Source organism: Myotis daubentonii, chromosome 19 (assembly GCF_963259705.1).
Source record: "Myotis daubentonii chromosome 19, mMyoDau2.1, whole genome shotgun sequence".
NCBI lineage: Eukaryota > Metazoa > Chordata > Mammalia > Chiroptera > Vespertilionidae > Myotis > Myotis daubentonii.
In genome coordinates this window covers 3,837,634-3,979,427 of record NC_081858.1, presented here as the reverse complement: position 1 = coordinate 3,979,427, position 141,794 = coordinate 3,837,634, and the positions used below count along the sequence as shown (strand labels likewise).

General features: G+C 50.6%; 2 protein-coding genes, 1 non-coding gene and 1 pseudogene across 4 annotated transcripts; 3 read left to right on the top strand and 1 right to left on the bottom strand.

Annotated features, from left to right (window-relative positions):
• The first annotated feature begins 23,096 nt into the window (after positions 1-23,096).
• Positions 23,097-120,010, top strand: CLMP (CXADR like membrane protein). 2 transcript variants are annotated; one of them, XM_059676798.1, is made up of 8 exons: positions 23,097-23,241; positions 23,388-23,662; positions 92,541-92,698; positions 114,731-114,932; positions 115,718-115,885; positions 116,325-116,447; positions 116,982-117,123; positions 117,693-120,010. In XM_059676798.1, exons 2-8 carry the CDS (start codon positions 23,638-23,640, stop codon positions 117,997-117,999), a joined length of 1,125 nt encoding a protein of 374 aa, XP_059532781.1. In that variant the 5' UTR covers positions 23,097-23,241; positions 23,388-23,637; the 3' UTR covers positions 118,000-120,010. The 2 variants fall into 2 exon arrangements, with proteins under 2 accessions (XP_059532781.1, XP_059532780.1); XM_059676797.1 differs by lacking the exon at positions 23,097-23,241 and having other exon boundaries at positions 23,332-23,594; positions 23,625-23,662.
• Positions 94,785-97,399, bottom strand: LOC132222031 (small ribosomal subunit protein uS14-like; annotated as a pseudogene).
• A 3,478-nt stretch (positions 120,011-123,488) lies between the features above and the next one.
• On the top strand, positions 123,489-128,266 carry HSPA8 (heat shock protein family A (Hsp70) member 8). Its single transcript, XM_059676750.1, has 9 exons — positions 123,489-123,649; positions 124,456-124,665; positions 125,028-125,233; positions 125,470-125,622; positions 125,734-126,289; positions 126,507-126,709; positions 126,962-127,160; positions 127,344-127,576; positions 127,843-128,266. The coding sequence occupies exons 2-9, from the start codon at positions 124,461-124,463 to the stop codon at positions 128,026-128,028; spliced, it is 1,941 nt and encodes a 646-aa protein (XP_059532733.1). The 5' UTR covers positions 123,489-123,649; positions 124,456-124,460; the 3' UTR covers positions 128,029-128,266.
• On the top strand, positions 126,792-126,877 carry LOC132222314 (small nucleolar RNA SNORD14). Its single transcript, XR_009450183.1, has one exon. It is a non-coding gene; the product is annotated as a small nucleolar RNA SNORD14 (small nucleolar RNA).
• Positions 128,267-141,794: the final 13,528 nt, after the last annotated feature.

Here is a 141,794-nt window from a genome sequence, read left to right as displayed (position 1 = left end):
GTGGGTGCAGGATAGTTAACGGTCAACAATTAACAAGTCACAGTGAAGGAACTTAGGGTCCGCAGGTGCATTTGGCTGTGCCCTGAGGGGTCCAGAGAAAGGGAAGTTACAAGTTCCTCTGACATTTCACAGGGAGGTTATTTCAGATGCAAAAAGACAAGGGCTCAGTAAAGGTCGAAGTTGATCTTGGTCAGAGAAGATACTGGCCTAGGACATGACTACCCACCATCACTGCTTTTAGTTAAAGTTTAATTTCAGGTCATCCTTTGTCGTTAGTTTACAAAACCGCCAGGCAGGCCTCCCTGAGCTGTCAGCTTGGCACGTGGCCTTATTTTTTCATCCCAGTGACACTGAGGAACGACAGGATGTCAAATTGCTTCTTTGTTCTCTCATCTAAGGCAGTGGTTCTCCACCTTCCTAATGCCGCGACCCTTTAATACAGTTCCTCATGTTGTGGTGACCCCCAACCATAAAATTATTTTCGTTGCTACTTCATAACTGTAATTTTGCTACTGTTATGAATCATCATGTAAATATCTGATATGCAGGATGTATTTGAACATAATGAACGCATAGTGATGAATCACAAAAACAATATGTAATTATATATGTGTTTTCCGATGGTCTTAGGCGACCCCTGTGAAAGGGTCATTCGACCCCCAAAGGGGTCGCGACCCACAGGTTGAGAACCTCTGTTCTAATGCAAAAGAGGCTGGCAGAGTGGAGGTCCCAGGCCCCAACAATCACCCTCTCTCCCTCCATGGGAGAAGGTCAGAGGCTCACATTAAAGTGTGACGTTGCTGGGAAAGGTGTGAGCCTGCTGTGCCGGTTCCTAGCAATCCCAGAGCTCACACGGTCAGAGAGAGGGCCTTCTATGGGTATTTAGGTCAAATGCTAGGGTTTCCTTAACCCTTTAGCGTTCTAACCAAATTCCCAAAATGCTAACCTGGGACTCGGAACCTGGCCTAGCAGACATTGTTGGACATTAACGGAGGGGTCACTGATCCCGGTGTTGGAGAAGGCTGTCTGGCCCCCTAAAACGCCCCCTGTGTGACGCTCCCCGGAGCCTCAGCAACGTGTGCAGCGGCTGCTCCCCACCTTTCACCCCACTTGTGCTTAAGTTCAGGCTGGATGGCCCCCCACCCCCGCCCCGTCACTCCCCAGAGAAAGTTTCTGGTTTTAAGATGAAGAGAACGCCTCACTCAGGGCTTCCTCCTTCCTGGCAGGTCCCTGCAGGCCCCTGGGAAGCCCCAAAGCGGACACTGAAAGATGACCCCGAGAAGCTGAACCCAGAGCGTGGCAGGGCGGTTGCCAGGACTTGGGGGCAGGGGCGTGGGGAAGGGAACCAGGAGATTTTGGTCCAACAGGGCAACCTCCCAGCTACGAGAGAAATGCCATCTGGGGTCACATGCACAGCGGGGTGGTTGTAACTGACCACAGTGCATTACATACTGGAGTGTTCTCAGAGAGTAGATCTGACCGCCACATACACAAAAATTCCTAATTGTGTGCGGAGAGGCGGTGCTCACTAGCCTTACCTGGCTCAGCATTTTGCAATATATTCATGTACCTAACCACCACATTGCCCACCTTAAATGTACGTGTTGTATGACAATAATATCTCAAAAAAGCAGAAGGAAAATAAATGAAATGAAGACCAGCATTGAAACAAGCCAGAGTGGGTGACGATAATTCCTTCTGACGGCGCTCGGAGGAGAGCGATCACTTAAACTGTAATTAAAACTTACAGCGCAAAGCGGCTGCAGGGAGCTCGGTTTCCCGTTTCCAGGGACATGCAGGGACATGCAGGGCCAGCAGGGGCTTCGGGGAAGTGGCTGCGGCCTGGGGGGGAGGGCCGGGCGGGCAGCAGGCCAGGGCACTGGGCGGGCACTTGGCATCTCAGCAAACCCTTAGTTCCCGAGGGTCAGGCTGCAGGCGCAGGGTGCTGGGAGCGTGCACCAGGGCAAGGCTGGAGGCAGCGGGCTGTGCTTAGGGGACCCGCAGTGCCAAGGGGACCTTCGCCAGGCCAGACCCTTTGTGTAGCCTTTATCGCCAAGATGCCATCAGCAAGGTGCTGATATGATAGTGCTTTTCAGACTGGGATACTGGGGTTAAGAGAATAACAATAAACACGAAACATCCTGATGAAATTAAATTTTACCAAAGATTTATTTTTTTTTGGAAGCGAGAACAGTTATTTTTTAAAAATATATTTTTATTGATTTCAGAGAAGAAGGGAGAGGGAGAGAGAGAGAAACATCAATGGTGAGAGAGAATCATTGATGGACTGCCTCCTGCACGCCCCCCACTCAGGATTGAGCTGGCAACCCTGTCATGTGCCCTTGACCCGAATGGGACCTGAAGAGTCTGCAGGTTGACACTCTATCCACTGAGCCAAACCAGCCAGGGCGAAAACAGTTCTTTTTAACATTAAAATAATCTCGGGTATGTGATGGAATAGGACACAAAGTTCTCATGTGTTTATGATGATGAACAGAAATGTAAAGAGCGCTCCCGCTGTGGCGGCCTATGTGGAGAGCTGGTTTCCTCTCCTGCCTGTAGCTGTCTGTGGCGCGGGGTGCTCTGACAAGCCTGCCGGTGTGCCATGGGGTGGGCGGGTTATTATGACTTCGTCGTGTCTGCCCAGCTGACCTGTCGGTCCTCGTGCCCTGCCCGCCTCGGAGGCAGCCAGTTCCGTGGTCTCCTGAGACGGCGCGCCCTTTGCTTTCTGCAAGCCTTCGTCCAAACTGTCATCGATGTTTGGGACAACCTCCCACCTCCCGACAGCCATATCACAGCCCTTCCTCTCCTGGTCATGTGACGCAGGTCGCATCTTCCAGGAACCTTTCCCAGAGTTAAGAGAATTGACTCTCCAAAGAGGATCTGACAGCGCCAGGCTGGGATGCCCAAGCTCCACTCTGTCGCTAAGCGTTTGTGTAGCTGTCTGTAGGACTTAGCGTGTAAAGCTGTCAAACACAGGTCTTTTTCGGTAATCATTGCAGCCTATGAACTACAGAGAGCAAGGATTAGTATTTTTATTAATAATTTGAATATTTTTCACACAATGAAATAACAATATTTTAATATATTGGGTTAAATAAAATATAATATTAATTTCACCCGCTTTTATTTTACTTTGTTTAATGTGACTACTAGAAATTTTTACTGAGATATAATTGATATATTAGTTTCAGGTGTACAACATAATAATTCACACACACACACACACACTAGAGGCCCGGTGCACAAAATTTGTGCACTGGGGGAAGGGGGTCCCTCAGCCTGGCCTGCAACCTCTCCAATCTGGGACTCCTTGGGGGATGTCAGACTGCCAGTTTAGGCCTGATCCTGCACCAGCAGTCAGACATCCCTCTCACAATTCGGGACTGCTGGCTCCTAACCACTCACCTGCCTGCCTGCCTGATTGCCCCTAACCATTCTGTCTGCCGGCCTGATTGCCCCCAACTATCTCCTGCCACCGGCCTTATTGCTCCCAACTGCCCCCCCCCCGCCAGCCTGATTGGGGTTGGGGGTCCGATTGGGGGTGGGGCTGGCCATGGAGAGGGGCTGTGGCCCGTGGGCTGGGCGGCCACCCCCCCAAATGGGGTGGGGGGTGGCAATCGGGGCTAGTGGCCTGGGGGACGAGCCAAGGGTAGTTGGCCGGCCAGCCCTACCCCTGATTGGGGGGGGGGGGTGCAATCAGGGGCGGACAGCCACGGGGAGGGGCTGTGGGCCTATTGTGGTGGGGCAGGTTGATCAAGGGCGGGGCTTGCCAGGGGGCAGGGTGGTGGGAAGAGAGGGGGTGTTTGGCCGGCCAGCCTGCTCTTTTTTTTTTTGGCAACTTCACAACTTTTATTTGTGGTGCCTGTGCTATGTCTGAAAAATACCTTCTCCCCCTGCCCAGGACAGCGATGGGGAGGGGGCAGCAAAAAATAGAAGACGTCCCTCCCTATTGCACACGGACCCTATATACAGGCTCACCTGGCAAGGGCCAGCGGGATGCTTGGCACATTCTAGGATCCCTGCTCAGGGGCTGGAGGGGTGACTGGTGGCAGCACACGTGAGAGGGGACCTCTGGGTGACCACTCTGGTCCTGGCTACTGGTCCTGGCACTTCCTGGTCCTAAGTTCCTTGCTGGTCCTGCCTGCAGCCCTGGTCCCCCAACCTGGCTCTGCCTCCCATCTCCATCCTGGCCTCAGATGGCCCCCTTGGCTCCTGGGGGCTCTGTCCTCCCCTCCTAACCTGGAGATCTCAAGGGAGGTTATGGCTTCTCAGAGACTCCTCGACAGCCCTGTCACTTGTGTTCACACAGGGAAGGGGTGCATGTGGCAAAAGCAGCTGCATAAATGCGGGTGCAGGGGCAAGTCCTCCGGGGCCACTTGGACAGTTTGCTGATGATGCAGATCAGGGCCACATTCTCATCCTTGAGGCGCTGGTTGTCAGCTCGGAGGTTGGACAGGCCCTTCAGCTCCTCTTCCAGCTCAGCGGCCTTGCGCTCCAGGGCCTGCACTCAAATCTCGCCAGCTCCAGTAGGGCCGGCCTCTCTGCAAAGCGCTCCTGCCTCTGCATGGTGCGCTCCAGCTCCACCTTGAGCTGCTCCAGCCGCAGCGTGGTCTGGGTCAGGGCCTCACGAAGTCTCTCGTTCTCAATGTGCAGCTTTGCGTAGAGCTTCCTGAAGCTCCCTCAGGCTCTTCCGATTCGGGCTGGGGTTCTGGGTTTAGGTCCTGCTGCCTCTGGAGGGGAAGGGCTGGATTCTGGGCTGATGGCCACTGGCTTCACCTTCTCCCCCTTCACAGGCCCTCTCCTCTTATCGCCAACTCTGCAGAGCTCCCTGGGGGCCTGTGGTCCCTGCCCCTGCCCCTCAGGCACCTCTGCTCTCTGGGCAGGGCCATCAGAATTCTCAACCCCAGGGACACGGGGCTGCCAGGAAGGGTCCAGGCTCTAGAGCAGCCGTGGGCAAACTACAGCCTGAGGGCTGGATCCGGCCCATTTGAAATGAATAAAACTATTGAAAAAAAAGACCATACACTTTTATGTAATGATGTTTACTTTGAATTTATATTAGTTCACACAAACACTCCATCCATGCTTTTGTTCCGGCCCTCCGGTCCAGTTTAAGAACCCATTGTGGCCCTCGAGTCAAAAAGTTTGCCCACCCCTGCTCTAGAGTCTGATCAGGGGCAGGCTGGCACGGGGGAGGGGCTGCGAGGTTGGCTGCTGGCCCCACCCCGGTTCAGGCAGTTTGCTGGCTACAGTGGGCATCATAGCTGCTGGCCCCACCCCTGGTCAGGCAGTTTGCTGGCTACAGTGGGCATCATAGCGACTGGCCCAATCAGGGCCATCTTCTGCCTGCTCGCCAGTCCCCAGTCCCAACACTGCCTCCACTGCTGGGCTATCAGGCCATTGGGATCACCAGCTCATCCCCAGCTGCTTGGGGGCTCAGGGGACTTCACCTGCATGTGTGTGCGCCCGGCCGGCAGCTGATGGAACCTGCTGCCCACTTGGGGCCGCTCACACCTCGGTGGGTAGGTCATGGGCACTGCCGCCACCGCTACTGCCACTGCTGCTGCCGCTGCTGCTGCTGCTGGAGCTTGAGGCACTGACAGAGGCTGCGGAGCATGCCCGTGACCTACCCGCCCCGGGTCGGGTCGCACCCGGGACACCTGGACGGTGGCTAGGTGGGCTGGCGGATTGCTGCTGCCCCGCCCAGCCGCCCTGGGTTGGGTCACACACAGGATGCCTGGGCAGGCCAGCCGATCGCTGCTGCCCCATCCAGCCTCCCTGGGTCGGGTCACACATGGGATGCCCGCTGCCCCAGGTCGCAGATAGCAGGCCCGGATGGTGGCAGGGCAGGCGGGATGGCACTCTCCTGCCTCACTGCCCCAGGTTGAAAATAGCAGGCCCGGATGGCAGCGGGGCAGGCGGGATGGTGCTGTCCCGCTCTGCCTGCAGTATGCAAATTAGCCACCATCTTTGTTGGTGGTTAATTTGCATATTGTGCTGATTAGCCAATGGGAGGCGTAGCGAAGGTACAGTCAATTACCATGTTTGTCTATTATTAGATTAGATGTATTTTGTGAAATGATTACCACAATAAATTTAGTTAACCTTAATCACCACATATAATTACAGATTTGTGTGTGTGGTGTGTGTGTGTGAGTGTGTGTGTGTGTGTGTGTGTGTGTGTTAGGAACTTTTAAGATCTACTCTCTTAGTAATTTTCAAATGTATGGTTGACTTTTGAACAGCACGGGTTTGAATTGCCCGGGCCCACTTGTGTGCAGATTTTTTTCAATACATACACAGTCAGCCGCCATATCTCCAGGTTTCTCATCCATATCCAGCCCACCCAGATGTGAAGGGCCCCTGTATGCATTGATCTATGCCATTTTATAGAAGGAACTTGAGCATCTGAGGATTTTGGTATCTGCAGGAGGTGAGGGGATGAAGGGGAAGTGGGGGAGGGGTAAGGGCTGGTTCTGGATACTGAGGGGTGACTGAAGCTTTTAGGGAGTCAACGTTACAGCGGGACTTTCCAGTGCACCAGGGGTCAGCACTCCTAACCCCTGACTCTTTCTCTGAGTGCCCCTGAGCCCCCTGCGTGAGCCAACAACTGGACAGGTGAGAGTGGACGCAGCTGCAGGCCGCTGGGGTTAGGTGACGCCTCCACAGGAGCTCTGAGTATCACTCATGTGAAGAAGCAGCATCACAATGAAACATGTTTAATGAAATTGACTTTTAGACAGAACTCCATATTCACCTGGACACAGAAAGAACTAGAAACATAGGCTGGTTCCTGTGCACCTTATAATAGGAATAATCTAGTGGGTAGAGGGCAAATTAATGTTTCCGCAATGGCCAGTGATGTTTAGACAGGTGTTACTATTAATAGTAATAACAATTACCAACACTTGACAGACCACTTTTACTAATTTAATTTTCACAAGAACTCTTGGAAGCAACTGTTGTTATCTCACTTTGCAGTAGATAGAAAATGATGGGGACTAGCTGGACCAGAATGTGCCTGGGTCCCTAGAGGGATAGCACAAGCGGTCTCAGTCCGTAGTTTCCCACTATGTCATTGCTTCAATGCAGACAGCAATGGCCTGGGCCTATTGAAAGAAAGAAACAAAGGAAGAAAGAACTGGAGGCTCCGGGCAAGACGGTGGGCTAGGTGAGAGCTGGGCTCGCCTCCTCTCATGGCCACATGGGAGTCACAACTAAGACGCAGAGCAGCCGTACTGCAGAACACCTGGAGTCCAGCTGAACTGCGTTCCTATAACTGAGGGTTTGCAGAGGAGCCACGGGGAGACTGGTAGGCCCCAACCCACGTGTGGTGGTTACAAATTGAGAGCGAGATCTCAGTTACAGACACATCTCCTGAGGAATAAGGGGTCCCAGCCCAAACTAGGCTCCCCAGCCGGGAAGAGAAGACCCCAGCCTTCTGGCTGTGAAAACCAGCGAGACTGTGGCTCAGTGAGATGGAGGCTGCTGGATTCCCAGTGTTCCTATTAAAGGGCCCGCACGTGGACTTACCCACTCTGAGCCCCAGCGCTGGGGCAGCAGCTCCGCAGGGGCCAGCGACACACAGGAAGAACTGCACTGTCTGCTCAGAGAGCCGGGGGCAGCTTTGTCCCAGGCTGAAGTGCTGGCAGACGTCACTGTGCCTTTGTTGAGCCCCTGCCCCCCAGCCTGCACCACACAACACTGAACATAGTAAGATACATCCAATCTCGCCCGGATGTGGGGCTCATGATTGAGTGCTGACCTACGAACCAGGAGGTCAGGGTTCGATTCCTGGTCAGGACACATGTCTGAGTTTCAGGCTCTATCCCCAGTAGGGGGTGTGCAGGAGGCAGTCCATCAGTGATTCTCTCTCATCATTGATGTTTCCATCTCTCCCTTCCTCTCTGAAATCAATAAAAATATATTTAAAATAAAATATACCCAATCTCCAACTTTTTTCACTATAAAAATATTGCAATGACTTATATAATTTTACTTTTGAAATGTGGCCTAACCATGATTTCTTGGCTATCATTTCACATAATCAGGAATTCTGCCAATGATGAAAAATGAGTCTGTGAATTGTTTTCAAATAGGTTAAAGATCCTATGACAATAAATGTAACAGTTTAAAAAATGACATCATAACATCTTTGAAGATTTAGTGAGGTGCGTACTAATTTTATTTTCCTGCTGTTGTATATTGTAAAGCAGATTGCATTTTTTAGATCTCCATCATTAGATCTTCAACACTGCCCTGGTTGCAAATGTTTGAATCGCTCAGCAGAGCTGAACTGCAGACTTGACCGGGGGAAACTTGAAGCACCCTGGACGTGGCACCAGCCGCCCCTCCCCACGCCAGCTTCACACATCCACATGGGCTGCAGAAGGTTGCTCCCACTGCAGTTAATTCCAGGAGCTCCCTCCCCACCTTGGATCTGGTGGAGCCATAGGGTGAGGAGCAGCGTATGGTGAGCTGAGTGACACCGGGCAGGAAGCTCCGGGCCCAAAGGGAGGGGCACAGAGCGGTTCCCCGCGAACACTGTTTATTTAGGCCAACCTGAGCACATTCCCGGCCCAGGCTGCAGTCAAGAGGACACTAAACAGTCCTCCTTTGCTTTTGGGGTTGCTATGACAGCCCGGAATCTGCAAACCAAACCAGACCTGGAGATAAATTCTGTCCTTGGCCCCAAAAGTTAGTAGTTCCAAACGGCCCTGCTTATGGTTCTTGCTGTCCCCTTTGACACTTGCCAGATAGCAGTATCTCTAAACCCGGGCTGCGGAAATGTCCCGAGGGAAAGGCTGTTTCAGAGCTGGCTGCAGCTGCCTTCGAAGGAATGTAGGTGTGATGGAAGGAGCTTCTTGGCAAGAAAAGTTGGAAAATATTACAATAGATCCCGGAGAGAACTTCATCACTGTCTCAAAAATCTCTTATATTTGTTTAGTGTTCTGCGGTTTGCTGAGCATAGTCACGTTATTTATCTCATTGGATTTTCACATGTGCCCAGGGACGTAGTCAAAGTTGATATTATTACATCCAAACAAAGACAAGGAAAGTAAAACTTAATACTACTAAGAACAAGACCAAATAGCCAACCAGCAGCAGAACTGAGATTTGAAGCTGGGCTTTCTGATTCAAAGTTTGGCTTTTTGAATTCGACTATGATGATCCCCCAAAACAAACCAAGTCAGATCACCTGGACAGCTTAGGAGCAAAGGTTTTCAAAGGAAGCGATGCTGCAGATGAATGATGCTTTCTTGTGGGAAAACGCACATAACATGGAATTGATCAACGCGGCCATTTTTCAGCGTCCAGCTCGGTGGCAGTAAGTACATTCATATCGCTGTGCAGCCATCACCACCATCCGTCTTTAGACCCTTCATCTTGCACAACTGAAATTCTGTCTCCATGAAGCACCAACTCTCATTGCCTCCTGCCTCCAGCCCCCTGGGGATCACCATTCCATGAATTTGGCCACTCTACATACTTCATATAAGTGTAATCGATCAGACAATATTTGTCCCTTTGTGGTTGACATGTCAGTCAGCATGATGTCCTCAGGCTCACCACATTCTAGCATGTGTCAGAATTTCTGTCCTTTTCAAGGTCTGAATAGCCCACATTTTGCTTCTATCTTCATCTGTTGGTGGACATTTGGGTTGTTTTGATCTGTAAGTGATGCTACTAAGATCATGGGCATACAAATATTTCTTTGAGTCCTTGCCTTCAGTAGGCAGAACTGTGGGTCACACAATAATTGTTTCATTTTTTGAGGAGTTATTATACTGTTTTCCACAGCAGCTGCACCATCTGACATTCCCACCAACAGTGCAGAAAGGTCTTCAGCTGTCCACATGCTCACTGACACGTATTGTCTGCGTGTTTTTATGCTAGCCATCCCAATGAGTGTGGAAATGGGTAATTTTGCACTTGCGGTTGTCCATGCCATTTTTTCAGAAGGGTTGAAGACTGGTCCCAGTGAAACCAGGTTGGCTTCCACTCGACATGCCATCCCTGAGCCCAGCCATGAATCTCAAGGAAGCTCCCACCAGTCCCCAGGGAAAGCACGCGGGTAACATGAGCAAATCCACGACTTGCTCTTCGAGATCATGAACCCGAAGCACAGGTCCCCTCACAGGAATGTCATGCGCCTTTACTCTGGGGGAGGATTTATTATACGATGCGTGTTGGATAGAGGCACCTCCCTCACAGCTGGAGGGGGCTGGAGTCTACATGGGGGAGGATGAAGGTGGTGAGTTCCAGAAGGGTGACAGGGCTGGGGGGACTGGCAGACCCTCCCCTCAAACAGCTCTGGAATCTTGGGGCGCCACTTCCTGTCTGTGAGCTTCTTCCTTCGTTCTGCCTTCAGAGGGATGAGTTAGAGTGCATCTTTAAAGGATTTTGAAGAGCCGAAACCGGTTTGGCTCAGTGGATGGAGCGTCGGCCTGCGGACTGAAGGGTCCCAGGTTCGATTCCGGTCAAGGGCATGTACCTGGGTTGCGGGCATATCCCCAGTAGGAGATGTGCAGGAGGCAGCTGATCGATGTTTCTTGCTCATCGATGTTTCTAACTCTCTATCTCTCTCCCTTCCTCTCTGTAAAGGATCAATAAAATATGTTTAAAAAAAAAAAAAAGGATTTTGAAGAAAGTGCGTGTACACCAGATGCAATTACACCGGATTATGGCCAGGGTTACAGTGACATCACTTGGCAAGAATGGCTGGCGTCCCTCTAAGTGGCTCAGAACAGTGGGGAAGCTCAGGGCCGGTGAGATGGGGACTGGGAACCATCCTGAATCTTCCAACCTCGGGGTTTCAACTCTGTCCACCTCATATGCCGCCTCCTACGTGAAGCAGTCCCTGGTCACCGCTTAGGAAGAAATAGCTCCCTCCTTTCAAATTCAGCAGCACTTCACTATGCCTTTCTCAGGCCGCAGGCTGTGTCTCACTGTTGGTTCATGGTTATTTTTTTTTAAAATATATTTTATTGATTTTTTACAGAGAGGAAGGGAGAGGGATAGAGAGTTAGAAACATCGATGAGAGAGAAACATCAATCAGCTGCCTCCTGCACACTCCCTACTGGGGATGTGCCCACAACCAAGGTACACGCCCTTGACCAGAATCGAACCTGGGACCCTTTGTCCGCAGGCCGACGCTCTATCCACTGAGCCAAACCGGTTAGGGCTGGTTCATGGTTATTTAAGAGCGTTTCCTCCTTTAAACTGGATGCTCTTAGGAAAACCTAGCTCTGGCTTGCACAGAGTATGAAGTCAGGCTGACCGAAAGCTCCCTAGCAAACTTCTCTCGCTCTTGATTCATTGGCTCGAACGATGTCACATGGCCTTCCCTGTGGCGAGGGCGGCCGGGGCGTGTGCCACGCTTTCCTCTCGCTGGCGGAGGTGTGCTGGGAATGGGGCTGGGAGCCGTGAGCAGGGTCTTCTGACGGTCTTTCTGCTCGGCACGTCGGGCCAGCGGAGGGAAGGGACCCGCCTGAGCGGTGTCTGTGCCACAGTGAGCCCTCGGGGCTGTGGCCTCTCCTGCTCAGAAGCGGGGAGCAGAGGAAGGGCCACGGCAAGGCGCCCATGCCAGTCCCTGCCTCCTCCTTCCTCACACTCTCACCTCACAGCAGGGACTAGTTCACAGAGCAGTTTCCTCAGACAACCGAGGCTAAGGCCGAGAGAGGTTAAAGGCCTTGTTCACGACAAGGGAGTGAGTGACAGTGCCCGGAGGGTTCCATCGGCCGCCTGAGGCACCCCCGTGCTCTGTCCCCCCAGACAGCTGCTCCGGGCCCAGGGCCCACACTGCGCTGCCTTCCGGGAACAGCGCAGCCAGGAGAGGTTCCAGATGCTGCAAGACAGCAGCTCGAGTTGTGTCCTGTGTTTGTGAGTGTGGTGGGAAGGCCGCCGTGGGCAAACTACGGCCCGCAGGCCAGATCCGGCCCATTTGAAATGAATAAAACTAAAAAAAAAAAAAAAAAAAAGACCGTACCCTTTTATGTAATGATGTTTACTTTGAATTTATATTAGTTCACACAAACACTCCATCCATGCTTTTGTTCCGGCCCTCCGGTCCAGTTTAAGAACCCATTGTGGCCCTCGAGTCAGAACGTTTGCCCACCCCTGTGGGAAGGTGAAGGCGCTCTCCTCCCTCCTATCTTCTCAGACTCAATCTCCTCGCCAAGCAGCTGCAAGCATCTCGGCCCACAGAAGTGTGAGTTCCCCACAGGACACCGCGGTATATTCAGGTTTTGCACACACTGGCCCGCATTTTACTCCATGGCTTTGAGAGCCTCATCCATTTCTGGGCAAAAATTCCAGCTCTTCCCTGGGCCCGGCCACACCTATTTGCCAGCAGACGCCGTGGGCTTTTCTGTCCTCATTCCAGACCTTTTAGGAAGAGACAGGCCCCCTATATGGTAATTCCCACACTGTTGCTAGGCAATTGGTCTCAAGCTTGACCTTGTCTAACCTGATTGTGACCCTGACACAACACACCCCCTGGCGGGTCTTGGTCTACAGTGAGGACTTCGCCCCGAAAGGACTCTGAGGACCCACCCAGCTGGACAGAGGGGACAGCAGCTGCACAGGCGGGGCCAGGCCGGTGGCCAGGCGGGGCCAGGCCGGCGTCCAGGCGGGGCCTGGTCTTCTAGGGCTGATGCATGACCAGCACAGGAGCGCTCAGCCGGCTGGGGCGGCAAGGGGCCACCCCCGGCTGGGAAGATGTGAACTCTTCCTGTCTGCTGGTTTGGTGGTTCGTGTCACAGGGGGAAACAGGTGCCTGGATTCTCTGTGTGGCTGCAGAATGAAGTGAGGCCTGGGTTTGGTCCCCCAGGGGATCACAGCAGACACAGGAGACAGGGAGCACTGATCTAGGCATCAGAATAGGGTTTTTCTAACATTCATGCCCCCCGCCAGCCGTGTAGCCCTAACCATGTTGCTGCTCCTCTCTGAGCTTGAGTCTTTTTGGTAAAATATGGAAGTTAGATCAGCTGCCTCTGGTTCCGCTCTCAGTCTAATGACTCGAAATTTAGTGTTTCGCCTTATTCTTGTCTCAGGGCAGCCTGTGTTGTGGGCAGTTCTGAGTTTTTAACCAGAGAAACACTTTCTTCTGATTTTGATCTCACCTCAGCGATGAGGGGTGACGGGAGGAAGGGAGAAAACACAGGAATATGTTTTAGTATCCCTTTTGCTGTGCGCTTCGAAGGAAGGGACTGGACTTCCATTCACCCTGAAGGAAGGAGGTGCTGTCTGCCCCTGGAGGGGTGAGAGGAGCTTCCGTGGAGGGTCCCACGGTCCCAGGGTCCTGGGGTCGTGGCACTCACCGAGGGGGACCGAGAAGACACCTAACTGCTGCTGGGTGTCTCTTTCTTTGCACAGTCCCATCTGATGCAGCCTCACGTCATCTCCTTAACAACCATAAGAGAAATATTTCACTTAAAATATATTTCTATTGATTTCATAGAGGAAAGGAGAGGGAGAGAGAGATAGAAACATCAGTGATGAGAGAGAATCATTGGTCAGCTGCCTCCTGCACAACCCCCACTGGGGACTGAGCCCGCAACCCGGGCATGTGCCCTGACTGGGAATCGAACCGTGACCTCCTGGTTCATAGGTGGATGCTCAACCATTGAGCCACGCCAGCTGGACCATAAGAGATTCTTATTAAAGAAATGATGGAGGCTGGGAGCGGCTAAGAAACTTGCCCACATTGGGCGCAGTGAGGAGGGGTGTGCCGACTCCGAGGGGCCTGTCTGGCCATCCAGTGATATGAGGGCACAGCCAGGACTCAGCGGCCTGCGCTCAGAGGAGACTCTTTTCAAGAACCCACGACACTGGCACTGGGCCTTGGGCTTCCAGCCTCCCTCCAGACCCGGGAGAAATAAAATGGTTGTTTATTAAAAAACAAAAATTAGCCCTAGCTGGTTTGGCTCAGTGGATAGAGCGTCGGCCTGTGGACTAAAGGGTCCTGGGTTCAATTCTAGTCAAGGCCACATGCCTGGGTTGTGGTCTTGGCCCCCAGTAGAGGGCTTGCAGGAGGCAGCTGATCAATGATTCTCTCTCTCATCATTGATGTTTCTATCTCTCTCTTCCTCTCTGAAATAAATAAAAATATAATAAAAGCCTAATGTGCAAATTGTCCCCTCAGGCGGTCATTTGACCAGGAGTTCAACCGTTCGCTATGATGTGCGCTGACCACCAGGGAATGGCGTGGAACATGGCGGGTGTTGGTGATGTGCTGTGACCTCTAACCGGCTACCTGGGGGTGGGGATGATGGGGCCGGAGGTGCAGTGAGAATGTGGGGTGTTGGAGAAACCAAGATGGCGGCATAGGTTAACCCCGGAGATTGCTGCCTTGAACAACCACTTCAAAAAACAACTAAACGATGGAACGGACATCATCCAGAACCACAGGAAGGCTGGCTGAGTGGAAATTCTACAACTAGGAGGAAAGAGAATATCATACCCAGACTCAGAGGAGGCGCAGTGCTGAAGTGAAATACTCAGGTGCGGAGTGCACGTGCGGAGCAGGCTGGCGGCGGAGGGCGAGGTTGTTGTTTTCAATCGGGAGGGAGTTTCAGACCCTGAGCTCCAGATCCGGGCGAGTCTCTGGGGACCAAGACTCAAACGGGAGAAGCGGGACTGTCTGGCTTTGGTCGGAACTCGAAGGCAGCTTTCTCTCTGAGGTTTGCAGCCGTTGTTGGGACTCTGTGAGGCAGAGCCCCTAGGGACGGAACTGAGAGCAGCCATAACTGCTCGCTCTGGCCTGCCCTGTAGATCCCCGGGGACCCGCCCCGCCCAAGCCCTGCGCAGAGCCATTTGCTGGATAGCCTCAGGCAAATGCTAGATTAGCACCGCCCTAGAGATCCAGCACAGAAGCTCTCCCACTGCAGACACAGCGGACTCTCATAGCCAGTTAGCCTGGAGGTCAAATCACCCCCGGTATTGCCGACAACAATCAAAGCTTAACTCCAACAAGACTGTGCACAAAGATCACTAGGGGGTGCACCAAGAAAGCATAAAAAATGCAGAGACAAAGAAACAGGAAAAAACTGTCAATGGAGGATATTGAGTTCAGAACCACACTTTTAAGGTCTCTTAAGAACTGTCTAGAAGCCGCCGATAAATGTAGTGAGATCCTCAAGAAATCTAATGAGACCCTCGATGTTATGATAAAGAACCAACTAGAAATTAAGCATACACGGACTGAAATAACGAATACTATACAGACTCCCAACAGCAGACCAGAGGAGCGCAAGGATAAAGGCAAATATTTGAAATGCGAAGAAGCAAAAAACACCCAACCGGAAAAGCAAAATGAAAAAAGAATCCGAAAATACGAAGATAGTGTAAGGAGCCTCTGGGACAGCTTCAAGCGTACCAACATCCGAATTATAGGGGTGCCAGAAGATGAGAGAGAGCAAGATATTGAAAACCTATTTGAAGAAATAATGACAGAAAACTTCCCCTACCTGGTGAAGGAAATAGACTTACAGGTCCAGGAAGCACAGAGAACCCCAAACAAAAGGAATCCAAAGAGGACCACACCAAGACACATCATAATTAAAATGCCAAGTGCAAAAAACAAAGAGAGAATCTTAAAAGCAGCAAGAGAAAGAAACTCAGTTACCTACAAGGGAATACCCATACGACTGTCAGCTGATTTCTCAACAGAAACTTTGCAGGCCAGAAGGGAATGGCAAGAAATATTCAAAGTGATGAATACCAAGAACCTACAACCAAGATTACTTTATCCAGCAAAGCTATCATTCAGAACGGAAGGTCAGATAAAGAGCTTCACAGATAAGGAAAAGCTAAAGGAGTTCATCACCACCAAACCAGTATTATATGAAATGCTGAAAGGTATCCTTTAAGAAGAGGAGGAAGAAGAAGAAAAAGGTAAAGATACAAATTATGAACAACAAACATTCATCTATCAACAAGTGAATCTAAGAATCAAGTGAATAAATAATCTGGTGATCATAATAGAATCAGGGACATAGAAAGGGAATAGACTGACTATTCTTGGGGGGGAAAGGGGTGTGGGAGATTCGGGAAGAGACTGGACAAAAATCGTGCACCTATGGATGAGGACAGTGGGTGGGGAGTGAGGGCGGAGGGTGGGGCGGGAACTGGGAGGAGGGGAGTTATGGGGGGAAAAAAGAGGAACAAATGTAATAATCTGAACAATAAAGATTTAATTTAAAAAAAAAAAAAGAATGTGGGGTGTTGGCCGAGCTCGCTCTCACTCCCCCTGCTACCCTCCCCCGGGATGCCAGGGCTCGTGCACGGGGAAGACCCCACGCTCAGGTGCCAGGTGCCCATGAGGAGCCCGTCACGCACCTGTGCAGCCTCTTCCAGGGGAGCTGGGCTGCCGGACTGCAGGGGCTGGTCGGGCTCCCCACGGGTTCATGAAGGAGCTGGTCTGCGAGGCTGGCTAGGAGAGAGTGGGCTGCCCGCCTGGCTTTGGTGCAGCGCCACTGGGCGGCCCAGAGGCCCATGCTGTGCCCCGGCCTGCGGTGTCCAGCCACGCTCACCGCATCTCCACGTGGGGGCTCGGGCACCATAACTCAGGCGGAGGGGGTTACACGGGGGCCCGGGAGCCCAGGTGCTGCCCAGGGCCCAGAGGTCGGCTGGGACCTGCCCTTCCATGCTTGGATCTGAGGCTCGCGTCCACTTGGGGCCCACATCCACCTGAGGCTCGCGTCCACCTGGCGCTCACGTCCACCTGGGCTCACGTCCACCTGGGGCCCACGTCCACCTGGGGCCCGCGTCCACCTGGGGCCCACGTCCACCTGGGGCCTGCGTCCACCTGGGGCCCACGTCCACCTGGGGCCCACGTCCATCTGGCGCTCACGTCCACCTGGGGCTCACGTCCACCTGGGGCCCACGTCCACCTGGCACTCACGTCCACCTGGCGCTCACGTCCACCTGGGGCCCACGTCCACCTGGGGCCCACGTCCACCTGGGGCCCGCGTCCACCTGGGGCCCACGTCCACCTGGGGCCCATGTCCACCTGGCGCTCACGCCCACCTGGGGCTCACGTCCACCTGGGGCCCACGTCCACCTGGGGCCCGCGTCCACCTGGGGCCCTCGTCCACCTGGGGCCCGCGTCCACCTGGGGCCCGCGTCCACCTGGGGCCCTCGTCCACCTCGGGCCCACGTCCACCTGGGGCTCGGCAGCATCGGAACCTTCTGCTTTTCATCTTGGCTCTGGGCTCTCCCACTGCCCCCTCCCACCCACTGGCGTTGAAGAGCAGGCCTGTGCACCAGGGTCCTGGCAGGTAAGTGAAGGTGGAGACCTTTCCTCTCTCACAAATGCCCCCATGAAACACGAGCCCCACACCACCCCTGCTCGTCGGCTGGCCACGCAGATTCAAGCCGGGACTGTCCTTCACGGTGTGGGACAGAGCAGGGAGCCGCTCTCGCCTCTCCCCACTCCTGGGCCTTCTGAGGAGAGAGCAGCTGCGTTCTCTGCCTCGGTGGTAACTCCCTGCTCCCCAGCCTCCGTTAGCAAGCAGGGCTCCTCAGGCCCAGCCTCAAGCAAAGTGTCCAGTCAAGACCCCGCAAGCCAGGGGGCCTTTTACTGTCCAGCCATGAAAAGAGCCAGCATACCCAACAGCCAAGTCAGTCAGTACCCTCGTGGGGCAGGAAGGAGTACATGGAGATGGTCTTGTTTTAATAGGAAAAGGAAATGAGACAGAAGTTGGCTGCTTCAACTGCAGGGAATGGAATCCTATGAACTCAAGGATTTTCGTTGGAACAAATATTTATTGAGTCTCCTATGTGTTAAACACTGTGGGAGGCGCGCTCATTACAGTCTCATTTCTTCTCCATAACAAGTTAGGAAAGAGGAAGGCAGGCTCACTGAAGTGACCTATTCAAAGCCACCAAGAGCCCCACTGCCTGCCTCGGAGCCCAGAGCCCTCCTCCTGAATGCCCTCACGGCACGAGTCTCCGTCCGAGACAGCTGGGCAGAGCTGGAAACGAGCTCAAAGGGCTTGAAAGCCTGGCCATGGCTCTCCGGTGCCCTCTGAGATGAGACAAAGCACAGCTCTCCCTCCTCCCCCTTCCTCGCCCCGCTCCCCTCCCACTCGCTCACAGGACCTCCCCACCCAGGCCTGCTGGAGGTCCCTTACCCCAGGTGCAGGGCCTGCCTTCACAGCCTCTGCATTTTCCCTTTTGGAGCATTTCTTTCTCACTCCACATTGCGACCGCTTGTTGCCCGTCTTCCTTAGCTCACCGCGAGCTCCTGGAGGGCAAGGACCACTTGGTTATGCTCACTACTGAGTTCCCAGGGCTCGGCGCGTACCAGGTGCTTCACAAAGACTCACCATAGGTTGGAAAGAAAGTCAAAGGTGGATGGACGGATGGATGGATGGATGGATGAATTGACAGATGAACAATGGCTTATCCTCCCCTCCAAGTCACCATGTCTCAGATTAAATTTCTCTTTCCTTCTTAACTTACTTGGCTCCCCGGTTTGTTAGTAGTACCATCATTGGAAGAGAGTGAGGCCCCAGCCGATTTGGCTCACTGGATAGAGCGTCCACCTGCAGACTGAGGGTTTCGGGTTCGATTTCAGTCAAGGGCATGTACCTTGGTTGCAGGCTTGATCCCTGGCTTGAGTCAGGGCACATGAGGAAGACAACCAATTGATGTGTCTCTCTCATATCAATGTTTCTCTGTGTGTGTGTCTCCCCCTCCCTTCCACTCTCTCTAAAAATCAATGGAAAAATGTCCTCGGGTGAGAATTAACAACAACAATAAAAAGAGAGTGAGGTATAAGGGCTTTCCATCTTCTGGCTTTAAATCCTGCCTCGATCATTTACTAACCCCGGGATGACAGCAGTTGCTTCATCTCTCCACACCTCACTCTCCTCGCTGTGATGTGGGATTGGAGGCTTGTGGACAGTCTGGTAACCCCAGGACTGTCTGGGAGGCCGGTAAACAGCTGCTGCTCATCTTAGCTTATGTAAGAACATGTTAGGTGGCTTATAGTTGTCTGTGGTGCCTCTTTTGTCACCTACTTCCTCTCCCACAATGACCATCGGATATTTGACCTGTCCAAGCTTTCTCCCAAGTACCACCTGTACTTGCTTCACCAGCCTCATCTCATCTCCCCACTTAATGAAACAGATTCTAACCGGTTTCTCTGCTTCAGGTTTTTCTTCCAATCTTCTATGCACGACACGCTCTGAGGAGGCTCTAGAATTCCTCCAGCGAAGAGGCTCAGGGTGGCATCTTGGGCTCCCCATGGAGTGGGGAGGAGGGGGACTAGTCTTGAAGCTGCGTATGCATGTCACTGAATGTCAGCTGTCCACGTGAAAGCCGGGGGAAGGGAACTTGGCGGATATAAAGAATATGAAGTTCTCCATCCTTGGCTAACCCCTGGGGTCACCGCTGGGCAAAAGCTGCCAATTTCTTAAAATATGGTTCCCATCAAAGTTCAATGTTGCTAATTTTTTTTTCAATGAGTTTGGGAAAGCTCCAGGAGCCTTTGCCTGGCATGCAGGGTTCTTCACAATTTCGCTTCAGGCTAGCTGTTCCAGGCCATTTTGCTCCAAGCCCAGCTTTTCATTTCATGTACTTCACGCCCTCTGGGTACACCAGCTCCACATCTTGGTCCAGGAGCGGCTCCTCAGGTTCTTTTATCTGATGAAAGTCCTCCCTGAAGGCCCGGCTCAAAAGTTCTTCTCCCCGGCGATCCTCACCCACCAGCCTGTGGGGCGCCATCCCTTCCTGTGCTGCTTCTTGTCAGGATCGTTTATCCTGTAATTACATAACTTTCGAGTATTGTTGTTGAAAGCTTTCACGTGTTGATGTTGTCTCTCCCACTGGCCCGAGATGTCCATTTACGGTAAGGACAGCCACATCCCCTTTGAGTCCCCTGGCACGCAGCCCGAGCCTGTGGGACACAGGGGAGGTAGGCAATGGGTTTGCTGAGTTACAGAGCCACCCCAGAGGCACTCTGCTGTTCTGACCCACAGACAACAGGCTTCGGAAGTAGGGAGTTATCTAGCTCTAGGGGCCAAGGATTCTCCCCAGGGAATAGGTGTCATTTATCTACTGGCTGTAGGCTTTGGACCCGGGAACCCAAGTGTCTGTGACCCAGTCTCAGCCTGCGCACACCATCCCCTGTGCTGCTAAGAACTTGGAGCTGACCACATGGTGACAGACCCTCTGTCTTCCAGTGCACACTGCCCCGAGGCAATCACGGTGTTACCAGGTTCATGAGGAGGCCACCAGCAGTGGGGGATTAGAAGTATGGTTTTAAAACTTTTGCAAAAATATATCTTTTAGAGATAAAGAAAATAAAGAATCTGGTAAAGAATTGTACCAGAGGGGAGGCGAGGAGGATCTGGTAAAGAATCCAATAATTCTTTTTTTTAAAGAAAGATATTTTAAAATTGATTTTTAGAGAGAGAAAGGGAGAGGGGGAGAGAGAGAAACACTGATGTGAGATAGTAACATCGATTGGCTGTCTCCTGCACAAACCCAACCGGGAATGAAGCCCACAACTCGGGCATGTGCCCTGACCAGGAATCACACCCCCAGGCACATGGGATGACACCCAACCAACTGAGCCACACAAGGGCTCCAAGAATTCTTTGTACTATTTTTATAACTTTTCTGTAAATCTGAAAGTATCTCAGAATCCTATCTAATAAAAGAGAAACATGGTAATTAGCGTATGACCGCTACCCTTCCCATTGGCTAATCAGGGAGATATGCAAATTAACTGCCAGCCAAGATGGCGGCCGGGAGGCTTGCTTGCTTCAGTGATGGAGGGAGCCAAGCTTCCCCTCCTGCCTTGCCTGCCTCTCAGCTGCATTCTAAGCAACATTGTAAGAAATATAGAAGCTAAACAAAACCCAGGGCTTCAGCCAGCAGGACCACAACATTGTTTCAAATACAGAAGGGTAAACAAAGGCCAGAAACCTGCTTTCAGCAGCAGAAGTCTCATAGCTGGAGCCGAGCCTCAGAGCTAAATTTAAAGCTGGCCCAGAATTTAAAAAAAAGGAAAAAAGGACAGGTTGGGAGCTTCAGTCACCCGCCAGCCTGAAAATGGCCCTCAGCCCCTCACCCAGGCTGGCCAGGCACCCAAGCGGGACCCCCACCCAGATCCAGGACACCCTTCAGGGCAAACCAGCCGGCCCCCACCCGTGCACCAGGCTTTTATCCTATATAGTAAAAGGGTAATATGCCTCCCAGCACCGGGATCAGCATGACAGGGGACAGTGACCAAACCCCCTGATCGCCCTGCGGCTCTGTGTGTGACAGGGGATGTGGCCACAACCTCCCTATCCGCCCTGCTCTGTGCGTGACGGGGGGAGCTCCCCAACCCCCTGATCGCCCTGCGGCCCTGCTCTGAGCCCGACCAGGGGCTGTACCTAGGGACTGGGCCTGCCCTCTGCCACCCGGGAGCAGGCCTAAGCCAGCAGGTCGTTATCTCCCGAGGGGTCCCTGACTGCAAGAGGGCACAGGCCAGGCTGAGGGACCTCCTCTCCCCCCTGAGTGCACAAATTTTTGTGCACCGGGCCTCTAGTATTAAATAAAAATTTAAAGCAGAAATAACAAAAGCCACCTTCTCTATATAGTGTCCCTCCCACCTTCCTCAGCCTTTAAGAAGAATTAACATTTTAACACATTCCTATACAAATTATATGTGTGAATATTTCTCCTATTAAACAGGAAGTGTAACTTGGAAAATGGAAGTACTCAAAGAGCACTTTGAAATATTTTATAAGATAAAATAATATTTTAGGGTGCTAATATTGTAATGGGGATTTAATACTGTATGATCTGGGCAAGATATTTAACCTCTCTAGGTTACAGTTTCCTCATCTTTAAAAATTGAATACAAATGCCCATCCCTTAGCATTGTCATAGGCATTAAATAAAAAGTTAAATATTAAGCAATTAATCTAATTCCCGCTTCACAGTCGGTGCCATGACATGCTAGTGCCAATGTTTAAGAAATGGTGAAATCAAGTGCTCCGCACTCTGTGTCCCAGACACCTGAAGGCCGCCTGGAGCAGGGTAGCTGCATAAGGAATAGTTATTGAGGACGCCGGCAGGGAGGCCTGAATCAGTGCTGCAAACAGCCTTCTCGGTTTCTTTGTGACTTCGCAAGAGCCCCTTGCTGTCTCCAGGCCTCTGCTTTCCTCCTCTGTGAAATGGGTTGGTTTACATGACAACCAGAGGACTGATTAGAGAGGACGATACAGATGCTGGGGTCTAAGACCCTTGGAGAAAGGACTGAGCCAAGGGCAGGTGTGAGACCCAGCAGCCTGCTGGGCCGGGAGTTCATCTCTCACAGCCGCAGCTTCCCAGAGCCCGGGCGCTGGTGCGGTGGAGGGCGAGCGGTCTCTCAGGCCTCTGTGTGGGCGAAGGAGAAGCCGCTGCTCAGAGACATCTGGAGGCTGGGGTCAGAGAGCCCGACAGTGTGCATGGCTCGAGGGGGAGCTGGGGGCAGCAGAGACCTGAGCGAGGCCACTGCCCCATGCCCTCCCGCTGGTGCTCAAGGATGGACCCAGGACCTCCCACCCCCGCCCCTTCCTGGGCGACCCCTGGAGCCCCAGCACGCCCTGGCGCGGCGCAGGCATGCCCTCTGCCTCCTGCTGTCTCCGGAGGTGGCGGTCGTGCTGGCCAGGCTCTGGCATGAGGTTTGCTCCAGGGCATCCGAGAACAGAGCCGGGACCGGTGGGCCAGCTCAGCGCCACGCGGATCTGCGTAGATCCTGCCCGCAGACCCCGGAGCCCACGCGAAGGGCAAGGCCTTCGGCGAAGGTGGCCGTGGGGACAGAGTGAGGAGGGGACAGCCGCGCTGCTGGCCGCCCGCTGCCCCCGGGCTCAGGTCTGCGTGGTCGGTCTGTGGGTCTGCAGCTTCCTGCTGACCAAGCCAGGTGGGGCCCGGAGAGGGGAGAGAAGAGGGGGCGAGGGGGCGAGGGAGCAAGGGGGGAGGCCAGGAGGATTTTAGTAATAGAGAGGGGAGGGGAGGGGAGGGGAGGGGAGGGGAGGGGAGGGAGGGGGCGGGGAGAGAAGCGGTTTGGGAGAGAAGTGGAAGCGGAGGGAGAGTCTGTGAGCGAGAAAGAGATGCCAGACGGACGCGGGGCGGCCGCAGTGAGAACACAGAGCCGCCTGCAGGGCCTCGGCCCGGGCTCTTAGCCGAGGGTCCCCGACTTTTCCACCGGAGGCAGCCCTACCGCGCCCCGCAGCCCAGCGCCTGCGGCCGAGGTGGGGCCCGGCGGCCCGCTCCCCGCCGCGCACCCCGAGGCGGGAGGCGGGGGCGGGGGAGGGAGGGGCTGCCGGGAGGAGGCGGCCATGTGGTTGCAGCTCGCTCTATTTTTTTCCCTCTTTCTTCACTCCTTCTTTACAAACAGGGAGAAGTGTTCCAGGAGCGGCAGCGCCTTTCCGCCTCGCTCCCCCCGCCCTGGTCCCCGCTCCCGTCTGGGCGCCGGCCGGTGGGGCGCGCGCAGCCCCCCTGCGAGCGGGCGCGGGGCGCGGGCCTCCCGCGGCGGCACATGCCGCAGGCGCCCCGCCAGCCCCCCAGGCGCCCCGCCAGCTCGCCCACCGCCCCGGAGCCGCGCCGCGGCTGAGCGGGAGGACCCGCGCGCTCCGCTCCGCACCGGGATGGCCCCGCTCCTGCTCTGGCTGGGTGAGTGCCCGGGGCCCGGGGCCCGGGGCGCGGGGCGGGGGCCGGGCGGGAGACCGAGGACCCGCGAACCTCCGCGTCCGGGGCACGCAGGCGCTGGACGGCTGCCCCGGAGGCAGCCCGGCTCCTCTCCCGGCCTCCGGCTGCGGGAGCACATCTGGCCGGGGGCGGACTCGGGCCGGAGGGTCCTGGTCCAGCCCGGCGCGCACCGTTGGCGGCGGAGGGGCTTCGCTTTGGAGGGCGCCCTCTCCGGAGGGTCTGGGCAGCGGGGGCCGGGGAGGGAGGGTTTCCTCGGGAATCTGTGCCAGGTTCCCGAGGGCCGGGGGAGGGTTTTGTTTCAAACAGGCGCCTCCAAGGGCCCAGATTGGAAACAGATGTGTTGCAGGGTCAGCAGGAGGGAAGGGGAAGCGACGGGAGAGGAGAGGAGGAGCGGGGAGGGCAGGCACCGGGGAGCCCGGAGGCCGGGACCGAGGGGAGAGGACGGACGCGACTGGAGGGACAGTGAAGGCGGAGGAAGGGACACGACGCAGAAGAGCAAGACCGAGGGAGCGGGAGCCAAGAGAGTGGGGAGCAGACGGAGAGCAGGGCTGGGAGAGAAGAACGGAGAGGACGGCTCTGGGCGACGGAAGCGCCGCCCGCGCCCCTGTCACCCCGCAGGAGTCCTGAGGCCGCGGGGGGCCCCGACGCCCCGGCTGCAGGGTGCGGGGCAGCACCTCCAGGCTGTGCGCGCGGGAGGCCGGAGCTGACCAGGAGCCTGTGAATACCTGAGATGCCAGGGCCTGCGCGGGCAGGAAAAGGAAAAAACTCACTTATACAGGAGTGAAGTGCGAGCTCACCTGGAGACAGGACCACACCTCAGCCAGAATTCAGAAAGGCGGGAGCCAGCGCCTGTGGTAGAGTGAGCACCTGGCCCCCAGAGAACTAGCCCTGGTCTTGACCTGACCATCCGGGCGACCTTGGACAGTCTGTTCACTACCTGGGGCTTCGGTTTCCTTAGCTCGAACAGGACCCACATGGGTCCGAAGCCCCTCCCGGGCCCCAAGGCCACACAGCCTGACTCGCCTGGGCTCTGACAGGCCTGATGTCTGGGAACCTCAAACGAGGGTGAAGAGGCACTAAAGTCACCCTGAACTAGCTGCCTAGAAAGCTCCCCCCTCTCTCTTTTGCCCCCCTCCTTTGTTTTTAAAACCTTACAAACCAACGAGGCCGTCTGCCTGGGCCAGGGGAGAGGTGAGGAGGCGGACTGGCCGGACTGTTGCTCGCGTGGGGCAGGTGAGGGGCCACGTTCTCTGAGCTCTTCCAGGTGCCGCCGGGTGTGGCAGTCCTGCTCCCCGCACAGCGGGCATCTCTAGATAGCGCCTCTGCCACCTTCACGGGCCTCTGCCCCTGAGCTTCCAGGAGACTCGAACGTCAGAGCTGCCTTTTTAAAAACAGCGGCCATTCCTTAAGCACTTGTTGCTGAGCGCATTGTATGTACTATCTTGTTAACGCACTTATTTGTATGCCAACCCTGTTGGCCACCCACTTCATTCCCATTTTACAGATGAAGACAGCAAGGTGGAAAGAGGTCGGATAACCTGCTCAAGGCCATAAGGTCATAATTAGCAGAGATGGGATTTGACTGTAGGTTGTCTGCCTCCAGGGATGGCTCACAAAACCGCCCTCCGTCACCGCAGAAGGCTCTTGGTGACGCTCTCTGTGGTGACGTCCAGAGGAGTCCTGTGCATGGACCGGGAGCGGTCAGTGTGCTCCTGCCGGCGGGAGGGGCCTGGGACGGGAAGTGGCACCTTCGGGCACCAAGTGCAAGGTGGCTCTGGCCCACATCACTGACATCGGCCGGCCTTGATGATGGTTTTCCTCTTAGTTCATGAAAGAGAAACTGGCCAAGACATGAATCAAAAGATGCGGCTGATTCCCTGCCCTTCCGTATCGGTGCCTCCTGTGTGTAATCACGCCTCTGGCTGGGACTCTGTCTTTATAATAGAAGCTGCCCCTCATGGTTTCCGTCTCTTCTCAGTTGTCTTTACAAACTAAACGCCACGTAGAAGGGAAAAGATGGACCGCTGACTTGGAATTCTGCCCAAGCAGAAGCTCAGCATTCAGGCCTGCTATAAAGCTTTTCCACGTCTATGCTTGCGGCACACAGACTCACACTCATGACATCCAAGCCCTAAGTTGATGAAACTGTTCAAGTAAGAAGTCACAGGGGAGATGAGCTAAAGGTCAGGACAAGGGAAAAGGCAGGAGACCTGAGATGAGGCCGGTAAACAGACAGGCATCTGAGGGGAGCAACACTGAAGGAACCCCTCGCCGCTGACAGCCCCCATGGGCCGGAGCCCTTGGGGAGCCCTCCTGTGGGCTGGATGATCCTTATTTGCAGAGTGGCTTTGGGCCATGGTATTCCTGAGCACGCTTAGCCGAGCCAGGAAGAAAACCCTCAGAGTTGCTTGAATCCTAAAATTATTTACTAATCCCTTGAAGGAGCAGTTCCAAGGCTGCTTCTGGCCACTGCGGGGTGGTGTCTGGCCTCTCTTTTCTAGAGAATGCACAGTCTTGAGAGGGAGTCGGGAGGGCAAAGAGTCACCGTCCGAACAAGGATGGATCTGCCAATGAATCGAATCAAATGCCCCGCCTCTCTGAATGAATAAAAAACACTACCATGAGCTCTATGGAGGAGAGGGAAGGGAGACTTCATGGGCTCCCCAAACTCCAACCCCTGTTCTGACTACCCCCCACCAGCCCCCCGCTCCACCCCGGAGCTCAGGTCCTCATCATTCCACCTGAGCTTTCCTCCTGGACTTCTGTAATAGCTGCCACGTTGATCTCCTGCCTGAACTCTCTCCTCTACCCTGCACACTGCGACCGGGCAACCTTGTAGAACAGCTGGTATAAAGCAAAGAATTTGGATTAGGAATCTGGCAAGCTTTCTTGGTTCTTGTTCTGACTCTTTTGTCTACCAAATGGTGGTAAGGGGAACTTGAGTTCAGAATTTCTATAATTCTATGATTTCACTCCACACTTCCATAAACCTTTATTAGTCTCCATTGCCTATAATACTGAGTACAAACACTTCATTCTCATATTGAAGATTTTATAGAATACTAGGGGCCCAGTGCATGAATTCACGCACCTTGAAAAGGAACTGTGGTCCGTGAGGCTGCGATGGGCACAGGGGCAGGTCTTGGCCCATTCTCCACACCCACGCCCAGACCTTCCCACTGAGGCTCCCTGTCCCCTTTCTGCTGGCAGCCCCGCTCCTGCCGCTGCCATTCCCATGTGCTGCCGGCACCGGCCCCACTCGCATCCGCTGATGGCGTGGAGTGACTGGGACAGGTGCCAGCAGTGGGTGCAAGAGGGACCGGCGCCATCAGTGGGTGCAGGTGGCGGCTGCTGCCCCAATCACCCCTCAGGAGCAGGTGGAGGTGGAGAAGCCCTCAGGGGCAGTCAGGGCCAGCAGCTGCCACTCGCACCCACTGATGGCACCAAGTGATCAGGACTGGCACCGGGCGCCGGCAGAGGGTGTGAGTGGCGGCTCTGGCACTGGCTGTGGGTGTGAGCGGGGCCAGTGCTGGCAGCAGGTGCAAGCGCTGGGCATTACCATGGCGTGTGGGAACAAAGAATTTTCAGTAACCACCAGAAGCTCACCCCGATGACAGCAACTGGTGCCCCACCTTAGTCTGGTGCCCCCACTCACCTGCTCCACCATCCCACCATGGCTGATGCCCACCATGTTCTGCATTCTGCCACCTGCTGCCAACGCCTGCCATGTTCCAGCGCATGCCCTGGTGATCAGCACATGTCTAGCTACCAGTTGTTTGGTTGTTCCGCCGTTTGGTCTATTTGCATATTAGGGGTTTATATATATAGACTAGAGGCCCAGTGCACAACATTCATACACTGGGGGTGGGGGGTCCCTCAGCCTGGCCTTTGCCCTCTCACAGTCCAGGACCCTTGGAGGATGTCCGCCTGCCAGCTTAGGCCTGATACCCCTAGGGATCGGGCCTAAGCCAGCAGTCAGATATCCCTCTCCCAGTCCAGGGCTCTCGCAGTCTGGGACCCCTCGCTTCTTACTGACTGCCTGCAACGGAGGTGGGGGAGGCTTCCGCCACTGCCGCTGTGCTCACCAGCTGTGAGCTCGGCTCAGGGCTTCTGGCTGAGCACCGCTTACCCTGTGGGAATGCACTGACCACCAGGGGGGAGCTCCTGCATTGAGCGTCAGTGTGTGTCATAGGGACAGGTCGTTTTGCCGTTCTGTCAATTTGCATATTAGGGTTTTATTATATAGGATCATTCCTCTCCTCTCCTCCCTGTCCCCAGACAGCTCTCCAGAGAACCTCGATTTCTTCTTGTGCCCTAACCATGTCGCATGCTTCTTTCAGTTCTATGCTTGTGTTTATGGTCATCCCTTCGCCAAAAGTGCCCTGTTACTTTCCACCCTTACAGATCAAAATGCTGTTTACCCTCCAAGTCTCACCTCAAATACCACCTCCTCCAAATGCCCATCAATGATTTCACCAACAGAATATATTCCTTCCTCTCATGGAATCCCAGTAGCCTTTCTGTTCTGCTACCTTTGCAGCATACTGATCTAAATGCGTATCTACTACCCCAGTTAGACTGTCGGCTCCGTGTCTCATTCACCTGTGCTCCACTTTCCAAACCTTATGTAAACTAAATGCTTGTGAACTATTTGTTGAGATAATTGGATTTTTGGAACACTTTAAAGATAAAAGATTTAAAGAATTATTAATCTGTGGGATGATACAATTGTGAGGAGCCCAGTTTTAATTCAGCTTGTTTTGTGCTTTCTTGTCCATTAATGCAAAAATAGGATCAGGACTATTTTTTAAAATTATACATAGAGCAGCCTAGCTAGTTTGGCTCAGTGGATAGAGTGTCGGCCTGTGGACTGAAGGGTCCCGTGTTTAAATCTGGTCAAGGGTACATGTCCGTGTTGTGGCTCAATCCCCAGTGGGGGGCGTGCAGGAGGCAGCTAATCAATGATTCTCATCATTGATGTTTCTATCTCTCTCCCTCTATCTTCCTCTCTGAAATCAATAAAAATGTATTTTTTTAAAAAAGTTCTTCTGTGCTCTAGGTCACAAAAATTTAAAATATAATTATACATAGAATCTTACATGAACATGGACCAGATATCATATTTTTCATACAAACTTAGTTTGTTATACTGGGTATGTTACTACCAGAGTAACAATAGACATTTTCATGGAAACTTCTGCCAGGATGGGAAGGAGCTTTCTCCCTGAAAATGAGTTTAAGGAAGGCTTGAATGCATAGTCCTGTAGTTTAATGACAGGTCTCAGTCGGATTCTATGTCCTTGCCTCATCTTCCCACATTAATGATGATGGTCATAATAATGATAGATTCCCAGTAGGCACATATCTTGTCTCATCCTATTTTTGTCTTGTGCTCAGCTGAGCAGTGTGCATAAATGAGTATATTTCATGAGTGCACCTAGTGATGATGACCTAGACAGACATTTTTAAAAGGTAAAGTCAAAGATTGTCAGAAATAGGGAAAGCTAAGGGACTGTGTGAATCGGTGGTTCAGAGAGATTCGGCTAAAGTTAAACAGCTAGCTTAGTAAGGGGGCCAGACTGGACCCCTAACTCCACGACAGGCCCAATCAAACATTCTTGAAATAGAAAACCTCTCTGTCCTTTTCAGCTCGGGGAGATTACAGTTGCTCTGCAGAAGCGTCATTAAATGAGCCAAACGCTGAATAATTGGCACTGGCTTTTATGCTGAGAAATTGCCTGAAAAATAGGGCAGATGTCGTAACATCTCAGTTTGGCCACCATAGCTGGAAATCCTGGAAACTGCAGCGCCCTGTGTGATGGCTGCTGCACTCAGGAAAGAGAGGACACCAGGGGGGGGCGGGGGGGGGGGTGCCTCCCAGGAGCAGAATGAGACTCAGTAGCTCTGGCTCCTTCCTAATGGTGCTGGGCTATCCTGGGAAAGTCATACCACTCGGATCCTCAGGTGCTGTTTTCTTTCTTGTAAAACGAGATTATCAGACTAAGGTTATCTTAGGTTTCCTGTACCACTCACATTCTCTGAGGGTGTTTTTAAATTCTGGGAATCTGTGGGCTGGTCTAGATGCGGCTGTGATTGGAAGCACGTAGGTGTCACCTTACTTAGATAGTCTCAGGCACTTGGCCACTCATGGCAATTAGTAACCTGTGACTAACGAAGCCAGAAAGACTGACACCTAATGTGAAGAGAGTAGCAGCGACTCCATCCCGGAACTGCATTGTCAGTCAGGGAACCTCGTTCAAGATCAGGTGGGTGGCCAGAGACCCTGCCCAGGAGGATTAGTAGCTGAAATACCAACAGGACCTCACCTGCAGGAGAGCTGCCGGGTTACCTACAAACATCCCCGCGCAGAAACACCCAGGATCGACTTCTGCGGAGAGGGCCGGATGTGTGAAACTATTTATAAGCATTAAGCACGTTTCTCAATCTTAAAATTAGGGCATAATTTATGTGTCATAATGTGTATCCATTAAGTGCACAGCTTACTGGGTCCCTTGCATAGACTTGAACTTGTGGTTGGGTTTTGAAATGTGAATTGCACGCTGTTAGTTCACTTGTAGCACCTGAGAGAGGATTGCATGGACTGGTGACAGCAGCAGTCATTTCTCCCATTTGCACAAGGTTTAGCAGCTCACAGAGTATGTTGACATGCCTATCTCACCCTAAAATCACTCTGTGAGAGCCAATGTCCTTCTCATGCCATTTTACAGATAAGTAAACTGAGGCTCAGAGATTCTCACGTTACCCTGTTCGTAAACAGCTGAGCCAGGACACCAACCAGCACTCGGATCCAAGACCATTTGCTCTCCATTTCCAGGAGGCACATCATTGTTCTCAAGGTGAGGTTTCTGTGCTACCACGGAGCGGGCAGCGGAGGCCAAGGCCTGGTCTACAGGGTTTCACCCCATACAGCTCACAGGGGAACACAGAGCATTTGTCCACACCTCCGCCCACGCCACTCAGAGGGCACAGGAAAGGTTCATTTGTGTGAGTGACTGTTTATAACGCAGAGTGACTCCATATATCATCCAGGGATCACCAGTTTCTCCGATTAGTGAGAAGACTCCTGTCGCTCTCACGGCCGCGGGGAGCCCTTGCCCTGCCTGGAGTCCGATGCAGGAGCTCCCGTACTGCCGCCGCCCGGTGGGTGCCAAGCGGGTCTGATTGGGCATGCCTGCTCTATCGGTCGCTCCTTCTAGTTAAGTCCTGTCTCAGCAGTTTTGACTCCTGCCCCCTCTCCACCACCCCCTCCACCAAATGCAGAATCTAGCAAAAAGTACAAAAATGTTAGTTATCTGAGCTTCCTAGCTGTCCGAGTTCAGGAAAATAAATGTATTTCCTTTGGCACCATATAGACCAGGGGTCCTCAAACTACCGCCCGCGGGCCACATGCAAATACAAATATTGTATTTGTTCCCGTTTTGTTTTTTTACTTCAAAATAAGATATGTGCAGTGTGCATAGGAATTTGTTCATAGTTGTTTTTTTTTTAAACTATAGTCCAGCCCTCCAATGGTCTGAGGGACAGTGAACTGGCCCCCTGTTTAAAAAGTTTCAGGACCCCTGATATCGACCAACATGGGGAGGGAGGCTGAAGCCAGAACACTTTATTCTGTTAGTGAGCACTGCGTGAGGCCTCGGCCAAAGTCTGGTGGTGACAAGACTCACGCCTTGTTCGTTCCCGCAGAAATCGGGGGAGAGCGCTGGGCTTGTGCGCCCTGAGGCGAGAGCGTGGGAGCACTCTCAGGTGGCTCCCCGTCGGCATGGAACAGGGCGGTTGCTTGAAGCCAGGAATAAAGGGGCCTGAGGAATTCGTCTCTAAAGGTGACAGAGGAGAGGAGAGCAGGACGAAGAGGAAAACGAGGGAGGTGTAGAGGTAGCAGCAGCTGAGGATGGAATGGCTGAGCTGAAGCCATTGCCGCCTGGCATTGACAGAGCAGTTCTCTGCGCTCATTCTGTTCCAGGGTGGCGGTGGCAGCTCCTTGCGCGCGCGTTTAGCGTCATCTTTAGCTCTCACGCGTGTACTGTAACATTGTCTACCGCATTCCCGGCCTCTCGCTCACAACCAGTTAAGAAGGGACCTGCCGTCTGTAGATCCGGCCTGTGCGAGGCTCTGAGCCTCCAGCTATACCAAAGGCAGGGTTTCTGCCGTCTCAGAACCGCCCCCTCCCCGCCCCCCCTCCCGTGGACGTGACCTGGTTATGAAAAGGGGTTACTGGTTGTGAAAGTGCTGCATTCGGGAAAGTACCAAGGTTTCTAGGAGCCCCGCAGAGGAGGCGCCTGCCCTAGGCTGCCGTGTGTGTGTGTGTGTGTGTGTGTGTGTGTGTGTGTGTGTCTGTGTGTGGAGGGGCATCTCTGCTGCGGGTCTGCAGGGTCTGTCCCGCAGCCCTCGTGGCACCTGCGCATTCATTAGTGAGGGGGGCGGCGGACCCGAATCATCGTCGGAGCGGATAGCTCCGGGTGTGTGGCCTTGGCCTTCAGCCAGGTGCTTCCAGGAGACCATTGAGAGTTACGGTCTCATTCTTCATCACAACCTGCCAGCGAAATCGCTACTTCCATTTCCTCACCCCTCGTGCGATGTTAAAAAATGAGAGCGAAAAAGAGACATATCGATGAATTGGCATCTCTCAGTTACTAAGAGTGGGGTCTGTTCACGCAGGGCTCTAGTGGTATTTGTCCACATGGAAGGCAAATAGGATCAATCCAGGAAGGAACTTCCTGTTTTACAAGAAACCCATTGTATTGAATTGAGACTCAGCCCCTGACAGTCTTACTTTTTCTTTTGTTGGGAGGGTGTGTGTGTGGGGGGGGGGGGGGGGGTCAATCCCAGAGAGGGAAATTGCTTTCTCATGTCATTGTTGAAGGGTAGGCGTGGGTGTGTGCGGATGTTCAGACTGGGAGCAGTAAGCCGTCCAGCCCAGCCTGTCACTTCTCGTTCCTTCCAGTGACAGTTCCCATTAGCTCCAATCACTCTCAAGGGCCAAGCAGAAGGCACCGAAGGCTTCCGGGTGGACCGGCCATGCAGCAGCCTCTGGAGGGCCTGGCCCTGGGTCCTCAGACCCTGGCTTTGAAGCTGGGCTCGGCTACTTCATAATCGTGTGGCCTGGGGCACGTCCCCTCTCCTTCCTGCTGGGCGAGGTGCAGCCTGCACGTTTGGAGGGCCTGTTCGCGGTCAGCGCCCTCCTGGTGTTTGCAGAGCAGGGCCAGCCTTGGGCTTCAGCCACTGCTGCTTCTCCACCCTGCAGTGAGTTCCACTGTCCCTCAGGGAGTGCTGCCCTGCTCCAGGCCCCAGGCGTTGCACAGAGCCCATCTGTGCCCACCCTGTCCACAACAGAGCCATCTGTGCCCCCACTGTCCATAGCTGCTGGGGAAGAGAAACTTAGTTGGTATTCAGTCCTAGGCAAGAGGCACCCTTCGGCACCCACTCAGCATGCTGTCTACTGGTTGCCAAGGCGACATCCCAGTGTGGAGCCTTCTTTCCTCAGGCTCCACCCTCTCTACCACCTGCTCCCCAGTCCCTGGGTCAACCTGGCTGCCGGGCCTGGGCAAACCCCAGGTGGTTCATTCCCGCTCTTGCTGCCGAGTCATGCTCAGTCAGCACCAGCTGTGCCAGGCTGTGCGAGGACTTCCTGTGTTGTGTCCTCACAGCAGCCCATGGAGCAGGTGTTATTGTCCACTAGAGGCCTGGTGCACGAATTCGTGCACCGGTGGGGTCTGGCTGGCCCCAGCCCCAATCGGGGTAGGGAGGGCGATTGGGGGCCAGGCCGGCGGGGGAGGGACTGTAGGTGGTTAGCCAGCCCCGCCCCCTGGTCAAACTCCTGGTCAAGGGGACAATTTGCATATTAGCCCTTTATTATATAGGATATCTTGCAAGTAAGAAAAGTGAGACTTAAGAGCTAAGATAGCTTGAGTATGCAAAGTGGAAGATGGGAGCTGAGTTTGCCTGTTGCTTCCCCTCTGATCCGGGGAAGGCGAGAATACAGAGACGGACGGCTGACATACAGACAGTGACACGCAGATGGAGGCCACTCAGGGACCAGCTCCACCTGGTGCGGGGACTCGGCCTCAGAAGTAGGTGCAGGTTCCTGCATGCACCACGTTCCTGGAGCCGCTTGTCCTGCCCAACACTAGCCCCCAGAGAGCCAGCACCCACACTCAGGATGTGCTGGATTGTATTTCCTTTTAAACTTGGAAGGAAAGGAAGACCTCAAGGTGAAAAGAAAAATACTTGTTCTTTTCTACTGACCCAAACAGCAACGAGTATGATTTCCCTCTCTGTTAGGAAGGCATGTCCGGGGTTTCTGAGCCTCGACTTCCCACTCAGAATGGATTCTCAGGCCGGGCCGGTAGAGCCTGGGTTTCCAATGGTTTGGTCGACACCCTCTGTCCTGGTGGAGTCCCGCCCCACCCCCTGCTCCAGCCAATAGGGAAGCACAGCAACCTTCCACCGGGCCACCTCTCAGCCTCAAGGAAGGAGAGGCTGGAAATGGGGCCACTTCTCTGCAGCGGCCTTCTTGCTCCACTGCCTCTCATGCTGTTGCCATAGTCCCTGCCTCCTGCCCGTCTCTCCCCCCTCCCTCTCCCATCCCCATTCCTTCCCCCCCCCGCCCCCCCCCCCCCGCTTCCCATCCACTGAGGGACCCAGTGACAGTCCCTCCCAGGCTGCACCTTAGCTCGACCTTCCTACTGCTCGTCTCAGATCCAGCACTAAATGAGACAGAGAGAGAGAGAAACAGAGAGAGAAATGGAGACACATACACAGAGACAGAGAAAGAGGGACAGAGACAGAAAGAAACAAACACACAGAGAGCAGCGTGAACTCTGAAGCTCGTTTTCCCCGCATTGCCTCTCTCCTTTCTGTCCTTCCCTCTCACTTTTGCTAGTGGTAGTGCTCTGCCCTCCGGTGGTCCCTCAGGCCTCACCCCTTGCTTTTCACCACCTTTACACCTGGATCCTACATTGCCCTTTGGCCCGGCTGCGTCTTCATCACGGCTCCCTGACCAGCTCCCACCCCCACAAGACCATGGGCCTCTCGTGGCATCTGGGAAGGCTTCCCTGATGCTCTGGGGGAGGGCACTGCTCACCGCCTGCACCCACAGCATCTCGCTCAGGTCTTTGGAACAGCTTGTGCCACGTTATATTTATTATAGCAGGTTCTCTGTCTTTCCTGTGGACGGTGAGAGGGGACAGTGCCGTGTGGTCTGTAACCAGGCTAGTGGTGGGCACACATCAGATACTTAGCAGATGGATGAGTGAGTGGACACATGAACAAACAAGGTAGTAAAGGTAAAATGTAAATGGAAGCTAAGAAAATAGAGATCACCTCTTTACAGGAGTACTTAGTACCTGTTACCTCTTTGTAGAATAGCATCTTCTAGTTAAATCTTTATGGTTGAAAGTATTACAGATGCCCCACCTTTCCCCCACTGACCCCTTCTAGCCAGCCCCGCCCCTGCCCCAGGCCTTCACCACCCTATTGCCTGTGCCATGCATATATACAAGGTCTTTGGTTGATCTCTTTCCACCAACTCGCCCTCCTCCGCCTTACCTCTGAGATTCTGCAGTCTGTTCCATGTCTCTGGATCTATTTTGTTCATCAGTTTATATTGTTCATAGATTCCACATATGAATGAGATCCTGTGGTACTTGTCTTTCTCTAACTGGCTTATTTCACTTAGCATAATACCCTCCAGGTCCATCCATGCTGACTCAAAAGGTAAGAGATTCTTCTTTTTTACTGCTGCATAGTATTTCATGGTGTAAATGTACCACAGCTTTTTTATCCACTCATCTACTGATGGGTACTTGGGCTGTTTCCAGATCTTAACCATTGTAAATTGTGCTACTATGAACACAGGGGTGCAAACATTTTTTCTGATTGGTGCTTCAGGTTTCTTAGGATATATTCATAGAAGTGGGATCACTGGGTCAAATGGCAGTTCCATATTTAATTTTTTGAGGAAACTCCATACTGTTTTCCGTAATGGCTGCACCAGTCTGCCTTCCCACCAGCAGTGCACTAGCGTTCCCTTTTCTCCACATCCTCATTTGTTAATTTGTTGATGGTAGCCATTCTGACAGGTGTGAGGTGATACCTCCTTGCCATTTTAATTTGCATCTCTCTGATGATTGGTGACTTTGAGCATTTTTTCATATGTCTCTTGGCCATCTGTATGTCCAGTTTGGAGAAGTATTTATTTAGATCCTTTGCCCATTTTTTAATTGGATTGTCTTCCTTTTGTTAAGTTGTATGAGTTCCTTATATATTTTGGATATTAACCCTTTATCAGTTGTATCATTGCCAAGTATGTTCTCCCATAGAGTGGGATCCCTTTTCATTTGTTGATGGTTTCTTTTCCTGTGCAGAAGCCTTTTATTTTTATATAGTCCCATTTGTTTTTCTCCTTAGTTTCCTTTGTCCTAGGAAATGTGTCTGTAAACGTATTCCTACGAGAGATTTTTGAGATTTTGCTGCTTATGGTTTCTTCCTGAATTTTTATGGTTTCACAACTTACATTTAAGGCTTTTATTCATTTAGAGTTTATTCGTGTGTATGGTGTAAGATGGTGGTCTAGTTTCATTTATTTGCACGTACCTGCCCAATTTTTCCAACACCATTTATTGGAGAGACTGTCTTGGCTCCATTGTGTGCTCTTGCCTCTTTTGTCAAATATTAATTGAGCATAATGGCATGGGTCAATTTTTGGAGTCTCTGTTCTGTTTCATTGATCTATGTGCCTGTTCTTGTGCCAGTACCAGGCTGTTTTGATTACGGTGGCTTTGTAGTATAACTTGAAATCTGGTATTGTGATTCCTCCAACTTTGTTCTTCTTCCTCAAGATTGCTGCAGCTATTTGGGGTCTTTTTGGCTCCATATAAATTTTTGGAGTATTTGTTCTAGATCTGTGAAATATGCTGTTGGTATTTTAATAGGGATTGCCTTGAATCTGTAGATTGCTTTGGATAGTATGGACATTTTGATGATACTGATTCTATCAATCCATGAACACGGTATTTTCTTCCACTTGTTTATATCTTCTTGTATCTCTTTTTTCAACATCCTGTACTTTTCCGAGTACAGGTCTTTTGCCTCCTTGGTTAAGTTTATTCCTAAGTATCTTAATTTTTTTGTTTTTGTTGCAATGGTAAATGGGATTGTTTGTTTAGTTTCTCTTTCTGAGAATTCATTATTGGTGTATAAAAAAGCCGTTGATTTCTGGGTGTTAATTTTGTATCCTGCTACATTGCCGAATTCATTTATTAAATCTGGAAGTTTTTTGGTAGAGTCTTTAGGGTTTTCTATGTAAAATATCATGTCATCTGCAAATACTGACGGTTTTACTTCCTCCTTTCCAATGTGAATGCCTTTTATTTCTTCTTCTTATCTGATCGCTATGGCTAGGACTTCCAGTACTATGTTTAATAAGAGTAGTGAGAGCAGATATCCCTGTCTTGTTGCTTTTCTTAGGGGAAATGGCTTTAGTTTTTGCCCTTTGAGTATGATGTTGGCTGTAGGTTTGTCATATATGGCCTTTATCATGTTGAGATATGCTCCCTCTATTCCCACTTTGCTGAGAGTTTTTGTCAAAAATGGGTGTTGGATTTTGTCAGATGCTTTTTCTGCATCTATTGATATAATCATGTGATTTTTTTTTGTCTTTCAATTTGTTTATGTGATGTATCACATTTATTGATTTGTGGATATTGTACCAGCCTTGCATCCCCGGAATAAATCCCACTTGGTCATGGTGTCTAATCTTTTGAATATATTGCTGGATCCAATTAGCTAATATTTTGTTGAGGATTTTATGTTCATTAGCGATATTGGCCTGTAATTATCTTTCTTTGTAGTGTCTTTATCTGGTTTTGGAATTAGGATAATGCTGCCCTCATAAAAAGAACTTGTAAGTGTCCCTTCCCCTTGGATTTTTTGGAATAGTTTGAGGAGTCTAGGTGTTAGTTCTTATTTGAATGTGTGATAAAATTCCCCTGAGAATTTTTTTTATATGGTTAAGTGCTCCTACATTAGATGCATATATGTTTACCAGGGTTATATTCTCTTGTTGGAGCAATTCCTTTAATATTATGTAGTGAACTTTATTGTCTCTTGTGATGGCCTTCACTTTGAGGTTTATATTGTCAGATATGAGTATTGCTACCCCACCTTTCTTTCATTTCTTATTGCATGGAATTTTTTTTCTATCCCTTCACTCTCATCATGTGTGTCTTTTGTTCTGAGGTGGGTCTCTTGTAGACAGCATATAATCGGGTCATGTTTTTGTATCCATTTAGCTGCCCTATGTATTTTGATTGGAGCATTTAATCCATTTACATTTAAGGTTATTAATGATAGGTACTTATTTATTGCCATTTTAATTCTGTATGGCTATGTTTCCCTATATGTATATTTCTTCTTCTCATTACAGCAGTCCCTTTAGCATTTCTTGCAGTGCTAGTTTGGTGGCGGTAAACTTCTTTAGCCTATTTTTGTCTGGGAAGCTCTTTATTTCACAACCTATTTTGAATGATAGCCTTGCTGGATGTAATAATCTTGGTTTCAGATCCTTGCTTTCCATTTTCCTTGATGCCATTCCCTTCAGTCCTGTAGAGTTTCTGATGAGAAATCAGCTGACAGCTTAATGGGAGCTCCTTGGTAGATAACAAATGGGTTTTCTCTTGCTGCCTTTAAGATTCTCTATTTGTCTTTAATTTTTGGCATTTTAATTATGAAGTGTCTGGGCATGGCCTTGTTTGGGTTCTTCTTGCTTGGAGTTCTCTGTGCCTCCTGGACTAGTGTGACTTTTTCCTTCACCAGGTTAGGGAAGTTTTCTGCCATTATTTCTTCAAACACATTCTCTATCCCTTGCTGACTTTCTTCCTCTTCTAGCACTCCTATGATGTGAATATTGTTACCTTTCAGTTCTGGTTGTCCCACAGCTCCCTTATGCTGTCCTCCTTTATTTATTTATTTATTTATTTATTTATTCATTTTTAATTTTTGTTTCTCTGCTTGAGTGATTTTTTTCTACTCTGTCTTCTAATTCACTTATCCAATCCTCATGTTTCCCTAATTTGCTGTGTATTGCTTCCAATGTATTCTTTATTAGTGCTATGTCATTCTTTATTTCCGACTGGTCTTTTTCATAGTTACTATATCTTTTCTCATGCTGTTGAGCATCTTTGCCATCATTATTCTAAACCAGAGGTCCTCAAACTTTTTAAATACGGGGCCAGTTCACTGTCCCTCAGACATTCCACACATGTGCACTGCGGGCCCGGGATGAGTCGGCTGCTAAGCAGGACAGGCAGCAGCAGCAAAAACACCCAGCAGCTGGATAAATGTTTTTGGCGGGCCGCATGTGGCCCATGGGCCATAGTTTGAGGACCCCTGCTCTAAACTCTATATCTGTTAAGTTTCTAATATCCATTTTGTTTAGCTTTTCTTCTGGAGAATTCTCTTGTTCTTTTCTTTGGGGCTTTTTTCCCCTCCCTATTTTGTCTGCTTGTTTGGGTTTGGTCTATGTATTAGGTGGATCTGCTATGACTGCCAACCTCTAGTGCAGGACAGTGTCAGATGGTGTTTGTGACTGGTCCTTACACTTCTATTCAGAGCTATCAACAATCCACAACTTGTGACTCCCACTGCTGGAACTAGGTGCCTTTGGAAAGGACCAAGGTATGCACCAGGCTCTGCTTTTCCTAGCTCCAGGCCCAGAAGTAGATCAGGCAAAGACTCAAAGCCTCCAGAGTTCCATATCTGCCTGCAGTCTGATTGTTATTTTCTGAGTCTTCATTTGGCTACAGACCACAGAATGGGGTGAGACGACTTTTAACAGGGTGGGGCAACTGCCTTCCCCTCAGGTAAAAACCGCCTGGATAGCAAAGGTCCATGAGAGAATGATGTCCTCCGCAGTGTGAGGGAATGATTTAGCACAGGGAACTGCGGTGGCTGCCTTCCAAGCTCCAACCCTGAAGCCCCCAACCCTGGACTCTCCTCACACAGCTCCAGTGCCCTCCTTCTGCTGGAGCCCAAGGTGAGTGGCCACACTTGAAATGTTGAGCATTGGCCCTTTATGAGTGTGCCTACATTTCCTGCCATCTCCAGCAGGCAGACAGCAACCCTGCTGCTTTTCACAGCCTGATGTTCTGTGGGCTCCTTTCTCAGTTATGGTTCTCTGGGCTGGGGAGCCCAGCTTGGGGTTTATACCTCAGAGTTCTCAGTGGGAACCCCCCACAGCTGAGAGATCTCTCCAGAACTTCAGCTGCTGTCTGTGGGAGCCTGGCCACCCCGTTTGCACCTCTGCACTTCCTATCAGTCTCTATGTGGTCTCCACTTTCCATCCTAGGTTAGCAGGGTTCTCTCCAGCTAGTCTTCAGTTGATTTTTCAGGGTGGTTTTCTGTATTTTAGTTGTATTTCCAGTTTGGTCCTGGAAAGAGTGTCAGTGTAGTTTCCACTTACTCTGCCACCATTTTTAATTTAGAAATCAATTAAATTTATTGGGGTGACATGCTATATCATAGAAGCCTAATATGCTAAGTGTTTGACCGCTCGTTCAACTGTTTGATCAGTCGCTATGATGCATGCTGACCACCAGGGGGCAGATGCTCTGACAGGTAGGTTAGCTTGCTGCTGGGATCTGGCTAATCGGGACTGGGTGAGACGGGCCCAACACACCCTGGAGCCCTCCTGCAGTCCCTCCCCAGCCCCAATCGTGCACCAGTGGGGTCCCTCAGCCTGACCTGCAGGGATCAGGCCGAAACCAGCAGTCCAACATCCCCTGAGGGGTCCTGGATAGCAAGAGGGTGCAGGCCAGGCCAAGGGACCTCACTGATGCACGAATCCATGCACCAAGCCTCTAGTTGTTTAATAAAATTATGTAAGTTCCAAGTGTATAAGTCAATAGTACATCATCTGTATATTGCATTGTTTTTTACCACCATCAGGCTGACAGAAGGATAAACAAGTAGTGAAGGATGTCAAACAGAATGCAATTAAATGCCAAAATGTTTGGTGCCGGCAGGAAGTGAAATGGGAGTCTGCGGAAAAGGTAGTCATTCAGTGCAAGATCTGCTCTTGGCGACCTGTGGAGCAAGACTGTGCGTGATGTGTGACGTAATCACTTGAGGGCATTGTGTCAGGGGTGCGGGGGGGGGGTGGGGGGTGGGGCAGGAGCATGGAGGTGGGGGAGGGGAAGGACACTAGGGAGTGGGGGTGGGACGGTTGTGAAATAGTTATTCTGGAAATAACACACATTCTAGTTTACAGGCCAATCTGGGGGCGGTGTTGAAAAATGACTTCTGGCAATGCTCCCTGGGCTTGGCTTTCACCCTGCACAGGGACAGCTGGGGGTTCCGGGTGGTCCTCTGTCGGGCTGCCCACCACGTGGCTCCTCCCACCTGTGCCCTGCTCCTCCCTGCTCCCCAGGCTCCCTGCTCCCCCAGGCTCCCTCCCCCGCTTTCCCTTTCCCTGGCACTTAGAATGCACCATGCTCAGACCCTGTGCAGCTCCTGCCCCTGGAGATGCCACGGCCGCTCCCGTCTCGGGTGTGCACTGTTACGCCTCACTCTGGAGGGTTCCTTCCCTGACCTCTGTAAGGCCGGGTCCTCGCCTTCCAGGCTTCAGTGCAGATATTGCCTCTGGGAGTCCTTTCCCGAGCCCCCCACCCACCCCCACTCTTCCCGTCTAACCAGGGCCTCTGCCTGGTCGCCTACACCCCCTGTTAAATTTTCTCCCTCACACTTACAGCCTGGCATGTTCTTTTTAACCTCTGTTCATGCACTCGTCTATTGTCTGTGTCTGCGAGTCTGGAGTTTGTATCGTTGGTTGCTGTGTCCTTCGTGCTTAGAACAGTGCCTGACACAGCGAGTGTAAGACAGAGGTTAAAGACAGAGAGGATTTTAAAAGTAGCGAGAGAAAAGCAGGTGTTACTTACCAGCGAGCTCCCACCCTTCCCGCCCTCCTCGCTTCTTTCCTCCTGACACAGAGGATGAAGTGTAGGCTGGTGGGAACTTCTGCAGCCTGTCTGCCCCCCTCACCCACATACACCCGCTTCTGGAAGATGGCCATTCATTCGAGCAAACAGCGGGCGCTCGGTACTTACAGAGGCCCGTGCCCTCTGAGAAAGCCCTCACCCTCCGCTGGAATTGCCCCTCCCAGAAACTGCCAGCAACCAAGGGGACAAGACTGGTAAATGTCATAGTCGTCGTAGAGGCAAAGGGCCCTCCAGTTTATGCGGACGTGTTTTACAGACATGCATGTGACAGTCACTGTGCTGGACATTTTCACCTACATGTCACTCATGGGAGACCCACAACCCACCCCGATGGGCATAGGGTCCATCCCCATTTTACAGTACGGCAGCTGGGGCTCACGGGAGGGGTTTAAGTGCCCAAGAGAGATGGCCAGTCAGCTTCAAAGACAATGTTGTTTTGCCCTGGCCAGTGTGTCTAAGTGGTTAGAGCATTGGCCCATACACCAAAGGGTCTTGGGCTCAGTACATCCAGGTGCGTAGGAGCCGTCAGCCTGCCTTTCCTCCAGTCTCCCATACTGCTTTGCACTTTCTGATTCCTTTTGAGCTTGACGCCAGAGCCCATAGTTCCAGTCCTGTCTGGCTTCTCTGCGTTCCCATGAAGCCTGCATCTGGGTTTAAGAAGAAATTAACCAGCAAGCTCTTAGGGATGAAAAATTACTAAAATGGAGTTAAATTGGCGGGTCCTTCAGCTCAGGCAGCCTCTTCAGGGCTCCCAGTTCAGCAAGAAGGAGAGCCTCGGAGAGGGTACCTGGGGGCGGGAGGCACAGGGTTAGCGTCCACTTCCCAGCTTCCCAGCTGCCCTCTCTGTCCTGACACCTCCTCCCCCAAATACATGCTGCATTAAAGGGAGCAGGAACACCCCAAAGTAGTCAGGGTGCCTAGGAAAGGACTCTAAAGGCGAAGATGAAAGCTCGCTCTAAGACAGCTAAGTGGCTTAAACCCACTTCGCCCTAAGACCCTCCTCGCTTCCCTCAGCTGAAGCAGTCCCTGCTCCATAGCCCGTAAGCCTGCCATATGTCACCGCCTACTTCTGCCCTTTGAAATATACCTTTTCAAGCACATGTCTTCTCTCACTTCTGGGCTGTAACTTCTCTTCAGCACGATCCTGGTTTGACCCATGGTTGCCTCCCACAGGGTGTGTAACACACAGTAAGCCAGGGCACTTGTTGAGCAAGTGAGTGAAAGACACGCCCTGGCCTGCCCTCGGGGGAGAGCTGTGTAGCTCCCCAAAGGGCAGGACCCAGAGCTGCGTGTGGTGGTAGCCTGGTGTCGCTCACACCCGTGCACCGCATACACCCACCATGGTGGTTCTCCTCCTGCGCTGTACCTGCGCCAAGGAGATACATGCAGCGTCTTCCGTGCAGTGCTCACTCCCAGCAAAGCTGAGGCGCGGCTAACAGACATGGCTTACGGATGGAAGGCGACCACTGTCGCTGGGAAGCCGTCTCTCAGGAGACGTGGCTCCTGCCTCCAGTGGTTCCAGCAGGTGCTGATGAGCCAGGAGAGAACAGGCAGTGGAGGGCGACAGGATGGTTCTGAGCAAGGTGAGGGGGCAAGTCCCATTTGGAAAGAAGTCTGCCACGTATGGTCCCTGTGGCCTCCGGTCCATTTCCCACGCGGAGTTACCTGCTTCTTGTGGACAAACGTGGAAAGGCCCAGGGATTAAGATTCCTTAGGTCACTCAGAAAGGATTCCACTCATGGGTTGGACAACATTATATTTGAGTATAGGCAAGCCTAGATTAGTTTTTCAGTTTTAAAGTATTTTTCAGACCTTTTGATTTCAGAAACCAGTAAAATTTCAAAAATAAATGTGGGCATAAAATCAGAGGCCCACTTTTTAGATATTGCTGGCTATCGATATTAAACAAAAATATGAATTACCATCCTGCCATTAAAATTATTCCTACAAGAGAAGGGGCATGTCAACAGCAATAATAACAAAGAGCAGTGGGCAGCCGCACACGAGCAGCTCTGTGTACACAGCTGCGCTCGCTGAAGGCGGCCTCTGGGCCCGGCACCATTCTGAGGACTTCACTGCTATCGCACTTTACGCCATACATATTCCAGCCTCTGTATTTTCTCTTCCCGAAGAAGCTACTAGAATTTAACCATGGACCAGCAGCACCAGATTATTCCCTAGAGTTAGGGACTCTCTGCACGAGAGAACTTCTTGATGTTCCTCCATCCCTCAGCGCCAAACGCCCATGAGCCCCGAAGTCTCCACCTGACGCAGGGTGACCCCGCAGAGCAGGCTCTTGATGAAGGATCCAGAGGCAAACGTCTTCCTCTGAAGGGTTCTTGGAAATTCGGGATCCATTGAGTTGTTTCACTTGCAACTAAGACTCACAAGCTTGCGGCCTTTATCAACAAATGCAATGGCCCGAGTAAAACATAAGCCAAAGCAAAACGCTTCCCACTACATTTTTGGGTCATGGAAGATGAAGGAAAAACTACCACTTTTGCAAGATGGAGCCTTCTCCCCCAGATCCCTGGTTGTACTTCCAAAAGCTTAACATCACACTATCATGTTTCACAATGAACACACACCACATGGCTTAAGCCAAGGGAAACAATGCTGGCTTGAGTAACAGGGTAGGAGTTAAATGTCTTAAACTGAGAGTTTTCTAATTTCTAAGTCAAAGGGAATTCATGGGGGCCTGAAAAATAGAGAGCATAAAGGACCTCCGGACGCTGCCTCTAAGACAGAAGGGCCTTTTCAGAACATGGATGGCCACAGGGTCAGCCATTGCAGAGTCTCCAGAGACCAGGCATGGCTTCAAAAGGAGGGGACACGCGGGAGGCTGTTATTTATTTTTTCATGCTTAACAAATAGGCTCGATGGGAGGTGTAGCTGTGAAATGTGACATTTCAGGAGGCTGTGCTTTAGTGTCCAGATGGAGAAGGAGCCAGAGCAGGATAGAATGTGAATTAAGACCAGTTGATCTCTGCTTGTGTCTTTCCTTCCTCTTAACCATCTTGCTTCGCTGAACAGATAAGAAGGACACAGTTGGAACTTCCTATTGTGCATAGTATGAAAATTTTCAAACCACTTCCTAGTCCCAAATAACTAGATTTGGAGGGAAATCCAAGTTAGCATATTGTAGTAGAAAGAGCGTGTAAGTGTGCAATGATCTCAGTCTGAGGGACAAGGTTTGTAAAAGTTTAGACTCATAGAGCTGTGATTTGATTTGATTTTTCAACTAGAGGCCCACTGCATGAAATTCATGTGGGGCGGGAGGAGGCGTGTCCCTCAGCCCAGCCTGCACCCTCTCCAATCTGGGGCCCTTCAAGGGATGTCCGACTGCCCGTTTAGGCCCAATCCCACCAGAATCAGGCCTAAATGGGCAATTGGACATCCCTCTCACAATCCAGGACTGCTGGTTCCCAACTGCTTGCCTGCCTGCTTGCCTGATTGCCCCTAATCGCTTCTGTCTGCCAGCCTGATCACCCCTAACCACTCCCCTGCCAGCCCGATCGATGCCTAATGGCTCCCCTGCCAGCCCAATTGCTTCTAGCTTCCCTCTCCTGCAGGCCTGGTCACCCCTAACTGCCCTCCCCTGCTGGTCCAGTCACCCCTAACTTCCCTCCCCTACAGGCCCGGTCACCCCTAACTGTCCTCTCCTGCTGGCCTGGTCACCCCTAACTGTCCTCTCTTGCCAGCCTGGTCACCCCTAACTGCCCTCCCCTGCAGGCCTGGTCCACCCCAACTGCCCTCCCCTGCAGGCCTGGTCCCCCCAACTGTCCTCCCCTGCAGGCCATCTTGTGTCCACATGGGGGAGGCCATCTTTGACCACATGGGGGCAGCCATCTTGTGTGTTGGAGTGATGGTCAATTTGCATATTACCTCTTTATTATATAAGATTACAGTTGGCATTCAATGTTATTTTATACTAGTGCCCTGGTGCACAGATTCGTGCACATTGAAAGGAAATGAATTGGAAGGTGGCTGGCGGGGCAGAACTGGGCTAGATGGGCCAGACACGCTCTGGAGCCAACCTCCCGTGGTTCCTCCCAGGTGTCTGCGTCTGTGGAGTGAGTGGGGTCCCTTTGGCAGGTGAGGTCCCTCAGTCTGGCCTGCAGGGATCGGGCTGAAACCGGCTCTCCGACATCCCCCAAGGGGTTCCAGAGTGTAAGAGAGCACTCTGCAAAGTTGCTGTCATACAGGGTGTGGAACGCAAACACAAATGTGCAGTAACCAGATTCAGGGCCGACAGTGCCCCAGCAACAACATAACCCACATCAGAAGGTGGAATCGCATGGCCCCACGAGGAATTGGGCTCCCTCCTCTCTGGTTTCGGGGTGCACCACCCGAGAACCGCAGCTGCCAAGTCACTGCAGCTCAGCAGCTTCTGCGTTGAGCGTGTGCCCCCTGGTGGTCAGTGCGCATCATAGCAATGAGTCAGATGGCGGGAGGGACACTTAGCATATTAGCCTTTTATATATATAGATTAGTTTCCGTTTTACAGTATAGTGGTTAGACAATGATAAAATTAACAAAGTGATCCCCCAATAATTCTAGTACCCACCTGGCACCATACATACTGGTAGTTATTACAATATTATTTCCTGTATTCCCTATGTTGTACCTTACATCCTCTTGAAAGTTTCATAACTACCAATTTGTACTTCTGAATCCCTTCACCTTTTTCACTCTGTCCTCCAACCATCCTTCCATCTGACAACTGTTAGTCTGTTTTCTGTACGTCTGAGTCTGTCTCAGTTTTTTGTTTGTTTTAATTGATTTCAGAAAAGAAAGGAGCTGGAGAGAGAGAGATAAAAACATCAGTGATGAGAGAGAATGCCCCCTGAATGCCCGCCAACTGGGGATCAAGCCCACAACCTGAGGCATGTGCTCTGACCAGGAATCAAACTGTGACCTCCTGATTCATAAGTTGATGCTCAACCACTGAGCCACGCCAGCTGGGCTATCTCAGTTTTATTTGTTTATTTATTTTGTTCTTTAGGCTCCAAATATAAGTGAAATCATATGGCTTTTGATTCTCTGTTTGACTTATTTGTCTGAGCATAATACCCTCTAGGTCTAAACATGTTGTTGCAAATGGTAAGATTTCATTCTTTTAAAGGCTGCCATATTCCATTGTGTATATGTGCCACATCTTCTTTATCCACTATTGTACTTATGGGCATTTTGGTTGCTTCTATGTCTTGGATATTATAAATAATGCTTCAGTTAACAAAGGGATGCAGCCTGACTGGTGTGGCTCAGTGGTTGAGGGTCGACCTATGAACCAGGAGGTCATGTTTCCATTTCCAGTAAGGGCACAAGCCTGTGTTGCAGGCTTAATCCCCAGAGGGGGGCAGGCATGCTGGAGGTAGCCGATCAATGATTCTCTCTCATCATTGAAGTTTCTATCTTCTCTCTCCCTCTCCCTTCCTCTCTGAAATCAATAAAAATATATTTTTAAAAAACAACAAAAGGATGCATATATCTTCCAATTAGAGTTTTGCATTTCTTCAGATAACTACCCAGAGTGGAATTCCTGGTTCAGAAGGATGATAGCCGTTCTGACGCTTCTCTCCATATAGCTGCACCGATTCGCAGTCCTACCAACAATGCATACAGGTTCCCTTTTCTCCACATCCTTGTCAACACTGGTTGATTGTTGACTTATTGCTGATAGCCATTCTGCCAGGTGTGAGGTGATATCTCACTGTGGTTTAATTTGCATTGCTCTGATGATCGGTGACAGGGAGCATATTTTCATAGATCTTTTTGTCATCTCTATGTCCTCTTTGCAGAAAGGTCTATTAGGTCCTCTGTCCATTTTTTAATTGGGTTGTTTGTTTTTTTGGTGTTGAGTTGTATGAGTTCTTTATAAATTTTGGTTATTAATCCCTTATTCAATATATTATTGGTGAATATGTTCTCCCATTCAGTAGGTTCTCTTTTTGTTTTGTTGGTGGTTTCCATTGCTGTGCAAAACTTTTTAGTTTGATGTACTCCCATTTGTTTATTTTGTTTGTTTGTTTCCCTTGCCTGAGGAGGTATAACACTAAAAGAATTGCCAAGAGAATATACTATTTCTACTTTCTTCTAGGAATTTTATGGTTTTGAGTCTTATATTTACATCTTTAATTCATTTTTTAGCTTATTCTTGTATATGGTGTTAGAAGGTGGTATGGTTTCATTTTTTGTATGTATCTGTCCAGTTTTACCAACACCATTTATTGAAGAGACTGTCTTTATCCCATTGTATATTCTTGCTTCCTTTGTCATAGAAGAATTAATCATGCAGGTGTGGTTTATTTCTAAGCTCTCTATTCTGTTCCATTGATCTTTATCTGTTTTTACACCAACCTTGTAGTATAGATTGATATCGGATAGCATGATACCTCCAACTTTGTTCTTCTTTCTCAAGATCGCTGTGGCTTTTGTGGTTCTGTACAAATTTTCGGGTTATTCTAGTTCTATAAAAAATGGCATTGTTGATTTGATAGGGATTGAATTGAATTTGTAGATTTCTTTGAGTGGTATAAACATTTTAATAATGATAATAATTCCTACCCATGAGCACAAAAGATAGTTATTTGTATCTTCTTCTATTTCTTTCTTTGATGTCTTATAATTTTCTAAGTATAGGTCTTTTATCTCCTTGGTTAAATTTATTCAGAGAATTTTAAAAATATGTTTTTATTGATTTTAGAGAGAGAGGGAAGAGAGAGAGAGAGAGAAACATCAGTGTGAAAGAGAAACATTGATTGGCTGTCTCCTGCATGCTCCCTACTGGGGATCGAGCCCATAACCCGGGCATGTGCCCTCACCCGGGAAAGGAACCCATGCATGGGACAAAGCTCAGCCAACTGAGCCACACTGGCCAGGGCTCCTAGGTATTTTTTATGCAATTGTAAATGGATTGTTTTTTATTTTTATTTAGTTGAATTTATCGGGGTGACATTGGTTAATAAAATTATACAGGTTTCAGATATATTGTATTTTGTGTTTATCACCCCAGGTAGAATTTTTTTTTAAAATTCCCCTTTCTGCTAGTTTGTTATTGTTGTATAAAAATGCAGTCATTTCTGAACACTGTATTAATTTTTTATCCTGCAGCTTTACTGAGTCCATCTATCGGTTCCAGTAGTTTGTTGGTTGAATGTTTAGGGTTCTCTGTGTAGTAAGTGTCATGTCATCTGCAAGTCATGACAGTTTTACTTCTTCCTGTCCAATTGAATGACTTGTGTTTCTTCTTCTTGTCTGATTGCTTTGGGTAGGACTCCCACTACTACGTTGAATAAAAGTGGTGGAGGTGGATATTTCTGTCTTGTCCCTGGTCTTAGGTAGATGCTTTTAGCTTTTCCTCACGGAGTATGGAGCTAGCGGTGGGTCTGTCGCGTGTGGCCTTTATTATGCTGAGATTTGTCCCCTCTATTTCCACTTCACTGCGAGTTTTTATCATAAATCGATGGTGGATTTTGTCAAATGTGTTTTCGGCATCTATTGATATATTCAGATGACTTTTTTCCTTCGTTCTATTAACGTGGTGTTAATTGATTTGCAGATACTGACTCAACCTTGCATCCCAAGAACAAATCCAGAGGGCTGTCATTTTAAAAATCTGCTGGGGATGGGGTCTCTGGATAGCTCCATTTCCTGTCTGCTATAGAACCTCAGATAAGTCACTTATTGCTGAGCCTCGGTTTCCTTACCTGTGCTGTGAGGACACTAACTCCCCTTTTACAGAGGAGAAAGGTCAGGCTCTTAGTGATCCAGGAATTGGCCTAAGTCGGGACCTGATATATATCTTATTGCAAAGCTGTTGACTGTGAGCAAATGATGAGGAGCTGAAGCTCCCGGTCTGCCGCCACGGGAGCAGGGTGTGGCCTGCGGGCACTCTGCCAGGGCCACCAGGAGCGGGAGGATGGTAGCCTCTCCCTGGCCACACAGGAGGAGCCTCATGCACTAGAGTGTCTGGAATGAGCAGGCCCTGTGCCCTCACCCCCAGTGGTTGCCAGGCACCCACTTCCTTCCATCCGGCATGTACCAACAGGTCTGTCAGCCCACAGCTGCGCGTGCCCGTGAATACATTTCTGTGAGACTGTGCTTTGTGACTTAAGCAATTGTTTGGCCTGACAAGTATAAGGTGCCTTAGGGATCAGAGGACAGGACCAGGGAGTCTCCCAGAAAACCCGGCGATGCAGTGACTCCCGCCACAGGAAAGGCAGCCCTGGGTCGCGACAGCTGCTCCAACTCTGACTAATGCCAGCCCGACCTGCCCAGCACTCTGGGATGACCTACCCTCCTATCCCGTCCCGGAAACGAGTTCTTTCCAAGACATTCAAGAAAAGCCTACCTGCTCTTACTCGTCGTTATTCTGGGCAAGTCCCGGGGGAGGCGCTGACTGTGAGCACATGACAGAGGAGAGTGAGGCTCCTGGTCTGCCACCGAGGGAGCAGGGTGTGGCCTGCAGGCATGCTGCCAGGCGTCACCATACCCCCCCGCTCCCCCGCCCCCCCGGGAATGCTCAGCCATTATTGGTGGCGTGCAAACAGCACAGACCTTTTTAAAAAAGTATTAAAAAACTGATTTTTTAGAGAGAGAGGAAGAGAGGGAGAGATAGAAACATCCATGAGAAATATGGGTTGGCTGCCTCTCGCATGCCCCCTACTGGGGGTCGAGCCCGCAACCCTGGGCATGTGCCCCAACCTGGAATAGAACCGTTAACCTCTTGGAGCATGGGACAACACCGGCCAGGCAGCACAAACCTTTGAAAATAACTTTTTAAAAGTCTGCTTCAGGAATTTAAAAAATATTTAAAACCTTGGACCACTAATTCCATTGTTAGGGATCTATGCTAAAGAGAGAATCAAGAGAACATATAAAACTTTACGGACAAAAGTGTTTACTGCAATAAAAACACCGGCACAAGCGAAATGTCCAAAGATAAGTGAATTATGATTTGTGACTCCATACAGCTCAATATACTGATGTTAGCAAAACAGATAATAAAGAACTGCTATGACTTGGACAAATGCTCATGATATTAAAAATAATACAAATACTACAGAACTATGTATATAGTAAAATCTCTAATATATATTACTTATGCATATACATAATATACTAGTATGTGCATACAAAAAGGACTAGAAGGAAATTTTACAAGTGTTTGTTATTTTCAATATTTTAATCTCTATTTTCCAAGTTTTGTATAATAGCGATGTATAACTTTTAGTTGTTAAATATTAAAGATTGCTTAGCTAAGTGCCACTTAAATGGCTTTCTCTTTTGCTTGAACTAGTACCACAGCCTCCCCACGCCCTTCCCCGCTCCCCCGCGCCCCCCCCCCGCACCCCCCCCCGCCCCTCCACCCCCTCACCCCTGCCTTGTTGGCTCCCCGGTTCCCTTCTGTGACTGACTGAGCCAGTGAACTCCCTGCGTCAGCACAGGCGTGGCTGCCTGTGGCCTCTGACTGGAAGGTGGGCTCAGGCTCCTCCGTGTACTCTGTTGCTCCCCACATGGGCCAGACTCCCCGATCTGCTCTTCACACCTGGTCTTCGTTCTGCCCAGAACCCCCTTTCCCTCCTTTCTCCCTGGGAAGGGCTTACTTAGCCTCTAAGTCCAAGCTCAGACATGGGCCCCTCTGTGAAGCGGTGCCCATTGGTCCTGTTGGCTCTGCTTCCAAAGGCTTTGCCCGGAGCTCTGTTTTAGCAAATACCATAATTTGTTTCAATAAATATATTTATGTGCCAACCCCTCTCCACAGAAGATTATACAAATTTGAGGATGAAGTTTGAGACCCATTGGCCTCGGCATGCCGGTGCCTGGCACAGAGGAGCTGCTCAGTGATGAGAATAAAGAAACCGGGGACTGGGCTGGGGCCGTGGAAGCAGCCGGCGTCTGATGCCAGTGGGCAGCATGTGTACCATGGCGGTGGACTGACCTTCGTTCTTAAAAGCAGCAAGAGAAAGTGGGCTTCGTGCGCAGCAAACCAGACTTAGGTTCACGCAAAGGACAGCTTCCCAGGCTGCCGTCGCTGGGGCAGAGGAGTGATGGGGCAGGGGCCTCAGAATCGGGAAAAGCCTCCCGTGGGGATGGGCTGGCCATTGTCCTCGGAGCCTGGAAGGTGGACGCGGTGACTTCGGAGACGGAGACGCGGGGTGCAGTCTGAGGCCCAGGCGGGAAGCGCCCTTTCCCGCAGAGCCTCTGTGGCTCCGCTCAGGCCCCGCAGGCTCCAGTCAGCCACTGCCAGCCCAGATGTGCAACGTGAGCCTACCCCCCCCCCCCCCCCCCCCCCGCCCTGCAGACAGAGGAGACTGTGTTAAGCAGGGCCAGTGGCTCCCAGCGCCCAGCGGGGCTCTGGCTCCACCACACTCAGCGCTGAGGTTCACAGAAACAGATGTGAGGCTGCAGGCGCCCCTGCAAGGGCTGGAGGCCGAGCCTGAGTGAAACCTCTCCCTCCTCCACCTCCTCCCGCCTTCTGAGCCAGCCGCCTCCAGGCGCCCGTGTGCAGGCTCTCCCTCAGCTGGCCTGGCAGCTCATTTCCAGATCAGATTGCAAACACTAACACGGTCCTTCGGGCCCTCTGCTGTGCCCTCCCCTCCTGTAGGGCTCCTTCACATCCAGGCGCTGCGCCAGGGATTCCCCACTGCCCCTCCCTCAGCCCCAAGCTGGAGGCTCTGGGTGAGGGGAGCTGGAGGGGAGGCAGCGGGGAGGGGGGGGGGCGCGAAGCCGCCAGGGAGGCTGCAAAACTGTGGGCTGAGGGCTCTGAGGGCTCTGGGGGCTTTGTTCCTAAAGGACTCCAAATCCAATGGAACATGCAGAACAGAGAAGGCAGACCCCAAGGAGAACCCCGAGACAGCACTAACCTCAGGAATTGCAGAAGAGCACACAACTGGCAGTACCTCAGTCCCAGGGAGAGGGGCAGGATTAGAAGGAAGTGCTGCTGGACCCAATCTCAGAGGGCTTCTTGGAAGAGGTGACTTTTGACAGGAAAAGGATGGCGTTGGGAAGGGGGCTCTTAGGCAGGCGCAGCGCCCTGCCCCTCCCTGGGCGCTGCAGGGCAATGGAAATGGCTCTCAGACTCCTAAGAACAGCCCGTCTCGTTCCAAAGGAACTAGCCCACCAGCTGCAGTTGTGTCCAAGCCTGGGGGAAGGAGGGCTTTCAGAGAAAAGCCGCAGAGTGAAGCCCGTTGAATCGGGTGTGTGTGGGGAGAGCCCAGTGGGTGTGGCCTGGTGCTGTCTGGCTGCAGCTGGAATGCCCTGGCCCAGCTTTTGCAAGGGGGGCAGGGAGGGCACAGCACCACCCTGGCCAGATCTGTGCGTGCCTCCCCCCCCCAGCCCCCAGCCTGCCCTGTGAAGGCAGCATGTGCACCTCTCCGTGCACTAGGGGAGGCCGTGCAGGAGTGGGAAGAGGAACTATGGTGGCAGATGTCCAGCTTCTGACAGCATTTCAGCTCAGATTCTCTGGGAAGGTTTCTCCAGTCCCACCTCTTTTGCTGAGCTTGGCAGCCTGGTTTCCCTCCATCAGCATCAGAACAGGCATTCACTTCCCCACCCATCTTCCACCCTAGTCGTCCTCCCTCTTTGTTCCCTGAGCCTGTGAGAAAGGCCGGATCCTCACTCACTCCCCCTGGAACCCGCTCTCCCTGGGATCTCCTCCCCCTGGGACCCCCTCCCCCTGGAACCTCCTCCCCCTGGGGATCCTCTCCCCCTGGAACCCACTCCCCCTGGAATGCCATCTCCTGCCTGCACAGCCCCATCTCGCACAGGAAAGAGGCAGACTGCTCAGCTAGGGCTAGCTCCCCTCTCCCTGCGACCCTCAACTTGAATTCACAGCCACTTATGCTACAAGGATCCTTAAGGTCATTCATTGCCCCCACACTACAGGCCCCATGAGGGCGGGGCTGTAACTGTGGTCACCTCCTGGGACCATGGTAGGAGGTGACATGGAACGGAGCCCACAGCACAGCCTCTGCAGCAAACTGGCCCAGCTTCGCACCGTCTTCCTGGCTTGAGAGTGATGAAGCCTTGAATACGTTGTTGAACTTCTCTGAGTGTCATTTCCTCAGGTGCCAAAGGCCAAAAGACAGGAAGAAAAAAGTGATGTAATACCTCCTCATAGGCTGACCTCTAAGATCATCTATATATATAAAAGGCTAATATGCTAAGTGTCCATCCAGGTAGTGACGTCACATAGCAAGGCCCGGCTTCCTCTCCCTAGCAACTAGCCTCCTTGGAGTTTCTTCAGCCCAGGAACACGACTTGCTCTATAGCCAGGTGCAAACATTTCACACTGTAACCAAATGTCTGTGAAGCATTTTCCCGTGTCTCATCTCATTTGATCCTCACAGAAGTCCTGGAGTAGGTAGACAGGAGACTCAGTGGAATCCTATTTTCTTTTCATTAGCTGGAAAATGGAGATTTAGAAAGCTTAGAAACTTGACCCAACTGAAAAGAAATAAGAAATGGTGGACCTTGAAAATGACTTCAGGTTTTCTCACTGCGCAGAATATAGTCAAACACTGCTGCAGTTAAATATTTTACCCTTTGTTCTCCCTGCGTGATCTATAATAATAATAATCTGCTTTGTGCTGATATTTATTGCTGTGTTGCTGACAATTACCTGAAAGAGAAGTTGGGGTGCTTCACTGGGCTGGAGAAAGTTTAGCTACGTCAGAAATCAGGTCTAATTAAGCAAATTTATTCTGTATCTATAAGAGGCTAAGTTGACTTGCGCATGTTCAATACATATAAAGCTCTCACTGGTGCCAATCGCATGCGTGTGTTTCCATGTGTCATTGTAGATTGTGAATTTTGTTGACACTTCTATTATAGAGAAAGGGCGAATAGTGATATTAAAATATTTCTTCTATTTAATTTCCTTTCAATGTGCATGAATCCGTGCACCAGGCCACTCGTTGATAACAACAGCCACCACTCAGTAAGTCCTCCTCAAGTGGCACGTGTCCTGCTGAGCACTGTGCATTTCCACGAAGTGCTCAGTGTGTGCCTGGCACACAGTCAGGCTGCCTGTGACTGTCACTGCGCATAGACCATCCAATGGTACTTCTCTTGGCCTGATCTCACCTTTAGCGGCCCTGAGATGAGAAATTCCTCCTGTCCCCAGGGTCTGGACGCCAGGAAGTCCTCAAAGCATGAGAGCAGCGGGCTCAGTCAGCCGTGATTTGCTGACCTGCTCCCCGCACCCGGGAAAGGTCACCGTCCAAACAGCCGGCTCTTGTCTTGTTTAAACAAGGCCAGGAGGCCGGCGGCGGCCGTGGCTGGGGAGGAAGCAGCGGGCTGTTTGGGATTCCATGTGGACGCGGCCATGGAAGCTGTCAGGCTGATGCACACGCTCTGTCGGTTTGTAGCTCTTGGCATGCCGGCCGCGTCCCCACATGACCATGTACGGTCAGTCCCTCCGGAGAAGCGTGTAGCCCGGGGCGGGGTGGACGTGAGGAAGCGGGAGGAGAGGCACCTGGCCTTGGGAAGCCAGGAACCACCAGGAACCTTATCACCAAACTTCCCAGAACTGCTCCCCTGCTCCCTCAGGCCGAGACGTGCGAGCAAACCAGTGCGAAGGGAGGCTGGAGGGCAGGGGAAAGGGAAGGATGTGGCCCCGAGGCCGTGAGTTTTATTTTATCATCCGTGACGTTTGGAAGTCGGGATGCTTTACCAGAGCCCGGGAAAGGGAAGGACGGCCCCAGAGCTCCCGGGCCAGTCCGCAGGTTCCGCCTCTGCATCGCCCTGATGCCGGTTCTGCTTAGAGGAGCGCCGCAGGGCAGGGGTCCGGCGGACCTGAGCTCTAAGTGCCTCTAGACTGATGAAAGATTCGGAGGAGGGTTTGGAAACAGGCTGGCCGGTTCCGGTTAGGTAGAAAGAACCCTGTCCTCACAGCCAGCGGGGCGAATTGCTGGCCGGTCAGGAAACTACAAATAATGCTAATTAAGAAGAGAAGGTGGACGGCTGCCGAGGCCACAGGAAAACAGTACTTTGGGGTGGTCCCCAAGGGCCTGCATGCACACGCAAGGATGCAGAATAGTCCTGTCCTGCTAACATGATGGGCATGTCTGGGGGGGGGGGGGGGGCGGCGGGCGGGGAGGGCGGGGAAGGGAATGGGCAGAGCAGGGGATGGACAAGGAGCAATGGCATTATTGTGCGGGTTCCAGAACTGGGTCAGGAGCTGTATGCAAACCATTTGATTTTTTTTTAACGTTCAGAACCTTGAGGGGTTAGCTTCCTTCTTGCTTTACAGAGGACGAAACCAAGGCTCATGGAGGCTGAGTGAATTGCCAAGGGTTCAGACTTGGCCTGTGGTAGACCTAGGATCTGAGCTTCCTCTCCCTCTCCCGGGTTATTTTAGCAGCTACTGGTTGGTTACTGGTTCAGAATATTCCCCTGGCGGAGGGGGATCACATGTGCTCAGGAAGCCAGATGACAGGCTGGAAGTTGCTACAGTGTGCGTGAGGCTGGTATAACCAGAAGAGGTGTCTGTTTTTAGCAGAAGAACAGCCTGTTCCCTGTACAGTGTGGAGTGACACTGTCAAAATCTCATTTTTCTGGTTAATTTCCCTAGAACTTTGTAGAGGCCATGACCCTTCTGTTATGACATCCTTTCTCCCTTGGCCAAATAAGAATATATTTGCTTGTGCCACAACATTCTTTGGTTAGTTTCAAGTCTGAGGATTCTGAGGTCCCTTTGACTAACTTTAGGAGTTTATCATCACATTTTATGAACCATTTAGTACAAATGTATTCACTCATCCAGGCCTGTTGAGCCCTTACTAGGTTCCTGACACTGGGTTCAGTGCAGGGGTCAGGAGAACTAAACGTGCCTCCTTCTCTACGAGGCAGACACATAAACAAGTGCAGTGTAACGCACACCACAACCTCGCGATGTTTGAAGCACGTGCAGATCGCTGCTCTCACTGAACTGGAGTTTCATTTATTAAAAAACAGCAACAGCAAACAGGTCGCCGTAAGGCTCTTCGTTAGGCACTGAGAAAACCTGAGGCGAGTCCGTTGGGGAGACAGATAATAAGTAGGTAAGTTATATACAAAGGGGGCAAAATCTATAACAAGTAAGAGCGATTTGGGGTAGGCATAGTACCATCGATTTGCCTAGATGGCAAATTACTTAGCATTTTATCTGGAAAAGTGCACTCAATAAATGGACGTATATGCTGCTATCATCATCACTGTCGTCATTGTTGGCAACTATTCGATGAATTAGTTTGAACTTTTTCTTATAAAATCTGGGCAGTATTGTCATTTCTCAGTTTTATAGAGAAAATCTGCACACAGTGTGAGTAAGTGGCTCCGCCCCACAATGATTTGGAGTCGAGATGCTGGCTGGCTCCCTAAGTTCCCCTCTGCCTGTGGCCGCAGCCCCGAGCTGGGCAGCAGTCTGGGCTCAGCCTCAGAGCAAACTGACTCAGACTCTCCCTCCAGCCCCTTGCGATCGGACAGGCTCTTAGCCGCGCCTCCCTTCCCTCCGACCTGCACGAAGCTGTCAGGTCCCAGCAGCCAGTGCTGCTGACCGGCCGGGGAAGCAGACACCAGGGCTCCCAGCCAGGTGCAGGCCCGGGTGCCCAGGGGCCTGAGCTGGGGCCCGGGGGCCTCATGTCTAACAAGCCCCAGGTGATGCTGGTGCCATGGTCTCGGGGCCACACTTTGGATAGTGAGCTGTCCATGTAAGCCCAAAGCTCTCTCCGGCAGCCTGCCTTCCTCTTGCCCCGCCTCCCCAGCTTGGGCCACCCTTCCTTCTGCAGAGCCTGGGCCCCAGCTCCTAGGAGGTGTCCCTCCCGTGGCCTCCCCTTCTCCTCCATCCCACGTGCTCTGCTGAGTTCCTCTTCCTGAAACAACTTCCTCAGGTTACTCCACTGCCTCGAGTGACTCGCTGCTGACGAGCAAACGGGACACACATCTCTCCAGCTGCAGTGAAGGCCTCCAAGCCTCAGCCCAGCCCTTTCAGGGTGAGGGCTCTCACCTCGCCCACGGATTCGCCCTGCGTTAGCCCCGCTGCTTCTCTGCCTTCAGGACTCCGTGGGCGCCCTTCCTCCCACGGATGCTTCTTCCTGCTTCCAGCTGGGGCCCTACACTCAGCACCCAAGCCCCCCGCCCCTCCGAGGCACAGGCACCACTTGCGCAGGAAATGAGCTCGAAACTGCCGTAGCTCTTCGCTTAAATAAGGTTACTCACGCACACTTTTACCTTAGAGTCCTCATCTCTCTTGGCCAACCCGGAGGACCTCTCGCAGGCCTTGCTCCCAGCAACCCTCAATTAACTCCTCCAGGTGCCTGAGAGATCTGTCCCGGCTCCTTCAATGGACGCTGTTCCCTTCGCATTACTCATGCCCCCGGGTTAGACGTGTTTTGGCATTAAAGCCGCCCCAGATCCTTTTAGGAAATCAGTCAGCTATAGTCATCAGTGAGCAGTCGCAAGAGCAGACGTTCGGGAATGTTGTTAAATAAGTAAACGGGCGCTTTCCTCAGAGCCAGTAGGGCAGCTCGCTGTCCGCTCTGCCCACTCCTTCCTGCCGGGCCCTTCGCTCGTGTCCCTCCAAGAGGGGCGCCTGCAGTTCCTTGGCACCGGCTCCGCTTTAAGATGCGGGTCTGACCCGGCAGCGCTGCTCTGTCTGCTCAGGTGCACTCACTTCGGTGCTGTCCTAGGCTGTGGGCTCCTTCCCGTCCCGGCCCCGGGCCCCCTGCATCCCCGCACTCGAACAGCGGCCTCTGTCCCAGCACATGTGGGGTCTCTGCAGCTCTGGAAACATTCAGGCGCCCAGATCTCCACATCCCACACCAGGCCCACTGAATCAGATGGTTCTCAAAGTCGAGTGTCTGTGCGCCAGGAAGGCTTGTTAAAACACAGCGTGCTGGCCCCACCCAGAGATGGTGGGATGGGACCAAGAACTGGTGTCTGTAGAAGCTCCCAGATGCAGCTGAAATGGCTCTTGGAGGACCGTGAGGCCCAGCCCTGCGCGGAAGAAAAGCCACCGCAGTGCTTCCCGGCAGGCGGAGCTGGCCGCCGGGCTGGGCTCGCGCATGGGAAGGGCTTGATGAGTTCCTGTGGACTAAACGACTTGCTCCCTCTCTCTCACCAGCTCCCCAAGTAGGTGATAAGCACCTTGCAGGTAGAGGCCCATCTTAGTCTCCTTCTCTTGCCAATCCCGTCAGGCAGGGCCAGAGCTGGCCGGGTCTGTGCTCGGCACCTACCGCCGGTGGGAGCAGCCTGCCCGCCCCTTGCAGGGCTGCTGGGAGGAAGCCAAGGACCGGGACGCTGTCTGTTTCGGTCGTTGACCAGGAGGGCAAGTTCCCGTCAACTCTTGGGCACGTTTGTGCCTGAGAAGCTGACAGGGAGGAGGTGTCACCACCCTTTCTGTGCGTCTTAGGAAACAGGAAATGGACACCTGTCTGAGGCCCAGACCCTCTCAAATGACCCACATGATTCGAAGGTTCCTGCTCCCAAGCTCCTCGTGTCGCATGTCCACTGTGCTCCAGCTTTTCCTTACAGCGGACAGTCAGTGTGCCCGTGCGCCCGCACTTAGGAGCTCTAAGCCCTGAGGAGAGGCCACCCACCAGCTGTGCTTCCAGGACTGGCCTTCCCAGAGTGTCAGGATTATGCATCTTCTGGGCGAGGGGGCGGGGGGGGCGATGAAACTCATGAGAATATAGTCGGATTATTGAAATAAATTCTTAGCACCAGGGTCTGTGCTGTGGTTCTCAGAGCATTTTCCAGCTTCTTATAAGAAATAAAATCGCCCTGACTGGTTTGGCTCAGTGGATAAAGCATCAGCCTGCGAACTCAAGGGTCCCAGGTTCGATTCCGGTCAAGGGCATGTACCTTGGTTGCGGGCACGTCCTCAGTGGGGGGTGTGCGGGAGGCAGCTGATTGATATTTCTGTCTCATCGATGTTTCTAACTCTCTATCCCTCTCCCTTCCTCTCTGTAAAAAATCAGTAAAATATATATTTTTTTAAAAAAGAAATAAAGTTACCACCATCATCATCATCAGGCAGGAGGTCCTTATAACAGACATGCTAGATGTATAAAACGGACGAATCCCTCATTTTCCCCCCTTTTGGGGCTAAAAATTGAAAATAATTTTTAAAGCTACAATTATTAATTAGCTGAGAGTGTTTGCAAAGAATTACAGAAAACACCCAGACTCGGGCATCCCCTAGCCCTAGCGTAGCTCAGCCTCTTTGCCGTGACAGCACTCACCTCACGCCTGTCTTTTGTCAATTGACCACCCAGTTCTGTGAAGCCAAGACAGAAGCCACAGAGAAAGGGGACATAAAGCCAGCGAGCGCCAGCTCTCAGCATGTGCTGACTCCACGCAGCAGGCTGTCCACACAGACCTTACACACTCCAGCCAGTCCCAGGCCTGCTTGTCGGTATCATTTGTTGCTTGCCACGTGGGGCCATGTGAGACGCAGGGGACACTGTTCACCCTTCTCACCCACGGGGTCTGCGTTTCTCCTCTGCCCTCTTGCCAGGCTCCCTGTGACAGGCCGCGCAGCCCTGTCTCCAGCACATTCTGCCAGGGTTATAGCCTGACAGCTTCTTCCTGAAAGGAGCTGTGACAGTTCCCAAGAGAGACGGGATTTTGTGGGCTTTCCAGACATTGTTTTAGAAACTTTCTAAATAACACACACACACACACACACACACACACACACACACACGCACACGTTTAATTATGTTCTTCCTTCAATGCTTGGACAACTGGTCTTTCCCACATTTTCCATATCTCTTAGAACCAGGCCTGCATGGCAACTACTTCACAAACTTCTTAAGGGAATGGCTGTCTTTTATGTTTGAAGCCCCAGTGCCCAGCACAACTCCTGGCACCGAAAGGAGCCAAGGAATCAGCTGTGGAACAGCAGTAGTCCCGGCTCACGTTCACCGAGCGTTTCGTCTGGGCCGTTCTGTGAAGCCCCGTGCGATGCCCTGATTGCCCCTCAGAACCACCCGCGAGCCATGGGCCGCCAGCAGCACACCCTGTGGATGAGAACAGCCTGGGCTCGGGGTGGGGAGCTTGCCCAGCCCCACCGCCAGGCAGTGACAGCAGCTTTGGGCCCAGGTCTGTCTAGTGTCAAAGCTCTGTGTTTAACGCCGCACAGCACAAGTTTAGGGACTATGACTGTCCCAGCAACCTACTGGCTTTGTGATTTATTGCTGAACTAAGTAATATACCCAACAGCAGCGCATGCAGGAGAAAATAACAAGCCGTGCCTCTCAGGAGGGAGCTACTGAGGCCCCGGGAGGGAACAGGCTGCCAGAGCCAGCAGGCCAGGCCTCCTGTCCCTGAGGTCCCCAAGCCAGGTTCCCAGCAGCGAGACGGTGCTCCGATGTCCACAGAGCCCGGTTCTCCCCGTGGCTCTGGCTCCTAAACAGTCGTCTCCAGGGAGAGGCGCCTATGGAGGCTGCAGAGTGGCATTACTAGGCAGGCGGGCGACAGTGAGCCAGCTGACTCTCACTGCGATGGCTCTTCCTGATGGATGAGGCGGCCGCTGTAATTGGAAGGCACTTCGAGGCTGAGAGGCAGTAGGACTTGCCTGAGAGCCCAGAGAGGGTCCCAGGTGGCTGATAGTGGAGCCGCGCTCCCCTGAGCCCGCTGTCCTGGGCACTTGCCCTCCCTCTAGCTCCCTACCTGGCCGAGGGGCTGGGGAGCAGAGCTTGAGCAAAGAAGCCTAGAGTGCTGCCTTCAGGTGAGCTGAGTGATCTGTGTGAGAAAGCCTGGGAGACCAGGCCTGGGGGTTCGTGCAAGAAGGACCACGTGGGAAGGAGCAGGAACCTATTTAATACAGGGAGGGCTGCAGGGGCCCTGGGGTGCTGGGTCAGGCCCAGATCTCCCTCAGAAGAAGGCGGGCCCTGGAGGGCGAGGGGAGGGACGGTGCTCTCCCAACCCAGAGCGAGGTCCAGTCTTTCATTTGCATGCACTTCACTTACACTTGGGCTGGTGACTCAACCTCTGGGCCTTTATTTTTTCTTTGTTGTGAAATCGGAGGCTCCTGGGCGATTTTTAAGATAGTCTGTCTCTGGCATTCAGGAGGTTAGGCCTGAGGCCCTAAAGCCACTCGGAATGTTCCACTGCTGTGACCCCTGGGGGGGGGGGGTTATTTTGGAATGCAGAGCCCGCTAATGCGTGGGTCCCGGCGCTTCACTTCTCTGATTCCTGCATTCTCCCGGGAGTAACTGTATTCCTCAGTGTTTCTGCTTCTAAATCTATCAAACATCAGTCTCAGCATTCGGGCATTCGGTAGAAATATTAACCAAAATGATTTATTGCCAAAGTGGAAGACAGAGTCCTGGAAAGAAAGTCCACGTGGCGAGGCCTTGCAGGTTCTGGGGAGCCTATGCCCTGTGCTGGGGTGCCTGGCAAACCCTTCGGCAGGAGGGGAGCATCGTTTGGGAGGTGCTGTCTGTGTGGTGACGCACAGCGGGCATCTCTCGGCCACCTCTCTCCCCTCGCTGACCAGCCGGAGGAGGGAGCATCACTGTGAGACTTGCTGTGGGAGCCGCACGGCTGGGCTCAGCCCCTGGTCGGTCTCCCGCCTCCAGCTGCGCTGTGCCTCATAGGAAATGCCCCACCCCCCACCCAACTGAGTGCCTTAAGGAAATGAAACCTCCATGATTTCATAGTGCCTGTGGTTCTGGCTCAGGATTGCCCCTGAGTTTCCTGCCTGGGGCTGAAGAACCCCTTCGCTGGGTGGGCCTGGCTGCCAGCATATGCAGCCTGTCACAGACTGGGGGCTTGAACGGCAGACACTTATTTTCTCACGGTTCCAGAGGCTACACATCCATGAGTGAGGTGCCAGCAAACTCAGTCCCCAACAGCTTCCAAGGTGGCATCCTTACCTGGTACCGGCTCTGCTCCCTGAGCTGCTTCATCCTCCTCAGGTCAGAGTGCCTGGCAGCCCAGGAGAGCAGGATGGAAGCCACATGTCTTTCCGGCCTAGCCTCAGAAGTCACCCACCGTCATTTCTGCAAAACTCTATTAATTACAAAGGCCAGGCATATTGAGTGTAGGAAGGAACTATAATGCCAGGAGGCAAGAGTCATTGGGGCCGTTGGGGGACTGGACCACATCTCTGCATGAAGAATATTATGTTTTTCAGAATGTCAAATCCTAGCTCCACCACTTGAAAGCTATGCAAAAAGCAAGCCTCTCCGAGCCTGTTGCCCCATCAATCGGATAAAAGTACCTTCCTCAGGGGTGGATAGATTACATGAGAGAACAGACTTGCTGGCTGCAACTGCTCATCAAATAAACACTCTTTCCGTCCCCGACGTTCCCTAGTCTCTCGCCACCTTGCTATTTCCACCTTCACTGCTTGCCTAGGCTTCACACACTTCCTTGTGCAACGACGGGAATTCTAGAATGTCAGAGGAGCATCTGTATCATCTAGTGTAACAGTCCTCAACTTTTTAAGGCTCTTTCTATTGTTTTTTCCCCGTGAGCCTCACATTTTGAAATACTTTTGATCACCACACTACATGAACTACATATTCCATTTCCCATTATATTCAACAAACATATATATATATATAAACTGCCTATCAGAACTTCCAGTCAGTGAGAGACCACCAGAGTTTCTACACCAACTCGTGATAATTTCGGTGGAAAGCAAAGTAATTACTATTCTAAAGGCCCAGAAAGATGAAAGGGATTTACCCAAGGTCATTCCGATAAGTTGATGAGAGAACTAGGGGCTCTACCTGGTCTTCTGGATTCCAAACCGATGACCACTTCCCAGTTCTAAGTGGTCACCTTATTTTTGACCTGCTGTGCTACACCTCATGACATCTGACACTGGAGAGCGGAGGTCTTTCCCGTCTAACACTGTAACTCCAGGACAAACACCATCTCAAGCCCCAGGCGTGTGAATAGCACAGGTGGGCAAGACCTGCAACCCACAGATGTGGGCCCTAAGCACCACAGAACAGGCCATTGCCTGTGAGGCATCCACAAAGGGCTGGCCCACTAGACAGCACACCTGTCAGTCCTAGAGCTGTTCAGTGAGAGCATTGGGCTAGGGCCATGGTCGGCAAACTACGACTCAAGAGCCACATGCGGCTCTTTGGCCCCTTGAGTGTGGCTCTTCCTAAGCCTTAGGAGTACCCTAATTAAGTTAATAACAGTGTACCTACCTATATAGTTTAAGTTTAAAAAATTTGGCTCTCCGTCGGCCTGCGGACTAAAGGGTCCCAGGTTCGATTCCGGTCAAGGGCATGTGCCTTGGTTGCGGTCGCATCCTCAGTGGGGGGCATGCGGGGGGCAGCTGATTGATGTTTCTCTCTCATCGATGTTTCTGGCTCTCTATTCCTCTCCCTTCCTCTCTGTGAAAAATCAATAAAATATATTTTAAAAAAATTTGGCTCTCAAAAGAAATTTCAGTCGTTGTACTGTTGATATTTGGCTCTGTTGACTAATGAGTTTGCCGACCACTGAGCTAGGGAGCTAGTTTTATCTTCAAGTTTGCTGGCCCAGATCCACTCACAAAGAGAAACCAGATTCTCATTGACAAATGGAAGTCAGAGGCAATGGATAGGGGCAAGGGCCAGTCTTGAGACTACCTACATGGAGGGGGTGAGGGCCGGGGCAGCATATGCTTTGCTTTGCCCTGGAAAAGGGGAACTAAGAAGTATGAGGGCTCCATAGTCATCCTGGGGTGGCCAGCAGCCCACCTTTTGGCAAAAGGTCAGTATATGACAGAAAGGACAGGTATCCTGTCCCCATGCCTTATCAGAAAAGAATCAAAAAGAAAAGCCTAAGAATTAAAGAGGAATTTCCTCAGCCTAGAGGTTGAAAGAATAACACCTGTGAGCCGGTGGAGTGGGCCAGTTGTTTAACAACAAATGCTCCATAGAGGTCCTTGTGCTCTGTGCTCCGGTTAGTGCCTGCTCCCGATTTAGTTCACAGTAAAGTTGCTTTGGAACGTTCCCGCCTGCCTCTGCTGAACTACCAACCCGGTGGACACCATGATCTTGAACTTGGGCATAAGAAGAGAGGATTTTGTATGTCGCATACTTGGGCCAAAATTTTACGTGGAGAGCTCAGTGTCTGGGGATAGATGTGGGCATGGCCACAGGACCAAAGGAGAAGCTGGCAGGAGAGCAAGGGAATTGAGAAAATGAGCAGGTTTGCCTTTTCCCCCTCGAGAGAAAAGAGCAGAGGCTCTTTGCTCAAGCCCTGGCGGTGCCGTGCTGGGGAGAGGAGAGGCGTGCAGGTTCCGGCCGGTGGGCGAGTTGCATGTCCATGCTGGCTGCACACAGTCGAACCTCGGGCGCTCCGTCCACAGCGGCCGGGGGGACGCGCTAATGTCAATTACGTCTAATGTCACTGCTCTGTCCTCTCTCAGCCAGATGCATTTCATGAGAAGAAATGTAGTTTTATAGAGAAAACCTTTAGGATAAAGAACAAATGTCCTCGATGAGCTTCCTTTGGGGCAGTCTGTGACGGCCCAGTGGCTGGAACACTCCTCAAGATCTTCCCCATCAGGCATTTCTTACACAACCTCTGTGCTCAGTCCCCGACGGCCCTGCTGAGTAAGCACAGAAGGCGTAGCCCTGACGCTAGCAGTTTACAGTCTGCGTGGGACCCAGATCACATACAGCAGGAAAAGACACAGGGTCATATGGAGGCAAAGGGGACACGACCAGACACTTGGCAAATTCTTCCCTAACCTGAGCTTCAGAGGAAAATCGTAGGGGCTGCCCTGCAGCAGGCACCAGTCTGCTTGGGCCACCATCACAGAGGACCACAGACGGGGTGACTTAAACGACAGAAATTTGTTTTCTCACAATTCTGGGAGCTCGAAGTCCAAGACCACGGTGTCCACGGGTTGGTGTCTTCTGAGGCCCTCTCCTGGTTCTCAGGTGACCATCTTCTCTCCCTCTCTTCACAGGGTCTTCCTTCTGTCGGTATCTGCTTCCCAATTTCCTATTGCGTTAGGGCTCCACCCTAATTTTAACTTAATTACTTCTTTAATGATCTATAGTCACATTCTGAGGTGCTTGGAGTTAGGCCTTCAACATATGGATTTGGGTCGGGGGGCACAATTCAGCTCAAAACAAAGGGTATTTAGTTTAGAGGAGGAACAATCACACAGTGTAAAGTTACGTAGAACCACGCAGAAGGCTGCTATGCTGCCTGCAGGTGTGTGGACTGTGGACAGGAACTCGGGAGGTAAAATTGCCATGAACCAGGGTGGCTTGAAGAAGGCTTTACTGGAGAGGTGGGAATTGAACCAGCAGAAAGGAAGGGAAGAGTTAAGGGTAGAATGGGGAGAAGGAGAGGGCGATCCAGGTGGAAGGAATGACATGGAAAATGGCTCAGATGGGGCTCCAGGAAGACAGGCTCCAAGGATTTGACTAGACCCGTGGTTGGCAAACTGCTGCTCACGAGCCACACGCGGCTCTTTGGCTCCTTGAGTGTGGCTCTTCCTAAGCCTTAGGAGTACCCTAATTAAGTTAATAACAATGTACCTACCTATATAGTTTAAGTTTAAAAAATTTGGCTCTCAAAAGAAATTTCAGTCATTGTACTATTGATATTTGGCTCTGTTGACTAATGAGTTTGCCAACCACTGGACTAGACCAACCTTGCGAGGCTGGAGCATTCGTTTTGTGGGAGAAGAGCTGGAGAGGCAGGCTGAGAGCAGAGTGTAGAGGGCTGGGCTGCAGGTAGACTTTCTCTCATGGAAGACTTTTCAACATGGTAGGGAAGTAATAGCAATAATAAGGTTTGTGCATAGCCCTTACAATTATTAGGAGTTTTTATAAATATTATCACAGACATTTAACGAAATGAGCAGGTCATCGTTCTAACCATTCTGTGAGTGGGAAGGTTGAGATGGAGAGAGCTTTAAATTGCTTGGCCAGCAGATATGAGGGCTAAATCAGAACTGTGCTCTAGGCAGATGCCTTGGAGAGCAACGAGGTGGGACCAGGGAGCTATTAGAGATGAGATCAGAGGTGGAGTGATGAACAGAGGGGAAAGGTACTAGAACTAGAAAAGTTTAAACAGACATCCTGGGTTGGTTTTGATTAATAAACATGCTCAAAATAAAACTGCTCTGAAATAAGCAAACCTGCCCCTGGGAAGGGGAGCACATTTGGTTGTCATCAGATGGCTGTATCTCAGCATGAACTGATTTATCAGATTCCTCTCTAACGTTGGTGAGTAGGAACCGAGAGCATCGTGCAGCCATGTTCTGACGTGGGTCTCCATGCACTTATTGTATTACACTAGAATTACGTACTTATATGGTTGTCTCTCCCACTAGACCATGAGTTCCTCCAGGAAGGTGACAGCATGTTACTCATTTGTATACCCAATACCTAGTAAAATTCTTCAGTCGTCAGAAGCACAATGTATACCTTTTGAGTGAATGGGATGATGGATGGGTGAGAGGCAGCTGGTGGGACGCGGGCACAGGAGAGGGAAAGTGCACAATAACCAGATGTAAAGGAGCTTGAGGACAAGTGTGAGTGACTTCACAGTGTCCCTAAGGCAGGCTCACATGCAATTAGGTGAACCCACCCTGAAAGAAGTTCTCAGTAAAACTGAAAATCTTAAAGTAAATGGTCACTACAGGCCTTTTTCACATGTAGACTTTATTGCTGGGGAATTGGCACAGATGATGCGAAATAACTTATTTCATAGAGTAGGTTTCTAGGCAGAAATCAGTGGTTTCCTGCCCATGGCCCCACCCTATTAGTGCTCCAAGAGTCCTCTCTGGTATGCTCCTGGGTAGCCTTTTGTCCTCTTCGAGTTGCCATCCCCATGCTGTGTCTCCGCTGGACACATGCAGGATTCCCAAACACCTGTTGAATGAACGAGGCTGACTGTAGAAGGTGGTGCGATAAGATGGGAGGACAAACACATCAGCGTGTGTGACGTTCTCCTCTCCAGTATCTGTCAAGAAGCCCAGCTGGACTGGAATCACTTGACCTGTGTTCTTTTATTCCCTTGGGATATAACTGTGATCAGCAGCTCCTAAATCAGTTTGTTTCAGAAAGTAGGCTCTGTGAAAACTACAAAGATGGGTAACAAAGTCCCTGTCTTCCAGGAACTTATTCTCTCCATGGGAACATCCAAATATATATATATAACTTAAATATATAAAACTTCTGGAGGACTTTAATGGAGAGATGGACAACAATGCAGTCATAGTAGGGGACTTTAACACCCCACTGACTTCACTGGATAGATCTTCCAGACAAAAAATTAACAAGGAAACAGTGACTCCAAAAGATACACTGGATCACATAGATTTAATTGACATTTATAGAACATTTCACCCCAACACAGTAGAATATACATTCTTCTTAAGTACACATGGATCATTCACAAAGATAGACCACATGTTAGGACACAAAACAAGCCTCTACAAGTTCAAGAAGACTGAGATCATATCAAGCATCTTCTCAGATCACAGTGGAATGAAATTAGAAACAACTACAGTAAAAACACCCCAAAACATTCAAACACATTGAGGCTAGATAGCATGTTATTAAACAATGAATGGGTTACCAACAAGATCAAGAAAGAAATAAAAAATGTCCTGGAGACAAATGAAAATGAACACACAACAACCCCAAATCTCTGGAACCCAGCAAAAGCAGTCCTGAGAGGGAAGTTCATAGCACTACAAGCCTACCTGAAAAAACAAGAAAAATTAATAATAATATATTTAACCCACAACTTGAAGAACTAGAAAGAGAACAACAAGAAAAGCCCAGAGTAAGTAGAAGGAAGGAAATAATAAAGATTAGAGCAGAAATAAATAACATAGAGACAAAAAAAAAAATCAATGAAACCAATAGCTGGTTCTTTGAAAGGATAAACAAAGTTGATGAACCTGTAGCCAGACTCATTAAGAAACAAAGAAAGAGGACCCAAATAAAATCAGAAACGAAAGTGGAGAAGTAATCTCTGACACCATGGAAATACAAAGGGTTGTAAGACAATACTATGAACAACTGGCAAAATACTATATGCCAACAAGCTGGATAATGTGGGTGAAATGAACAAATTCCTAGAAAAATGCAATCTCCCAAAACTGAATCAGGAGGAATCAGAAAACCTGAATAGGCCAATAACAACTGATGAAATAGAAGCAGTAATCAAAACACTCCCAGCAAACAAAAACCTGGTCCGGATGGCTCCACAGGGGAGTTTGACCAAACAGTCAAAGAAAAACTAACACCTCTACTCCTCAAACTTTTCCAAAAATCCAAGAGGAAGGAACACTTCCAAGAAATTTTTATGAGGCTAGCATGACCCTAATTCCAAAACCAGATCAAGACACTACAAAGAAAGAGAATTACAGGCCAATATCCCTGATGAACATAGATGCTAAAATCCTCAACAAAATATTAGCAAATTGCATCCAGCAATACATTAAAAAGATCAGACACCATGACTAAGTGGAATTTATTCCAGGGATGCAAGGCTGGTACAATATTCATAAATCAATAAACGTGATACACCATATAAACCAGTGATGGCGAACTTTTTGAGCTCGGCGTGTCAGCATTTTGAAAAACATTAACTCTGGTGCCGTGTCACATATAGAAATGTTTTGATATTTGCAACCATAGTAAAACAAAGACATATTTTTTATATTTATTTTATATATTTAAATGCCATCTAACAAAGAAAAATCAACCCAAAAAATGAGTTCGCGTGTCCCCTCTGACACGCGTGTCATAGGTTCGCCATCCCTGAAACAAACTGAAAGACAAAGTCACATGGGAAAATAGAACAAGGCCAAAAGCCAGCACAGCTCTCTGTGAGCTGGTGGTCTGGGCCTTAGGGGTCTGACTCTGGAAGGAGAGGGGAGGAACACGAGGTCCAAGCCGTTCCCTGGGGCCTGGGTCGCAGCCCAGCCTCCGCACATGTGGTTTCTATCCTGGAGCCCGGCGCCTCCCACCAGCAGGAGCCCCGCCGCCTCAGCCGGTCCCCCTCGGTCCGGAAATCGCAGGACAGTCCGAGGCGACAGGCTGCAGGCTGCCTGCGGGGCGGGGCGCGCGGCTGCTCGGATCCCTGGGGAGATGTGACCCCGAGGCCAAAGCAAACAGCGACGCGCGCCATGGCCTCTGGTGAGACTTTATCCAGGACAGACAGCCCCGCTGAGACCGGCCCTGCCTTTCCTCCTCCTCCTCCTCCACACCCTCGCCTCCCCCCCCCCCCCACCAGAGCTGTAAAGGGCCTGCAAGGAAAAGGCACATTGCTCGAGGGTGTCACCCTGGCTTCAGAGAGGAAGAGCCCGCAGCTGCCAGGGCAGGGGCCTCCCCGTGGAAGAGGCAGAGCCGCCCTCCATGCAGAAAGCAAGGCTGTTAGCTCCTGCGAGATGCCAGGCACTCACGTGCCCTCAGGCCTGCATGTCAGGAGGCACTGCCTGGAAATAATGGCCCACGTCCCCGCCTGACATGTCACACGGAGAATAAGCACCTGTGGCCGTCACCTGACTGCACACACCTGGGGACGCCCGGGACGGACACTCGTTCAGGACTGGACCTCGCACGGGGGAGCTCAGACGCCGGGACCGCCTCACAGAAGAGCTTTACTCTCCAGCATCAGCACACACCTGCCAAGTTGTTCGACACCTTTTTCAGAAATTTGGTTATTTCAAAGTGAATGAGGGGCCCTAGCTGGTTTGGCTCAATGGATAGAGTGACCAGGTTCAATTCCGGTCAAGGTCATAGCCCTGGTTGCAGGCTCAATCCCCAGTAGGGGGCGTGCAGGAGGCAGCCGATCCGTGATTCTCATGGTTGATGTTTCTCTCTCTCTCCCTTCCTCTTGAAATCAATAAAAAAACAATATTTTTAAAAAGTGAATAAGGAAAAAGGAACATTTCACAGAATGAAAACCAGTGACGTTGCGTACTGCTACTCCTGGATTTCCTGCACAGAACCGCGCCTTCCCCGCAGTCCACTCTTCACACTGCTAACGGAGTCTCTGTGCTGATATTGGAAAGAGTGGGGGTCCTCTTTCCCACTGGGTGCTGCTGGGGAGGGGGGTGAGGGGGACTTCTCATGAGATCCTGAGCAAAAGAATTTTCTGAGACTCTCACGGGAGAACCGGTGATTTTTATTTGCGTGGAACTAAATCCCTGTGTCTCTGAAGTCCCATTTCCCTGAGTCCAGTCCTAGAGGAAGTGTCGCTGGGGTTCCGTCGAGCTAGAAGCAAGCCAGCGTCCAGCCTTTCCTTGCCATGTGGGGCCGGTCCAGCCCAGCGTCAGGCTAGTTGTGGCCCCTTAGTCTATGCGGTGGGTCCCCGTGACCACGGGCCCTGGGGGTGAATGCCAGGAACCCAGGCGTGAGTCATGAGCCACATGTGCGCAGAGGAGCCAAGAGCATAAGAGAGCGAACTCCTTTGTCCAGGGAATAAGTGCCCCGAATCTTTGTGGGCTTGCAGTGGCCACGCCTGTTCTGGCCAACCATCTGTGTCCCTGGTGTGATTGACAGGCAGGTACCGTCCTAGTCATCCCAGCGTCATTGGGAGCGTGTCTGTCTTTCCTTTGCCCGGTCGCCTCCCCCCAGTGCTTTGCAGAGAACATGCCTATAGCGTCTGCCTGCCCCTTGCTTTCTTCCTGTTGTTAGTAACCAGGTTAGTTACAGCCACATCAACACTAGCCAGTGAGCTGAGCCTGAAAGAGCCCAGCGTACAAATGCCTCCGCTCCCCATGGCCTGTGCCTCAGGATAAACTAACCTCCTTAGTGTGTCACGCACACTCCTTTTGTCTGGCCCTGCCCAACGTTCCCAGCTCATCTCCAGTCATGAGGTTCTGTTGGTCACTATAAATTTCTCATCTTTCCCTGAAACATATCCCCAGGTCATCCCAACAACTCTGCAATCTCTTAGTGGGCAACATTAACCTCAAAGCACAGAGAGAGGGGAAATGTTATCGAGAGAATTAGCCTTGCCCTAGCTGGTTTGGCTCAGTGGATAGAGCCTCAGCCTGCGGACTGACGGGTCCTGGGTTTGATTCTAGTCAAGGGCACATGCCCGGGTTGCGGGCTCAGTCCCCAGTAGGGGGTGTGCAGGGGGCAGCTGATCAATGATTCTCTCTCATCATTGATGTTTCTATCTCTCCCTCTCCCTTCCTCTCTGAAATCAATAAAATATATATTTAAAAATAGAAAAGAAAAGAGCCTTCATATTGACCCTCCAACAGGTTCCCGTTGCACATATAAGTGGAATCAGACAATATTTGTCTTTGACATTTCCCCAAAGTAATCTATTTCTTTTCCGAGTTCCTTCTTAAGGGCTAGGCCCATTCACGGCTGTGCGTCCTGGTGTGGGAAACGGGCGGAGGAAGGTGTCAGTGCCGCCCGCCTGCAGGGTGCTCCACGAGCCGCTGTCTGTGCCAGCAGGTCCCTGCCTGGGCACCGGGCGGCCGGCTCCTCCTCAGAGGTTCCCCCTGGCTGGTTACTTCTGTCCCCTTATAAGCACAGCTGAGATACAGCGCATGCCCTGTGCTACGTGCATTAGAACAGGCCTTCCTGTATTTAGCCCTTACACTAGCCCTGTGACGTGAGGACTAGTATGCATTTACAGATAATAAAACTAGTTTTAGAAAGGTCAGGGTCTTAATTAAGGCCACACAGCAAAGGGCAGCATCAGAGCGCCAGCCTTACCCAGCCTCTGGTGAGCTCTCTCCACACTGTGGTAACCTGCTGTTCTCAGGGTTCAGAGGAGGTACGTTTTGCTCTGGTTTTGTTCTTTTCCATTTGTTTGTTTTGTTTTGCTCCTAACCCTAAATATATATAACTAAACTACAAGGAATTAAGAATGTCCTCCAAGACTCAAAATATTCTTTTTCATATTTGTGTTCTAACCTCTGTGGCTAACAGAAAATATTTCTTAATGGAACAGGTGTGGCAGATGAAATATCTACACCCTTAATATTTGAGGGATCCCAGCTGGCGTGACTCAGTGGTTGAGTGTCGACCTATGAACCGGAAGGTCACGGGTTCAATTCCCGGTCAGTGCACATGCCCAGGTTGTGGGCTCCATCCCCATTGTGGGACTTGCAGGCGGCAGCTGGTCGATGGTTCTTTCTCATCATCAATGTTTCTGTCTCTCCTTCTCCCTTCCTCTCTGAAATCAATAAAAATATATATATTTTAAAAATATTTGAAGGCGAGAACAAAGAGCTAAAACTAAATGATCAAACTATTTTCGGGGACAGAAAAATGATCACCTGACCCTGTCGTGGAATGTTGTACAGGCGGCCCTGCATCTGCGTGTTCTGCATCCACAAACTCACGCAGCTGCAGCGGGAAAATACTGGGGGAACTGACATTGCTGCTGAAGAACAAAAACCGTGGTGCAAATACTACAGTTCTGTGCCACTTGCGAGTTATATTCCCACAGGCAGTTTATTGTATTTCTCCAAGCCTTGGTTTCATCATCTGTAAAATGGAAATAAAAATTGTACCTGTTTTATAGAGTGGTTGTAAGGTTTATAAGATGATGTTCATAGAGCTCTTAGCAAGTGCTCAATAAAATTAGCTTTTAGCATAAATGTTCCACAGGCTTCCTCCTACCTCTATACATTTTATGACTCAATTTGAAAAAAGGTAGTAGTTAGTGTTAAAAGTGTTAGGTCTGTACTAACTGGTTTTTCTTGTCATTATTCCCTAAAGAATATAGTATAACTACTACTTATATACTTTACATTGCAAAGGTATTAGAAGCAATCTAGAGGTGATTGAAGTATATGGGCAGATGTGTGCGGGTTATGTGCCCTTTTAGATAAGGTTCTGATATCTGAGGGGGTCCTCAAACCAGTGCCCGTCAGGTGCCGAGAGAAGACGGTACAGCACGTTCTACTTAAAATCCGCTGGAGGGACAGAAACAAAGGCCGTGCGGCTCTGACAGCTCCTGCCGTGCTTACATGTCACCTGGCCTGTGTACCAGGGGCTGTTCAGAAGCAACTCACACCGGGTTTTAGGTGTATAATTACTTCCTAGCTTCTGAACTATCTTTTCCCAACCATTTTCCAAACGCTTGCTCTCCCTTTCCCGCTTGGCAAGGACCCGGGAGGATGCTGGCCACGGGAAGAGGCCATGGGGAGCGTGGGTGCCTTCCTGCCTGGCTGAGCGCGTCGCTCGGGGGCTCCAGGGGGTGAGGGAGGCTGCTGAGCGGCTCCTCTCCCTCCTCACCGTGTGGGTGCGTCCAGCCTGTCCCTCTCTTCTTTATTCGCATTGCGGGAGGAAGAGCTGGTTCTTCCCTTTTAACGTGGCCACGCCTTCCCAGGGCTGCGCAACGCTCCTGAGCCTGGTGCCCTGGCCGCTTCCCAGCACCTCCCGGTGTCCTGTGAGGTCCTGGTGGCCGTGAGGGTGGGACTGATCTTGGTCCAGTCTCCTAGCGATGATATGAATACGGTGTAGTGTTCTCTCCCCGCCCCCACCCCACTTTCTTTACCTCCTTTCCCCTTTAATACTTTCCCTTTCTCGCCACCTGCATTCCTAAGGAGGGAGGGCTGCCCTCCATCCTGCTCTAAGGGGCCCTGGCCTGAGTGTGGGCAGCGTACTCCGTGTGGCTTAGTGGTTTTGACTGCTAAACAGAGCAGGAGGCGAAATTCAATACTTGGCTCTCTAAATTCTATTTATTTCTCTAGTATTTTGAGCCTTGAGCTCCCCACAAGGAAAAATGAGTGTTTTGTTGAAAAGGAGTGGGGGTGGGTTCGAAGTTAAAGTAACACACAGTTTCCGGAAAAAACAGTGTCCTGGGTTCCAGCCCTAGCTTTGCCATCCGCTTGCACCCATGTGACCAGCGGTTGCTGATTGATAAGGTAAAGTGGCTAAGTGAGAAGCAGTACCGAACACTGTGATGTTCAGACACAAACTCCAAAGACAAACCTGTGGTGCAGAAGTGCCTGTGCCCCTGACTAGTTATATTTCCGTAGGCAGTTTATTTGATTTCTCCAAGCCTCGGTTTCATCATCTGTAAAATGGGAGTAAAAATATTTTATAGAGTGGTTGTAAGGTTTAAGATAATGTTCATAGACCTCTTAGCAAATGCTCAATAAAATTAGCTTTTAGCACAGACATTCCACAGGGTTCCTCCTACCTCTATGGCTCAATTTGAAAAATGCTAATTGATAATTAAATTTTTAAATATGTTTTTATTGATTTTTAGAGAGAGAGGAAGGGAGAGGGAGAGAGAGAAAGGAACATTGATATGAGAGAGAAACAATGATCTGTTGCTTCCTGCATGCACGCCGACCACCGGGGATCGAATCTGCAACCTGGGCCTGTGCCCTGATGAGGAATCGAACCAGCAAACCTCGGAGCACGGGGTGACACTCACGCCACTGAATCACATCTGCCAGGGCGCTCATTAATTTTTTTATTATTTTTTTCTTTTTTTAACTTGTAGTTCTATTTTTATTTGTTGTTTTTGTTTGTTTGTTTTAATTTTTTAAGATGTTCCCATTCGCCCTGGTGCTCTTTGTGGCTTGTGAACTGGACTGGGTCTTTCCATTCACAGACCCTCCCGCAGCACACAGCACACTGACCCTATTGTGATGCATCGCGTCAGTCACTGGTACGTTCGGGAAATGGCGCTCCTGCTGTAGAGGTGGGTGGAGGAAGCCAGGTGAGTGGGCGCAGGGAAAGTGGTCTCGGACCACGTCGGAAGAACCGTGAGTGCTCACGAAGAAGCTTCCACTTGACCTTGCAGGCAGAGGGGCGGCCGCTGGAGGTCGTTAAGCAGGACAGCGCACGCGTGCACCCCGGGAGCTCGGGAACGTAGCCTGGAAGAGCCTGCCTTAGGACATTTCTTTCACATCTTGCTGTAGCTTAAAAATGCATATGAAGTTTGTATTCTACTCCATATATTTTTTAAATACAGAGCAGCATTTTCAATTACTTACCTTTTAGTAAGATAACACTCCAAGGAAATACAGGTTGTGTGGTTATTCTGTCACCCTCCGTGGCCTTGTCACAGTGCCTATCACCCCCGGGGGGTGAGCGTGGCCCTCGGGGGGCACAAACAGGAGGGTGTCCATGTTCACCGCTGGGGCTCCAGCACCTCAAACAGCGCCTGACGCTGAGCAGGTGCTCAGGAGCATGGACTAACTGAGTGAGTGATGGACATGAATGACATGATGGCACCAGGTATTCTGAACAGTGATATGGGCAGGTGGCTGTTAGATTATATGAGAGGCACAGCAGGGGGCGGGGGGGGATCTGGCACTCAGGCCGCGGCTGCCAGATAGGTCTGTGTCTAAATGCAACAAATCCTTCTCTCAACCGTCCACCTGGGACACCACAGCCCACCAAACCCTTGGAAATGAAACGGGTTGGGGAGGTGGGAGCAGAAGTAATCCCGCCTGCCTCTGAGTTGATCTCTAAGAACGGTAAACCTCTCAGCGGGGTTAAAAGAGACTGTTGTTAAACCAAAAACAGTAACAGCAAACGACTAGAGCTGTTCTGAAAGCGGTTTCTCTAGAAACTCCTCTTCTAAATCTCACCCAAATGACTCCCTCCCTCTGCCCTAACTGGTTTGCTCAGTGGATAGAGGGTCGGCCTGCAGACTCAAGGGTCCCAGGTTCAATTCCGGTCAAGGGCATGTACCTTGGTTGCGGGCACATACCCAGTAGGGAGTGTGCAGGAGACAGCTGATCGATGTTTCTGTCTCATCGATGTTTCTGTCTCATCGATGTTTCTAACTCTCTATCCCTCTCCCTTCCTCTCTGTAAAAAATCAACCAAATATATATTTTAGAAAAAAATGACTCCCTCCCTCTGTTAATGGAGGGGAGAGGGGCTCGTCTCCCCAGTTGCTCGTGGAAGTAGGGTTCTTGGGGTGCCACTGGAACCAGTATTTCAGAGGCCCCCAGGGAGGATGAGACAGGGTAGAAGCTGTATTTCCGAGGAATTCCCCCTGGGTTTCCACAGCCCCCACCCCTTCGTCCCGTCATAGCAGCGCGGCTGGACTTCAGCAGAGCGAGAATCAGAGCCCGTGTCCAGGGGGTCCTGTCCCTGTGGGAGCCGGGTCCAGCCCAGCACCAGCTGGCTCAGCTTGTGTTCCCCGCAGGCCACCGTCCATCTCATGTGGGGTCTGCATACCATGGGTCACCGTCCATCGCGTGTGGGGTCTGCATGCCATGGGCCACCGTCCATCGCATGTGGGGTCTGCATGCCATGGGCCACCGTCCATCGCGTGTGGGGTCTGCATACCATGGGCCACCGTCCATCGCATGTGGGGTCTGCATACCATGGGCCACCGTCCATTGCATGTGGGGTCTGCATGCCGTGGGCCACAGGCGCTAAAGAGCCCCAGAGAGCCCCACAAGCCCTGAGTCAGCGCGGCAGGAGTCACGAGCCAAGTGCCCAGGAGCAGAGAGAGCAGCAGGAGTCCAGAGCACCAGTGCCTTGGTGTAGGGGACTGTGTACCCCAGTGTTCACGTGCTTGCATGGCCATGCCCATTCTGGCCAGGGGTCTCTGTCTCCAGGTTTGACTGGCAGCAAGCACCTTCCCTACGTCACCCAGCGTTACTGGGCCTGCGTCTACCTTCATCTCGTCCAGTCCCCTCCCCCAGGCCCTGCAGGGGAGAGGCTGGTGGGTCCCTGGGGATGAAGCTGCAGCTTCCCGGTGCAGCTCCCAGATGGCCTGCCGGGAGTGTGGGCCTCCCCTTCGCTGCTTTCTCGTTATTAGTAACGAGCTTGTTACAACAGGTCACCTCCTCTCTGCTCTTCTCTTCCCCTTGCCGTTCAACCTTGAGTCATCATTCACTCCTGCCCAAACCTCTGGCAGTCACTCCTGCCCTCTTTCTTGACAAAGCTCCCTCCCCCGGTCACCGCCCTGGCTGTGAAACGCGATGATTCTTCAGATGGAGTCTTATTCCTTCGCCGATTTCATCATCCATTGGCTGCCCTCTCCTCTGAGCTCCTGTGGCTTCACAGGTTGTGCCAACTTTGTGGCGTCTGATGGTAATATGTGATTCTTTCACATCACATGTTGGATGCTCCCTGAGGGCAGGCATGGGACTCCCGTGTGAATCCTACTCTCATATCTTCCCCGGGCCCCTGGGCCATGCTGGCACCGCACACGTGGTCAGCTGTTGGTTCCCTGGTTGACAAGGCAGCTAGAAGTGGAGGAAATCTGCCCGCAGGCCCGGGCAGCGCCCCACAGGGCTTGCCCTCAATGTCTCATGAGCAAGAATCCTCAGATCTCTGCTGGAGTTCTGTGGCGTTCAGGCCTCAAGCTGGAGTCCAATGTGATCTGCCCAGAAAAGCTGAAAGCCACAGTGGCTTTTAAAGACACTGAAAATGAAGGACTTAACCAAATATTGTTCCTAGGAAGGCCTCAGACCCTGGTAGGGTTTCCAAGCTGCAGACACAGCAAAAGAACGGAGGGTGAGGCCAGAGCCCTGCCGGGCAGGCTGGGGCTCATTTCCATTGGGCATGGCGGCTTCATCCCAGGGGTTCCTGCGCTTCAGTGGAAACTGGCTCATGTTCTCCCAGCCTGAACCGAGAGTTGAATACAGCGTGCCTGGTGAACGGAAGGAAGAAAGAAAAACCTTTTTAAAATTCCTGCCCTAGCCGGTTTGGCTCAGTGGATAGGGCGTCGGCCTGGGGACTAAAGGGTCCCAGGTGTGATTCCAGTCAAGGGCAGGTACTTTGGGTGCCGGCTCCTCCAGGCAGGAAGCAACCAATTGATGTGTTTCTCTGACGTCGCTATTTCCCTCTGGAAAAATATCCTCGGGTGAGGATCAATATATATAGAACATATACTATGTACTGGTCATGTGTAAAACCAACTTCATTCATAGCGTGCTCTAACCCTCATGTAAAGCCCGTGAACTGGGCAGTTATTTCCCCGTGCAGATGATGGAACTGAGGCACAGGGCGGATACAGAATGTGCCTGAGGTTACAGGACTGTGAAGGCGTGTGTGCCACATGGACTTGAATCCCAGATTTTAACAGCTGCCAAAGAGTGCCTGCCAGGAGATCCTTTGAAAAAACTTTTAAAACAACCCAATCAAACAACATGAGAAAAAAGATAAGACAATTAGGGGCTCCATGTAAGAGGTTCAACATCTGACACGCATGCATACAAGGAAGAAGAGAAAATGGAATTATTTTTAAATAGCATAATAACATTTCCTGCCATTTAAATGAAATGAGTTTTCAGATTAAATAACCTAAAAATAAAAGGGGGGGGGGCCGTGAGGCCTACACCAAAAATCCATGATAGTAGAACATTACAGCTCTATGAATGAAGATAAATAAGACCCTAAAAATGTCCAGAGGTCACTTAAAAGGCTGGAATTGAAAGCGACATCAGACTTCTCAATATTAATTCTGGAAGCTGGAAGTCAATGGAGCAGCGCCATCTGAAATTTGAATCAAAATTATATCCAACCTAGCCCGGCCGCGTGGCTCAGTGAATGAGCGTCCACCTATAAACCAGGAGGTCATGGTTCCATTCCCAGTCAGGGCACACGCCTGGGGTTGTGGGCTTGATCCCCTGTAGAGGGTGTGCAGGAGGCAGCCCATCAATGATTCTCTCTTATCATCGATGTTTCTCTCTCTCCCTTTCCTTTCCTCTCTGAAATACATTTAAAAATACATATTTAAAAAATGTATATCCCACCTAACATTCTCTACCCAGTTGAACCCTGAATCAAGTGTGAGATATAGAGCCCTAGCCGGAAGGATCCCGGGTTCGATTCTGGTCAAGGGCACGTACCTTGGTTGCAGGCTCCTCCCCAGCCTGGGCTCTGGTCGGGCTTGTGCAGGAGGCAACCAATCCATGTGTTTCTCTACATTGATGTACCTCTCTGTCTTTCCCTCTTCTACTCTCCCTAAAAATCAATGGAAAAATATCCTCGGGTGAGGATTAACCAAAAAAAGAGGGAGGAAAAGTGTGAGACACAGAAATAGAAAGCAGGTGAACTGGTGAGGGTCCATCCGTTTCCTGTTGGGGGAACAGCGCCCAGCGCAGGGGAGACTGACTCCTCACCGTCTACCTTTTCGTTCCGTGTGGATGTTCACCATGTGCTGGTGGCACGTTACTCGAACATGTTTGAACGCTCTCTGAGTGTGCTGGTAATTAACAGGACGTGGGAATCACCCATCTTAGGTGATGTGGGGCTCGTGGCTTCTTGCTCTTCCCACTCACCTCCCATGAGCACCAGCCAGTGCGCTCGGCCTGGAGGCAGAGAGAAAGGAAGGCCGGCCAGCCTAGTGCCTGCTCGCTGCAGGGGGACACACAGAGGTCAGCTGGAAGGCAGTCCCCTGGAGGCCAGAGACTCAGCTTAGGTCATTTGAATGATTACTGAGTGGAGATGAGTAAATGAGCGTGGGGCGCCACTTGAGTCATTTGGGCGTGGGTGAATGACAGGAAGAAAGTCAAGTTAGGGGAACCGGCCTGGCAGGACACAGCCTCCCTTGCGGACGCTGGGCCTGCAGGGATGGAGACTGTTGGGGAGGCCTGCAGGCTGTCTGCCCCTGATACCTCAGGGGAGGGGCTGACGTCTGGTGGAGCGATTATCTGCGCACATCAGCAAGGAGGGTAATGATCGCTGTCCAGGTTTTAATCGACCTCATGTCTCTGGGAGAAGAGAAGCTTGGAGCTGTTTCTCATGAAACATGAGCTGAGCCTGATTACAGCTCTGCTCACCCGCTAGATGGAAGCAGCATGTTAAGCTGTTGACGCCCTTGAGAATGTCTCTAATATACTAGTGTTTAAAGCCCCTATAAGAGTCTGTGTTATGATGAATGTGTGGTATGATAAATATGGTCATCTTTTTGTGAACATGTCAGTAAGACTATATTCAGCACTTCACCCAAATGATAATAGGTCAATAGAATCAGCCTTTAGAAGAAAGACTGCCATGTCCTTTAGTGTTGGGTACAAATGCTGAAGGGGAGTTACTGCTTTTCACATTCTACCTGCCATGACCTTTGAAGATAATTCTTCCCCTTCCCAATATGAAGATGGCAAAAAATTTCCCCACGACGCATTCCAGGAAAATCTGTTACCAGCGTGCTATGAAGATTATAATTTACATCATTTGTAGAGCCTAGGAGGTCTGAAGTCAGACTGAGTTGAAATGTTGATTCTACCATTTGTTGGCTCTTACTAGTAGGTCTGAGCAAATTACTTAGCCTCTCTGAGTCTTAGGTTTTGCTCTGTAAATTGAGGCAAAACCCTGCCTAGTAGGGTTAAATAATTATATGGATTTTTATGTATAAATATATATGTACATAAAATATATATACATATATCTGTCCTTTAACATACAGTAATTCGCATATGGTAAGCACTCAATAAGTGCTAAATATTATAAAGCATTTTTATAACTTTCAGATATACTAATACTAAATTACAATTCCCACTTACTCTGCATAATGAAACTCAAAATATGTATGGAAAGAATTGTGAAATCTGAAAAGTTCTGTACAAATATAAAAGTGGTAGTACCAGCTTATTATTGCCTTTCTATACAACAGAAAACATTCCTGTCAGAATCTACACTTAAAGGATGTTGTAATTACAAAACAACTAGTGCATTGGTTAAAGCATTTTTAATTCTGTAAGACAGTGATTCTCAATCCTTTGGGTTACTCCCTGGGGAGAGCCAGCTGCTATAGGGTGAGGCGGCCCCAGAGCGGCTGAGGGCTGATGCCTGCCAGCAACCAGACATGTAAGCTTAGAAATGGACTCCTCCCACCTCGGTTAAGCCTTCAGATAAGACCACAGTCCCAGCCAACAGTGTACTGCACCTCATGAGAGACTCTCAGCCAGAGCTACCCAGCGAAGCTGTGCTTAGATTCCTGACCCACAGAAACTAGCAGATAAGCTATGTTTTTAGGGCGTGAAGGAAGGTAGGAGAGAGTAAAGGGGGGATAAATGGTGATGGAAGGAAACTTGATTTTGGGTGATGAACGCACAGTGCAATATACAGATGATGTATTATAGAATTGTACCCCTGAAATCTATACAATTTTATTAACCAATGTCACCCCAATAAATTAAATTTTAAAATATTATAAAAATGTTGACATTAAAAAACAAGAAAAATATTTTTTAAATAAGTTTTAAAAAAGATTGGTAACAAGGTACACATAAAAAAGGTATGTTTGTTGTTTTGAAATGCTAACTTCTGGGACAATTTGTTACGCAGCAATACATAATAAATAGTATAATATACACACGGAAAAATGCACAATGATAAGGATAAGGCTTGATGAATGTCACAAATTTAACGTAATAAGCACCTAATCCAGAACCGGAACATAGCCAGCCCCTCCGAAACCTCCACGTGTTCCTTCTACCTATACCCCTTCCTCCCGGAGTGACACTATCTGGACCTTTAACAGCTTTCCTGTACATGATCAAGAGGGAAAAACGATGAGAAGCTCAGAGGGAACCCACAAGAATACCAGCATAACTCTAGGTCGATAACATTTTGTTAAACAGACGGAGAGCGAGTCCGTGTGATACGCTGCTGAGGGCGTGGGCTGGGGGCGGAAGTGGCTGCATTAGCATCGTGGCTCTGCGCCCGACCAGCTGTGACCTCGGCAAGTCCGTCTGCATCCGCGTGTCTCCGCCTGTAAACGAGAGTGAGGAGACTGCTCACCTCCCACACTTGCTGAGGAGATAAAAGTGGAAATGACTCTAAGTCAAGAAGAACCATGCACATAACAAGCGCTCAGAATTGATTGCCTAGTATCACTACATCGAGGGTAAAACATGTTGGATGATGCATTTGTACGACCTATCGTTTCGTTTGTTTCAAAGGGACCAACAATGGAAGGTGAAGGGGGAAGTACAAAGTTAGAGGCTGACATGAGGCTTTAATTTATCAGTGGATTTTAACTATCAGTGAAATCTCAATTGCCATGAATCCCTAAAAATGGATGCTTGCCCTCTGGAGAGTAAGCCTGTGTCCATGTCTAATTTCTCCCCTCTGTTCCCTCTCTCTGCAGAAGGTAATAAAAGATTTAGATGTAGAAAGCCAGGAGGCTTCGGAATGAGACAGAGGCTATAAATAGACATGTCAATGAAATAGGTTAGTGAGGGATCTAGCTCTCAGAGTCTCGGAATCAAAGGCACACATTCTTGTCACCTCTGTGCACTGACACAGGGTCTCTAGACCCTCTTGTGAGGGTCTCTAGACAGCTGTGTGTATGTTTTCCTACATATGTGAACATGGGTACACGCATGTACCTGTACTAGCATATTACTGAGGACAGAATTCTGAGGCATAAAGGGTGTATTTCTGGATAGGAGAGCGATCCCTGTGGACCAGATCAGTATCCTCCCCCTGAAAGTCATTACTGGAGAGACCAGAATAAGACATGAGCCCCAGCCCTGGCAGGCGGCTCAGTTGTTTGGAGTGTCATCTGTGCACCAAAATGTTGCAGGTTCCAATCCCAGTCAGGGCACATACCTAGGTTGAGGGTCCTATCCCCAGTGGGGGCACGTATGGGAGGCAACCAGTTGATCTCGATCTCTCTCTCTCTCTCTCTATCTGTGTGTGTGTGTGTCTGTCTATCTCTCTCTCCCTTCCTCTCCCTCTAAAGTCAGTAAGCATATCCTCAGGTGAGGATTGAAAAAACAAACATTACTCCCAGACGGTCAACCCCGGTTCTGTAGGACAGTGACACAGCTGACATGATGACTGTGATATCACTGGTCAGTCTGTGAGACCTCGTCAGGACTAGGGTCCATGGTGATGTTCCAACCTGTCAAGTGCTGCGGTCAGCTTAGCTGCTGGTTTCCTGAGCCGTCAGACTGCCGTTCCCAGTCTCTGCAGCCATCCCCTCATGTCCAGCTGCCATCCCGTCACCATGGGGACCGTTCTCTAGGATCCTTGCTGCCCCTCACGTTGATATGGACCACACACTGCCTTGAGCAGGGTTTGTTGACTCACTGTTTGTTTCTCTATGACTGCGACCTCTTCGTAGGCAAAGGGCAATCTGTGTCCCCAGCAGCACCCAGTGCGGTGACAGGATGTGAGTGCACTCACAGTCGCTGAACAATGCACACTCCTCGCTCCGCCCCTGGTGCAGCTGTTTTGTCAGTGCTCCTGTTGGTGGCACCTGGGACCTGAAGTGTCGAGGGAATACTATAGAAATCCCTGCCCCTGCATGTCCTATGACATCTTATAATAAAACAATGTCATGCCAACAGGCCTGTCAAGACTGTTACTGTGATTTCAGATTATAGTGATAATAAGAGAATATGAATAATTTCATAAACTTCAGCAAACTAGGTTTAAAAGTGAAATTTCCCTGAAAGTAGACAATGACCTTCTGCCAGCCCTCCCAAGCTTGAGATTCTAGACTACATATACCAGCCATTCACAATTTTGTAATTCAGGAAGTTACTGGCCTAGAAAAAGACCAAACTTCGAGAGCCAAGGGATCTTAAAAGTTCTTTTGCTGATTCCTCAGTCCCTCTCAGTCATCTGGGACAGAGTTTTAAAAGTCAGGCTTGCCCAGCCAGCATGGCTCAGTGGTTGAGTGTCGACCTATGAACCAGGAGGTTACCGTTCGATTCCTGATGAGGGCACATGCCAGGGTGCAGGCTTGATCACCGGTGGAGGGTGTGCAGGAGGCAGCCAATCAGTGATTCTCAGCATTAATGTTTCTATATCCCTCTCCCTCTCTGAAATCAATAAAATCTCTCTCTCTCTCTCTCTCTCTCTCTCTCTCTCTCTCTCTCTCTCTCTCTCTCGATATATATATATATATATCAGGTGTGCATAATCCTCTCTAAGTAAATTCTGCCCCCTTGTGGATTAAATATCCCCAGATAGGAAAACACACTATAGTTGCATGGACCATTTCCTCTTAGTTCTTTCAAAGATGTTAAACCTCAACGGTGTTTAAGAGTAATGTTGATGCCCTGACTGTTTTGGCTCAGTGGATAGAGCGTCAGACTGCGTACTGAAGGGTCCCAGGTTTGATTCTAGTCAAGGGCATGTACCTTGGTTGCGGGCACATCCCCAGTGGGGGATGTGCAGGAGGCAACCGATCGATGTTTCTGACTCTCTATTCCTCTCCCTTCCTCTCTGTAAAAAATCAATAAAATATATATATTTTTTAAAAAGAGTAATGTTGACGCTCTGGCTGGTAGCTCAGCTGGTTAGAACATCATCCTGATATGCCAAGGTCATAGGTGCAACCCCCTGTCAGGGCACTGACAAGAATCAACCAATGAATGCATGCATAATTGGAACAACAAATTGATCATTCTCTTTCTCTCTCTCCCTAAAATCAATTAATAAAAATGTATGCCCTGCAGGTGGGGCTCAGTTGGGTGGGTGTTCATCCTATGCACTGTGTTTAGTCTAAAAACTTCAACCCCTCCATCAGCTCAGGGCTCCGACCCTCCATCAGCTCAGGGCTCCGACCCTCCATCAGCTTGGGGCTCTCCCGTTTCCTCTCCCCTTCTAAGGGAATAGGGAGAAAGCTCATTATCTGCTCACCCTCCTCCCGGAGTCCGAAGCCCAGGCTGCCACCATGGACCTGGGAACAAGTGCTCCCTCCTGGGGGAAAATAACAAGTCACCACACGATTCCCCGATGTCTAAATCCCACTGATCATCTATCTGCAAGCTTCATTTGTTAGCTTTAGCCTTTCTCTAAATATCAAACATGTATTTGAGAAGACATCCCAATGTATCGGTCCATTAGCAGCTCGTCCTGAATGTGGTTTTTCACTTGTTTTTAAATCTTATTGATGTTTTATAGAGAGGAAGGGAGAGAGAGAAGGGACTTTGATGGGAGAGAGAAACATTCCCTGACCAAGGACCAAGCCGGCATCCCGGTACATGCCCTGATGGGGGATCAAACCTGCTGCCTTTTCATGCACAGGACGACCCTCCAATCAACTGAGCCACACCGGCCAGGGTTGAATGTGGTTTTTCTTTTCTGAAGACGTCATAGAGTCTTCAGAGAGAAGACTAGAGTTATTCTGGGGTTGACCAGGAAGGAAAGATGTGGAAGAGAAACTTCCCTAGCTCCCGGTGAGGGCTGTGGGCAGGGGAGGGCAGAGGCTGTGGGCAGGGGAGGGCAGAGACTGCCCATCTGCTGGAGCTGCTCCTTCACCAAGATCGCTTCTTCCTTCCCGCACTCTGTGCAGGAAAAGCCCGTCTCCCGTCCCAGAACTGGTCAGTCTCACCCCCGACTCTTCCTCACACTCTTGTCAGAAACGCTCTTCTGTACAAGATGATCCGCTCTCCTGGGTGTGGTCAGGATGTGGCTGTGGGAAGAGCGGCTTGCTTTGAGGAGGTGCCTCTTGCAACATTTAGAGGTAAAGGTCATGCTGTCTGCAACTTACACTCAACTAAGTGCTGCAATAGATGATAGATAGATGATTGATAGATAGATAGAAGATAGATAGAAGATAGATAGATAGATAATAGATAGATAATAGATAGATAGCTAAATAGATGCTAGATAGATAAAGCCAATACGGCCAAATATTACCAGTTGTCAAGCAAAATGACTTTCAAACTCCTCACAATTCTGCTTCACCTCCTCAGCATATTGTTTCTTGTTTTTCAAAGTACAGTGTGTACAGTTATTGTCAATAATAATTACCATTTTGAGAATGTACTGTATACCATGTGCCAGTGCCAGGCATCCTTACAACAATCTTTCACAGTGGATGTTCTTATACTCATTTTTCAAAGAAGGAAAAAGACTTAGAGTGGTCAGGGAATCCATTGGTCTTTTGGCCACTAGTTAAAGTCACATCTATCTAACTCCAACGCTCATACTCTTTCTAGTGCTTCATGCTGCATCTTGAATTGCATGCAGTGTGCCCGAAACAGTCTGGAAGGTACAGCTACCTGGCCACAGCTCTTTGTACACAAAATTTTTTAAAACACTTCACTTATGAGTGGGTACCCTATTCTACACACACACACACACACACACACACACCCCTACAAATTTTATATATATTAGTCTATAAATCAGGTGAGTCGATTTCAGAGAGGAAGGGAGAGAGAAAGAGAGAGATAGAAACATCAATGATGAGAGAGAATCATTGATTGGTTGCCCACAATCCGGGAATGTGCCCTTGACTGGAATTGAACCAGGGACCCTTCAGTCGATGCTCTATCCACTGAGCCAAACTGGCAAGGGCTAAAATGTATTTTTAATTGATTTCAGAGAGGAAGGAAGAGGGAGAAAGAGAGAGAGAAACATCAATGATGAGAATCATTGGTCAGCTGCCTCCTGCACGCCCCCTACTGGGGATCGAGCCCACAATCTGGGCATGTGCCCTGACCAGGAATCAGACCTTGACCACCTGGCTCAACCACTGAGCCATGCCAGCTGGGCCAAGCTAGCAACATTTTGTTGCCCAGGACAATGCTCAACCAGCTGAGCCACACTGGCCAGGGCTAAGCCTCAATGTCTTGATCTATATAATGAGAGAAGCTGATTTTAAAATTTCCAACGTCCTTTTTATTTTTCTGACGTGAGCAGGCCCATAAGAAAAGTGCAATCACTGAGTGAAGGAGGTGCTTACACAACTCAATCGCCGTTAGCGGGTGCCCTGCTCCACGTTAATGGTGCGTATGGCACAGCCCTGCACCCGACCTGGAACTGTAGCCACGGTGGCTCTCTAACTTGGTGACTTGTACACTGCCTGTCTGCACAGCCTGGTAACCAACAACTTGGTTCTCAACCTGCGTGCCAAGCACGTGGCCTCTCCCGGATGCGACCCTGGGGACGCCAGGGGCCTGTGTTGATGGTGGCAGCGTGGAGGACCCATTCTTTGCAGAGAGTAAGTCTGCAGACTTAACTGAGGTCCCAGGCAGCTGGGTCCTGTAGGATTCAGCAAGTATTTGAGAAGTAGAAGAATTCTCTGTTAGGGAAATAAGAGAGAGGTAGATATTTTAAATGCAGCATTCAAGTTTCTATTAAAAGTTACCCCTGGCCGCCCGGCCGGCATGGGTTGAGCATCGACCTATGAACCAGAAAAATAAAAAGGACATTGGAAATTTTAAAATCAGTTTCTCTCATTTTATAGATCAAGACATTGAGGCTTAGCCCTGGCCAGCGTGGCTCAGCTGGTTGAGCATTGCCCTGTGCAACAAAAAGTTGCTAGCTTGGCCCAGCTGGTGTGGCTCAGTGGTTGAGTGTCCTCCCACGCACCAGGAGGTCAAGGTTTGATTCCCAGTCAGGGAACTTGCCCAGGTTGTGGGCTCGATCCCAGTGTGGGGCGTGCAGGAGGCAGCCGGTCAATGATTCTCTCTCATTGATGTTTCTATTTCTTTCTCTCCCTTCCTCTCTGAATCAATAAAAATCTAGGGGGAAAAATAAGTTCCCGCAGGCCTTTTCCTTCATTGCATCCATGAAAGCAAGATGGGTCAGCAGTGGCTCTATGGGGACCCATCTGAGAAAATTCCGCCAGGGGTCTCCCTCCTGCCATGTCTGCTAAAAGCCACGTGGCCTGACCCGGAAATGTGGCCTCAGCATGTCGTGGAGACAGTGCCCATCAGTACATGGAGGCTGGAGGCTGGAGGCTGCGTTAAGTTGGACTAAGTGAACTTCTTAGAAGGGCCCGCAGACACCTCCTGCCACACAGCAGGCCAGCCTAGCTCTGTGCACACAAACGCTTAAAACACTTCCCTATGCGTGTTTCAATGGGAATGAAATGGTCAACTGGTGATAGAAATCGCCTTTTAATAATTTACCATTATCTTCTCAATGAATACTTCAATATGTGACTCAGTTATATAAAAGTGTGAGTGTGAAAAAGGTTACTTCTACCCCCATGTCTTTGAAGGTCGTGAAGTTCCAGAGAATCGTTAGGAAAGGTAAATGCCCCTTAGAGAGAAACCTTCAGTTAATCTCCGCCGACTGCAGGCGCGCCCTGCGAGGGGCTCTTCTACAGGGAGGCGCTTTTACTGGAGCTGCCGTGTGCCCTCACCTGGCGCTGCACCTCAGGCCGTGCAATTCCCGCTCTGCAGGTGGAACACTGAGTTCAGGGAGGAGATTCTCCCAGCTCCCCAGGCCCTTTGTTACCCCCCTGAGGTGCACGCAGGGAGGCCCACAGCTTCTAGGCTGCACTATGCGTGTGGATACGTGTGTGTGCTGCCGCCTTCCAGCCCTCCCCTCCCCCCGCCATCAAAGGCTGCAGGCATCCCTCACACCCAGTGGGGACTGTTCCCTAAGCGTCCCTGATACTCGTGGTTCTGCCACTAACTAGCTTTTCAATTCTCCAGGCTGTCGTTTCCTCCTAATTAAATCTTCATGAACTTGAGGGCTTTCCTAATGAAGATGAGTGGCTGAATGCGGGGGGACCCAAGGCTGGCCCCCAGGGGTGCAGATTGTCCCTTCCACTTACCCACTAGGGGAGCCCTGGGCGCAGGAGCCCCCCCAAGCATTGCCACGCTAGGTTACATGCAGAACCCAGGGCCCTGTCCATTTAGGCTACAGGCCAGGGGTGTGGGCCTGAGAAATCCTCAGGGATCCCAGTGGCCTCCTTGAGTCCGGGGAGAGGCTCAGGGAAGAGCAGAGGTGCCGCACTGACCTTGAGGCTCGCTGTCTCGGTGGCATCACTTGCATCACGGAGAGGCCGCCCTGCACTGCCTTATTTAACTCTGGGGAAGGTATAAATAGAACTTGGCGCTCTGGCAACTCCCCCCCCCCCCCCCCCCCAGCCCATGTTCATCAACCAAACCTGAGTCTTTGATTCCCTCTAGTGGCTCAAGTCAGCAACTTTCATAACGGATTCTTGCATTTATTTATTCATTGTATAGGAAGTGCCTACTGTGTGCACCAACTTGGAGCGGGGTCCCTTAGCTTTGCCAGGGCTGTGGGATGCTGGTTTCACCTGAGCATTGCTGTGTCTAGTGTTCAGTGATCAGGGACAGAAGCCAGAGCTCCCCTCATAAGCTTAGCTTAGTCCGGTGCACACCAGCTCATTTCCCTGCTGTTCCCGGCTGCTTTATGGGGACTGCGGGAGGGTGGGCATAGACGGTCATTGCTACCACCGGAGGTGCAGGAGGTGCGCCCCAGCCTGCTCACTGGTGCAGTGAGTGCATGGCTTAGATGCAGGTCCCTCCGATGAATATTAGGCACCTGCAGTGTGTGAGGCCCAGGGCTGGGGGCCGTGGGAGGCGGTGGTGAGTGCTTAATGTCAAGGCGCTTCCTGGCTAGTGGGAGCACCAGACCTCCGGGAAGCCACGTGAGACAGGACACGCATGCACAGCAGGGCTGTCCTGCGTGAGCGTGGCAGTGAGGCAGGTGTGGGGGAGTCCGGCTGTCACTTCCCAGCTCTGTGACACTGGCACGTGGCTCACTCCCTTTATGCACGTCCTCGATAAACTTGGAGAGTAATCGTTTCTTCATAGACTTGAGTGTTCATTCTCCAGGCCAACCATCCCTCGTGCTCACGTGGTGGCCACGCCCATTGCAGTGCCGAGGTCCAAACAGAAACATGGTTGAGAGCGTCAGTGAGGCCGGCAAGGGCTTGTCCGGTGGTTCTGAGGCTGCCCCTCCGCTCAGCCAAGCCACCAGCTCCCTTCTTTGCCGGGGAACTTGGGAACCCCCTGCTGTGCTCGGAGGTGGAGCCGCTGAGGGCTACCCCCCAGCCAGCCCTGCTCATCTCCCTCACTTCACCTTCCTGGACGAGAACAGGGCCCCTTCCCTGCCCCACAGATTTCTTGCCGATCCGATCGTGTTGGGAAATGAACACGGACTAAGAGAGGTCGTTTATATGCTTCTGCTGGTCATGACCCTTGGGCTTTAGTGCTGAAAGCCCTTCTCGGGTGGCAGCGGTTTTGCTGCAGGAGAAAGGACTTCACACAAGCCCTCGGGCTGTTTTCACTTGGAGGTTGTTTAATGTTGTTGCAATGCGAATGGCTTGAAAGAGATTGTATTTCACACTGTGCTCTTTTTTTAAAAAATTTTTTTTAATTTATTTCAAAGAAAGAAAGGTAGAGGAGAGACAGAAACATCCATGATGAGACAGAATCACTGATGGGCTGCCTCCTGCACGCTCTACACTGGGGATGGAGCCCACAACCAGGCATGTGCCCTGACGGAATCTAACGATGACCTCCTGGTTCATAGGCAACCTGGTTCAATACTCAACCACTGAGCCACACCGACAGGGCCACGCTTTTCTCTTCTTTTTTTAAATATATATATATATATATATATATATATAATTTTATTTTATTTATTTATTTTCAGAGAGGAAGGGAGAGAAAGAGAGAGAGAAACATCAGTGATGAGAGTGAATCATTGAGCCTGCAACCTGGGCATGTGCCCTTGACCAGAATCGAACCCAGGACCTTTCAGTCCTCAGGCCGACCGACACTCTATCCACTGAGCTAACCACTGGGGCCTCGCTTTGCTTCTTTATTACCGTGTAAGGTGTTAACGTAAAAGCCACTGAAACCTGTAAAGAATTTTTGTGAGTTTATTTGAGCCAAACTGTTGACATATGCCGGGAAGCAGAACCTCAACGAATTGAGATAGTGCTCCGGAGAATGGCAGGGTTACATCCGTATTTATACATGAAATTCATAGGTGACACATTTAAGGAGGTGGGATTAAACGAAGCGGGGAAACCTCTGTGATAGGATAAAAAGTAAAATGATGGACACATACTTAGGTGGGTGCAGGAACAATTAACATGACAAATGAAAGAATCTGCTGCATCTGTCCTGGGCCCAGCACACCTGGCCCTGCCCCAGGGGCTCCAGATACAGGGAAGTCACAAGTTACCCAGACATTTCAAGGGTATGTTATCATAGATGCAAAAAGACAGATAGGCTCAGTTACACTAAAGGTTGACCTTGTCAGTGAAGATATCGGCTTAGGACGTAACTGCCCATCATAACTGCTTTTAGTTAAGGTTTAATTTCAGACCATCCTTTGTGGTTACTTTAGGTCTCTGAGTCTGCAAAACCGCCATGCAGGCCTCTCCTGAGCTTGTCAGGTCAGCATGTGGCCCCTTTCGTCCACATAGGAGATAAAAGAAGATCCAAAGATCAAGCACACCTGGAGTGCCAGACACATCAGGCCTAGAATCTGGGTGGGTTTCATCGCAGCAATTCATTGGTCATCAATTCTGTAGATTTAGCAGCCAGCAATGCCAGAGCCCCAGCGAAGATCAACCGGAAGGAGAGAGGCGAGCAGGAGGCCCGCGCCTCTGACAGGAGGTCATTCCTGCAAAGACAGAAGCTAGAGGAAAGAAGGCCAAAGTGGCCGAATGCCCGTGGGCTAAATGGGTATTGGATCAATGGAGGGATGAGATCCTAATGCGCTAACTCAGAATTTTGCTTTGACTAGAAAGGGTTGAAACCACAGGATATGAGAGCATACAGACTGGAAGACAGAGCTGGGAGGACAAGAGAGGAGGTTATTTGTAAGGAAGCAGGGGCTGCTGTAGAGCCCACTTGCTCCCGGGGGGCATGCCTGCACCTCCTCAGGGGTCCCGAGGTCCCCTGGCTCCGAAAGGCCCTGAGGGGTGAGCTGGGAGGCGGCACCTGTGCTGGGGAGGACGCTAACCCTGCTGTCCCTTTCGGTTTCCGTCCTATTGGAGCCTCTGCTAGCAGGGGAGAGAAAAAACAAACACCAGTATTGTTGACCCCAGTGATTTCATTGTTCGGAAAAACTCTCTAAGCTAGGAGTAGTCGGGGTGGGGGTGTGCAGGGAAGGGTGATAGGACGGAGGAGCCAGCCTGAGGCCCTGCGCTTCAGCACTTCTGGTCCAGGATCCTCTCGGCACCGGCTTGCTGGCCCGTTTGCTCCCACACACGGCCATGCAGCTGCAGCTTCTGAGTTCTCACCCCGGCTTCCTCTTGCAGTGTCCTGCTGTGTCGGAGCCTCGGGGGCTTACACTGAGATCAAGAAAGTGGCCGAGGAACAGGTCACTCTGCCCTGTCACCATCAGCTGGGGCTTCAAGAAAAAGGCGCCCTAGACATCGAGTGGCTGCTCACGGACAGCACAGGGAGCCAGAAGGCGGTAAGTCAGCCGCGAGGGCCCCGCCTCCGCTCCCCTCCCCCTCTGCTACGCCCTCGCCTCTCCTCAGCCCTCCCCTGTTTCTCATTGGGCCACAAAGGGCTGGAATTGCTTTTTGCCTTTTTTTTAAATCTTCACTCGAGGATATGTTTTTGACTAATTTTTAGAAAGAGGAGGGAGAGAAGCATCGATCAGTTGCCTCCCGGATGTGCCCCCACCGGGGACCCAACATGAAACCTGGGTTGTGCCTGGACCGGGCGTGGAACTTGCAAGCTCTGGGTGCACTGGCCGATGCTCCACACGACCGAGCCCCAGATGGGGCTGGAACGGCTTCCTTTATCCGCTGGAGATCGAAGGCTCTAGATGGGAAACTATAAACCAGAGAGGGTATTCGGGTGTGAGGATGAGATTCTGTGTTCTCGGGGGAAGCAGGAGCTGCTGGGAAGCCCTCTGTCCGCTGCCCACCCAGGGAGCCTGCGCCATCCTGTCCTTCCTAAGAAGGGGCCAGAGGCAGTGGCTCCTTCTCTGGTCTAGAGGCGGGACTCGGCCTGTGGGCGGGGCCTGCTCCGCCTCCTCTGCGGCGCTAGCGCCGGCCCAGGTCCACCTCTGCAGCCATGACTGGCACCCTCTGCGATGGGGTAATGCGGTCAACATAGGGCACAGGCGCAAGTGCAGGGCACGCAGGCAATGGTGAACGTGAGCAACTGCCAGCAGAAGGAGCAATGCCAACGCCGCAGCCGGAAGTCCAAGGAGCTGGCCGGGTCTCCTGGCAGGCGCTGGGCCGCCTGGGCGCTCGCTGGGGGCGGGGGCAGACTCCTGGCCCTGTGAGCAGAGCTCACCGGCGCCTGTTCCTGACGCCTGGGCTGGCCTTCAGCGGGGCTGAGAATAGGTAACCTGTTTTACCCTCCCTGCCCTGGCACGTCCGGCCACGGGACCTCCCTCCGCCTCGTTTCCCAGCGTAACTATCCTCCTCCCTTTACCCACTGACTTACTGTTTTAAAATATGTTTTTATTGATTTCAGAGAGGAAGGGAAAGGGAGAAAGAGATAGAAACATCAGTGATGAGAGAGTTGTGGATCGGCTGCCTCCTGCACGCCCCACACTGGGGATGGAGTCCAAAATCCAGGCATGTGACCTGACCGGGAATCAAACTGTGACCTGGTTCATGGGTCAATGCTCAACCACTGAGCCACACCAGCCGGACTGTTTTAATTTTTTGTTGTTGTTGAAAGTTTAGGGATTTAAAAAAATTTCTATAATCTAGGAAAGCTGGCCAGATGTTCCTTCTTCTACAGAACTTTGCTATTTTGCTTCTAAAAAGCGAAAAGTTGTCCTTTCCTATCTCTACTGTCTACTTTTTTGTTATAAGGTGGTTTTTACGAGCAGAAGCTAAGGTTTTCACTGAAAACAAATTACAGGATCCCCGTTGGGGTTTAACCTGCTGAATGGGCTGCCCAAATCGCTGTGGTATCTTGACCCTGTTTGTCATTTTGTTAGTCATCACCCCACTCTCTGTTCTCTGTAGAGCGAGGTCACCTTAACCTGAGCCCATCTATCCCAACACCTTAACCTGAGCCCATCTCTTCCAACAACCTTAACCCGAGCCCGTCTATCCCAACAACCTTAACCGGAGCCTGTGTATCCCAACAACCTTAACCCGAGCCTGTCAATCCCAACAACCTTAACCTGAGCCTGTCTCTTCCAACAACCTTAACCCGAGCCCTTCTCTTCCAACAACCTTAACCCGAGCCCTTCTCTTCCAACAACCTTAACCCGAGCCCTTCTCTCCCAACAACCTTAACCGGAGCCCGTCTATCCCAACACCTTAACCTGAGCCTGTGTATCCCAACAACCTTAATCCGAGCCCGTCTCTTCCAACAACCTTAACCCGAGCCCGTCTCTCCCAACAACCTTAACCCGAGCCCGTCTATCCCAACAACCTTAACCTGAGCCTGTCTCTTCCAACAACCTTAACCCGAGCCTGTGTCTTCCAGCAACGCCTTAGTCAGTCCCGCTTCCCAGTGAGCTAAAGGAGAGCAGCGTCTCCTCTAATAAAAATCCAAGACTGACTCCATTCATCCAACTTTCACCCAAATGTTTTTATTAAACTGAAAAAACAGAGTGGCTTGGTTATGTGGCCAAGTGAGCCTCGGGGTCAGGAAGCCTTTGGTGATGAAAGAAGCCACTGCCACGCTTCTGGCGTCACCCTGAGAGCAGGCTCAGCTCGCTCTCATGTCCAGCCGCATCCTACAGGGAAAGTGGTCATTATCCAGCCATGCGATTGCACAGCTTTGTTTCTGTTTGAAGTTTTTATCGTGCATACAGAGAGCTAGCTCCTGCGGAAAGGTAGATGTGTGAATGACCGTTCATGGATGTTCGCTTAGTCCACCTCCGAGAAGCCTGCGTCCTTCGCGTACTGACCGAAACACTGGCCTCGCAGATTGAGGCCGGATTTCCGGGTCAGACCGGCGGCTTGAGCAGAAGGCAAGAATGAGAACCCTGGCCGAATTTTCTCCGCTGGCTCCAGGAGAGGTGCTGGCAGCCCATCCTGCTCTCTGAAGCCACGAGGCGAAAGGCCAGACAGCACAGTTTATTCTGCACTTGCCCGTGTGCCCTGCGAGGCCCTGGGGTGCAGGAGTGAGGGAGACATCGGAATCCCTAGCTCCTTGGAGCGTACTGGGACGTGGCACCAGTAATCAGAAACATACATACATGTTTACGAGAGCACGGTAGGTGTTGGCTACATGCCAGGCACAAGCCGTTTAGCACATAGGACGTAATTCAGCAATGCTCGTGGGACTGCTAGTCCCATTTACACACCAGGAGCTGAAGCATGAGCCCGCAGGGAGAACGGTGCGCAAGGCCGCCCGCTTGGCATTTTGAAACGAGGCACTCTGACGTCAGTACCACCAGCTCTGCTGCCTTCTTAAATACTTGGAAATGATACCATGTGCTAGGTAGGAAACAAGGAGAAATTATTCCAGACAGAACTAATTATGCAAAGACCCTGATGCCAAAAAAGCTTGGAACTGCTGGAAGTTCTAAAAGATTAAAAATCAATTTAGTATAAACCAATGTTACCTCAATTTAAAAAAACTATTTTAAAAATCTATGTCGTTAAATTTAATAGACATGGACTCCCGCTGTACAGGCGCCCTCTCTGCAGGAGCTCAGCGTAGAAGTAAATGTCAGGATTGAGACAAGAAGGCCATTCTAGATGGACGCAAGGAGGGCCCACTGGCCCAGAGCAGCTGGAGGAGGGGAGAGGGCAGCAAGTGCTTCGTGTAAGACGGTACCTCTGATAAAAATTTAAAAAGCACCTCTGGGTGCTGGTGGAAGGCAGGGCCTGAGGAGCTCGCGGGTCGTAGACACAGGGCCTGGGGTCCTGGGGACCAGGAGCAGGGTGTAAGCACAGCACTAGCCGTGAGCCTGCAGAAGGCGCAGGACCAGAACAGGGAGGCGTGTGCGCATGCGAGGGAGCTTACACGTCTCCTGGGATGTCGTGGAGTTTTCGAAGGATTTTAAGAGCGAAGGGACATATGCATTTTGCTAGTAAAGCCATCACTCTGGCACCGTGCAGCACGCTGGGTGAAGCGGGGCTCGAGTAGAAGCCATATCAGGTAAACGGTTTCTGGCTAGACGAGGCCAAGCCTACAGTCATGGATGTTGGGCTGTAAAGAAGGGGTTAATCAAAATGTAGTGTGTAAAGTGGCCAAACTTGTCAGTTGCCAGGGAGGTGGGGAGAAGAGTGAGGGTGACAGAAAGAAAAGGGCTGGAGTGGGTGTGGTGCTGAACGCAGGCTCACCAGGGCTTGGACCCAAGGCCAGGCTGCGTTTTGATCTGGGCAGCATGCTTCCACCCCGTGTGTGTAGGACGCACAGATACGCAGGGGGCATGTGGGGGTGGTCCGCAGGCTCGGGGATAGTAGAATTTCAGCCTCGATGGGATGACATTAGACTCTGGAGCTTTCCTTCCGGTTCTAGGGATGGAAACAGTAGAATTTCCAAAGGCAGCGAGACCGCCTCCCCCAGGTCGGTCAGGGACACATGGGAGAAACCTTTCCCCTGTTTTTCAGATGGAGAAATTAGGGCAAAGGGTTCCCATCCCTGTGCCAAGCCTCTTGGCCACACCTTCACCCTCCCTCCTCTCCCTTTAGATCAGCAAGAAACACCCTGATCTAAACGGAGAGGGGATGGTATCTGCCATTCAAGGCAGTTTCCCGTTTGCTATGCGGGCCTGGGACCACGGCTGTGCAGAGCCGCTGCCCAGAAGCTGAGCTGCGCCATCTGTTCCCAGAAACCCTGGCGAGCAGGCCGCCTCCTCTCGCTGAAAGGGCATCTGGAGCGGGTCCACCCGCGATGCCATCAGACAAGCAGCCGCCGCAGCTGTAACGCATGCGTTAACTTTACGTTTGTTTGCTGAAGAGGTACCCTGTGCTCATGTTCTCCTGTTACACCCTGACCCGTGGCTTCGTCTCAGCACCGCATTTCCTAGAACTAAAACCAAAATAGGTAAGAGAGAGACACACAAGCACCTGAGGTTCAGTGTATGTCTGGAAAAAACGGAGCCAAATTGCAATCCGTGTCAGAAGTGTATGTGAAATTCACATTAAATAAGGGTTACGGTTATTTTGGAGTCGTATAACCTCTGCTTTCCAGAGATGTGGACCGCGTACATGCGGTTCTCTCCTTTTTCTTCACTAAATGTGAGGACGGGGTGGGAGAAAGGGGAGAGAGCAGTCACCAGGGAAGGCTCTAGAGCAGCCGTGGGCAAACTACGGCCCGCGGCCGGATCCGCCCGTTTGAAATGAATAAAACTAAAAAAAAAAAAAAAAAAAAAAAAAGACCGTACCCTTTTATGTAATGATGTTTACTTTGAATTTATATTAGTTCACACAAACACTCCATCCATGCTTTTGTTCCGGCCCTCCGGTCCAGTTTGAGAACCCATTGTGGCCCTCGAGTCAAAAAGTTTGCCCACCCCTGCTCTAGAGTCTAGACTCAGAAGGGAACCTGGCTTTATCTTGAGGCCTGTGTAGGTGTTGTTTAAGCAAAAATGAAAAAAAGCGGGGGGGGGGGGCATTTCAGAAGGACAAGACAGCAGGATCCAAGACAAAGACACATCAGAGGACGGCACCCAGAATCTAGAAACATTGGGTTCAGGGACTGGCCTCTTCAGAAATATGGGGGGCGGGGGGAGGTTCAGGCTGCACGCGGCTGTAGGTGTCACCTCAGAGGCCCAGCTTTGTTCCACACTGTGCCCAGGATGGGCAGCAGCAGCCCTTAGCCAGGGAAGGCTTACTGTACAGATGTGTGGGATGTTAACATTCGTGGGGCCCTGGTTTGAACAACGCTGGAAACCTTAGGAGCCTTCTGACTGCCGAATCAGAGGAATAAAAGTGACTGTGAGCCCGGTGGGGTGGCGCCATAAGATTGAGCATTGACTCGTGGACCAAGAGGCCCTGGGCTCCATTCCCGGGCAGGGCACATGCCCATGTTAGGGGATCAATCCCGTGTGGCATGCAGGAGGCAGCCGATCAATGTGTCTCTCTCATCGATGTTCCCCTCTCCCTTCCTCTCTGAAATCAATAAAAAATATATGTTTCTTTTAAAAAGTGATAGCGTCCTAGACAGCTTGGCTCAGTAGGTAGAGCGTTGGCCCTGCCCAGGTTCGATCAGGTCAAGGGCACCTACCTTGGTTGCAGGCTCCTCCCCGGCAGGGCCCTGGTCAGGGTGCGTGCAGGAGGCAACCAGTCGATGTGTTTTTCTCACATCAATGTTTCTCTCTGTCTTTCCCTCTCTCTTCCACTCTCCCTAAAATCAATGGAAAAATATCCTCGGGTGAGGATTAACAAAAAACAAACAACAAATGATCATGAGTGCTGACTGTCTCGTTTCCAAAAAGTCCCGTGAGGTAGCTTATGCCTGTCTTAGAATTAGGACCTTAAGCTGAGGAAGGTCAGTTGGCTGACCCGCTGCGCGGCTGAGTGGAGGACCCCATTGAAGGTAGCCTGTTAGGCCTCCCAGCAGCCCTCAGTCGCTGCTGGTGCAGCTTTTTTCCACATTAGGTCCCTGTAGTGCAGCGGTTCTCAACCTGTGGGTCGCGGCCCCTTTGGCGGTCGAACGACCCTTTCACAGGGGTCGCCTAAGACCATCCTGCATATCAGATATTTACATGACGATTCATAACAGTAGCAACATGACAGTTATGAAGTAGCAACGAAAATAATTTTATGGTTGGGTCACAACATGAGGAGCTGTATTTAAAGGGCCAGAAGGTTGAGAACCACGGCTGTAGTGGCTCCTAAGTGACAGATGTTTTGCTTTAACGTGGACTAGAAAATGTCGGAGCGTATGGCACATACACTATTTCATGAAACGTACGCCTCAGTTACATATGAGTGCGCTGGTTCATGGAGGAAAAAATTTTTTTCATCTCTATTGTTGAAAGTATTACATATGCCCCTCCTTCTCCCCAGTGACCCCTTCTATCCCGCCCCCACTCCCTGAAAAATGTATTTCTTAATGTGAGTCTCTTCAAAAATTTTGAAAGCTCCTACTGTAATATAATTTTTAAAAAACTATTGCCCGGCCGGCCGGTGTTGAGCGTCAATCTATGAACCAGGAGGTGATGGTTCGATTACCGGTCAGGGCATGAGCCCGGGTTGCGGGCTCGACCCATCCCTATTGAGGGCCATGCAGGAGGCAGTCAATCCAAGATTCTCTTTCATCGTTGATGTTTCTATCTCTCCCTTCCTCTCTGAAATCAATAAAAAATATATTTTAAAAAATTATTGATTGATTGTTAGAGAAGAAAGGAGAAACATTAACTTGTTCCACTTATTGATAAGTTCATTGGTTGACTCTTGTATGTGCCCTGACCAGGGAGCGACCCACAGCATTGCCGTACTGGGATGTGATACTCAACCAACTGCGCTCCCCTCTGAGGCCTAAAGCAGCTGCAGTGGGAGGGCACCCCCCTCCCGGGGCACCCCCACCTTCCCCCACCCTCACCCCCCCTCTCCTCCCGCCAGGCGCAGTACCTTTACCTTCCTCTCTCCTGAGCTCCAAGGCCCTTCTTAGCCTCTGTAACATTCTTTTTTTCTTTTAATGCGTTTTTATTGATTTTAGAGAGCGAGGAGGGGAGAGAGGGAGAGAGAAACATCGATCGGGTTGCCTCCTGTATGCACCCTTGACCGGGACTGAACCTGAAACCTGGGTGTGTGCCCTGACCGGAGCCCATCCCTCAACCTTTCAGTGCACCAGACACCACTCAACCAACTGAACCACAGCGGCCAGGCCAGTAACTTTCTAAGTAAACTTTCTCTTATAAAAAATAAGTAAATAAAGCTCAGCTGGCGTGGCTCAGTGGTTGAGCGTCAACTATGAACCAGGTCAGGGTTCAATTCCCAGTCAGGGCACATGCCCAGGTTATGGGCTCGATCCCCAGTGGAGGGCGTGCAGGAGGCAGCCAATCAATGATCCTCTCTCATCATTGATGTTTCTGTCTCTCGCTTCCTCTCTGAAGTCAATAAAAATATATTTTAAATTATATTTAATAAGTAAATAAATAAGTAAAGCAGCTAGAGTCCACACCTACTAAGGCTCTCTAATGTCCAATGTAGACAAAGGTATTTCCTGATGTTAGTCCAAATCTCAGAATTAATAAAAAGAGATCTCCCAGACCAAAAAGGGCCACCACCCTCCCACAGCCCACAAAACCTCGAAGTTTCTGGGAATTCCTCACTCACTCTACATTCAGCATCTCTCATTTTTTATGGGAAGCACAGACTGACATTCTTCAAGTGAGTGCTCACCCACAAGGTGCAGGGACATGAGAAAGAGAGAAATAGCGTTAAGTTCCAAGTGGTCCGAGCTCACTTCCCCGCGCGCCCCCCCCCCCCCCCCACACACACACACAAGAAACTTACCGTCCTGCGGAGTGCAAAAGGCGTAAAGGCGTGGGGCCGAGAATGCCCTGCTCACACTTTAAACAAGCGCCCGATGGGAGGAGGCTGGGACCCTGGCTAGGGCCGTAGGAAATGACTCCGATATGGTGCTGGCCACAGCCTCGCCCACCAGCTTGGTTGTGTGTTAAAGGGATAAAAATAGAATAGAAACCTGTCCCTGGCCCAGCACCTCTCCCGGGCACGCCCAGTCTCACTGGGCCACACAGTCTTTAATTAGTGAATCCTGAAGCCCCCGCCCCCCATCCTGCCCCACTCTCGCAGGATTAAACTCCGGGGCCCAGTTTCGGATTAAGATGAAGGCACTCTACAGATATTTATTAAACAAAGGAATGGCCTTTAATTGAAGCCATTTATTGGAGAGATTCACTTCCTGAATCTCCTGAGTCTTGCTTTAACTTTTCACTGGATCCTGCACCTTCTTTTCCTTCTTGAATGTAAGGAGTTAATATTTGTGAAGTATTTAGAACAGTGCCTAGCGCCAAATGAGTATCACACCCATGTTGGTTAGAGAAAAAAGTCCTGACTGAGCATATAGATTGTTGTTTCTATGTCTACTGGTAATCCACATTCCTAAACCCAGAGCCAAGCACTGTGCCTGGTCCCTGAACGGTCACTGGGCAAAGGAACAAGGCCCTTTCAGATTTCATCCTGTGAAGTCGGTGGGATAAGAATTATTATACTGCCTTGGCCGGTTTGCTCAGTGAATAGAGCATCAGCCTGTGGACTTAAGGGTCTCAGGTTCGATTCTGGTCAAGGGCACATGCCCAGGTTGTGGGCTCCATCCCCACCCAGTAGGGGACGTGCAGGAAGCAGCTGATCAATGATTCTCTCTCATCACTGATGTTTCTATCTCCCCCTCTCCCTCTCTGAAATCAATAATAAAAATATATACATATATATATATCAATGATTATACTACTAATTTTCTTATAACATATGAGCAGAAGTCGGCTTTAATTCATTCAAAAAAAAAAAAAAAGACGTGTGATCTAACCCTTTTAGATTTTAAAAGGCGGAGGCCCTTGCCCCATCTGATTTCAGAGCCAGCATCTGAACCCGAGGTTCCTACAGAAGACTCCCCTTCCTTTACTCCGCCCTCCCCCACAACTGGCAGCTTCCATGGAAAAGAACACAGACGTTGGAGGCAAGTCTGTCTGGGGGTCCACACTGGACCCTGGGCTGACACTGTCCACTTCCCGTACCCTCCGAAGTAGCCCAGCACAGACCACACTCAGGAGCAGCCCGGTGCACTGGGGAGCCCTGCGGGCGAATTTTCGGGTGGGGGTGAGGGAGAGGCTCTCTGTTGATCTGAGAGGAGGGGAATTAGGTCTCTGGAAGGCTGGTCCCCGCCCCCACCCTTCCGCCCTCCTCCCTCTTCCTCCTCCCTCCCCTGTGGTTTCAAGTTTCTGCCAGGCCCAGGCTCCGGGCGGAGAGCAGTAGGAAGGGCCTGTCCTTGGAGGTAAGGCTGGAAGCCTGAACAGAGGCTGGGCTTGAACGTTCAACTACAGATCCCAGACGACAGTCCTTTATTTGACTCTCGGGTTGGTGGTATGTCTCTCTGAGTTCTGTCCATGTAAGAACGTCCTGCCGAAACCGGTTTGGCTCAGTGGATAGAGCGTCGGCCTGCGGACTGAAAGGTCCCAGGTTCGATTCCAATCAAGGGCATGTACCTGGGTTGCGGGCATATCCCCAGTGGGAGATGTGCAGGAGGCAGCTGATCGATGTTTCTCTCTCATCGATGTTTCTAACTCTCTATCTCTCTCCCTTCCTCTCTGTAAAAAATCAATAAAATATATTAAAAAAAAAAAAAGAACGTCCAAACCTGCAGAGAATTTTAATAAAAATTTATCTGAGCCCGGCAAGTGTGGCTCAGTGGTTGGGCATCGACCCCTGAACCAAGAGGTTGCTGGACTCTTGGTCAGAGCACACAGAAACCATGGGCAGGGCTCGCTTTAGGTGAAGATAAACCTTTTACCACGAAGTTCTATGTGGGCTCCATCCCGGTGGGCGTGCAGGAGGCAGCGGATCGATCATGTTTCTCTCATTGGTGTTTCTCTCCCTCTCCCTTCCTCTCTCTCTGAAAATCAATAAAGGATAAAAAATTTTTATTTTATTTTATTTGAGCCCCAAAGAGGATACATCTAGAAGCAAGATCTCAACAGACTGAGATAATGCTTCAGAGAATAACAGTTTGGGGGTTTTTGTGTTTGAAATTAAAGGGGGCGTGGCGCCCTCCCTCCGCTGCCTTTCCGGTCCCCTCCCCCCCCACCCCGCCCCTTTCTTTACTTTCTTTCTCCAAAGTTCCAAGGGCCTCTTTAGCCTCTGTAACTTGCTTCCTGAGCCCATTTCCTCTACCTCTGTGACTTTCTGAATAAACGTTCCCTTATGGAAAAAGAAAAGAAGGGAGGAAGGAAGATTGCAGGAAGGTGGGAGAAGCAAGGCGGGGTCAGATTACGGGATGGTTCGGATGACTGCTCTCTAGAGGGCGGTTTTGCTTATTTCAAAGGTGTGTTAACCTAGATGCACAGAAGCCACCGCCAGGCCTTGCTTATGGCAAAGTAAGCCTTTTACTACCAAGTTCTATGCCAGGGGCGAGACTCCCCACCATGACCTGCCCAGCTAGGAATTAAGATCAGCTCACCCTGCGGGTCACTTTCCACAGAGTCCCTTTCCCGCCCACAGTCCTCCTCTGTCTCGCTGTCCTGGGTTGGACGCCCTCACTTTCCCCTGTCTTCTTGGCCTCTATTTCATGCCCTCCGTCATTTTATCAGGTCTCCTGGCTTTAAATGCTGTCTACATGCTTGCTCCCAGAAGCATATTTCCAGCACAGGTCTCGCCCCTGAACATCGTAGATATCTGTTTGGGTATCTAACCAATATCTCAAATGTAGTCAGTCCAAATCAAACGGATCCCCTCCCCGCCCCACGCACTGTGCCCCCAAACCTGCTCTGCCCAGTTTTCCCTCTTTGTTGGTGGCAGTTCTCTCCTTTCTGGTTCATGCCAAAATCTGGGAGTAGTCCTTGACTCCCCTCTTTTTCTCATAACCACAATATACATTTAAATGAAGTGGTCAGTTACATGGCCGGTGTGGCTCAGTGGATAGAGCATCGGCCTGTGGACTGAAGGGTCCCAGGTTTGATTCTGGTCAAGGGCACATGCCTGGGGGTGCAGGAGGCAGCCAATCAGTGATTCTCTCTCATCGTTGATGTTTCTTTGCCCCTCCTCTCTGAAATCAATAAAAAATATATTTTAAATAAATAAATAGTCAGTTACCCTGCCGGTGTGGCTCAGTGGTTGAGCGTCGACCTATGAACCAGGAGATCACAGTTGGATTCCAGATCAGGGCACATGCCCAGTGTGGGGTGTGCAGGGGGCAGCTGAACAATGATTCTCTCTCATCATTGATGTTCATCTCTCTCTCCCTCTCCCCGTTCCGCTCTGAAATCACTAAAATATCCTGAATGAGGTGGTTAGTCTCTTGCAAAGTCCATTCGGTTTGTCTTCAAAATACATTCAGAACCTGGTCACTTCGCATTCCCACCGCTGCCATCCTGGAGGCCGTGCCGCTCCTGCCTGAATCTGGTTTTCCCATTTCTACTCTTGGCCTCCTATAGCCATTCTCAAAACAGAAATCACATCATGATATTCTTCTGCTCAAAATCCCTACAATGGCCGCCCATTTCCCTTACAGTGAAAGCACCATCTTTACAGTGGACCGTGAGGCCCTACGCGGTCCGGCCCCACCCCCGACCGGGCCTCCCCCTCTCCCGGCTCACGCTAGCCGCCTGGCCCTGCTGCTCCTCAGACACGCCAGGCCCCTTCCACTGTGGGGCCTTTGCCGGGGCTCTCTCTGCCCCAGACAGCGCGGAGGCTGGCTCTGCATCTCCGCCAAGTGTTTGCTCTAATGTCGCCTCTGGGGGGGTCTACCTTGACCACCTTATTTAAGGTGCAGTCTGTCCCCTGACCCACAAGCCCCTTTCCTGCTCGGTTATAGATGTCTGGTTCCTGTCACTAGAATATATCCCAGCCTGACCCCTGGGTGACAACTCTTCCTTCTAGCTTCCTCAGTCCTCACCCGAGGATATTTTTCCATTGATTTTTTTTTTTTTTTTTTTTTAGAAAGAGGGGAAGGGAGGGTGAGAGATAGAGAAACAGAAATGTGAGAGATACATCATGTGAAAGATGATGCATCGATTGGTTGCCTCCGGCAGGTGCCCCAACCAGGGTCAGGGATCGAGCCTACAACCGAGGTACGTGCCCTTGACCGGAATCGAACCGGGGACCCTTCAGTCCACGGGCCACGCTCTAGCCATTGAGCCAAACCTGCCAGTGCTAGGCTCTCTTTCATCTCCTAAGTATCCCCCGCTTACCAATTTGCTGAGCAGTGTCTTTGAAGAGTTCACTTGAGCCTTTGGGAGTTGCTGAGAACTCTGTCCCAGAGAAGATACCTCCATCCTCCATTTCCCTCCACCCTCATCCCAGTCAGAAGGAAACCCCTCCCCCCAGGCCTCTGCCCAGCAGCCCTCTGGGTGCTGTAATGTAGAGACAGTAAGTTGAGCAGGGAAATCAAAGGCTAAGGGAGGAGGCAGGAGGAGAGAGGGGCAGGGAGCAGCCTTCAGGAGACCTAATTCCCCTCCTTATCAATAGAGGCTCGCCCCACTACCCCAGCCTGAAAACGTGCCCCTGCTCCCACATACACCACAGAGAGCTGCCTCCTGCATGTTATCTTCATGTTTAGAGCCACAGAAATGAATAGGTGTACTTCTCCTTGATGTCATGTGTCCGTTGTTCTTGTTCATAGAAATGCAAATGAATTTTGTCCAAAGAATAGAAATCCCTTTAGTCCAGTTTCCATTTGAACCTGTTGTAACATCTCTCTAGCTCCACCATTAAGGTTAAATAAAATATTGGATACATTTTTATTTTTTATGTCGAGATTTAACCTTTAAAATTTTTTTATTGATTTTTAGAGAGAGAGACACATCTATTAATTGTTCCACTTGTTTGTGCATCATTGGTTGATCTTGTATGTGCCCTGACCAGGGATAGAGCCCGCAACCTTGGCGCGTTGGGACAACACTCTAACCAACTGAGCTACCCGGCCAGGCTGTGATTTTACTGTTTGTTTGTTTTTTTTTAAATGTTCTTCTTTAAAACTGTAAAGAAGGAAAAGAAATAACCTTTTCCCCTCAAGCTTCCCATGGCGTTTGACCACTGACTGATTAATGTGGGTAGAGGTTGTTATTCAAAAGAAGCTAGGAAAAAAACAAAACAAAACAAAAACCAAAGAAGCTAGGAGGGTTTTAAACTTGAGAACACAGGACCTACTGCAGGTATGAGGGGCATGCAGGAGATTTGGGTTAAATGTATTGACTATGAGGGGCCTCCAAGAAGTCACATGGAGCCAGGAGGTCATGGTTGGGTTCCAGGTCAGGGCACATCCCCGGTGGGGGGCGTGCAGGAGGCAGCAGATCAATGATTCTCTCTTATCATTGACTAGAGGCCCGATGCACAAAATTCGTGCAAGAGTAGGTAGGCCTTCCTTCCCGCGGCTGCTGGCACCGGCTTCCCTCCGGCACCTGGAACCCGGGACCCGGGCTTCCCTCTGGCAACAGGCAGGCACCAGGACCCTGGCTTCCCTCACAGCCCCCGCTTCGTCCGGTCTAATTAGCATATGATGCTTTTATTATTATAGATGTTTCTATCTCTCTCTCTCCCTTTCCCTTTCTCTCTCTGTAATCAATAAAAACATATTTTTTTGAAAAACAAGAGAAGTTTATAAGTCTGTGTATCACTATGGAACACTTGGGAGTACCCAGAGATGAATAACTCAAAGAGGTGGTTAGGCCCGGGCCAGTGTGGCTCAGTTGATTGGAGTGTCGTCCCGTACACCAAAAGGTCATGGGTTCAATTCCAGATCAGGGCACATACCCAGGTTGTGGGTTCAAGCCCCATATGGGGTGTGTAGAGGGAGGCAACCGAAAGATATTTCTCTCTCACATAGACGTTTCTCTCTCAAATTGGTGCTTCCCTCTCCCTTCCTCTCTCTAAAGTCAATAAAAATATATAAAAATTTAAAAAAAAGAGGTGCCCGGATGGTGTGGCTCAGTGGTTGAACGTTGACCCATGAACTAGGAGGTCATGGTTCCATTCCAGGTGAAGGCACATGCCCAGGTTGCAGGCTGGATCCCCAGTAGGAGGCAACCGATGGATGATTCTCTATCTCTTCATTGATGTTTCTATTTCTCCCTCTCCCTTCCTCTCTGAAATCAATAAAATTTTTAAAAATCTGTCTAAAAAAGTGAATTCTTCACATAGAAAGATGGAGAAAAGGAGTTCCTAAGTGGAAAAATGCAATGGGCAAAGGCATGTGATTACAAAGAAAGCACAACTCATTTTAAAAAGGGAAATAATGGCATCTGATTGCACTCTGATGTGAGGCGACTGAATAGAAGTGAGATTGGGAAGGTGAAGCAGAGGTCATTTGGAGGTCACTGGTCTTCAGAGGTGTGGGGGGTCATTCAAGGTTTCTGAGCTGGAAAAGAGCGAATGTGAGTTTTGCCTTAATATTAACTTGGCATTAACTTACATTTTATGCAGGTAGATTGGAGAGGACAGAAATATACAGTAGCCAGGCAGCTGGAAATATGAAACTGGAGCTCAAAAATATGTTGTGCATGGAGATAAGGATAGTGTTAGGTCTGATCAAATAATTGAATAGATACCCTCTCCCCTGGGCAATGACCTTTAGTCCACTTCACAACCGGCATTCCCTTTCGCTTAGACCACCTTCCACCTGCTAAGACCATTTCCTTCCCCTTGGACCTTCCTAGGATCCGGCCCAGAGAATTATCCGCCCAGGAAAATGCCCGCCTAGAGTCCGCTAACACCTCTGACTCCCAGTCCTGGGGGCCGGAGCCATCTGGGGAGCCCGTGTGGGTTCCCAGATGACCTAATACATTTATAACTTTACCCCTTTTGGCCTTGAGTGTTCCTCCTTCGATTTATCACCATAGTGGTGTTGGTTGAAATGAGGGGCAGAATTCTAGACTGGAAGTGATTCAGTAGGTGATCATCACAGCGTTTACTTTTTTTAAGGATATTTTTCCATTGATTTCCTCTTACTGGCCTCTCCCATTTTTTCCTTCACGGAGACCGTGGGTCCTCCGGGCAGGACTGTGCCTCATTCCTGCTTGTTTCACCTCCGCAGGCTGTGAGCTCAGTAAATATCAGCTGAAGAAACAGAAGGTGCAGAAAAAGCAGCCCCTTTTTCAGAGGCGTGAGGGCAAACTCCGGGAGATGAAGAGCTTCCAGCGGGGAGCAGCTGTCAGGGCTAGGTGGGTCAGTGCTGGGTGGGTCAGTGCTGGGTGGGGGTCAGTGCTGGGTGGGGTCAGTGCTGGGTGGGTCAGGGCTGGGGGGGTGAGTGCTGGGTGGGTCAGTGCTGGGTGGGTCAGTGCTGGGTGGGTCAGTGCTGGGTGGGGGTCAGTGCTGGGTGGGTCAGTGCTGGGTGGGGGTCAGTGCTGGGTGGTCAGTGCTGGGTGGGTCAGTGCTGGGTGGGTCAGTGCTGGGGGGTCAGTGCTGGGTGGGGGTCAGTGCTGGGTGGGTCAGTGCTGGGTGGGTCAGTGCTGGGTGGGGTCAGTGCTGGGGGGTCAGTGCTGGGTGGGTCAGTGCTGGGTGGGGGTCAGTGCTGGGTGGGTCAGTGCTGGGTGGGTCAGTGCTGGGTGGGTCAGTGCTGGGGGGGTCAGTGCTGGGTGGGTCAGAGCTGGGTGGGTCAGTGCTGGGTGGGTCAGTGCTGGGTGGGTCAGTGCTGGGTGGGGGTCAGTGCTGGGTGGGTCAGTGCTGGGTGGGTCAGAGCTGGGTGGGTCAGAGCTGGGTGGGTCAGTGCTGGGTGGGTCAGTGCTGGGTGGGTCAGGGCTGGGTGGGTCAGGGCTGGGTAGGTCAGGGCTGGGTGGGTCAGTGCTGGGTGGGGGTCAGTGCTGGGTGGGTCAGGGCTGGGTGGGTCAGTGCTGGGTGGGTCAGTGCTGGGTGGGTCAGTGCTGGGGGGGTCAGTGCTGGGGGGTCAGTGCTGGGGGGTCAGTGCTGGGTGGGTCAGTGCTGGGTGGGGGTCAGTGCTGGGTGGGTCAGTGCTGGGTGGGTCAGTGCTGGGGGGGTCAGTGCTGGGTAGGTCAGTGCTGGGGGGGTCAGTGCTGGGTGGGTCAGTGCTGGGTGGGGGGTCAGTGCTGGGTGGGTCAGGGCTGGGTGGGTCAGTGCTGGGTGGGGGTCAGTGCTGGGTGGGTCAGTGCTGGGTGGGGGTCAGTGCTGGGTGGGTCAGGGCTGGGTGGGTCAGTGCTGGGTGGGTCAGTGCTGGGGGGGTCAGTGCTGGGGGGGTCAGTGCTGGGGGGTCAGTGCTGGGGGGGTCAGTGCTGGGTGGGGGTCAGTGCTGGGGGGTCAGTGCTGGGGGGGTCAGTGCTGGGGGGGTCAGTGCTGGGGGGTCAGTGCTGGGGGGGTCAGTGCTGGGGGGGTCAGTGCTGGGGGGGTCAGTGCTGGGGGGTCAGTGCTGGGGGGGTCAGTGCTGGGTGGGTCAGTGCTGGGTGGGGGTCAGTGCTGGGTGGGTCAGTGCTGGGTGGGTCAGTGCTGGGGGGGTCAGTGCTGGGTAGGTCAGTGCTGGGGGGGTCAGTGCTGGGTGGGTCAGTGCTGGGTGGGGGTCTGTGCTGGGTGGGTCAGGGCTGGGGGGGTCAGTGCTGGGTGGGGGTCAGTGCTGGGTGGGTCAGGGCTGGGTGGGTCAGTGCTGGGTGGGTCAGTGCTGGGTGGGTCAGTGCTGGGGGGGTCAGTGCTGGGGGGTCAGTGCTGGGGGGTCAGTGCTGGGGGGGTCAGTGCTGGGTAGGTCAGTGCTGGGGGGGTCAGTGCTGGGTGGGTCAGTGCTGGGTGGGGGTCAGTGCTGGGTGGGTCAGGGCTGGGTGGGTCAGTGCTGGGTGGGGGTCAGTGCTGGGTGGGTCAGTGCTGGGTGGGTCAGTGCTGGGTGGGGGTCAGTGCTGGGTGGGTCAGTGCTGGGTGGGGGTCAGTGCTGGGTGGGTCAGTGCTGGGTGGGGGTCAGTGCTGGGTGGGTCAGTGCTGGGTGGGTCAGTGCTGGGTGGGTCAGTGCTGGGTGGGGGTCAGTGCTGGGTGGGTCAGGGCTGGGTGGGTCAGTGCTGGGTGGGTCAGGGCTGGGTGGGTCAGGGCTGGGTGGGTCAGTGCTGGGTGGGGGTCAGTGCTGGGTGGGGGTCAGTGCTGGGTGGGTCAGTGCTGGGTGGGTCAGTGCTGGGTGGGGGTCAGTGCTGGGTGGGTCAGTGCTGGGTGGGTCAGTGCTGCGTGGGTCAGTGCTGGGTGGGGGTCAGTGCTGGGTAGGTCAGTGCTGGGTGGGTCAGGGCTGGGTGGGTCAGGGCTGGGTGGGTCAGGCCTGGGTGGGTCAGTCCTGGGTGGGTCAGTGCTGGGTGGCTGCAGCTTCGGACAGCCAGGCCCTGAGTGCAGAGCACCACGTGATGAGGGTCAAGGGCTCTAGGAGAAGTGAGACAATGTCAGACAGCTGCAGCCAAAAAACAAACAAACAAACAAAAACAACCGAAGAAAGGCATCCTCCTCCCCCCCACCACGCGGTCTCCCCTGCAAACGGGCCCCTTCACCTGCGCCCGGTCTCGCCACCCGTGACCGTGACCGCGCGGGGGCGCCGCGGGGTCTGCGCTCGGCAGCCCCCCCCCCACACCCCCACCCCCGCCCTCCAGCCCGCGGCCCTGCCTGCCCCCGGGTCCCACTTCCAGTGACCGCGCCTGAGGAAGTGCGGGTGCCCTGGGGGGGCCGCCCCCACCCCACCCCGGCTCCCCGAGGCCCGCCCGGGGTCACTCGCGCTCCTGGCCAGTGTGTTGGAGTCCCCAGAGCACCCGGGGTCCCCCCGACCCCGCCCGGCCTCCAACAGCAGGTCACCTGGGACCGGCCCGGGGAGCAGCCCGCGGCCACCCCCAAAGCCACGCCCGGCCTTCCCCAGGGGCCACACCAGCCCCAGACCCGGGACGCGGGCTCCCGTGAGCCCTCCCTGGCCCCTCCACCCCATCCTCTGCCCCTCCTCCCTGCCCTCCCCTCCCCTCCCCCTCCCCTCCCCCATCCTCCCTCCCCTCCACCCCCTCTCCTCTCCCCTCCCCCCTCCTCCCCAGCCCCTCCCCTCTCCCACCCTCTGCTCCTCCTCCTCCCCTCCCCTGCCCCTCCACCCTCCCCTCCCCTCCCCTGACCCTCCACCCCCTCCCCCGCCCCGCCATCCCTCTCCCCTCCACACCACCCCTTCCCCTGTTCCTTCCTTCCTCTGCCCCTCCCCCTCTCCCTCCCCCTCCCTCCCTCCCACCCCAGCGGCCTGCACATGCGGAAACAGTGGGGTTCTTTCACTGGATTCAAAACTGCAAACACCAGAGAGGAAGTTGAGAAAGACCCGCGAAGCTTCCTGACACCCGGTAACCGCGTGCCTGGCCCCGAGTGGAAAATGAAAGACTAGCAGCTAGAGAGGAGGAGGAGGAGGAGGGGAGGGGTTGGGGAGGGGGAGGGGGAAAAAGAAACTAAATGAAACATCTGCAGCCAGAAATGCGCCCTTTGGTGGCGCCTTCTGTGCCTCTGGACCCCTCCACCCGTCCTCCCCGCCTCCCAGCCACTATCTCAGAGCCGGACCGCATGCCGCCCGCTCTCCTGGGACAGTCCCTCTGACACTGTTCCAGTTACTCATTTCTTCTGTTTGCGCTTCCCTCCTGACTCCTGCGGCTTAGAAGCCACCGGAGGCAGGGAGAGGGTCCGCCCGAACAGCCTGGTCTTGGCCCGATGGGACATGGGACGCTCCTTTCCTAAGTGCCTGAGATGGAAGGACGGGTCTGAGACTGGGGTGCTCAGCCGGGAGGGCAGCGAGGGCAGGTCTGAAGTCCGGGTGGGGGATCTGCCTGGTGCTCGTGAGGGACAGGACCCAGAGAACAGGAAAGGGTTCAGGAACAAAGGTGGTGATGAGGCCGGGCGACGATTCAGTAAAAATCAAGATCATTTTTTCTTTGGGGAAATCTAAACGCTGGTTTCCCCGCCTGGGAAAACAAAGACGTGGCTGAAGCTCGTGCTGTTACAGAAAAACCGGACCAGAACCAAACAGCGCCCTGAGAGTTTGGAGTTACACTTTATTCACCGCGGCGGGCTTAGGGAAATGAATCCAAATTCTAAGCAAAGCTACAAGCAGAACTTCCCTTTTTATAGAAGAGCCAGCCCTTTGTGCACTTGCTGGTGGCGGCCTTGAAAACTATACAGTTCTATCCAATTAAAAAATGCACCTGGCATGGCATTGGGTGTATCTAGTCTCTGGCCTACAAGGTCAGGCAGCTAAGTTTATCTCCCCCATTATTCAAGCAGGCTAGAAAGCAAAGTTATTTTTTCCAGAATAAGAGGCTGTCCAAAGAATAGCAGAGAATTCCAAACAGTAGTTTTACAGAATAGGGGTTTTCCTTCACAGTGCGAAGGTGGTGGCGGGAAAGGACACCTCCCCGCCTAGTTTACTAATCCCCGTGGGATAAAACAAAGGAAAGCCAGACAGCGAAGCCGCAGTCAGGTCTGAATTTTGTTTTAAATTTTATTGAACTTCTTGGGGTGACATTGGTTACTAAGGTTATAAGTTTTAAGTATACAATTGTAGAATACATCATCTATACATTGTTTTGTGTGTTCACCACCCAAAGTCAAGTCTGCTTCCATCCCATTACTCCCTGATTTTTTTGGGTCGGTTATAGTTCACGTTCAATACAGACCTGAATTTTAACCATTAACTTCTACTCCTTACCTCTCTAACCGCTTCAACTGGACTCTAAACTTTTGTAAGAACGAAACAAATTGATTTTTTTGTTGTTGTTTTACTTTTTCTCCTTCATTTCCAAGCTTTCTGAAAGAGCCATTAATGAGTAGTGAAACGAATACATGTGGGAAAGGAAGGGGAGAGGTAACTGGTATACCAGAACAATGAGCTAGATGGCTTTATTTATTTATTTTTGTTAATCTTCACAGATATTTTTTTTCATTGTTTTTTTTTTTAGAGAAAGTGGAACCGGGGAGGGAGGCAGAAAGAGAAACATTGATGTGAGAGGGACACATGCAGATGTGAGAGACACATTGATTGGTTGCCTCCCCTACGTGCCCTGACCAGGGCCAGGGATGGAACCTGCAACAAAGGTATGTGTCCTTGACCAGAACCGAACTCAGGACCCTTCAGTCCGAAGGCTGACACTCTAACCACTGAGCAACCAGCCAGGCTAGATGGCTTTGTTTATTTATTTTTGGATTGTTAAATTTTTAATTATTAAAGTAAAATGCAAAAAATAAAGTAAAATGCAGTCCTCTAAAGTGATGAAGTTGCATTGAACAGAAATTCATTTTGCCCTGTATTAGTTCACCAGGGCTTCCATTATAAAGTGCCACAGACTGTACAGACGGCTTTAGAGAGATGTGTTCACATCAGGCTCTGCACCTGTCTGTGAAATGGGGACAGTGATTACTGGGAAAAATTGGGTGAGAAATAAACTAGATGTAGCCCAGTCGGTGGTTCAGTGGTTGAGTGTCCACCTACGAATCAGGAAGTGAAGGTTCGACTCCCGGTCAGGGCACGTGCCTGGGTTTCGGGCTCGATCCCCAGTGTGGGGCGTGCAGGAGGCAGCTGATCAGTGATTCTCTCTCATCATTGATGTTTCTCTCTCTCCCTCTCCCTTCCTCTCTGAAACCAATTAAAAGGTATTTTTTAACTAGATGTAAAGGCACCTGGCACGCACAAGGAGTGTAGTGTACTTTGAGTAAAGGGTATGCGAGTCCTGGCCAGGTAGCTCAGTTGGTTAGATCATAATCCCGATGTGTCAAGGTTGTGGGTTGGGTCCCCCGTCAGGGCTCACACAAGAATCAACCAATGAATGCCTAAATGACTGGAACAACTAATCGATGTTGCTTTCTTTCTCTCTCTCAAAATACATAAATAAAAAATTTTAACTATTTTTTTTAATAAAGGAGGAAAGTTCCCTTTAAAAGTGGGGGTGATGCCCTGGCCAGTGTGACTAAGTTGTTAGAGCATCAGCCCACGCACTAAAGGGTCCCAGATTTGTTTCCCGGACAAGGGCATGTACCTGGGTTGCAGGTTCGCTCCCCATCACGGGTCAGATGTTTCTTTCTCTACACCACCATCCCCTTTTGCTCTCTGAGAAGCAATGGGAAAAATCTCCTCAGGTGAGGATTAACAACAACAAAAAAAGGGGGATATGCACCCAGGTTTGGGGTTCCATCCCCAGTCGGGGTGTGTGCAGGAAACAGGTGATTGATGTTTCTCTCTCTCACATGGATGTTTCTCTCTCCCTTCCTCTCTCTAAAATCAATCAATAGCCAGGCTGGTATGGCTCAGTGGTTGACCACTGACCCATGAACCAAGAGGTCACCGGTTCAAATCCCCCATTAGGGCACATGTCTGGGTGGTAGGCTCAATCCCCAGTGGGGGAGGAGTGTAGGAGGCAGCCGATCAATGATGTTTCTCTTTCAGCTATGTTTCTATCTATCCCTCTCCCTTTCTCTTTAACAATCAATAAAAATATATTTTAAAAAATAAATAAAATCAATAAATAAAAGGGGCGTCTGCAAAAAGTTCAAAAGGGGGAAAGCAAGTCTTGCTCCCCTTCCTTATCCTGTTGTTCTTGCAATTCTCAGAGTCGATTTTAATGCCATTATGTGTACTCACTGTGCGTTTCCTTCTTTCCTTGATGAGGCTGTAATGATTAACTCAGATTTAAAATTCCTTCCCTATAAAATGGACTGGTTCTCAGCATTTAATCATTACGACTTTATAATTAAAATGCTACACAAATATGAGGTGTTATTCTTCTTAAAAGGAAAAGCAAGGCCTAGACACACACTGTATTTTGAACTTTCTTTAGAACAGAGGTCTCTTGGGTCCTTAGAATCAGCCCCAGGCTTGACTGCTTTGTTCCACTGGGAGTGTTCCCATCCTCGCCTTGCCTTCAGCAGGGAGGAAGGCTGAGCCCCTGCCTGACACGCCTCGGTCTGTCCCGCAGGTCATCACTTACTCCGGCCATCATGTCTACGATAACCTGACTGAGGAACAGAAGGGCCGAGTGGCCTTTGCTTCCAATTTCCTGGCAGGAGATGCTTCCCTGCAGATCGAGTCTCTGAAGCCCGGAGATGAGGGCCTGTACACGTGCAAGGTGAAGAATTCGGGCCACTACGTGTGGAGCCACGTCGTCTTAAAAGTCCTAGGTAAGGTAGAGTGCCAGCTAAGCGCCTACCTGGGCAAGGGACAGCCACAGCCATCGTGGTACTACAACGTCCTGTTCAGCACTCTTTTAGATTGAACTTATTGGGGTGACATTGGTTAATAAAATATATGGGTTCCAGGTGTACAATTCTATACAATAATACATCACCTGAATATTGTGTTGTGTGTTCAGTACTTTGGAGTCTACATTCAGATGTCACCTACTCCAGTTTGCTGGGAAGAAGTATGTTCTGTATTTTAACGGTAATGAAAGAAGAAAAAATAATCACAACTTTCTATGGTAGCCCTTAAAAAAATTAAATATCCTCTAATATTTGAATGATATCCTTATATTTAACTTAAATCTCTGATAATTTAAATCCATTTGTTTTTTTTAACAGCAGAAGCTACTAAGTACTACTTAATATCTGCCAAATGAATGAACTCCTATCCTTGTCTCAATATTAGTAAAACCATACTTAGCTTTCCTAAAATTTGCAATTAAATGTGTTTCTTCTATGAGAATGATGTGGTTTTTGAGGCCGCCTCTGAAAATTCCACCATTGGAAGCAGCTGCAGAAGGGGTGAGTGCACAAGGGACAGAGCAGTGTATTTCTGGAGGTGATGTAACACAGGGCTAGGAAGCGAGGTAACGGCCCTTGAATCCCCACTCCAAAGTGAACCATCAGGATGGCCGGGGAAACTCAACAGGATATAGTTCTTCCATTGAGTCTGCTGTTTGGGGATCTTTGAGTCAGTACTTTTGTTCCTCTTTCTTTCTTGCCAGTGAGACCCTCGAAGCCCAAGTGTGAGCTGGAAGGGGAGCCGAGAGAAGGCAGGGACCTGGCCTTGCAGTGCGCGTCGTCCTCTGGCACTGAGCCCATCGTGTATCACTGGCAGCGAGTCCGGGAGAAGGAGGGGGAGGAGGAGCGTCTGCCTCCCAAATCCAGGATCGGTAAGTCATCTTCCCGCCGGTCTATTGAGACAACAGGACGGAACTGTCTGTGAATTCTAAACTGGACAGCAATCACCATGTGACCTCAACTACACCCCTGCATCTCTGACCTTCCATTTTCACCCATAAACTGGGACTGTCTTTTCTGTTCTCAAATGGATCATAAAGTGTGAAAAACATTAGAAAGAAATGTACCAAATAAATCCATTCTATCTTGGTTAGTCTCCCTTAAATGTTCACAGCCCTTTGTAACTTCTGAGGATTTGCTATGGTTTGAAAGAACGTTCACCTTTCTTCCCACGTCCCCAAATGGGATCTATTCTATCATCTACCTCATCCTTACCAAATGGGACTAGGGCATCTGGGTAGATGATGTAATAAAATCAACGCGAAAGGCAGAGCCTGCGCTGAGGGAATCGCATCCTTTGTGCCTGCGTAGACCACAGCAACCCGGGCCGCGTGCTGCTGCAGAACGTCACGGCGGCCTCCTCCGGACTCTACCAGTGCACAGCGGGCAACGAGGCCGGGAAGGAGAGCTGCGTGGTGCGAGTCACGGTGCAGTGTAGGTATCCGCAGGTGCTGCTTCCCCCGCACTGTGCTTCAAACATGTCCGCATGTGGAACAGGTTTGATCGTGAGTAAGAGTAACCGTTATTTCCAGGAGAACATGGCTGTCACCCAAATCAGCCCAGTAGTTGCAAGGACCATTCGGCAGTTGTGTGAGCTCTTTCTTTACAATCATGTGTCAGCTTTCTAAAGAAATGTATTAAATCTGGGTGGGGACCAAGTGGAGATTTCCTTTATAAACAAACTTCCCTTACAAAAGGGTAACTTCCGTTTTTAGAGCTTTTCCTGTGTCTGCAGTTTCTCAGAAATGATCAGCTTAAAATAATCTTAAAGTTGGAGAGGCATATTTTGGGGTGGCATATCCTACTACCCTTCAACATCAAGCGGGGGAGTCAGACACCGGGGGTAAGTGGGGACTCAGGAAGATAACGCTCTGGGCATACGCATCCTGTCCGGGGCTTAGGTCTTTTAAGTTCATGCATCTCCTAGTTTGTTTCATTTCGTTCCCGCTTTCGTTTCTGAGAAAACAGATGTGCAGAGCATCGGCATGGTGGCGGGAGCAGTGACAGGCATGGTGGCCGGGGTCCTGTTGATCCTCCTCTTGGTGTGGCTGCTAGTCCGAAGGAAAGACAAAAAGAGATACGAGGAAGAAGAGAGACCTAATGAAATCCGGTCAGTCCCTCCAACATCTCCTCTCCCACTGGGCCTCCTTCCTGGGGCCAGTTCCACAGCGACCAGCAACACAGTGGCCCATTTTCTCTCACCCAGGAGTCTGTGTGAGGGTGGTTCTGGTAGGCAAGGTGGGCCAGCCTCGGACAGAAGGTCTGGCTTGCCTTGACTTTAGGGAAACTGTCTCTCCTCCAGAGATGCAAGCGATCAACTCCCCATCACTTCTGATCCCTTCCGCTTAGAGCGGGCACACCCACAGGCCACAAAAGGGTTTCCATAGGCAAACCCCAACTCGAGGGGCGCGTAGTCTTCTAGACCATGTCAATGGCCAGAGCATCTTCCCCCAGAGCGAGCGCTCATCTCTGAGCTACAAGAGGAGGTGCATGTGCCTAAGCCACCCTTTGAGCCTCAGAAAGCGGGCAGTCCCTGTTCCCTGCGTGGCTGCCTTCGTGGTATTACCTGAGGTTTGCAGCTTGAGGACTTCATTGGGAAACTTCAGAAGGAAGCACCGCAGGGGCAGGATCCCAGTCTTTCCAGGGTTACATCTCCCCTCTGCTGTGTTTTTTCTTCAGAGAGGATGCCGAGGCCCCGAAAGCCCGCCTGGTGAAGCCCGGTTCTTCCTCTTCTGGCTCTCAGAGCTCGCGCTCCGGTTCCTCCTGCACGCGCTCCACCGCCAACAGCGCCGCCCGCAGCCAGCGGACACTGTCCCCAGAGGCGGCGCCGCCGCCCCCGCCGGGGCTGGCCACCCGCACCTACAGACTAGTGGGGCCAGAGGCCAGAGGCTGTGAACCGAAGAGAGTGCACCCTGCTCCCCTGGCCAAAGCAGAGAGCCCGGCCAGCAGGATCCCCAGCCGGAGCCGGCCCCTCCAAACTGTCTAAATCCCCGGGACTCTGACGCCCAGGCTTTCCCGGGAGTCAGGATCTTAGGACTTTTCTAGTCACTAGCTCAGCCACCAGCCACACAGTCCCCTCGATTCGTAGGAGAGGTCACTCTAGCGGGGAGCGTGGCATGGAGCAGGTTCAATGGGCATTCTCCTTAAATGACACCAAACAAGGGGAGGGATGTCAGCTGACCGCGTCCCGCAAGGCTTCCGACAGGAGTGGGGGGAGCGGGTCTAGATCCGGGCATCTGTGGACCAGACTGTGGTGAGAAAGGCTGAGAAAGGGGGAGGGAACCCTTGTAAAACTTCTCCCCTGAGATGTTTTGTATCAATACTTCAGTTCACGATTGTCAAGAAGGGAGGTGTTGTTCATACATTTTTTCTGCCTTTCTGCAAACCTACTGAATTATGTGATTATCCAGAGTCAAGCAGAACCCACAGCCTTATACTACACCTTTCTGCACCAGGGACTGGGATTGCCGCTTCTGAGAAACTCCAAACAGGAAATGCCTCTTCTATTCTGTCTTGATCTCATTTACCATAAGGTTTGGATATGAATTTCAAGAGGAACTGAAATAATGGGAGATGGAGATGAATTGAGTTTCTCCTACTCTATCCAGCACTAATTTTCTTCTACTCACATTGGACCATTAGAGCACTAAAAAAGGAGTCCAAAATGTGTGACAAGGGCCTATGAGAAACCTTTCATCTTGCTGTTCAGAGGGTCACTGACAAGTATCAGAACTGTATGCTGAACAATTGTGGGTTTTCCCTCAAATCAGATGTCTCCATACTGCCCTGCTGGAACTCTCTGGAGCAAGAAAGCATTCACTGTGTCATTTCACAAGGTCCTTAGAAGTCTTCCAGGGAAAGAGACCTCTTAGAGATGCTGAAAGACCATGATGTACCATTATAGTCTTTCTGAGAACACACAAAACCAGCATTTCCAGACTGACTGGGTCAGAGAGGGAGATTAAGTCACTTTTTCTGATGCCACAGAATGGCATAAGGAAGCTCAGCACTGCACCAAACTCGGAGCTTTCTCTATTTGTTTCCTCTTAAGAAAAGGATGTGAACCTGGGACTTCTGACGATTCTAGGCTCTAGGTTATCAGAAAGATCAGGGATTGCCAACATTTCCTACTGGCACTGCAGGTATGTCAAAGTCATTCCTGCCTGAGACGTTGGGACAGAGCGAAGTTCAGTGTTTTACCAGCTGAGTCTGTAAGTCTAGCTCTGGGCTACAAGGAAATGGAATCAATTTGAGGAAGAGATGGTAAGGCTCTCTAGTGAGCAGCAGGAGAGGTGGGGTTAATGCCTGTTAACACTCGGTCGGTATCTTGGAAAGAATAAGCAAAAATGAATCACCAGGATAGCTCTCAGAAGAGCTGATCCATGGGAGAAGAAAGGTCTGAAAAGTTAAAAACAAACAACAAAACCAAACAGCAGCCTCCAATAAAAGAACTTGCCCTTTTAATAGTTTTGACTATCCTACTACTCAAATTCATCCGATGCAAGAATTCGAAACCTGAAATAGCCCTTCGAGGACCCTAGTGCAAATGTCAACAGATCACTAGCAAAGCAAAAGATTTATTGTTGAAAGGGCAGCAGAGGCGATAGAAAAGAAAAAGCAACGCTGAAGATGGTGATGAAGCATTGCTTCTAAGTCAGATACTGAAAGGGAGAAGGCTGCTCTGGAACTGGGCCCCATTTCTCTGGTTTTTCATTTCTACATTTAATTCTTACAACAGTGTCTTCACATTGTGCAAATGCATTTCTTCTAAAGCCCTTTAAAGAGATAGGGGTTTAGCCCAGCCGGCATGGCTCAGTGGTTGAGCATTGACCTATGAGCCAGGAGGTCACGGTTCAATTCCCGGTCAGGGCACAGGCCCAGGTTGTGGGCCTGATCCCCATTGTGGGGTGTGCAGGAGGCAGCGGATCAGTGATTCTCTCTCCTCCCCTTCTCCCTTCCTTCCTGAAATCAATAAAAATATATTAAAAAAAAAAAAAGAAATAGAGGTTTGGCCTTGGCCAGTCACTCAGAGCATCAGCCCATGGATCTAAGGGTCGAGGGTTCAGTTCCTGGTCAAGGGCACATACCTCAGTAACAAAAGTTCAATCCCCAACCCTGGTTGGAGCGGCATGCAGGAGGCAACCAATCAATGTCTCTCACATGGATGTTTCTCTCCCCCTCCTCCTTCCTTTCCATTCTCTAAACATCAATGGAAAAATATCCTCTGGTAAGGATTGAAAAATAAATAAATAAATAAATAAATAAATAAATAAATAAATAAATAAATACAAAAATTCAAAAAGGGGGTTTGTCAGTGGTTAGAGCATTGGCCTGCACACCAAAGGGTCTCAGGTTTGATCACCAGCCCCAGGCATGGCCACCAATGTGACACATCGACATTTCTCTCTCTCTCCCCATCCTGCCCTCCTACTCTCTCTAAAAATCAACAGAAAAAAATGTCCTCATAGGAGGATTAACACACACAAAAATAGGGGCTTACCTTGGATGAAAGTTCTCATCTGTGTTTTCTTACTCTTTAAAGTTGAGAAATAAGAGACATTGAGGAAGTAGTATAAAGAATGTCTAATGTTAGTTTAACTTCAAAGGGCTAGCAAATTTGGAATGTTTCTTGTACTAACACTGCCTCATTGTAAGATAAAAAAAGTCCCTCACTTTACTTTTTCATTCTTCTTGTAGTGGTATCCAGCAACTTATCATTTCTGCTGGATAATGTTGAGAATTCTCTATCCCCCCGGAGAACCTGAGCCACACAAGGGCCTAGGACACTGCATCACTAGCAATTTTGCTCTGATCATTACTTCCTACCTTGAACCTAGGGCAGCCGTGGGCAAACTACGGCCCAGGATCCGGCCCGTTTGACATGAATAAAACTAAAAAAAAAAAAAAGACCGTACCCTTTTATGCAATGATGTTTACTTTGAATTTATATTAGTGCACACAAACACTCCATCCATGCTTTTGTTCCGGCCCTCCGGTCCAGTTTAAGAACCCATTGTGGCCCTCGAGTCAAAAAGTTTGCCCACCCCTGACCTAGGGCCACGCCTTGGAAAGTAGGATTTAGTCCCCTTTGCATGAAAGGATGTTTAGGTTATTTAAACATGTAGTTATCAGAACATTAAAATACCAGTTGAATAATCCAGATTCTTTTTGGAAATCAACTCACACTGGAAATCTACAAAACAAGTCACAAAACTGGTAACTGCCTAAAATCTGGGAAATTCTAGGGCTTGGAGAGTCTGAGAGAGAAGGTGATGAGGTCTTAGTAAGGGGAGGGGGGGCGGCCTTCCTCTTTGAGTCAAGCTTTTGAGTTCCGATATGACAGGCTCCAGGCTTAAGATCAAGTTTGAACCATTACTGTTTTCAAACCACATTCCATTGATTTTGCAAGTCAGATAAGTTGGATGCTTGAATAGGAAACAAACAAACAAAGGATACAATCACTAAACGTTAGAAGAAAAAAATGTCCGGAAGCGGATACAGACAGAATGATGTGAATGTTTAGAGCATAACCATATCAATAAAATAGATAAACTGAACTTAACACTGAAAAATAATGAAGTTGATGCCTTTGTTATTAGACTGTATAAAAACAGTTTCAGAATTGCTGGTGCAAAAACACACTCATTTTGCCTCATTTCTGTTAAGCCGTTTATACTTCCATCTTAACTTCTCAGTTGCCTTGTAATCGGGACTGTGATCAAAAACCAAATAGCACAGATGGACCTGTGTCTGCAATGAAAACGTAAGTGACGGTGATGCTGTAGGAAAGGCTGAAGCTCATAACCTGCCGGGGAACTCGGACTGAATACATCTGCTCTTTGTTGACTTCAGCCACAAATACACCAACAGCGTGTCTCCCCCAAGGCGCGGCGCTGGGCAGTCCTGGAGGCACCCCGCGATGGCGGGTCCACGCTAGACCCCCCTTAGGGACTTTATCAGAATGACAGTGTTGCTAAGCCAGGGCAGGTGACGCCCCACAGGAGAGCAAGCACCGGACCCCAGTGAACCGGGGGCCCCGCGGCATGGATGGGGCGACGGCGCAGCCCCGGGCCGCGCTCGGCAGGGGCCAGGCCTGGAGGGCGGGTGCTCCCCCCGAGCCCGGGCCGCCCCCGCCGCTGCTTCGCTGTAGGGGCCGGACGGGCCGGGCGCTCATCACACCCGAACTTTAGCTGTAAACTCGATCGTTCCGTTTCACCAGGACTCGGCCCACGGCCTGACCTCGGGGAGCGCCGTGATCGGCGGCACCTCCGACCGCGGGGCGGGCCCAGTCCACCCACCGGCTGGGCGGCTGGGCCGCAGGCAGGGCGGGGTCAGCGCCGGGGCTGGGAGGGGGGCGAGCGGAGCCGGTGCTGAACGAGCCGGGCGGCGGGGGAGCCGCACAGCCCCCCCCCCCCCCCCCGTCCCGGAGCCACCGAGCCCCGAGGCCGCGGCCCGGGCCGCCTGTGGCGGCTCCCCCTCCCCCCCCGGGCCCCCTAACCCGGGAGGGAACACGGGCCTCGGGGGCTGAGCGAGCGAGCGGCGAGCGGGAGCGGCGTCTGCTCAGAGCACCGCGCGCACTGAACCTGGGGCGGGGTGTCCGCGCCTCCGCGGTGCGGCCGCGCTCGGCCCGAGGCAGAGAGGAGACCGGGCCCGCCGCCCGGAGGCCGTGACCCAGCGCCCGGGGCGGCCGCCTCGCTCGGAGGCCCGTCCACCCGGGCCTGAGCGGAGGGCGGGCCCAGCGCCGAGTGCGCTCCCGGCGGAGGTGGGGCGGGCGGCGGGGTCCCCACCCGGACCCGGCCTGGGCGGGCCCGACCCGAGGCCCCTCCACCCCTGCGGTGGGGGCTGCGGGCCTCCGGCTGCGGCCGTGAAGCGAGGGCGCAGGTGGCCTGGCGGCTCCCCAAACCGCAGGCCTGGGTGGCCCCGGAGCAGTCACCCCAGCAGCGCCCAGGGGCCCGCACCGCCGCCCGCGCCTTGGGGCCAGACCCTCGCCCGGAAGCAGCCACTGCGAATCGGGGTCCGAGGAACCCGGGGGATCGGGGGCTCGCGCGCCTGAGGGACCTGGGCCGCGGGGGAGGGGGAACCCGTGGGGGAGGGGCGCCCGCGGCCATCTTGTCCTGGCCCCACTTCCGTCTCCTCTCCCGGCGCCTCGAGTCCCGCGCTCCTCCCGGGGCCGCTCCAGGGCGCGGCCAGCGCGGCCGCCATTGGTCGGTCCCGGGTGCGCCCGCCCCCCTCCCGCCCGCGCTCCGGGGCGCACGCGCAGAGGCGGACGCCCTTCCCGGGTGACGCTAGGCTCCCGCGCGCGGGCTTGGCCTCCTCCCCGCCTCCCCCGCCCTCTCCCCGGGGCCGTTCGGAGCGCGGGGGCGAGAATGAAAGTTCCAGAACGCTGCGGCGAGTGCGTCATCGCGGGGCGGGGCGGAGGGGCGGGGCCCAGGGCGGAGCCAGCGTGCTCATTGGGGCTCGTAGGGGCGGTCGCGCGCCCATTGGTCGAGAAGCCTTGATGGGCAGCGAGCAGGGCGGGCCCCTTCTGGAAGGTTCTGAGGGAGGGTATAAGAGGCCGGGCGGCGGCGGAGCTCGGCCTCATTGAACGCGGGGACACCAGTTTGGGTCGGTCTGTGCCAGCCGAGCGCGCACACCAGGTAAGGCCGCGGCCGCTCGGGCCCTGGGAGCTCGACAGAGAAGCGAGGAGGCGGGTGGGCGGCGGCCGGGAGGGCTCTGAGGGCCCCCGCGGGCGCCTGCGCGAGCCTTCACCGGGCCGGGGAGGTTCGCTCCTGGCGGGCGTGGGGCGCGGCCCCGGGTGGAGGAGCGGGCGTGGGGCGCGCAGTCCGGGAAGCAGGCGACGACCCGCTCGGGAGAGGGGAGGGAGGGGCCGAGGCCGCCTTCGGCGCGGAAGTGGAGCGCTTTACAGCCGCCCCGGCGCTCCCCGGCCGCCTGGTTAGGCAGGTCCACCCGGGTTCTCTGGCAGCCATTACTGGCGCGCGCCCAAGGCGGGGGAGGGGGCCTCAGGGAGCACTTTCTGCGCCGGCCGTGCAGCGGGCGGGAGCGCCGCGTGGTAGGGAAGCAGTCGGGGTGGGGGCGGTTCAAGGTCCCAATCGGGCTTGAGGCCACGTGGTCGCCAATGGCGCAGACCTTCCTGGCCGGTGTTTCCTTCAGCCGGGAGCTGCAGTGGCTTTAACCCGCCCTGAGGTTACCGCCGGCAACACCACTGAGTGGTCATACTGTGCCGGGCTCACCCGACCTATGAAATGGGTCACCATTCGATCCCGGCAGGCCACGTGCTCAATTGTGGGCTGGAGCCTCAGTGTGAGGCGAGCTGATCTCGAAATTGATTCTATTCTTCTAACTCAAATCAATAAAAATATATTTTAAAGTGGTCACACCTAATAAAAGCCTGACTTTCAACTTAACAAAATAAGCATTTCTAAGCGCTCAAACTTTTTTCCAGCAACCATGTCTAAGGGACCTGCAGTTGGCATTGATCTTGGCACCACCTACTCTTGTGTGGGTGTATTCCAGCATGGAAAAGTGGAAATAATTGCCAACGATCAGGGAAACCGAACCACCCCGAGTTATGTTGCCTTTACTGATACTGAGCGATTGATCGGCGATGCTGCAAAGAATCAAGTAGCAATGAATCCTACCAACACGGTCTTTGGTAAGTCTCTAATATTAAATAAAGTCGTGGCGTAAATTAAGCTAGGCCCGGGGCACCTATTGTGCAGAACTCAGGTTTAAATATAAGTGTGGGACCAGGAAAGCCCTAAGAATTGGAAGAATCATTTAAAAAGCGTAGATGAAATAGACATGAGCAGCAGTCCATAACTGCTTAGGCTATAATTTTGAGGTATGGGCAGCTCAGGAAAACTTAACCAAATTTGCTGGCCATACAAAAGTTGAAATAATTTACTATGAACGTGGGTTGCTGGGCATCAGTATTTGAGTAATTGAGAGCCTAGGATGTTTGGGAAAATCTAAGGAAATGGATGATTTGGATTTGCATTTCTAATATTTGTGCAGATGCCAAGCGCCTGATTGGACGTAGGTTTGACGATGCTGTTGTCCAGTCTGACATGAAGCACTGGCCTTTCATGGTGGTGAACGATGCTGGCAGGCCCAAGGTCCAAGTGGAATACAAGGGCGAGACAAAGAGCTTTTATCCCGAAGAGGTGTCATCCATGGTTTTGACGAAGATGAAGGAAATCGCAGAAGCCTACCTTGGGAAGGTGAGTGTGGAAGGCATAGCTGGAGATGGCTACACCAGATACTTAGGTTCTCTGGTGGGAGGATGACTTGGGTTTTGACTGACCAAGAATATACAGACAAGTTGTCAGAAACTGGTCTACTTGTGTTCACAAAAATGTTTTCTGTAATTTGCTCTATTTTGAGTGCATGCCTGCGTAGGTGATCATAGGACTACCAGTGTGTATGAACTACAATATCCTTTATTTTTTCCTATTAGACTGTTACGAATGCTGTTGTCACAGTACCTGCTTACTTCAATGACTCTCAGCGTCAGGCCACCAAAGATGCTGGAACTATTGCTGGTCTCAATGTACTTAGAATCATCAATGAGCCAACTGCTGCTGCTATTGCTTACGGTTTAGACAAAAAGGTGTGTACCATTTGTGCTGCATGTCTGCATTACTTTAAGATTAAATATGAGCCTTAGTAAAAAGTTGGCATCTGAAATAAATTTAACAAGCGATCTTCATTCTAATGGCAGGTTGGAGCTGAAAGAAACGTGCTGATCTTTGACTTGGGAGGTGGCACTTTCGATGTGTCAATCCTCACAATTGAAGATGGAATCTTTGAGGTCAAATCTACAGCTGGGGACACCCACTTAGGTGGAGAAGACTTCGACAACCGAATGGTCAACCATTTCATTGCAGAGTTCAAACGCAAGCATAAGAAGGATATCAGTGAGAACAAGAGGGCTGTCCGCCGCCTTCGTACTGCCTGTGAACGTGCTAAGCGTACCCTCTCCTCCAGCACCCAGGCCAGTATTGAGATTGATTCACTCTATGAAGGAATCGACTTCTATACCTCTATCACCCGTGCCCGATTTGAAGAATTGAATGCTGATCTTTTCCGTGGCACCCTGGACCCTGTAGAGAAAGCCCTTCGGGATGCCAAGCTTGACAAGAGCCAGATCCATGATATTGTCCTGGTGGGTGGCTCTACTCGTATCCCCAAGATTCAGAAACTCCTACAGGACTTCTTCAATGGCAAAGAGTTGAACAAGAGCATCAACCCTGATGAGGCTGTGGCTTACGGTGCAGGTAATGCAATGGCCCTACTTGAACAGTTCTAACAGTAGCCTCTTTGGAGAGGCTCAAGCTGACTCGCTGTGATGAATGATCCTTAAACATTCGTAGTTTCCACTAAAAGCTTAGCTAATGATAGCCTAACTTCCTTGGATGTCTGAGCGATTGAGAGAATTGTTAATGAAAAAGGAGTTGTGTATCACTTTTTAAAACTAACTACTTTTTAATCTAGCTGTCCAGGCAGCCATTCTCTCTGGAGACAAATCTGAAAATGTCCAAGATCTGCTGCTGCTGGACGTCACGCCTCTGTCCCTCGGCATTGAGACGGCCGGCGGCGTCATGACGGTGCTGATCAAGCGCAACACCACCATCCCCACCAAGCAGACGCAGACCTTCACCACCTACTCCGACAACCAGCCGGGTGTGCTCATCCAGGTGAGTTTCTCTCACCCCGGCCTGACGTATTGGAAGGTCCTATATATAAAACGGGGGATAGGGGTGGGAGGCGAGACTTGGCCCGCTGTGATGATGGATTCCAAAACCATTCGTAGTTTCCACCAGAAGTCTTGTGTTGGCCAATTCCTTCCTTGGATGTCTGAGCGGGTCAGTCTTCCCTAATTGAAGTTATACTTGGAATAGCATAGAAAATTTGCAGTAGTTTTCTAGTAATTTCTATTTTCTACCAAGGTTTATGAAGGTGAGCGTGCCATGACCAAGGATAACAACCTGCTTGGCAAGTTTGAACTCACAGGCATCCCTCCTGCACCTCGTGGTGTTCCTCAGATTGAAGTCACTTTTGATATTGATGCCAATGGCATCCTCAATGTCTCTGCTGTGGATAAGAGTACAGGAAAAGAGAACAAGATTACCATCACTAACGACAAGGGTAAGTTAAACCACAATATTGAGTGTGTCAATGCCACCTGGACTTAAAATTTAATAGTGAGGACATGCTTTGGATCTTAAGTTTGCATGTTCCAAATACTTCTGCCCCGGGGGAGGGGCATTTAGCTGAGATGGGGATTGTAGATTACAGTTTTCAAACATAGGCCATGTCTAAATGCCACAGGTCGTCTGAGCAAGGAAGACATTGAGCGCATGGTCCAAGAAGCTGAGAAGTACAAAGCTGAAGATGAGAAGCAGCGGGACAAAGTGTCTTCCAAGAATTCACTTGAGTCCTATGCATTCAACATGAAAGCAACTGTTGAAGATGAGAAACTCCAAGGCAAGATCACTGATGAGGACAAACAGAAGATTCTTGACAAGTGCAATGAAATCATCAACTGGCTTGATAAGAACCAGGTATGTAGTTTTTTTAAATTGAGCGGATGGGCCTAGAGCTTGAGGACATTAGAGGTCACAATGATGAATGGTCCAAACATTCGCGGTTTCCACCAGAATTCCAGTTGTGTTGGCAACTTCCTTCCTTGGATGTCTGAGTGGCCCACGATTTCATAAGTAGTCTTTACAGTGATGGCAGGCTTCTGTGTCTAGTGCCTTATCAGATTGCATTAGTTGCATAAAGGTTCCTTAAGTTTTGATGGTAAAATATTTTATCCTTTTCCCAGACTGCAGAAAAGGAAGAATTTGAACATCAGCAGAAAGAGTTGGAAAAAGTCTGCAACCCCATCATCACCAAGCTGTACCAGAGTGCAGGAGGCATGCCAGGAGGAATGCCTGGGGGCTTCCCTGGTGGCGGAGCGCCACCATCTGGCGGTGCCTCCTCTGGGCCCACCATTGAAGAGGTTGATTAAGCCAGCTTTGAGCATAGATCTAGCATTGTTCCACACAAAATATTGGAGGACCCAAATTTGTAGCAAATTCCATGGCAGTTTTAAAAGTTGAGCTGCTGTATAGTAAATAACTGGGCATTCTTGATACTTGAATACGGACTGTGCACAGGGAAAGGAAATATAATGCACTTTATAACTGTATTGTAAAGTGGAAAATGCGGCGTCTTAAATAAAACTATTTAAAATTGGCACCATACAATTGCCTGACTCCATGTTTTATAAAGGCAGCGCTCACTTTCTAGGTCTAGGGTGGGATTTCCCTCTGGCCTAAGTATTTACACACAGTATCTGGGTTGTCAAGTACAGATTACTGAAGTTCAGCAAATTCCTAAGGAAGGTTTAAATGAAAGGAAATAACTTTGAGTTAGGGCTCATAATTTAGTATAAGGTGCTATCAACACAAATTTTGAACTGTAGATACATTAATTCCTTTCAGGATTAAGTTCTTGGAAAAGAAGTGCTAAAAGGTGAATTCACGTCAAAGTTTAAATAAAATTGAATCACTGAACAAAATCCTAATTTCTTGGAGTGATAAATGGTTAATAAAAATGGTAGGTTCAGGTGGACAATTCTGTGGTACACCACCTGCATGGTGTATTGTGTGTTCACGGCCCCAGGTCATTTTGAAGTTTCAAGGAGAGCTGGTTTGAGCAAAGATACGGCCATTTGTGCCTGGGTGGAAGTGCAATGTTAATTTGAACCTGTGGCGTAAAGGGCCCTCCCACCAGAAGCCCTGCTCCGGGCAGCTTCTGCTGGTTTTTCTTAGTCAAGGGCTTCGTTGGCTGTGGTGAGGGTCTTCTCACCTTTGAATCAAACTAATTTGGTTGGAAAGGAGTTGAGCAGCTAATAGGTTTTGATCAATCAGCCTAACCCAGGGGTCCTCAAACTTTGTAAACGGGGGCCAGTTCACCGTCCCTCAGACCGTTGGAGGGCCGGACTGTAGTTTAAAAAAACAAATTCCTATGCACACTGCACATATCTTACTGAAGTAAAACGGGAACAAACACAATATTTGTATTTGCATGTGGCCCGTGGGCAGTAGTTTGAGGACCCCTGGCCTAACCTTCAAAGTTAATAGGCTGAGAGGAGGAACCCAAGTTGTAACTACAGTGCCTTTAGGTACTAGTAATCCTGCCTAGGAGCAAAGGCCTTGATGGCTCTTTGTTCACTGGGTTGTAAGCAATACTTGGCCCTGTGGTGGTCAGTTTAGGATTCTAGGTGTCTCAAGGCTCAGAGTAACCCCACCTATTGCTTCCTCTATCATGGTTCTTGGTAAAACGCAGGTAACTGTAATTCTCAGCATTAGCCTAGTTCAGTGAGCATAACCAAGAGGCTGATTGCCATTCATAAATGCTACAGTTAGCCCTTTGAGTGCCAACCAATATCCTAGGAACTATGCCAAAGTTGCCAAGGCATTTTTGCTAATTTTACAGCAGTTTAGGAAAAAAATTTTGAGTTGCAAGTAAATGAAGTTACATATTCAAAAACCTTTACTACATTGACATACTTAGCAATATCATCACTAATAAAAGACTTAGAACTGGACGCCATTTCGAAGCTTTGGTAGTGCTCCCAGCACTTTTGGCGAAAGGAGGAACACAATTGTGCTCCCGGGCACTCGCGTTAATTCTTCTTGTCCATAAGTTGGCATCAGTGAAACATTGGAGGGAAAAATCGCAGTTTCCTTTATGGGGATGGGAGAAAACGCATTGGTAGGCATGTGTAGTAGAAAATAGTTGGGGTTTGGGAGGAGGGTGGAAATTATTTGCTTTATTTTTAGTTAAATCTGAACAAGAAGGTTCAGAGAAAAGTAACCTCGTAAACCAGGGGGAGGAGATTCAGGCATTGACATCCTATAAAAAACTTCAAAACATTTTTGTGAGAAAAACCTATCAAAATAACTAGACTTAAGACACTTGTTTATTGTGCTGTATATGTTCTTTGGTAATTACACTTTAGCCTATAAATACGTAAATGAAAAGATTAGCCTTTGACTATATTAGGGAAATTATTTTAATTGTTGCCTTATTGTGCTGATGAAGACCTAATTATATTTCTTGGTTGTCCTTTAGTTTATGTAGGTCCATTCTTTCAAAATGCTCATACGAAGAGCCAAAATGTATCTGAAATCTGTATGGTCAGAGATGTGGCACTCATAAGAAAGAATGTTACCATTTCTTCGTCTCTTATGACTCCTTTTTAAATTTATGTGACTTTATTAAAGATTACATTTCAGGTTTAAAAACAACATTTTTGTTCCTGCACAGTGGAGCAGTGAATTATAAAGTGCCCAGCCCATCTGAATACAGAACTTTACTCCAAAGCCTGTATTTTTATCTGAGCTTCATGCTTACTGCGGAAAAAAGTACGTACATGCAATTATGTATTTAATCTGGTCCCAATATTCATCTTGAGTTCACTTTTCATTTTTTTATGTTTTTATTGATTTCAGAGAGGAAGGGAGAGGGAGAGGATAGACTCATCAATGATGAGAATTATAGACAGGCTGCCTCCTGCATGCTCCGCTCCCTACTGGGGCTGGAGCCCACAACCTGGGTGGGTATGTGCCCTGAACTGTGACCTACCGGCCAGGCTGAGTTCACTTTCGCATTGTTTTTCCCAGTATTTTGGGATTCACAATTGTAGATTGACCTTTGCAAGTTGACGTCTAAGGATCCAAGTAATTCAAATCAACTTTGCTTTGTCTTTCTTTTAATCAGCCTTCTGCTGCTGGCTGAGCCTGGTTGGGGGAGTAGACACAAAGCTAGTGAAGATCAGTTCCAGTCGTAAATGTCTACAGGGTAGCAGGAGAGACTGACATACACAAGATGAATTAAGGACAATTACAAAGTGACATTACAGGTACCAGGTAGCCTAATGATTGTGGGAAGACCCTGGAAAGAGTATTACATAAGTCATTTATTGGAGAAAGCTTAAAGGAAGATTCAGAGAAGGTGGCCATAGGAACACTAATGTCTACCATTTTCCATTCAGTTCAGTGTTGGCAAGTGGTTCCACTTCTTTTATTTGATTCTAACAACATGGGAAGAATGGCTGGATAGTCGAGCTCTGTGTGCATAAGTATGTAGGGTGGCAAGAATGTTACTTCTGCATGAATTTTTCTAAGGAGATGGTTGTAAGAGGGAATGTCCTGGCCTAGATGCCTGCTTCTGAAATTTGCACAGGGTACTACTGGGTTGGAAAGAGGAAGCAAAAACTTGTGTCCCTCAACCTCCACATCCAGCTTTAAGAGTTACAGGCTGGCTTCAGCTGAACTGAGCAATAACATGGCTGACTTCGAAATGTATTTTTCATACCATAGCTTGTTTGATCCAACAGTAACCATTACACTTTTAAACTACTAAGGCAATAATTTGTTAATCCTCACTTGATATTTTTCCATTGCTTTTTTTTTTTTCTTTTTTTTTTTAGAGAGAGTGGAAGGGAGGGAGGGAGGGGAGGAAGAGAGAGAGAGAGGAGAGGAGAGAAAGACACATCAATTGGTTGCCTCCTGCAGGAGCCCTGACCTGGTCAGGATTGAACCTGCAACCCTTTGATGCATGGGCTGAAACTCTAACCACTGAGCACACCAGCCAGAGCAGGAAATAACTTTTATCTTTAATGCTACAGCAATAAAGTTACTACTGTAATATTTATGTACTTAAAATGTCATGTAAAGATCGATGTTTCATTGATGTTTCTAACTCTATCCCTTTCCCTTCCTCTCTGTAAAAAAAAATCAGTAAAATATATTAAAAAATAAAAGCCCAGTGGATAGAGCGTTGGCCTGTAGACTGAAGGGTCCCAGGTTCGATTCCAGTCAAGGGCATGTACCTTGGTTGCGGGCACATCCCCAGTAGGGGGTGTGCAGGAGGCAGCTGATCGATGTTTCTTCAATGTTTCTCTCTCATTGATGTTTCTAACTATCCCTTTCCCTTCCTCCCTGTAAAAAATAAAATATATTTAAAAATCATGTAAAGAGCTAAAATAATGCCTTCAAACAATCCTTTTCTCAAACAGTATTTATTGAGTACCTACAGTGTTCCAAGACTTGTGCATAGTAAACAATGGCGTTTTGGATTTTGTTAAGATAGAATGGAGTTACTGGTGAGGCATAAATAGGAAAGTTTGGGACAATTTTCATTTTTTTGAAGTCTATATGTGGATGTAAGGGCATCTTTGTCCACTAGATGGCAGTAGCTATTTATAAAACTGCTACCAGGGCAGATGGGAGAAATTGCCAGATTTTTTACGAAGTTTTGTGCTTTTGGTTTTTTCTCCCAAATTTTTATTGAATTTATGGGGTGACATTAGTTAATAAAATTATGGATTTCAGGTGTACAATTTTATAATACATCATCTGTAATCTGTACACAGGTGGGGCAAAAGTAAGTTTATGGTTGTTTGTATGGAAAATAACTAAATCATAATTGTACAGGAATAAACTCTACTTTGGGTATGTACTCACACCTGTAAACCTAATTTTGCCCCTTCCTGTATTGTATTGTGTGTTCACCCCCTAGTCAGGTCTCCTTCCATCACCATTTATCCCCCTTTTACTGTCTTTTACCTGCCCCCACACCCAAGATTTGTGCTTTTTGTTTGTTTCACAAGTTTCCTAACTGGAAGGATAGCAAACTCTGAGGAAGGAAGTCAGCCTCAAATATTCACCTTCCACTTCCAGGTATTCCCAGTTAAGTTGAGCAAGTGCCCTGCTTGGGGGGTATGCCTTTTATTCCCAATCCCATTGTGTGTGTGTGTGGGGGGGGGGGGGGGGTGGAGGGGATACAGACAGACTTTGAAACATGGAGGGGAAAAAGATAAACCTCAGTGGGAAGATATTTTTAAGCTAAGAAAAGAAAGAGGCTGCAGAGCTGACTTCCCCAAGGAGGGGTAGGGGAGGGAGAGGCAGAGAGAGAGAGGAGAGAATGGGAATGAGATGAGTTTGTCTTGCTGTGGTAATTGGGAAGATGGAGGAGGAGGAACAATAGGAATATGAGTGATCATGGCTGTGTTGTTTTCTTTATCTCAGCTTGATTGACATATAATTGACATATATTCCTATATAATAAAGAGGTAATATGCAAATTGACCATCATGCCCTTGCACAAGATGGCCACCCCCATGTGTTCACAAGATGGCCGCCCCATGTGGGCACAAGATGGCCTGCAGGGGAGGGAAGTTGGGGGCGATTGGGCCAGCAAGGGAGCAGTTAGGCATCGATCAGGCCGGCAGGGGAGTGGTTAGGGCAGCCGTGGGCAAACTACGGCCCGCAGGCCAGATCCGGCCCGTTTGAAATGAATAAAACTAAAAAAAAAAAAAAAAGACCGTACCCTTTTATGGAATGATGTTTACTTTGAATTTATATTAGTTCACACAAACACTCCATCCATGCTTTTGTTCCAGCCCCCCGGTCCAGTTTAAGAACCCATTGTGGCCCTCGAGTCAAAAAGTTTGCCCACCCCTGGGTTAGGGGCAATCAGGCAGGCAGGTGAGCAGTTGGGAGCCCGCCGTCCCAGATTGTGAGAGGGATGTCTGACTGCTGGTTTAGATCCAAATGGGATCGGGCCTAAACGGCAGTCTGACATCCCTCAAGGGGTCCCAGATTGGAGAGGGTGCAGGCTGGGCTGAGGAACCCCCCACCCCACCCCGCAGTGCATGAATTTCATGCACTAGGCCTCTAGTGTTGTATAAGTTTAGTTTTTATTTGATACGCTTACACATTGTGAAATGATGACCACAGTAGGGTTAGTTAACACCTCCATCACCTCACAAAATTACCATTTCCTTTTTGTGGTGAAAACATTTAAGATTTACTGTTGTAGCAACTTTTAAGAATATAATAGAGTGTTGTTTACAATAATCACCGTACTCTACATTAGATCCCCAGAAGTGATCATTCATCTTTTAACTGGACCTGTGTACCCATTGATCAACGTCTCCCCACTTCCCCCACCCCCTGTGCTGTTCTTATCTATGTCATTTGAGATACTGAACTCTCAAACCAAGTAGATACAGGTTTTATATCGAGGGGTTGAAAAAAATTAGATTGGACTGAAAAGAAAGCTGGCTATGGGCAAGTAACCACTTGAAAAGATTTAGAAATATTCACCAGAAATCTCTTGTTTGTTGACTTAGTGTTTCTCATATTTCTGTCTAGCAGAGACCTACTCCGCTGTTTACTAGGTGTGTGACCTTAAATTATTCCTTCTGAAGCCGAGTTTCTTTACCTATGAAATGGGATTATGATACTCAACCATTTTATTTGTTTTGAGGACTAAGTGAGCCAGTATATGTGGAGCATTTAGCTCTGTACCTGACTCATAGAATGTAAGTGCTCAGTAAAGGCTATTATTAACTATTCATTAACTATTAACTATTAATTACATAATTATTTAAAAATTTCCTAAGACTACCATGACAAAGTACCAAAAACTGTGTGGCTTAAAACAATAGCAATGTATTGCCCCACAGCTCAGGCGGCCAGCGGCCTGAGACCAAGCCCGACCCTGCTCTCCCAGTGCCCGGCCTCTCCGGCTCCGCACAGCCTCACAGATGCTGAGCTGCTCCTCAGCTCCGGGAGGCGGCACTGCAGTCACATGACCATCTTCTTCCCCTCTGTTTTCACATGACTTTCCCTTTGGGGGTCTGTTTCTGTGCCATTTCCCTTTTATAAGGTCACCAGTCATGTTGGATGAGGGTGGGGCTATCCCAATTGACCCTTGGAATCTGACTTGGAGGCCCCATCCCCCACCCTGTAGCCCCTACCAGCCTGTGGGAAGGGGGTCCCTCCAGCATCTGTTTGTGGAGTTGGAGGTGTCCGGTCTGGCTGTGATCCTGGCACTCCTCTTTCTGGCCCAAGTGTGTGTGTGGGGGGTGGAGGCAAGTGTATGAGGGGGGAGTTGACACCCCCAGCTAAAGCACAAGCACCTTAGTCGCACCTCCCCTGCCCCTCATCTTGGCCTTAACACTCTACCCCAGCGTCATCCCAAAGCACAATATCCCGGTCACTTGGCGGGCTCCTGGGGCCACAGGGGTGGGCTGGGGTTCCAGCCAGCCCCCAAAGGAAGCAGGAGTCCCCGGGTACTCCCCCTTCCAGGCCTTAGCTGGGGGCCAGCTCCTGGGACTGGTGTCCTCTCCCTCCCCACCCTTTTTCTGGGCAGATCCCTGCCTAGTCCCCCTCCCTGTCTTGTCTTCAGGCAGGTCTTGCCCCTGTCCTTCCTCCGTACCCTTGCAGCACTGGGTTGGGTGGCAGAACCCCTTGTTTCAGGGACCCCAGGAGGTGCCCCTGGCTCCAGGGGACTGTGTGTGGGTGGTGGGGGAGGGGGGGTTGAGGGGCAGAGGGTGGAATTCCTCACCAGGAGAGCCAAAGACAGGGTTGTGCCTTACCCCAGGAGCCACCCCTGTGCCCATCCACCCTGCCCTTTCAGGTGGCCTGCTGCTTTTCCTCCCCTCCTGACCCCCCCCCACACACACACACACCAGCCCTGCTCTGAGCTGCATGGTTCCCACCCCCACCTGGACAGCCAGGAAGGAGCATGAATGGAGAATCACCAACGCAAAAAAGACTGGAGGCCTCTGGCCACCCCTGTTCCCGTAGGACAGGTCAGCTGCTGTGTCCATGTGGAGTGCCAACACCTGCCCTTCTCCGGGCTGAGCCCCCCACCCCCACCCCAGCCTGTAAGTGAGATTGCACATTAACTACTGTAAGGAGAGGAGCACACTGGGAAATGTGAACATGAGAACATCAGTAACACTGATGAGAATAAACGCCTTTGTAAAAAAAAAAAAAAAAAAGGACACCAGTCATGTTGGATGAGGGCCCACGCTAATGACCTCATTTTAAAATACGATGACCTCTGTCAAAGGCGGTGAAACCATTGTGACTAGTGGGGTCAGTTCTCCCCGATGTCTTTCCTGGGAGGGGGACACAGCTCAGCCCACAGCGATCACATTCCCTGTGATCAGGAGATCCGCCCCAGCGCTGCACAAACACAGAAGGGAGCCCCAGATGACATGCAAACCCCGGTTCTTTCAAGGGGCCAAGGAAAAGGCCTTTTGATGGCAGTCTCCTTCCCGGAAGCAGCCCCAGCACAGGCCGCCAGCTGTGGGCCGTGTTCCCCTCTGTCCTTACCAGCCGTCGTCCCTCCGGATTCCCAAGCAATGCCTAATTCTATTATTTCCGTGATTTCCCCGTGGGCAGCCGTTTATTTCTGTCATCAAGTCTCTGATGAAATCTTTATCTGTGAAATGTTTAGTCCAATCCCGGCAAATCGTGTGTATTAACACGGCACAGGCTGCCCGCGCCTGCATTATGTGGTCATTTGGAAGCGAGAGAAGTGAGGATATCGGGCCAGGCTTCCTTTGTGAGCTCGCATTAATGGGGGAGCTGGTGATGTCTATCGACAGCCCATCGATCTGGGCTAATAGTGCACTGAGGGGGCAGAAGCGGGGCGAGGCAGGGAATAAAGGATAACGGCCAGTGGCCAGGGTCCCAGCAGCTTTTAATCTATTATTGCCCCTTTTAAATGCAACTTTCTTGTCCACTGCATTTGCTTCCACCGGCTCCTCCTGCTGTGCTGAACTGTGAAGCCAGTGGGATGCCACCACCAGAGTGGCCCAGAGTTCCCGGCATTGATTCCTTGATGCTCTGGGTGTAAATTGTAATTATTTCATTAAGCTCTTTAATGGGTATCAACCATGAACCTCCCCCAGCCAGGGCAGGGGTGGCCAGGGCAGGGTCTGCATCATTAATGTGTTCGTCTCGTGGCCACCAATTGTTCTACCCTTGACCCTTTCCCCCCTCCTATTATTGCGTCTATAGTTTTAGTGGGAAGCAGGTCGATCTGCTCTCAGGGAGGAGCTGGGAAGGGAAGTTGGCTGATTTGGGGAGGTTGGAGGGGAGGCTACGGTTGAGCAGATTGCACTGTTGGCTATTCACACCAAGGGACTAGCTAATCACTGGGTCAGATCTGCTCTACCCCGTTCCGGTTTGCCTGTGCAAGGAGGCGATGCCCAATACCCCGGGACAAAGTGAGAGCTCTTGCAGCCACTTCCTTGGGCGGCTTTGAGTCCTGTTGTAGCTCAGGAATATTCCACACCCTGACTTAGGTCATTCATCCATCTTACTAGAGTGATGTGTGTATGACGGAGTGCAAAACATTGCCTTGTGCCTTCAGGTTGCCTCATCTCTACTAAGGGTAGAGGGATCAGTAAGTGAGCAGGTAGCAGCAAGACACTGATGAGCACTGAGAAGGGGCAAAGTGCAGGGAGGTGGAGCTTCCTAGAGGGGCAAATGCCTAAACTGAACTTGAAGAATGCGTAGGAGATCGTCACAGTCAAGAGGAAGGGCACCTCAGTCCCTGGGATCAGCCTGTTGCAAAGGCCTGGAAGTGAAAGAGAGAAGGCAGGTGAAATATGGGGGCCTCATCGAGTCAAGTAAGGCCAAGGCTTTGTACGAGGAGGAAAAGAGGTCTGCCCTCAGCCCGAGTTTCGCAGCGTCTGCCCACCTGCCATTGTGAAGACTCATCAGGGGACCCAGGAAGCTCAGAGTCCCATGTGGCATTTCCCATCATTTTATCAGGCGCTTTCTTGTTCCCACAAGACTTACTTTTAGGTCAAGAGTGACTTTTATCTCAGGTCCTTCACGTGTTTGGTTTGTGTGGTGGTTTAAAACATATTCACAGTTTTCCTTGACACTGGTATCAAGGAATGGAGTCTCCCCCTTGTCTCTCTTTTTTTTTTTTTTTAAATTAAATCTTTATTGTTCAGATTATTACATTTGTTCCTTTTTTCCCCCCCCCCATAACTCCCCTCCTCCCAGTTCCCGCCCCACCCTCCGCCCTCACTCCCCACCCACTGTCCTCATCCATAGGTGCACGATTTTTGTCCAGTCTCTTCCCACATCTCCCACACCCCTTTCCCCCCCAAGAATAGTCAGTCCATTCCCTTTCTATGTCCCTGATTCTATTATAATCAACAGTTCATTCTGTTCATCAGATTATTTATTCACTTGATTCTTAGATTCACTTGTTGATAGATGCATATTTGTTGTTCATAATTTGTATCTTTACCTTTTTCTTGCTCTTCCTCTTCTTAAAGGATACCTTTCAGCATTTCATATAATCCTGGTTTGGTGGTGATGAACTCCTTTAGCTTTTCCTTATCTGTGAAGCTCTTTATCTGACCTTCAATTCTGAATGATAGCTTTGCTGGATAAAGTAATCTTGGTTGTAGGTTCTTGGTATTCATCACTTTGAATATTTCTTGCCACTCCCTTCTGGCCTGCAAAGTTTCTGTTGAGAAATCAGCTGACAGTCGTATGGGTATTCCCTTGTAGGTAACTGACTGTCTTTCTCTTGCTGTTTTTAAGATTCTCTCTTTATCTTTTGCTCTTGGCATTTTAATTATGATGTGTCTTGGTGTGGTTCTCTTTGGATTCCTTTTGTTTGGGGTTCTCCGAGCTTCTTGGACCTGTAAGTCCATTTCTTTCACCAGGTGGGGGAAGTTTTCTGTCATTATTTCTTCAAATAGGTTTTCAATATTTTGCTCTCTCTCATCTTCTGGCACCCCTATAATTCTGATGTTGGTACGCTTGAAGCTGTCCCAGAGGCTCCTTACACTATCCTCGCATTTTTGGATTCTTTTTTCATTTTGCTTTTCCGGTTGGATGTTTTTTGCTTCCTCGCATTTCAAATCATTGACTTGATTCTTGCGCTCCTCTGGTCTGCTGTCGGGCGTCTGTATAATATTCGTTATTTCAGTCTGTGTGTGCTTAATTTCTAGTTGGTTCCCCAATATACGATCGAGGGTCTTATTAGTTTTCGTGTAGATCTCATTAAGTTTATCGGCAGCTTCTAAACAGTTGTTGAGAGACCTTAAAAGTGTGGTTCTGAACTCTATTTCTTCCATTGACAATTTTGTCCTGTTTCTTTGTCTCCGCATTTTGTTATGCTTCCTTGGTGCACCCCCTAGTGGTCTTTGTTCGCAGTCTTATAGATAACTCTTGATTGTTGTAGCTAATTCCAGGGAGGGTTTGACCTCCAGGCCAAGTGGCTATGAGAATCAGCTGTGTCAGCAGTGAGAGAACTTCTGTCCTCTAGGGAGGTGCTAATCTAGCCTTTGCCTGAGGCTATCCGGCAAATGCCTTTGCCTGAGGCTATCCGGCAAATGCCTTTGTGCAGGGCTTGGGCGGGGCGGGTCGCACAGGATCAACAGGGTGGGCCGGAGAGAGCAGTTATGGCGGCTCTCAGTCCTGTCCCAAGGGGCTCTGCCTCTCTGAGTCCCAGCACCCGCTGCAAAGCTCGGAGAGAAAGCTGCACTCGCTCTGACCGAAGCCAGACAGTCCCGCTTCTCCCGTTTGAGTCTGGGTCCCTAAAGACTCGCCCGGATCTGGTGCTCAGAGTCTGCGACTCCCTCCCGATTGAAAACAACAACCGCGCCCTCCGCCGCCAGCCCGCTCAGCGCACTCCGCACCTCAGAATTTCTCTTCAGTACTGCGCCTCCTCTGAGTGTCCGTATGCGTTTCTCTTTCCTCCTAGTTGTAGGACTTCCACTCAGCCAGCGTTCCTGTGGTTCTGGGTGATGTCCCTTCCGTTTTTTGGTTTCACTTTTGAAGTAGTTGTTCAAAGCAGCAAACTCCGGCGTTAACCTATGCCGCCATCTTGGTTCTCCTATGATCCTGTTTTTTGTTTTTGTTGTTGTAATCTTCACTTGAGGATATTTTTTTTTCCCATTGATTTTCAGATAGCATGGAAGGGAGGGAGAGAGACTAGTCTCCCCCTTGAATGTGGGCCATCTTCAGGGACTATCTTCAAATGGGGAGAAGATGGCGTGAGTAACCCTGGGTAACTTCCAAGTCTAGCTTATTAAATCCATGCTGCTTCCATCTGGCCCTCTGGACATTCACCGAAGGAGTCTTCAGCTGCCCTGTAGGAGAGACCCCGAGTAAGAATTGGTCAGCTGAGACCAGTCAACTCCCAGTTCCAGAGCAAAATAAATTATTATTTTAATTTATTGTTTTAGGGTGATTTGTCACACAGTAATAAATAACTGGAAGAGTTATATTTGGCTAAGTTGTGTTTGATTCCATTTGATTACTATAGCTTTATAGTGAGTCTTAAAACCAGGTAATATGAGTCCCCCAACTTTGTTTTTCTTTTTTAAAAGTTTGTTTTGAGTCTTCTAGATCTTTTGCTTTTCCATGAAATTTTAAAAATTATCTAAATTTCTAAAAATAAAAAGATAGCCTGTTTGAATTATAATAAGGATTTTAATGACTATAGACTAAATAGGGTAGAGTTGACATCTTAACAATGTTGAGTACCAATCCATGAGCATTGTATATATCTCTTCATTTGTTTAGGTCTTTTAAAATTTCTGTCAGCAATGTTTTGTAGTTTAGAATGAAGAAATCTTGCATCTTTTGTTGTATTGGTTCCTAGTTACATTTTTTAAATGAACATAGATATTTAATATGAGGTAAAGTTGTAGAAACAAGTAAGTAGGTAAGGAAAATCTCTACCCACATCTCTCCCAAAGTAACCTTTTTCTTCATCGTGGTTTTTTTTTTAAAATAAATCTTTATTGTTCAGATTATTACAGATGTTCCTCTTCCCCCCCCCCCCCCCCCGCCCATAGCTCCCCTCCACCTGGTTCCCACCCATCCCATGCCCTTACCCCCCGCCACTGTCCTCACCCATAGGTTGTGTAAGATCTTTGTCCAATCTCTTCCTGCACCCCTACACCCCCTTCCCCCCGAGAATTGTCAGTCCACTCCCTTTCTATGCCCCTGCTTCTATTATATTCACCAGTTTATTCTGACTTAATTTTTAGATTCACTTGTTGATATTTATTTGTTGTCACTTTGTTGTTCATAATTTTTATCTTTACCTTTTTCTTCTTCTTCCTCTTCTTAAAGAATATCCTTCAGCATTTCATATAATCCTGGTTTGGTGGTGATGAACTCCTTTAGCTTTTTCTTATCTGTGAAGCTCTTTATCTGACTTTCAATTCTATATGATAACTTTGCTGGGTAGAGTAATCTTGGTTGTAGGTTCTTGCTATTCATCACTTTGAATATTTCTTGCCACTCCCTTCTGGCCTACATGGTTTCTGTTGAGAAATCAGCTGACAGTCGATGGGTACTCCCTTGTAGGTAACTGTTTTTCTCTTGCTGCTTTTAAGATTCTCTCTTTGTCTTTAGCCCTTGGCATTTTAATTATGATGTGTCTTGGTGTGGTACTCTTTGGATTCCTTTTATTTGGGGTTCTCTTCGCTTCCTAGACTTGTAAGTGTATTTCTTTCATCAGGTTGGGGAAGTTTTTTGTCATGATTTCTTCTAATAGGCTTTCAGTATCTTGCTCTCTCTCTTCTTCTGGCACCTCCATAATTCGGATGTTGGTATGCTTGAAGTTGTCCCAGAGGCTCCTTACACTATCTTCATATTTTTGGATTCTTTTTTCTTTTTGCTTTTCAGGATGGGTGTTTTTTTCTTCTTCGTATTTCAAATCTTTGACTTGATTCTTGGGATCCTCTAGTCTGTTGTTGGATTTCTGTATATTACTCTTAATTTCAGTCAGTGTATGTTTAATTTCTGACTGGTCCCTTTCCATTCTTTTGGCATTCTCATTAAGATCCTTGAAGGTCTCACTAAGTTCCTTGGAGGTTTGTAGAAGATTCTTGAGTAACCTTATAACTGTGGTTTTGAACTCTATGTCCAGTAGTTT

What these genes read in the sequence shown, in the direction of transcription:
- CLMP (XM_059676798.1), top strand. Translation starts at nt 23,638, where the DNA reads ATGGCCCCGCTCCTGCTCTGGCTGG. An exon ending in GCACAGGGAGCCAGAAGGCG is followed by an intron (nt 92,699 to 114,730) that starts GTAAGTCAGCCG and finishes TCTGTCCCGCAG; the next exon opens with GTCATCACTTACTCCGGCCA. An exon ending in GAGAGACCTAATGAAATCCG is followed by an intron (nt 117,124 to 117,692) that starts GTCAGTCCCTCC and finishes TTTTTTCTTCAG; the next exon opens with AGAGGATGCCGAGGCCCCGA.
- HSPA8 (XM_059676750.1), top strand. Translation starts at nt 124,461, where the DNA reads ATGTCTAAGGGACCTGCAGTTGGCATTGATCTTGGCACCACCTACTCT. An exon ending in TCCTACCAACACGGTCTTTG is followed by an intron (nt 124,666 to 125,027) that starts GTAAGTCTCTAA and finishes ATATTTGTGCAG; the next exon opens with ATGCCAAGCGCCTGATTGGA. An exon ending in AGCCGGGTGTGCTCATCCAG is followed by an intron (nt 126,710 to 126,961) that starts GTGAGTTTCTCT and finishes TTTTCTACCAAG; the next exon opens with GTTTATGAAGGTGAGCGTGC.